The sequence below is a fragment of the Chiroxiphia lanceolata genome, chromosome 6 (genome assembly GCF_009829145.1).
Source record: "Chiroxiphia lanceolata isolate bChiLan1 chromosome 6, bChiLan1.pri, whole genome shotgun sequence".
Lineage (NCBI taxonomy): Eukaryota > Metazoa > Chordata > Aves > Passeriformes > Pipridae > Chiroxiphia > Chiroxiphia lanceolata.
In genome coordinates, this window is record NC_045642.1 from 60735560 (window position 1) to 60851164 (window position 115605).

Sequence of the window (115605 nt, forward strand, 5' to 3'; positions counted from 1 at the left end):
CACGCGCGGCGGTGGCCCCGGCGCCATTTTGTGCGCGGCTCTTTCCCATTTTAGGCCGCGGGAAAGGGAGGGAGGAGCGGGAGCGGTGCGCCGGGAGTGCCTGTGGGGTTCTTCGGATCTGCCGAGACGCCCATCCCGAGCTCCGCGGAGGCGGTGTCGCGTCTCTTTCCGGCCGCTGGGTGTCGGTGGTGGCCGCCCCGTTGTCGGCGGCGGCGGTGGCGCAGCGCGGGCCCGGCCGGAGGCGGAAGTGGAGCGGCCGCCATGGAGGCGCCGGGACCGCCCGCCGTGAGGGCGCGGGGCCGCCGGGGCCGCCCGAGCGCCTCGCGGGGACACGCCCGCGGTGCAGGTAGGGGCTGCCGGCCCGCGGGGGAGGGCGCAGCTCCACCGCCGTTCAAACCCTCCCGTGACGTGAGTGGGGAGGGGATCCAGCGGCTCCGACCGCACGGCGGGTTTCCCCCTTTCCCTCCACAGGAAGACGTAGCGAGGACAAGGATGAGCAGTGTGGAGCGGGCTGAGAGCTTCTCTGCGCGGTGTATATGGGGATTGTAAGCTTGTGTGGGCCGGGATAGGCTCTGGAAGTGTAACCTGACAGGGCAGGTTCCCTGCACCACTCAGGGTCCGTTGAGAGAGTTTGGTCTTAAGTGACCGGCTTTGACCCGAATAAATAGGAATTACTGACTGGAGCCTGTAATAAAATGATATTTTTAGCGTTAGTTTCACGTTTTGTCTCATTATATAGAATTTATTCCATGGCTCTTGGTAATGCAGATCAATAACTTTTATTCCAAATTAATAAGTCCATAATCTTTATTCCAGAATCATGGGCATCTGTTTGACGGTGCTTGCTCTGAGCTACGAGACGTCCCTTAGGGTTACCTGAAGCAACAGGACTTTATTTTTGTGCTGATTTGACAGAAGTAGTTAGTTAGTTCTGTTGTGGTTTCCATATGAGTTCTGCTCTGAAGGTGGCTTTTTTGGTTTTTTATTATTTTTAATGAAATCTGATGCTTTGGAATGCAGCAAGCACAGGGTGACTTCTCCAGGGAGGGCAGTGAGCAGTGGTGTGTGGTACAGGTAAGGCTCTGAAGGTTTTTTTAAGGCTTAAAGCACATGAAGCATGTTTAGAATTGACTGTGGGGGGAAGCTCGGGAGTTCTGGTGTTGGGATCTGGGTTCTAAATATAAAGGTGCTTGAGAGTGTATACAAAATGTATAAAAGTTTGAGGCATTTAATGCTGAGGGAACTTGGACTCTGTGCTGGAGTTCTGCTTCATGCTGAGGGTAAACTGAAAGAGTTCTTCACTTTTCACAAGGGCTTGGAGTGACAGGACAAGGGGGAATGGATTCAAACTGACAGAGGGCAGGGTTAGATGGGATATGGGGAAGAAATTCTTGGCTGTGAGGGTGGTGAGGCCCTGGCACAGGTTGCCCAGAGAAGCTGTGGCTACCCCATCCCTGGAAGTGTTCAAGGTCAGGTTGGACGGGGCTTGGAGCAACCTGGAATAGTGGAAGGTGTCCCTGCCCATGGCAGGGGGTTGAACAGGATGGTCTTTGAGGTCACTTCCAACCCAAAGCATTCTGTGATTGATGCTATGATTTAGAAGCTGTTAAATCTAACCCAAACGTTTAACAGAACTTGCAAAATTCACTTTGAATGTGAACTTCAGATCTCCCTGGGGAATGTGTTTGCCAGATCCTGGCTTAGATTGTGCGCTTTTCTGAGGCAGGGTTTGTGTCTGTGTATTGAGTCTAGTGCCATTCAATAAATAACACTTTGTAACAAAACTAATCAGTCTTGTTTCTGATTTCTAGCAGAAAAACCCTGCCCACCTGGATGTATCCATTACAGCTGGCACCTTTAGGAGGTTCACGGCACTTCCCTATGGAGCTGTTGAGAGCAGAAGGACTTTATTTCTCTATAGCCAGTGAGCAGGAGGGGTGACTTGTTCTTTTATGGTATTTTAAGCACCTAAGAATGCCCAGTGGGCAGCTCAGCACAGTGTAAATGTTCTCACGTGGCTCGGAAATGATGTCTGCTGTCATGGAATGAGAGCTCTGTGCTTTTGGCAAGCCAGAAAACAGGTCTTATTTTGGTTTAAATATTTTTTCGTTGGAATATGAACTTCAGGACTCAGAGTTATGCCATGATACTGAAGTATTTCCTCCTGAATGTCAGTGTTAACCAACCCTGAGACTTCAGGCCAGCTTGGCTGTGCTGGATCTTTGTAGCTGTGCCCCATCCCACTGTGCAATCCCTTATAGGGAAACTGTGAAAATGAGAGGAAGAAATGAGCAGTGGACTTCTCTGTGGTGAACCATTTTATCATGGGCTCCTCTGCTAACTGTACAAAGTTAACACTTTATAAGATCGTGGTCATTTTAGTATCTAATCTCTCTGTGAGCAGACATTCTGTGAGGTAGAAGTATTTCATTTTTTTTTAGGTTAAAAGCTGCAGTATTTGTGTTATCTGTGCTTTGTTAATGCCAAAGGTCTTGCAGCTGCTCCTGTAGGTGCAGCACAGGAGAGTTGCCTGGGGATATGCATTTGTGCAAATTAAAGGCTTCTAAATTTAAAAACAAAAGCATTAAGGCACTCTAAGCATGGCACTGGTCATATATAATCCTAGAGCTTAGGTGATGGCATTTAAAAAATGTATTTTAAGATGCCTTTGATGTATCAGTTGCAGAATATAGAGAAATTTCGCCCAAAGTCTTCCATACATTTGGCACTCAGTAGGAAAAGGCAAATATAGGAATGTCTGTATATTCCAGGTCTCTATAAGAACAGCACTGTAAGTAGCTGTTGAATGTATCACGTGGCTTCCTTGAGAGCAGAGACAAAGTAACAAGAAGAGAGATTTCTGGGATAAGTAAGTCACCTATTGCTCTTGACATACTTTCTTTTTGTGCAGTTAAACTCAGAATACATGTACGGTCACAGCCACAATATACTAGAAATATTAAAAATATTCTAACACTGAGCTTCTTTATATATAATGAAATAACTGTCCTTCTCTGTTAGACTTTGCAGGTGTTCAGGGGACTTCTAGCTTCTTTTATTTTTGTCTCAAGTATTTAGTTCCTTTTTTTTTTTGAAATGCCTTTCCTCTTGGTGTATCTATTTTGTAATTAATTAGGCAACGTTTGTCCAGTGGTGGTTCAGATCCTCTGTGTGGAACTGCAGTATTTCCATACAAATGAAGGTCATGTGCTTCCCACTATTAAGTTTTATTATCTAAGTGATTGCAGACTGCTCAGAGGAGTGAGGTAAGAAGTTCTGAAGTACTTGATGTGCAGGTAGGAAGGGAGGAAATCCCAATGGATGTGAAGTTGACATTAGTGAAGTTCAGCCAGGAATAGCTGGATTATAAAAATGAAAGCTTAAACCTTTACTAGTGATGAAGAAAATTGGGCTTCAGTGTTGACAATCAGCAGTAAGTTCCTTCATATTTATTACTGTGTGTCAGAAAACGAAGAAAAAACTAAACAAAAGCACCCGTTAATGCTGAATTTATACTTTCCCCAGCTCTGGCACATTCCTGTTCTCCTGTTCAGAAAATGGACATTTAGTTATTCAGACATAACTTCATGTTGATTTTAATCATTTCCCTGTGAGGGTTCCCACTGGAGAAGTTCAGCAGCCCTTAGGAAGCCTGAATTAGTGCATTATATCCACTGGAGTTTAGTGGGGATTTCTTGAATCGGGTCTGGGTATGTTTTGCAGCAGTGCAGGATCTTCTGGATGTGAGTAACCATGGAAATATTTATGCTGTAGAGAACTCTGTGAGAAAATATTTGGATGAGAAAAATCTCAGAATTGGGTTTCCTATCAAGTCTGCAAAACAAACAGTACTCACTTTGTAGTTTCTTTTTCCAATAACACCAGTAAAATGAGCAGCTCTTGTCAGTGGCCTTGGTGATCTCCAGGGAGGAGCACTCCTGTTTTTCCTGAATAAACTGTGTCCAGACTTTGTTGTGCTTTGTGGCTGCAGCTCTCAGCTACGATCCCACGTGTTATCAGATGTGTGCAGCAATCAGTGATGCATTAACTGAGTAATTAATTGTGTTATTGGCAGCCCAGCAGCACAAGGAGAGTTTTAGTTCCCAGCTGATGGAGCTGCTTCTCCCCCTGGCCCATGAGCTGGGATGGGGGGTTGGCATCAATCACACAATCCTTTAATTCCAGACTTAAGATGTGCCTTGTTTTAAGACTGATTTGGTAATCCTGTGTTTGGACAGAGCAAGAGCTGTGTTGTAAAGAGGCTATTTTTATTCCTCCTGGAATTTTCTGATAGCTGACATATTTGTATCAAATGTTAATGTTGGCCAGTTTAGGAACTACGTTCCCGTTGCCAGGGTTTACTTAGGATTGGATTTTAAAGCCAGTTTTTGCATGTTTTGTCACTTACTGTTAAATTATCTGAATATAGATGTTTAATTTCTCTTGTTGCCTAGCAGAGGGGGATGCAAGGTACAGAATTTGATTACAAATACACTTAATTTCTTGTATTATTTCTCAGGACTGCAGGTTTGCATTGGTGACCGTAGTGATGCTGTTACAGCTGCACTGGGGGAGTCGTGCAGTGTTGTGAAAGAAGATTTGTGCAGCAGCTTTACTTTAGATGTGGCAAAGGACTCTGGTTGTCATCACCTGCAATCAAGCCATCAGTCTGTCTTTCAAAACTTGGAAGTAGGTGCTTGAAGTCCAGTGAGAATTTAGGAGTGAGTTTTTCTGTGGCAGGCACAAGACACTGGTTAGTACCAGAAATGTATCCTGTGCATGTCCAGGCTGTCAGTGCAGCAGCCATTCCAGTGTTGTAAACTTAAATTTTTTTAAAACTCTTTTTAACTGACTTCCAGGTTATTTCTGCATGCAGCCTTTTTTTCCTGGATTCTGAGGTGTAGACATTATTACTGATGTAAATAGTTTATCTGTGGAAGTTGTGAGCTTTGAAGGTGAGAAGAGATGGTTTTTCTCCAGGATCAAGGGAGTGGTTTTGTGGGTAAATACAGTCAGTCACCAGTGTACAGATCAAGAAATAAACTTAAGTGCAAAACACTTAAAATTGCACCTCAATCTCTGAATAGTCTGTATTCTTCCCAACAAAGTAAAACCTCTAGTTTATAATTACCGCTGCTTTAGTAAACTCCCACCTAAATCAAACACACCCAGGTGGTTTTGGGAGTGGCAATTACTTATTTTGTTGCTATGAAAACCAACAGGAGAAAATCTTCAAAGTTTTAGAATCTTCCTGTTTTGAGTAACTTAAGATTCTGAAACAGAAGACAGTCCTCCTTAAATATTTCCCTTCTTAGACCTACCTTATAGCAAGTGTGGTCACATTTTCAGCCTTTTGTGATCTCAGACTGGGAGGAAATGTTTACTGAAGAGGTGTCTAATGCTGTCCATCCCTCAGATGTCACTTGCTGCTGACTTTGGAGAGCTGAAATGGTTTATTGTTTCACTTTGGTAAAGAAAACCAACTCTGGTTGGATTTATTTCTCTACCTGTATGAGCAGATTCAGGGTTTTCTTGTTTTTCAGTAGCTAAAGTGATCTGTCATGGTCAACCTGAAGAATCTTCCTTATTTATGCAACCTGTTGCTAGTTTATATCTTGTAGAGATAAAGAATAGGATTCTAATACTGATGGTGAGTCCTTGGACATGATCCACCTGCCAGCATAGGAGAGTCTCAAGCTTGTCAACACTGATCAACTGTTAAAATAATCTGTTGTTACAGATGCACATTGTAGAGCAACATGATCCAACAGAATCAGGACTAGAGATGCACAGTCCTTCTGTGTAACTCTCCAGAAGCAATGTGTGTGTCCCCAGCAGCCTGGGCCTGGCCCAGGGAGGGAAGCAGCACTGCTGCAAAGTGTGGCTGCTCAGCAAAAGAAAGCTTGTGAGGGCAGTGGTTATGTGGCTTCAGGGCTTTTGCTTGTCCAAATTACTTCCATCACTTTGGGTTAATTTACTTTTCAGCCTCAGCCAGCGAGGCTGCAGTTGGTCAGTACTGATTCTTATTTGAAAGTATTAATGCCCTCAGTCTTTTGAATTAAAAGTTTTAAGCTATAAATAGCTGCTCTTGGTGAGAATCTACAGTACAGCCAGTGATTAAATTCTGATTTTTTTTTTCCTGCTTAGCCAAAGATACTTTTCATTTGTGTGTGTTGTTTGGAGGATATTATTACAGGTAGCTAATTGCCAAGGAGTTAACTAACCAGTCAACATTTAACCTGTGGATTAATTGCCAGCCTGTCCTGTTTGCAGGAGGTTTGTACCTTCAGGGACGTGCTTTCCCCTGCAGTGCTCCCTGTACTCTGTCACCTCATTAGTTACAGCTATAAACAGAACCCCTGAAAGGAGCCGTGTTGTGTGACATGCAGAACTCTGACACAGCAAAATACATGTCTTTTTTGGAGAGTTTGATTATTCTAGATCAGTGAAAGGTCTTTTATTACTGTGGGAGGGATCTGTCTGCTCCTTGCAAGCAGCACAACGGGGGACAAACTGGTACGAGGGGAGACAGGAGCATTTGGCTGGGGGAGGCACTGCTTGTTAAAGTGACTGACAGGGAACACATTAAGCTACATTTTGATTCTGCCTCAAACAGTGTTTCAGATTTTTCCACTTCTGATGTGTTTGGGAAAAGCAGGCTCTCAAAGTACCCTTTGTAGACTGGAAACCCCTAGAATTAGGGCTGAAGTTGAGCTTTAAGCATCTCTGCTAAAGTAGCTGGTGCTTCCTGTGCTGCTCTTGCCACCTCTTACTGCAGTCTGATGTAACAGGTCCCTTGTCCTTTCTGAAGTAACGAAATCAGCAGATTTCCTGCTTTCTAAAAGCCCAACAAACAAAGTAAATTTAACTTCCAAAAACTTAGGCATCACTTGGGTGGGTTTGGGAGGGGTGTGTGGGTTTGGAATGCATCAGCTTTTGGGTGAATTTACTACAACCGAACCTGCTGAAATTGGAATCCTAAGGAATGCATTTTGGATGTGCAGACAGTATGTATAACAAATTATATCTAATTTTATGCAGCAATAAAACACCCCATGTTCTTCCTAAACCCTTGCTTGGCTTGTTTTATCACATTGCCTAAAATGGTATTTTCAGTGGGCAGTTCTTACACTGTTTTTTGAGGAAGAGTTCAGGGGATTTCAGTTCTTCCTGTATCTGATGATACACAGTTTGGACTATAACTGTATGATGCTGCTGCCTGCTTTATTCTGGTTGTCCATTTTTGGTTGGCACAGCAACTTGTAAGAACCATTTTTAAACAACTCTTTGGGAGTCCTTTAATAGCAACGTCCTGAAGATGAAAAAGCTCTGCATGGGGGTGGCTCAGTCCATCTGGAAATAGGAGACTTGGTTTGAGCCTGGTTGTAGCTCCTGTGTTCTCAGATACTAGAATGTATTTGCTGTAAGGCTCTTACCTCTTCTACTGCTTGTTTTCTGCAGCTCTGTGTAATTGGACGTAATAGGCAGCGAGAATTTCTATAATGGAAAGTTCCAGGCAGTTGGTGTCTCAAAATAGCTCTCAATTCTTAAGTAAAAGTAACTTCCTTGCTGCACATAACTTGAAAAACTGGTGGGTGGGGGGGAAAGCTGGTTCTTGTCTCACAGACATAGGCAACTGAAAGGAGAAAATGAGGGGGAGAGAACAGTCTCTGTGCTGTATTTTTGGTGCTATTACGGAGTCAGAATTGTCATGACAACTCTTACTATTTTTCTCTTCATAATCATGAAGCTTTACTTCATTTTAAGGTCACGATTCTCTTCCAGCTGATAAATCCGTAAGATGCGGAGTTGCGTTCACTGTGTTGTGCTCCCTTCTATGGCTGTGGTTTTATCTTCAGGAAGAGACTTGCAAACCAGCATGTGGAGTTATTCCAAATCTCCTTCCTTAAGGGTGGCTGGGACTAGAGAGGCAGAGAGCATCCCAGGCACTGCTGTATCCACATGGACAGTCACGCTTTCACCATGTGGGGCTTTTAACCTCGGGCCATGGAGCTATTTTTGGTGATGAGAAGGAAGTTACAGATGACCCAATGCTTGGCACACTGCAGATCTGCATGAGACACGTTCTGCTTGGAATGTTTCCTTTCTGAGAGTCAGCACCAATTACAGATGAGTAGTAATTTCTTCTGGAGATACTCTCATGGATATCTGCCACACAGGGAATTTCACATATGGGTTACTTCTAACAACCCTGCCATCATTTCAGCAGCAGTACTAGCAGTTGTAAAGAGGATATTATTCAAACCAGTAACTTTTATGACCACATTAAGGGAGCATAAAATTAATAATCTTGATGTAATAGCCTAAACTTGATTTTAAATTCTGCAAGTGCACTTCCATGTTCTGAAACCTGCCCTGGTGCAATCATGGACATGTGGGTAAATGAACTAGATACTGGAGCCTGTTGGTTTTTAATTTGTCACCTGCAGTTCACCCAGTCCCCTTCTTAATTGTCTTTACAAAGCTCCTGTGCGTGGACTTGCTGACTAAATAATTGTAGCAGGGAATGTGACGTATCCAGTCTCAATAAATATCAGAGTAGTGATTCATCCAAGTGCTGAGTAGCAGCCAGTAGATGGAGGAGACTTAAGGAGGAAGCATCTCTCTGTACAGCCCACTCTTGTGTCACTGTTGGATCTGTTTGTCTAAATCACTCCTCGGTGGAGGGATGACTTCAAGCCAAGAGATGAGTTGGTCTGTACACTCCTACTTCCTGGTGTTCTGGCTAAGCCCTGTGTTTTGGGTCTTAAGCAACAGAACATGCCATTAAAACTCTGAGCTGAAAGCATTTCAGCAGGGCAAGAACTGGAGTTCTGCATTCCACGTGGGTATTTAACGTTCTGCTGTGTTATGTGTTCCCATAAATGGCCACAGTCTGGACAAAGTAGGTTAGTTGTGGAGCCTGAAGCTTTCCTGCTATCTTTGGAACTGAAACTTCCCAGTGCTTTGGGCAGAAATAACCCAAATGAGATTCTTAAGTCACCTCTTGCTCAGATCTCCAATTCAGAAGTTTTTACCCTGCCCATTTTTTTGCCTTGCAATGGATTTTCACATTTGAATTTTACACTGAAGTTCTAATAGACCATTTTCAAGCCACTTAAAAAAGCTAATTTTAATTTTAGGGAAGGGGATCCAAGCCCTACTCCTGTAGGAAAGCACTCTGCCTTTCAAACCTTTAGCTGCCTGATCAGTTGTTCTCTGGGCTTAAACCAAACTCTTGTCCTTAGATATTGTTTAAGCCTGGAGGGTAAAGGGAGTATCTACAATACAGCCAGGCTTTTTTTTCCCCTAGTCATGTACTTAAATCAGAGCTGCTAAAAGTAGGCTTTTTGGGGTTTTGTGATTTAATATTACTTTCTCTTGTTCTGGAACAGATCTAGTCCTCCCTTAATAATATTAGATCCAACTTGAGCCTTTCTAGAGCTTAGCATTCACCAAAGGATTTCCCTCAGAGAGTCTATATATATTTAGGAAAAAAACCCCAACGTGGTTTTCAGCATTTAACAGAAGTTTAATGATGCTGTGCTGTCCTACTGCAATTTTAATTCTTTATTTGATCAGTGTTGCCATGAGCAGCCAGTGCCGCCTTTTTGAAATTCTTCCCCTGCTCAGCTTCAGTTTGACACAGCAACAAGTAAATGCTGCTTCTCAGTAGCAGAACTCACTGAAACTTCTACTCAGCCCATCAGGTGTAGAGTAAATTGGTGTAACATGACCATGGCTAACACATGACTGTATAATTAAGCATTCTTCAGTAACTTGCATCCAATTAGCAAGTGACTCGTTAAAGGCAGTGTGGTTGTCTCATTGCTTATCCCCGTTGGAACTGCAAGGCTACAGAAGTAGCTGTGATGGGGGGTCTGGAGTAGGTTTTTTTTGTTTGAAATGAGTCCTTCTGGGCCAGAAATCTATTCAAATTTCCCTGGGCTTTGTTGATAAGAGGTTGCAGTGCTGAGCTTCAGATAAAATAGAAGCCTGCCAGCTTTCTGTTTTGGAACTTAAGGGACTATTCAGTATTAAAATAACTTGTTCAGTATTTTCCTGCTTTTTTTTCTGCTTGACCCCCTTCTGAGAAATGCAACTATTTTTTCTCCACCTGCTAATGCTCACTTTTTTTCCTTCTCTCCTCATCTTGTAGTCAATAGACATGGTAGGTTTTTTCTTCACTATGGATAAAAATCAGTTCTCATAAATAGTCTGAGCCTATCCTCTGATAAATTAGTGATTTAATTTGTAAAAAAACCTGATGGTAATGATCATCTTGTTTAACTAAATTTTGCCATGACAGGCAAGGCTGCTGTGCAGCACTTTGCGTGTCCTGCAACCCACAGCCTCTTGAGTTGCCTCTCACCTGACTTTATAAGTTCTCACAACAAGCAAGAAAATAATTATAGTTCCTCAAAGGAGCTTTTAGATTACCATTGGAAATTTTGGATAAGCAAGTAGGTAGCTCTGTTCCTACCTCTTATCTCTTCACATACTGTGGAACATTTTCCTTCTATTTTATCTTATAAATGTGCACAGGTGATACGATTGCCCTTCTCACTGTCCCCTAGAACCTGACTTGTGTGAAGAGTTCTTGTCCCTAATTCTGAATGGCTGTCACTGAAAGGGAGAGAGGGAGGGATGGATGGATGTGTGTCATCAACATTTTAGGTACAGAAGCCAGACAAGGTGAGGAGAATCAGGCAGGTCCCTGCTGTGTGTACAGGAGTGGCATTTTGGGTGCTGGTGAGAAGTTTCCTGCCTGGTGCTCACCCGTGACTCAAACAGCTGAGTCAGCAGGAAACTGCAGTAGTAAATTGAGTTTGGAGCAGTGTAACAGGGCACTGGGGGCTGACTCAGTGGAGCAGCTGGGCTGTTGCCTCAGGAGGAGCCACTGAAGGAGGCTGCCTGGCCTGGCCATGACTAATCCCAGTCTGGCAGGCCTGGCTGAGTGTCTCAGCAGGCTCTGAAAGCTACACCCAGCTGGACAGGCAGGAGCTCAGGTAGACTGGCTCCGCCTAAGGCTGGAGCCTGAGACAGACCCATCCCTCTCCAGTGACCTTCCCGTGCCACAAAAAGGAAGCAGAACTTGTACCTGACAATCCCAGGACAAGGACAAGGCCAGGTATAAAAATAAACCTGTAAGGGAAAGCTTTGGGTTTAAGACCTGGTGATGGTGAGTGTGTGGTACTAAAGCTGAGGAGTTTGATTCATTACACAAATATGCATTTTAAATGCATGTACAAACAAGACTTCCATTTTAACTGATTTTAAGGTGATAAACACCTTAAAAAACACCATTCTAGAGTCACAGAACAGTTTGGGTTGGAGGGACCTTAAAGATCATCCAGGTGAACCCCCCCTGCCATAGGTGGGGACACCTTCCACTGGACCAGGCTGCTCCAAGCCCCATCCAAGCCTGGTATTTCAAGACTTAGAAGTGACTAGAATAGGCAGTCTTTTTTTCCTAGGAAGTGGGGAAAGAAAGCACCAAGGCTTGCTTCAGCTTCTGGAAAGGTCAACAATTTATGAAACTAATTCAGAAGTGGTTTAAGAAATTACAGCTGAATAAAGCTATTTAAAAAGAGATTGGCTCTGCAAGCATTAATTCCAGTTACATTGCTTGATAGGCCTCACAGCTTTAGAACTTACCAGAAGCACTGTTTTGAATTAATTTTTAATTTCTTCTATTCCTCCAATAAGCCTAGGCTTAGTGTTTAAGATTAAAATTCCTTTTCTTGAGCTCCTGCTTGTTATAGAAGCTGTCTGGAATTGTCAGCTGTGCACATCACCTTAACCTGTAACCTGGTGCTTGCAGTGAGCTGTGGTGTTCTCTCTTCTGCCAAGAGCAATCACAGACTGTGGCTATGAATGAATTGCAAATTGTGGTATTGGTTAATCAAGGAATAAAAACAGTACTAGTTTTTAATACTAAACTATGCAGCATAAACAAGAGACTTGTCTAATTTCTAAGGTTGTTCTTCTGTGAATCTCTGGCTCAAATAAAGTGCTGTAGGAAGCAACCAGCCTGATAATGTCTTTCCTTCCTGATGTCTGTTTAGGTACAGTTTCTGGCCTATACTTTTTTGAAATAAAAGCTCACAGACAGTAAAATGGAAAATTTATTAGTGCAAGTTGGTCACTCAGTTTTTTCCAACAAGTACATACCAGCATCCCATGCTTAATGCATTATAAACAAACATGGTCTAAGATAAGAAAAGTTGAACTTGTTTTGGAGTAACAATGTGTTACATATTGTCATCATCTGATTCATCTTCCTCTTTCAAAGATTCCTGTTTCAAAAAAAAAGTGTAATTAAAACATAGCTTAACAGTTATTTTATAATTCAGCCTATAAGTACAATGAGTTTTGCTGTAGCTTCACAACCCTCTCACTGTCCAAAGTCTTGCATTCAGCAGTTCAGCTCCCAACACCACCTTTACTTTTGAAGGAGAATGACACCAGCAGTGCAAGCTTCTGAACTGCAGGTTCTGAAAGCAAGAACTACCCCTGGATTACACTGTAACCTTCAGTACTGTCCCTCTGAATTGCACCAGCTCCCACTGAACTGATGTGTGCTGGAATGATACATTTTCCAGTCCTCACAACAACTTGTCAAGTGAAGCACTGAGGCAACACCGAAGTCAGACCTTACCTTGGCATATTTTTCTGCTTCTTCCCTGATGTCTTTGGGAACAATTTCATGTTTTCCATTGGTTACTGCCAATAAAAAGAGTGCATGTTATGTACAATTCGCACAATGACCTTGACATAAAGAGCAAATTTAAGAAGCAATGTTTTACTTGGGTCATAGAAAGTTATATATTTTCTAGAGTGTTTAGAAATAGTAGAAATGCATTACTTTCTCCAACCCAGCTGAGTTCCAGCTCAAAAGCTTTATCCTTTACTTCATCATGAACTATGTAGATTCTGGAAGGAACAGACAAAGTACAGGTTAGAACAGACTGATCAACAGGCTAAATATACTTTTATTATATCCTTAAATATACTTCTTCTGTTGAAGTATTCTTATGAGTAATTCAAGTTCCCCCTGTGCTTTCTCCCCACCAAACACAGAGAATTAATTTTCCAGGCTTAACTGCCAGTCTAACAATACCTTAAATCAATACAGTCAAGATGCAGGTGGAGATGTTCAAGTTGCCCTAACTGGAACAAACATTAAGATTTAAATACTGCAGAACCAAGGCTGCATCATCACTGCCTTCTGCCACATGAGTTATAACACAGCCTGAAGAGTCCTGCCTTTCCCTGTCAATCTTACTCCAGGTTCTTTCTAGCCAACACAGATAAATACTTGGAGATACTGGAGGAAGGAAGGATACCTGCAGCACCACACTAAGTACTTCAAATTAAAGTCTAATAAAAGTACTGTGAAACAAATATAAAGACTAAAGTGAGTTCTCAGCTGAGGCAGAGTTAAAGGACAGAAGTATTTTCATGATTTGAAATTCCATGTCTAATTTGTGCCATTCTAGACCTGCTCTGAGGTCCTGGCAAGGTTGTCAGAAGAGAGATCCCACAAATTCCTTCCTCCAGCTGCTGCTGTGACAGCCTCAAACACAAACTCCAAAATCACCTCACGTGCTGCAACACCAATGAGAGAAGCACTACTTTATAACCTAAGCAAAAGCCAGAAAATGCTGGAAGTTGCAGTTTTGCAGCTGCAGATTATTAACTTTGTGACAGTTTTTTGTGACAATTTGCTCCAGGCTCCCCAGGATGGATTTTTGTCAGGTTGGACACTTACATTTTTGCCACCTCTTTAACAACATCACGGCAGGTCATTTCTTTCATCTGTGGACAAAAAAACCACACAGGATAAGAGAATATAATGTTTTCTACTTCCACGAGGCCAGAACATCAGTGGCTATGAATGTGTCTAATGAGCTTAATGTTCATTAGAAAGTAACAGAAAGACCAGGACCACATTTATTCCCTACAGTGGATGTTTCAGTCTGTCTGTGCAAGTCATTCTCACAGTGAGAAATTCTACAGCTGAAGGAATCTATGAAAAAAACCATTACTTGGAGACTTCCCCACTTTAAAGCACTCATCAGCTGGAAGCTGAGAAGCTACACAGGTGACCTTGGCATCCTAAAAGCTTCACTTCTGGTTGGATGCTTTATGATCAACTGATATAAAATCACCACAGGTACAATATCGGGGAGGCACCATATTTTCACATGTAATATTCATATTCCTTCTAGGTAGTAAAGTAATAATTTTGGTCTTACCAACATTCTGTGCAAGCAATTTTGACTTTTAATTAATGCTCCAAGAGGATAATACTGTTTAGCAACCAACTGCCTGCCTGAGCAAGGTATCAGCAACTCATTTTATATTTTCTCAGTTATATCACAGTCTTTGGACAGTTTCACAGTTAATTAAAATAAAGTCTGGTGCAAATTTCCATGGCATAATAAACTTATGTTTTGTAGGTCAAATCTCTTGCCAGTCAACTCTTCTGGACTATGAAGCAGTAATATATTCTACTATATTTCATTAGTGCAGTTTACCATTTCTTAGGATTCCCAAAATGTTTTCAAACCTGTAGTATGGAAGCCAGTTTTGAGACACTGGTGAAGGAATTAAGATTACAACAGCCCTTGGTTCATGCTGAGTTGTCACAGCCCTTTCTGGAGTCAAGCTCACACCCTCAGAAGCCAGAGAAGAAGTGCCTGTGCCTGGTTAGACAGATGTGCCCTCACAGTCCCAGCTGGAGAACTTCCCTAACAGACAGAGACCCTTTGCCCCAGGCTTTGAATTTGTGACACTCAGTGGCATTTGTGACACTCAATCCATAACACAGAGATGTCAGAGATGTCACTTGTGCAAAGATGTCACTTGTGTCACACAAACATTTACATTACTAGGTGTATTGATGCACATAAAGTTACCAGTCAAATAGGAAACCCCAAAGGTCTGCCACTGTCATGTGTATTTACAAGAGAGAAAACTGAATTTAATTTTTCTCATCATCCTTTTCCCATCCCACTGCAGACACTAAAGGTAAACACTGTAACACTGTTATCATGGAAGTTAATGATGATCCATGTATCAGAAAGTTGTATGTAGCATCAGAGCTGCAGGAGATCAAGAGATTCAAGCAGTGTCCACACAACTCCAAGTTTTGCCACAGCTGAAGATGACAGACATTCCCATAAAATGCAAGAGATGTGATGAATGCAGGGTTTTCTTCTTGTACCCTCAGCTACACGAGGGTTTCACATGCTGTGTCCCTCCCAGATACAGCATCTGCTCTCTGGTACCTGCAAGGCAGGTTTAGAGTTTTGACTCCCTCCTTGCCTCTGTCCACCTGGAGTCATCCCTTCCCCAGGGACCAATCTGAGCTGACAGGCTGCTCCAGGCTGGATCACCCCACGAAAGCTTTTGTACTTCTGTCTTTTCCCCATCTTAGCTTTACCAAATCCATCTTGTCAAAATTAGCTCTGACCTGGAAACCTGCCCAGTCTAGAGTTCCAGCAATTCACATTATTAACTATGTCAGTCAATAAAGCAGAAGTTTTTGAAAATGTCAGCACTGCACAGAAAATTAAACTTCTTGGGTAGAAGTTAATTTTTTTGGAGTACATTATATGTTACCCAATATATCACTGTCTTTCTGCCAGTGTGCACACATGGAAATTAAAATGAGGATTTCCCAGATGCCACAATTTCAGTATCAGAATCAGATGATCATGCAGCCTTCTTACTTTTAATTTGGTATTCAAGCATCTGACCAGATTCAAAACTGACTGAATTCAGTCTAAGAATGTTCTAATTTTCCTGTAATTTTTCAATCATGATGCTACAGCACCATAAACAGACTATTCTTAAAAGTATAATGATTAAATACACTCTGAACTTTTCCATGAGCAGCTGTGATGTCCCTCTGCACACCAAAGTAAGATGCAAGCAAAGTATCACATAAAAAGTACATGAGACAGACAGAAGGATTCCCATGTTGTCTCCAACTCCAAGGGTGTCAGATATTAAAAGAGGAAGATGGAGATGCTTCAGGATTCTTACATAATTAAAATCAGCTTAAGGCACACTTCAATACCTTTTGGTAGTGTGCTCTCCACAGACTAGTTTGTCCTTAACAAGACCAACTTTTTTGAACTTGTTAAACAAAAGGAACATCTAAAACTTTTGGGAAAAAAAGTTTGTACAGCACCCTGTACAATGCTGCCCTATGGTTTTCAATCAGAGTGAAAAGCTGATTTACACCTTTGTATTCACTCACTCACTTTACTCACTGGCAAATGTAGAAGGAAATATTCCACCTGCTTCTCCTGTATTTTATATATTTTAGGCATCCAAAAAGAGAACATCAAAAACTAGGAATACTTGTCTTGAAAAAGCACAGCAAAACTGTAACACCATACCTGAAGTTTTTCTATCTCTGTTTTTGCAGCCTGCCTGGCTTTACCAATGGCACACCCCCAGTAACCCTAAAAGATAAAAAGAAAGAAAAAATATGCAAATCAATTAAATATTAAATTTTCTACAGCTCTTACTGTCCCTTAGCATATGACAGCTCACATAGTGAGAGGCCAATACACAGTACTGGTGTTGTTCTCTCAGTGCACATCCCCAAATTGTTGAGTAGAACCCAATTTCTAAATCAAGTGCTACCTCTGTTGATAGAAAAGAGAAGTGCTCAGTAGTTCCTGGACAGAAACTTATGTGCTCAAAATTTTATAATAGACTTTTTTTTTATTGCTGTTACAGTAAATAGAAGAACAAACTAGAATTAGTTTGAAGAGAGAAGTTCTACAGGAACTACAGATCAAAAAAAACACACACCTAAACCCACCTGCTGTGAAAACATATTTGAAGTGTAAGCACATAAAAATTAAGCACTTCTGTTTCCCTCAACAGCCCTGGTATGGATATATTTTAAGAGAATTTAAAAAAATCAAACAGTATGAGTGTGTCTCTTCCACTGTGTAACACACAGCTGAAAATGCAGCACTAACAACAATTAACAACAATTTCTATTTTGATTTGACTTGCTGTTGGCAGCCAGGGCCAGAGGAACAGCCCTCTCCTACCTGGAGTACTCAGGGAATGAGGGATCACTACAACACTTGCCTGTCTGGGGCAGTGCATGGGAGTTTTCACTGGATATAGTCAGCTGGAATGAACTTCAAAATTCTGGGAGAGAAGCCTTAAACTTGTTTCTCAGACTGTACTTCTAAGAAGCACAGAGTGTGTGTTTAACAAGGACATGCACATGAGCAAACCCCAGCTCTGGTCATTTGAAGCAGTGATTCACCAGTGATCTTCCCAGGCAAAAAGAGAAAAAAATCAACAGCCCTTCTGGACCAACACTTACTATTTTCCTAATTAGGAATTTTTTAAAGGGGAATTTATGCCAAGATGGAAATATTTGTGACACACTCACGTATGAAACTCCTGATGGATCAATCATGTACAGCTGTGCACCATCATCACTGTCATAGGACCCCAACATGAAACTGGAGGAGAAAAGAGAAATTAAAAACATTTCTTCTGCCAACACACCCAGAACTACAGAGACCACACCAGCTCAGGTTTCCTACACTGCTCCTGGGGCAAAACTGCTACACTCTATGGAGCATCTGTTGAGTGTTCTCATGACACTAAGTTGTCAGAAACATTTTACTGACCAGTAACTTGATCTCTTTTTATCAGTCCCTTTGTACTAGAGCTACATAGTAATTGTAACCTGCTCTTTAGGTATCAGGATAAAAACAGGATGATTGCAGAGGAAAGTTCTGCTCTTGCCACTGTCACAGACTTAATAGCAAAAACTCTTCAACTTTAAAAGCCAGGAACAAACTGGCAATCTGCTACAGGAATCTGAATTCTTCACCTGAGGTTTTACACACGCAGGACAAGAACGGAGAGGGGAATCTCTTTATGAGGTGAATTATGGGTTACTAATTCTGAGTTTAAAAAAAGACCTTAGACAGGCAATTCCAGCAATTGTGAACCAAAAGACAGTTACAAAGTGTGTGTGTGTGACAGACTCACCTGCAGCCAAAGGGTCTGACAGCACTGTACAGGGTGTAGGCGTGCACATACATGGCCACTCTGTCCGCAAGGTGCTGCGTGGGAAAAGGGAAAACAAACATTGGAAACCCTTATTTACAGGAATCAAACCTCAAGTAATAACACTGAATTCTCTGTGTCGAGACTAAAAGCCAAAAAACCTGAGAATTCCTTACCTTCAGAGGAATATCATACCCATAGTTGGATCTAAAGTTGGAAGCCTCTTCCCTGGCGATGTCTGCCAAGGAGCGGGCATCTGCCAGCAGCCCTGCCACTGCCTGCAAGGAGAATTCATCAGCCAGGCCTGACACACATTTAATTCTCACTGAAATTAATTACTAGCACTGAATTCAAAATTCATCTTCATCTGCCATCAAGCTCAAAACGTGCCAGTGTGGTTCTACATTAACACAGAACAGTTTTTCTCTAGGAAAATCAATAACCAAAGTTATCTTCATGTCAAGTGGTGTCATGATTTGCCATGGCTACACTAACCCAAACAATATTTCATATCATGTATATCCAACAGGTTTCATGCTTCTGTCACACAGTAACCACTACTTGACACCATCCTGACATCATTATTATGGATTAGCCATCCATACACTGGCATTTAAAGAATTCAGGCAATTCCCACACTTTTGAGAATCTTGTATGCAGCACTTAACACACCTTATTTGTTAACTGTGTAGAAAAGTACTACTTTAACACTTGTGTTTATATTGTCATTCAATGCTGAAAAGCATTTCAAAAAAAGTTAGAACAGCGCCTCAAAATATGTCAATCTTCTGTTACAAATCTGGCTTTTATTTATGCACGTTTGTGTGCAAGCGAGAATAAATTACAGAAAAGAGTAAAAAACCCACTGGCATTTTCTGCCCACAGAAACATTATCATTACTTTATTAATCTACTTATTATTGATCCTCTGATTCATAGATTTCTCCTTTGGAGGGGGAGTCCCTTAGAATGAAATGGCCCCTTACCATCCCAACGTGTCGGTCGACGTTGAAGAGACGTTTATTGGAACCCTCCTCATAAAGCTTGGACAGAACTAGTTTTTCTACTCCAAAGACAACACCATCTTTGCATCTTATCCCAATTGCTGTACTGGAAGACAAGATAAATGTCAGTTCCTCACAGAGAACTGCAGTGGAAAATAAATAACAGAGAATTAACAAGATACTACAAACAATCACATGATTTCCACAGAAGTAAAGTTGTTACAACTCCACTTTAGAAGTGAGGACAACAAGGGGGGAAAGAAGCCAACACTCACCAAACCTATATTTTCTCAAACAAAGGAGGAGGGGGCTGCCAAAAATCCCAGTCCAAGATTTTTTGATAGAGTGGGGGAATTGTTTGGAGCAACAGCCAAGCCACTGCCACACTGTGCTGAGTGACACTGGAGTGAAATTCATGGACTGTTCACCCTCTCCTTTTGGCAAATTCCCTGCTGATCTAGGAGATGGGACAACTCTTTCTCTAACCCTCAAAAAGTGCCTCATCAGGCATAAACTACCAACCATGGCAACCACAAATACCTGGCTAACCAAGGAACAGGTTGATTGGAACACGTTGCCCAGAGAAGCTGCCCCATCCTTGGAAGTGTTCAAGGCCAGGCTGGATGGGGCTTGGAGCAACTTGGGATAGTGGAAGGTGTCCCTGCCCATGGCAGAGGGTTGGAATGAGGTGATCTTTAAGGTCCCTTCCAACTCAAACCATTCTGTGATTTATCCTTATCTGGAGCCTGTGGCTACGAGCAGACGCCAGGGTGACCCATCTGTGCCTTGCCAATCACTCATCTCACTGGGATTTTCCCTTCACAACATTCCTCTGCACAAACTCCAGGGAAGACAGATATTCCCAGAGGAGCTGATGTAGCTTTAGCAGAACTTGGATGTCCTCCATTTCTTGAGGAATCCCTAGGAAGTTATTACACATGGAGGCCCTGAGCATGTTTCAGTGCCTCAGTTCACATCCAGAAAATGGGCTTTTAGATCAGAACTAATTTTAACATCATAATTCTACCTGCAACACCATTATGTTTCTGTAGTCCAACGACACTGCTTTAAAAGAGGCCAGCAAACAGACAGAGGTGTATCTTACCTGCTGTTCTCCACTGCTTTCATAGCATATTCCACCTGAAACACTCTGCCATCTGGAGAAAATGTGGAAGCTGACAGGTCGTACTGGAAGAGAAAACACAATGCTCAGGGAAAAAAACCAAACATATCACATCCCAGTGTTTAAAGATCAAGTCTACTTATTTAAAAATGCAGGGCTGTCACTGACAGAGATGGCTGTGCACTCCCAGGAGCAGGGCGGGACATACAGAGACACGAGAAAACAGAGCCTAAAAGCCAGGAGAGGCCATTTCATCAGGGCTGGATGAAACTGCAAATCCCATCAATCCACATGCTGAACGGGTCTGAAATCCCTGTGCATTACACAATATATCAGACTTATGGGAACTTTCTGTCGGCCTTCACATTTCACAGAATCCCAGACTGGCTTGGAAGACACCTTAAAGCCCACCTCATTCCACCTCTGCCATGGGCAGGGACACCTCCCATTATCCCAGGTTGCTCCAAGCCCTGTCCAGCCTGGCCTTGGATACTTCCAGGGATGGGGCAGCCACAGTTTCTCGGGGCAAACCTGTGCCAGGGCCTTACCACCCTCACAGGGAAGAATTTATTCCCAATATCCAACTTAAATTCAATTTCCAATACCCAACCTCTTCCACTTTCCACCCATCGCTCCTTGTGCTCTCACTACAACTCCCGACCAAGAGCCCCTCTCCGGCCTCCCTGCGGGCCCCCGTTTATTTTACAATTCTTGATAGCAGGAACACATTTGAAATGAACAAATGTATATTATTCACAGAAGTATAATAATTGTTTTATCCCCGCCCCGCCCCCGCCGCCGGTTCCCGGGGCCTCACGGGCCGCAGTGACTCAGCCCTCCCGCAGCGCCCCGCGGCCACCCCCCTCTCCCTCACCCCGGCGCAGCGCGGCCCCGGGGGCGGTGGGGGCCGGTCCCTGCGGGCAGTGCAGCCGCGCTCTCCCGGCGATCCCGCGCTCCCGGCGCGATCCCGGCGCACTCACCCCGGTGCCGATGGAGCTCATGGCGGCGCCGCTCCCAGCCCGGCCCGGCTCGCGCGCACCGCGCAGCAACGCGCACGCGCATTGGGCGCCGAGCGGCGGCCCCCGGGTGTGACGTCACGCGTCATGCACTGAAGGGCCCGCCCTGTGGCGCCCATGACCAGCGCCCGGCTAGCTCAGTCGGTAGAGCATGGGACTCTTAATCCCAGGGTCGTGGGTTCGAGCCCCACGTTGGGCGCATTAATTTTGTGCCCCCTTCCCCTCCTCCGATTCCCTTTTGGAGCGCTCCCGGCGGGAAACCGCCCGCTTCACGTTGGGCGCAAAAGTTTTGTGGCCCTCACCCGTTTGGAGGCATCCAAGCGGGAAAACGCCGCCCCACCATCTCTGAGGGGGATTCACCGCCCGCTCCGCCTCGGGCCCAGCGCTCCTGTGCCCCTCACTCTTTAGGAGCGCTCCCGGCGGGAAAGTGCCGCCTCACCACCCTCTCCCAACATCCCTGAGGGGGATTCACAGCCTGCTCCACGTTGGGAGCATTACTTTTGTTCCCCTCACTCTTTTGGAGCGCTCCCGGCTGGAAAATACCGGCTCGCCACCCCCTCCCACCATCCCTGAGGGGGATTCACCGCCCGGGAGGCTCCTGAGGGAATCCTGCAAAAACAGTCTGTGGCAGTGATTAATACACCGTTATCCCTGAGAAAATTAGTTTTTATAAGTGAGCTGGGTGCAGCAGCGACGTGTACACAGTAAAGTAGGAGCTGGGATAATCTTGGCACTGAACGCTGCATGCCTGAAAAAAATTGCTCTTTTTAATAAATTATTTTAATGCAGGAATGACGTGCACGTAATAAAGCAGGAGCTGTGATTTAGTAGCCAGCTGTGATCCTGGCGCTGGCTACTAAACATTGCATCCCTGAAAAAAATTGCTTTATTTAATAAATGAGCGGGATGCAGGAATCGGAGAAATTAATACGTTAATGAAGTAGGAGCCTTGGGCGCCCTCGAGGGCAGGGAGGAATTACAGAGACACCTGGACAACCTGGAGAGCTGGGAAAGCAACCGCTCAAGGCAATTTAATAAGAGCCAGGGTGGGATTCTCCACCTGGAATGGGGTAACCCTGGTTACACACAAACTAGGGGAGGAAGGGCTGAAGAGCAGCCACAAGGAAAGAGATCTGGGGTTTTACAGGAGGAATAAATTCTTCCCTGTGAGGATGCTGAGGCCCTGGCACAGGTTTCCTGGAGAAGCTGGGGCTGCCCCATCCCTGGAAGTGTTCAAGGCCAGGTTGGATGGGGCTTGGAGCAACCTGGGACAGTGGAAGGTGTCCCTACCCATGGAAGGGGGATTGGAACTGAATGGCCTTCTAGGCCCATTCCAACCCAAATCATTCTGGGACTCTGTGGTTTGGGTTGGTCCATCACTGGAACAGGCTCTGCAGGGAAGTGCTCAGGACCCCAAACCTGTCAGAGCTCAAGGAGCTCTGGATGATGCTCTCAGCCACACGATTTAGTTTAGGTAGTCCTGCAGGGACCTGGACTCGTGGTGACTTTAAGTTATGGTATTACAATCCTTACGGGGTCCCTTCCAACTTAAGATATTCCTTAATTCTAAGAAAAGGGAGAGGAGGGGAATGAGGTAAAGCCTCTTCTCCCAGGGACCAGCTCCCACTGACACAGCACAGACACAGGCAGACATAACAGGCTTGTGAATATTATAAAATATTCTTCCTGTCAGCAGGACGCAGCTAGAGCTGTTTGCAGTTGGTTGGCACCCATCTTATGGAATGGCATCCAGTCCAGAACCAGGAACTTTAGAGGAAAATCCTCCAGTTACTGCAGGGGTTTGTGTCTGCCACTGTCCTTCAGGATAAATCACGTGTGCTCACTGTGAATTTGCTGTGAGGATCCATGGATCTCTGCCGTGCCAGGGAGGGAAGAACTACAACAGTCAGGCTGGAAAAAACCAGCCAACCCCCTCTCTACACGATTACACATTTAGGGTGTGATCTCCAAGGGCTTCCCAGGGCAAGCCATTAATAGTCTTTCTCACCCCTTCCATGAACTAAGAATCGTGTTTATGTCCTTAACAGGTCCCAGGACTCTGCGCTTCAGCCCAGCAGTAACACGGGAGTCAGGAATTCTGGTCCTGCCAGAAACAGCAGCTGTTGGAGCTGTTCAGTGATGCAGAAACCCCACAGGAGAGGATCTGTGTGGGCAGAACAAAGACAAGGTCGCAGAACACGCCAGGAGAGTTCCAGGGTACATGTGCACAGCAGTACAGGAATATCCTGAAAAAGGCTAAGAATATCCTGAAAAAGGCTAAGAATATCCTGAATTTCCTCAGCTGCAGTCTGCTGCAGTTCAGGAAAATGACATCATTGCACCACCACGACCACGGGCTCCAGAGGAGTTTCATCCTTCCCTCTGAGAACCTTACCGACACGAGTAATCCCTCCCAGCTCCACAGGGCTTGTGCTGATGGAAAACTCTCCTCTCGGGAGCAAGCCTTGCTAAGCTCTGGCTCAGCTCTTATTGAGGTAAAACATGACCTGGGTCACAGAGGTGCAGCCCAAATTACTCAAATTATAACTGAAAACGAGCAGCAGAGCCTGGGCCTGTGTGTTCTGTACACCTGAGGCTGGCTCTGCGTCTGGCACTGGGACAGCGCCCGTTTATCCAGCCTGGAATTCCACCAGAACACGGTCTCTAAAAAACCAACCTCATCCCAGGACTATAAGACAACTTCTCACAGCTACCCCTGTCTGTTTTTCCATGCTTTCTGTGTAACAGCCACGCAGGTCATCTGAAGTGGGAAGAAGGCAATTCAAAAACAGCTTCTGCCAGCACCTCTGGGGAGAAATCACTGGCAGTACTCTGAGACCTCTGTTACCAACCAGCAAAATCTCACCTAACACAGACTCTAACACTGGAAACAGCAGTTCCTGGGTTTTGTGGCTTTTTTCATTTGAAAACCATTAAATTAAAAGGGAATATCTCCTCCCATGTGCCAACTAACACCACGTGTTAAGGCAAAGTACATATGAAACAGAACAGCAAGTGAGCCAGTGAGTCAAGTTTGACCTCACACCCCTGTTTACAATTAATTTGTAATAATTTATTACAATTTATAATTCTGAAATCTTTCTTGGAGGAGAGATACTGGAAGAGTTTTCAGCTCAGCATTACATCAGAACTACAGGCACAAGAGTTCTCTGCTAAAACTCTCAAAACAGGATGGTGTCCAGGGGAAATAATGTCCCACCACCTTTGCTGAACAGCCCCAAACCATTTCCTCACAGGTGATTCGAGGGTGGAATATTTTAATGCAGAATTTGGCAGGAAAAAACCCTTCCATAGATATTTTCCTTCCATAGATATTTCTTCTAAGCATATTTAAAATTAAAATCTCTCAAAACAAATTCTCTCAGCAGTGCCATTTACTATACAGATAAATAACAAACAACTCAGGAGGGTACAACTCAAGACAGTGCAGAATTTCTTCAGAACAAGACAAAAGAGCGCAGGAGTTGCCAGAGTGAAGCTTTTAAACTATAACTGGACATGTTTTTAAATAGTGTTAGTGCCTACACTCCCTGAAAACATCCAGGTTGCTGATATTTAATAGTGTTACACACAAATTACTTCGTAAAAAACCGAAACCCAATGCACATGTGTCTGAAACGGTGCAGAATCTGTAACGAGTAGGTGCTTATTTCTCTGTAGAAAAAGCCCTTTTCATCAACGGTGGGGGTGCTTTTCCCACATCAAACATCATTTCCAGAGGAGGATTGTTCAGACAGCACCAGTCGGGAATGCGGCCTGTCTGGCTGTAATATTCCTTGGACACGGATCGGCTCCCAAGTATGTCCTGGAGTGCTCCGAAAATGGCTCCTGCATTATTGGGAAGGAAGAAAAAAAACCTGCATTAATTTGGATGCACTGAATTTCATTCCCTAATTCTTCCCATCAAGAATCTCAACTGGTTGGGCTTTTCCAGCTCTGTCCCACAAATTAAAGGAATGAAAGGATATAGCTGCTTTCCTTTTCAGCTAATCCCAAACTGCTTCCATTTATGTCCCTTGAAAGTAACTGAAAACAAAGAATCATCTACTCTCTGCTGACAGCAAACCTGGCCTGGTTAACCAACTTCTTATGACAAAGTTTCCTAAAATTTTTTATTTTAAGCACTTCAACCAAACCCCTTTTGTAGGGGGTTGTTCAAGGCAATTTCAAGGCAATTTCCTCTCCTCAAAAAGTTGTCCCACAAGTTCACACAAGCTGTGAGAAGGTCCAGCCTGTGGCAGCTGACCAGAGCTGCCATGGAAAAAAGGCATCAAGAACTTGGTGCCTAGAAACTGTCCTGGTTTGCTAATTCTAAAAATAGGAGGTTTGAAAACTAAAAGTTTATGGTGTTCGTTACTGGCACTTGTGACCAGCACAGGGAGTTGGCAGCCTTTCCATAGCTCCTCCATCAGTGATTAAACTTGATTTTTCCATAAGGAGATTATCTCACAAGTAGGAGTCTCTGCTCTGCCTTGTTACTATGGAGGTAGCTCTGTCCTGCACCTGAGCCAGCACCTCACCTTCTGCCTGTTTCCAACTGCTCCTCACCTATTTAAAGCTCCCACAACCCTCAGTGCCCTCCAAATATCCCCAAGGGAGCTTTACTCCACACACTAACAATTCCCCAGAGCTCACTGCAGCTCAATTTCAACACTTCACCTCATTTGTCCTGCTATTTATTCATCACAAATCTCACTTGGAAGGTTTATTTTCCTCTCCACCCCTCAGTTTGTTCCCATTCTTACCTCCCAGCCAGGCCACACAGTTGGGTTTGGCAGGTGGGGTGTGAATCCTGAAGGTTTTGGTGGCCAGTGCTTCCTTGTACTTGGGTTTCTCCACCAGGTACCTGATCTCTGCCATGAGCCTGTGGAGGAACCCCGGGAGCATCGCGGTGCCCCCGATCACCACCAGGTTCTCTGCCAGCTGCTTCCTGGTGTCTATGGGGCACTAATGCAAACAGGGAGACAAAAAAGAAAAACCACCCCAAAACAATAATTTTAACTGGAATTGCCTGAACTTGAAGTGCATTCAGAGGTCTGTTAGACATTCAGTCCATTTCCATGCCCTCCAATTGCTGTGTTCCCATGTTTAACTGGAACATAATCAACATAAGCCAGAGGGAAATGCCTGGAGGTGCAGAGGTGAGGGGTCCAGGCACAGATCTCCTTAAACAATTTGTTTGCATAAGGAATTCTAATTGAAGTGTTTGTCATGTCAGCCCCAGTCCGTGGCTCTCCAATAAATTATGTCTCAGCAAGCTTTATTTAAATGGCATCAATAACTACAGGGAGTCGACTTTAATTAACACACATCCATCACCACATAATGAAAATTTCCATTTATAGTGGTTTTCTAATGCACTTTTTTCCTAAGTATAATAAGAACTGCAGTGTTTGTATATGCCAAGAAAATTTTCTGCACTAAATCCAATATGCTGCCTGTAATAAAGATGTCCAAATTAATTTTATTCCAGCTCAGGTAAACCAGCAGCCTGCAGGACTCGAAGTCTTGAGTCATTTATAACTGCAGGATCTCCGAGGCTGGAGGAATTCCATAAATTGTTTAATGCAAAGATACCTGAACGAGGGAATCCAAGATCAAAGTGGCAACAGATGTCTCTTCATTATCCTGTTCAAACAGTATTTCCACCACGGAGTCTCTGTGGAACAGGCAGGAAAGTGAGTGTTAATGAGAGGCAAAACCACTCTGTGAGCTGAACTCAGGAACAGCAGAGCTGAGGTAACTTCAGACTTCCTGCTGCCAGCACATTGTCACCTCTGTCACACAGCCCATGCACTGGGCAGTGCCAACAGGGAGGGGACAATCGTGGAATCCTGAAGATTGGAAAAGACTCCATCACTTCCCTGGGCAGCCTGTTCCAACGCTTAACCCTTTCAATGAAGACATTTTCCCTCATCTCCAATCTAAACCTCTCCTGGTGCGACTTGAAGCCATCTCCTCTCATCCTGTCGCTTATTATTGGGAGAAGAGACCAACCCTCACCTGGCTCCACCCTCCAGTCAGGGAATTGCAGACAGTGAAAAGGTCTCCCCTGAGCCTCCTTTTCTCCAGGCTAAAATTCCTCATTCATGTCACTAAATCTGCCCCATCCTCAGGCATTAACACCCATTTTTCTTCCCCAACCCCTCCAATCTCTGTGCTCTCACCTTCCTCTCTGAGCTCTGGAGAAGCCACCACCTCCCATGCTGGGCCTGCACTGTGCCCAGCACAAAGCCTTTATTTGAGAGGCACTAAAAGCATATGCAAGTGTTTCATTAAAACTCAATTTTATGCAAACTAATGTGCTTTTAGAGTTGAGATATATCCTCACAGTGATCAGTACTCTGCTCTGGCATTTCTCACCTGATGGGGCCAACCACGTGGAGAATCTTTTCTCCATCCAAAGGATAGTCCACGTCTGGAGGTGGTGAAGGACGCTGGAAATAAAAACACAAGGGTGATATTTTAGAGGCCAAAAAGGCTCCAGACACCTCCAAAAGAGTAGGATGAGCTTCACTCTCCACTCACCTCAGCACTGCCATCAATGTTGAACTTGGCTGCCTGGATCTTCAGCCCACGTTGGAGATCACTCACAAAGCAAGTACGGACTGCACAGAGGGAAAGGGCAAAGTGAGGCTGTGTTGGATCTTTTAATCACCAATAAAGACTAATTTTTTTCAATTTAGAAAACAACACACAATTCAGGCCCTTGCTGGTCCAAGCCATTATCAAACAAATGCAAAGAAAAGCAGTCTCTGCACTCCAGCAGAGTTCAGATGGTGTCTGACCGTGAGTTTAAATGAAGCTGACACCCAAACCACGCCAGGACAGGCAGGATTTCTTTCACAGCCAAACCACATAAAATTTAAAGCCAGAGGGATGTTCCTGGTGGTGCCTTCAGCCACCACAAGGTGTCAGGTGTTGTACCCTGTTGTCAAACGCTCCACTGCAGGTCTTGCACCACCCACTTCAAATGAGACACTGCTCGTTGCCTGAACAAGCTGCAATCATGGAGTATTTGTCCTGGTGTAACTCCTCAGCACCCTAAGAATTCCAGAGGGTTTTTTTTTCCTCCAGGCAACACTGACAGAGCACAATCTCATTGGTATCCCAGCTGTAACTGTTATTATATACTTCTTTATTTGTATCTGGCACAGATAAGCATCTTCATAAACTGCTGTTCCAAAGAAACAACCCTCCGATACACAGACAGCCCTGATTCCATCCCTAGTGTGTTCTATCTCTTCCAAAAGGCTGCCTAAAAACCTGGACTGGTCAGAAAACTGTCCTCAAGTCCAGGAATTACAAAAGCAACTTCCATTTGACAAATTATTTTGCATTTGACCAGTGGATTTCTTCTGTATTTGGTCCAAGACATATATCCTAATTGCTATTTTCTAGGTAAATATATATTTTTATATCTGTTGCACATGAAACATTACACAGGAATTCATCCAAGTTCTGCTCAAAGAAAGACTCTATTTTTTCTGATATAAATGTAGTCCTTGTCTCATCTTGCCTACCTGACTAACACACCAAAATGTCTTTTATACATCCTTTTTTTAAATTAACTTTAAAACAAACTGAGTCTTTCTAGTTAATCTACAAACAAACCTACACAACAGTGCAATCCTCTCTCTGTGCTCATCCACCAAATCCATCTCCAAGTTACATCCCAACAACACACAGGCTGAACTGAAAGAGGAATTCAACACACAGTTTTGGTTTTGCTTTCAAAGAGTAAAAATGCCACAGGTTCTTCCAGTAGGTAAGAAATATGGCAAACAGAGAAGGGAAATAATGTCCTAAATGTAAAATATTGCAATCTTATTATTACCATACTCTAATGCACAAGTAAATAAACCAGAGTTTCACAAAGCAAAAAAAAAAATAATCTTACCTTTTATGTCCTCTACTATGTCTTCTGGAACTGAGCCTGAAATGAAAAAAAATAACTTAGAATGAAAGTTTTTTTTTTTAAATAGAAAGAGAATTTAACGATAAAACTAAGTTTGAATTACATTTAATATATTAAATTTTCACTTTCACAGAATCATAGAATCCCAGAATGGTTTGAGCTGGAAAGCACCTCAAAGATCACCTCGTTCCAAGGACACCTTCCACTAGACCAGGTTGCTCCAAGCCCCCTCCAGTTTGGCTTGGAACACCTCCAAGGATGGGGCAGGTTTTAAAAATTTCCAAGATTTTAAAGATTTCCAAGGATGAAAGGATATTAAGAAGTGAAATAAGGTGTTTGTCTTGCCTCAAAACTGATGGAAGAAATTACTACAGAACTTTACCTCAGCCCTTATCCAAAACTGCTGTTACAAGTGGCTTATCATAAAAATAATATACCTGTTAAATACAAGGAAAGAATTCATCCATGTGGGTGACACAAGAGGCAGTGATTACTAAACTCATTTTGCTCACTGTTAGTATCAATCCAGTTTCCCTGGTGCAAGTTCACAGCACATCTGCCACATCCCAGACCTTACCCATCACAGATGGAAGGCTCTGTCCTTTGGCTAATCCTGTATCCACTGTGCACTGCTCCAGCAACTGGTACTCCAGCTCCCTAAAACATTGCACAAAGGTAGGTAAAGACAGCCAAGAACTCAGCCTGGTTCTCTCTACTATCCTTAACAGGCAATATTTACCCCTTTCAGTCACATCCTTCTACATACAAACTTGACAAGATCTGATTTCCACAGCTTTTACCACATCAGTGAAAGCCAAACAGCAGTAACTCTAAAAAATTGGACGATGTTGCAGCAAGTTATGATTTAAAACCAAGAATCTCTGCTCATTAATCAAAGATGAACTTTCACAAATAAATAGTTTGTGACCTGGAATGGACAACTGTGAACTTACTTGTGGATGGCCCTTCCTCCCAGGGGCAGGGAACCCCAGCAGCTCAGGATTGGAATTCCTTCATAGATCTACAGGAAGATCAGGAAATTCTCCTTTTTTTTCTGTTATGAGTTTTCAGTCTGCTGGAACTAAATGCTTTTCCCCCTGCATTAGCTGTTAGAAACACTTTCCAACTGTCTTTTCTCCAAAACTAATTTCTAGTTTATAAAGGCTGAAGTCATGAACCCCCCTCCCAAGGTTTGAGAGAGCACAGATGCCCCACCTCAGCTGTGAAGGGATTCCCCAAGCTGTGACATCCTACAGCCAAAAGCCAGACTGGTTGAGCTGTTCCTATCAGTGAAGTCCATAAAAATCCCATCTTGTCACAACAGCCTTACTGCTGAAAATTCAAGGATACAGGCAGCACCAAGCTTTCTGCATATCCACAGTCCAGCACCATGGCAGAATTGATCCCAAGGGTCAGGAGAGACATCAGGTGACTTGGAGCAAACAAAACAGATGGAACCTACGTGGAAACCAAAAGGACAGTTGACAGGAGTGGGGAAAAAGAAACAAACCACTCAACTCATCTTAAGTCTTATATCAGGTTTCTTATTGTCACTGAAAAGACATTAATACACAGCTACTCGAGAAGCTGTATAAAGACTTGAAGATGTGAACAAAAATGTGGAAACTCAGGTTAAAATTACATAAGAATTACTTCCTTCTCCCAGAATTCCACAAGTCAAGTTTCCCAGATAGCAACAGTTCCTTCAGTGGAACACCTTGAAGTGTGAATTAAATGAGAAATATCAATAAATCCTGCATTTATGGGCAACATTACTGACATTTAGCTCAGAGGTGTAAGTTAGAATACTGAGCCTGTATTAAAAAACCACTTTTATTCCTTGCACCAAATGGAAATAGAAACCAGAGAGAATTAACCTCCCATCAGTATCAACTGACTTCCTCACAAGTTACAAGGTGTTTCCATCAAAATATGACTCTGAAGCCATGAGTAATTTTTGCCAAACCACTTTGGATGGGATGTGTTTTATCTGAGACACATTTTACTCCTGTAAGGGAATTAGGAAAAAACCCTCAAACAAATCACTGAAATGTTTCAGCAATTTCAAGTCATCAGAAAATTTTATCAACAGTAAGAAAGAATTATGTAGAAATTTAGCATTAGTTGGTAAACTGTGCTGTGGAAGCACAGTGAAGAGGTACTGCAGACAAAGTTTCACTGATTTTTATAGAAGAACCTTAACTTTTGTTCTGTCTGAATTGAAGAAGTATGGAATCACCTTCCAAAACATTTTCTAAGCCAGAATTAGCTTCAGACTTTTCACAGAATCACAGACTGGTTTGGGTTGGAAGGGACCTTAAAGATCATCCCATGGGCAGGGACACCTTCTCCTATCCCAGGTTGCTCCAAGCCCCACCCAATTTGGCCTTGGACACTTCCAGGGATGGAGCACCCACAACTTCTTTGCTTCAACAAATTGTCATTAAAAACACTCATTAGGTAGAGAAGATAATTAATTTCAGGTAAGCTCTTATCTAAATGAGCACAGCCAGAGCTCAGGTCACGTGCCAGGCAGAGCTATTGACTCTGGCAGAAATCAGGAGACTCGCTGACAGAGCACTAACAAGTGTTTAAATATAAATCCTGGCTCCAGGCAGCGCTCAGTGGGGATTATTGGATCTGTCTGGGACAGTGGGATGGGAGCTCTATTATCCTATAAGCCAGAGAAACCTCTCAGAGTCTTGTTAATTGCTGCTGCCTTGTGGCCTCATGAAGAGCCAGAATGGAACAAAAATGGCCTTTAAACCAACTTCCAAGCTCTGTTTCCTCAGATGTTTCTTCTTGATGCCTCTCTCGCTCTTTTGGCACTATTTTCATTTCTTGGTCCACATCTGGCACCGACTGTAAGTACAATTTCTACTGAGAAGTGCTACACTGAGCACGTGGGGCAAATTTGCATATTTCTGGAAAACATGTACCTCAAAATGCTTGAACAGGACCCTTGTGAGGGTGTCTCTGAAGTGGGAAGGGCACAGGACCGATTCTATGATCACGACACGACGGTCTCGGGGATTCACCAGCAGGTGCCTAAAAAAGGGGCAAGACATGTAAACCAAAACTGAGAAGTTCAGGCACATATTTTTAGACCTACCTTATATTCATATCCCATTTCCTCCCCAAAAATCCTAAAAATTTGCATTTAGATAGCATTTCCTACAGAAGATCCCAATATAAATATAAAAACCCCCAACGCTTTCCTCGAAAAAAGTTAAGAAAAGTGTGGTATGGAAAACAGAGCTTGTTGTTCTGAATATCTGCTCTACACTTCTAAATCAAATATAAAGAAATGCAAAAATAAGTCATTGCTGGCTTGTTCAGTGTCCCACAGCATCATAAAAGATAAAGAATAATGATACAGATGTTCTGATTTCCGTGGAAGAGAAAGGAATTGTCGTGATCTCAATTACAAAGCAACGGCCAAGGACAAGAGAAGAAAAGAAAACCCAACCCACACCAGAAGATCTGAGGCCCAGAAATCAAATGCTGGTTTCCCTGTGAGGGTTTTTTACTGTGTAAAAATAAGGATTGGAAGCAAAGAGGAAAGACTAAGTCCAATGCTGTTATTCACTAAATGTGCTAAAAATACAGTAAAAAGATGTATTGTTGAGGTAAAAATATTCCACAGATTAAGATTCCTCCTTCCAAACCACTGTGGAGAGCTCTGCACTGGTACAGGATGAGCTCCAGCCCGACCAGAATCAATGCAACTTCCTGGGTAATGACTTCCCCTTATTGAGTCCTTTACAAATGGCAAAATTAAAGGGTAACTTATCAAATAATTTCTATTTCTAGAGAGCAAATGATGCTGCAAGGACATGAGCTCGCTGGGATACAACCCAAATCTCAGCAGCACTGAACTTCTCCTGCAAGAACAGAGCCAGGCAGCTGCTTTTAAAGTCTTGTTTGTGTTTTTTCTTCTTACCCCTCAGAGCTCAGTGACCCTGCTCACAGCTCTCCAGGTGCTCAGAAAGGAGCTGCAGGAGGGCCTGAGGAACTGCCAGCCAGGGGTGTCTCACCTGAAATACAGCATGTGGATAAATTCCTTCAGGTAGGAATACAGCTCTTCGGTGTTAATGTTGTACTGAACCACCCTGACAGGCTGGGAAGGGAAAACATCCACAGTCAGTGATTACATGTAAATATACACAGGGGATGTGAAGAAATATGATATATACAGAATATATTACACCTGAACATATCTAATCTGGCACTATATATACAGAAAAACTCGCTCTTTGCTCTTTGTCCTTAAAGCACCTCAGAAACTCACCCTATAACTAAACTCCAGAGTTTATCAGTGATAATTTTTCATTATTATAATTATTTCTCACTATTATTATCAAAGGCAATTTAACATTAGTTTTCCAAACCTCCACTCTCTACCAAAACAAAGTATAAAAAGCTTAACTAGGCAAAGCAATTTCTCAAAATATTAAATTAAATCAGCATTGGCATCACATCACTTGTATCAAGTCACAAGCTTCTAATAGCAGCAGTTAAAATACTGAAAAATATATTAATATTCCAGAGTATTTTATTCAGACAATGAAAAAAACAGCTTGTGATGGACAGAAAAAGCACCTGCAAATCCCTTCTATCTCACAACACACCAAACACTACAAAGCAGTTGAGGTAACACATTTCACCTTTGAGACATCAGGTTTCTTTATCTCACTGGGGATGATGCATCTTGGTCCTGTTTCTCCTGCAAAGCCACACCTGAAAGAAAATGCAGAAAACTTTAATATTTGAAGCCACTATTTAACACACTGGGCCTGAGAACCATCAGAGAGTGATCGATTAGGGCTGTTTCTGGGACTGCAGAGGGGTGCTCTGCACAAAGATTTTCTATCTGGCCATTTACAGATGGATTAAAAGATAGAGAAAGATTCTGTATCTTTTTTATTGACTCCCTTAATTTATCCCAACAAGATAAAAATAGCAGCAATCCCCAAGCAAACTTTTCAGAAACCCACCTGCTCTTCCCAAAACACACAAGAACGAGGGACTGAAGAAAGGAAATTAAAACCAAAAGAAATTCAATTTATTTTAGTAAACTCAGTGCCTGACATTTGTTTCACCCCTGCCAAACCTCAGAAGAAAACTACAGTAGAAAACCAAAAAGCTGCTGGACTTGGAGCACTTTTAATGCAGAAGGTCAATTAATATTTGACTTTCATGGCTGACAACTGTCAACGTGTTGGATCATCTCAGAAAAAAAAATTAAAATGGCCACAGTTCAGAATTTAATTATTTTCTTCAGTCTCTCAAAAAGTTCCTGTGCAGTCCCAGTGTGCACAGGCAGTTTTCCCTGCCTGTCATCCTGATAACTTTTGAATTTTTGGCTGATTTCAGCCTTATTTGGAAATGGGCAGAGACATCTCTCAAACAATTAAGCTGTTATATCTTTACAAGAATGAAAGCTGAAAACAGGCCCTAAAAAAAGAGAGGAAAAGCTTTCCCATGGGAGCATTTTACTGGATAAATTACACCCAGGGGATAAACCACACAAGCATCCTAAATTTGGGGAAAGCCTCTGATTGGCCACAGGGCACAAATCCACAAAAAGCCACTCCTGGAATCACTTGTTTCCATCCTGTTAAATCCTCTCATTCCCAGGTAACAAAGCTGCTGCTGGTCTGCAACTACACTGTCACTTGAAAAAATCCCAAACAAATATAAGTAAATAATAAACCAGTTTTGGACAAGGAATCCTGTCCCATGTGATTCCTGCCTGTTTTGGCAACCAAGGAACTTCCCAGGGCTTCCAGCAGGGAAACATCCACATGGACACGGCCACAAGCCTTGTAAGAGTGCTCAGAGCTCAAGGGAGAATTAATCTTGTAAGACAATAATAATAATAGTAATAATCAGCTCACTGACACCCAGAGAGCATTTCCAGACAGTTTTAACCCCAGATATGGTTTAATTTTCCTTAACCAGCCCCTTTGTCACGAGGGCCCCTGGGACACGAGGGGGTTTGTAACACAGGGGGGTGTTTGGACACGGGGAGGGCAGAGGCAAAGCTGCACTTTTGGGCCACGAGATGAATTTACTAAATAAACACCTGAGTGTTTCTGCCTCAACTGCAAGCTACACCTTTTTTTAACCTAAAACATCAGATTAAAAAGCAAATCTGTTATTTTTGGCTTTGCACCACATTGGTCGACACAGAAAGGGAGTGAGGGGGAAAACCCCACATAATTATTCTCAGAATCCCAGAATGGTTTGGTTGGAAGGGAACTTAAAAATCACCCCATTCCACCCCCTGCCACGGGCAGGGACACCTTCCACTATCCCAGGCTGCTCCAAACCCAGTCCAACCCGGCCTTGGACACTTGCAGCGATGGGGCAGCCACAACTTCTCTGGGTAACCTGTGCCAGGGCCTCACCACCTTTATAGCCAAGAATTTCTTCCCAATATCCCATCTAATCCTGCCCTCTGGCAGTGGGAAGCCATTCCCCCTTGTCCTATCAGTCCATGTCTTGTACCAAGTCCCCCTCCACTGTCCCGGAGCCCCGTCAGGCACTGGAAAGGGCTCCGAGCTCTGCCCACACCATTCCCTTCTCCAGGCCGGCCACCCCAAATCCCGGCTGCAGCGCGGGGCACTCACTTGGTGAAGGCCTGTCCCAGGTCGATCACCACGGCGGTTTTCTCCCCGCCGCTGCCGAGCCCCTCGTACAGCGGCATCGCGGCCCTTCGCTCCCTCCTTCCTTCCCTTTTCCCTCCCTTTCCCTTCCCTCCCCTCCCGCTCCTCCTCCTTCCTCCGCCGCGGCTCCGCGGGGCCTTCCTCCTCCGCGGGGCCTTCCTCCTCCGCGGCGCGCCGGGCTGCCCCCGGCGCCTGCTCGCCGCGCCGCCGCCCCGCCGCCTCAGTGGGAGCCGCGCCGCCGCTCTCGCCCACCCCGCTGGGCTTCGAGAGTGTCCGGGAGCGCCGCGGTGACGGCGGCGGGGGCGGTGAGGGGCGAATTCCCCTCAGCTCCGCGCCGGCGGCGGGAAGGGCGGCGGGGCCGCGGAGGGGCCTGAGGGGCGGCGGGGCCGGGAGCTCGTGGGCGGGATCACTCTGTGGGCGTGACCGTGTGAGGGCAGGGGGCGGGGCCAGTGTGAGGCGACCGCGCTACCGTGGGGGGACACGGGGCTGGTGCTGCTTCTACCCGAGGAAAATCGTAAAATAACAGGCTCGTTTCGGTTGGAAAAGCCCTCCGAGATCATGGAGTCTAACCGCTCCCCCAGTACTGCCAGGCCCGCCACTAACCCGCGTCCGCAAGTGCCACATCCACACGGCTTTTAAACCCCTCCGGGGATGGTGGCTCCAACACTGCCCTGGGCAGCTGTGCCAGGGATGGACAACCCCTTCTGTGAAGAAATTATTCCTAATATCCAATCTAAACCTGCTCTGGCACAACCTTGAGGCCATTTCCTCTCATCCTATCCATTGTTCCCAGGGAGCAGAGTCCGACCCTCAGCTGGCTCCACTCTCCTGTCAGGGAGTTGCAGAGCCAGAAGGTCCCCCCTGAGCCTCCTTTGCTCCAGGCTGAGCCCCCCCCCGCTCCCTCAGCTGCTCCTCATGGGACTTGTGCTCCAGACCATCCCCAGCTCCGTTCCCTTCTCTGGACATGCTCCAGCCCCTCAATTTCTTGTCTTGAGGGACTCAAAACTGACCCCAGGATTTGAGGTGCAACCTCAGCAGTGCCCAGCACAGGGGGACAGTCACTGCCCTGGTCCTGCTGCCACACTATTGCTGACACAGAAAGAGCAGCAGCACCGTGGGGCGAGAGCTGGTCCAGCTTTAAGCCACAGTGAAGTGCCTGAGATGTAGGGATTTGTTAATTCACATCACACAGCTGATTCATGAGGGGCTGGACATCACCTGTCCACACCATCCAACCCTGCATTAAACCATCTCGTGTCCTCCCAAAGCCCCCACAAAAGATAAAACCCACCACAGACCCTGCAGCACATCCTCTGTCTGCCACATTTAATGCAATAGTCATTTCTATGAGGCTAAATATGTAGGTAACTTCAGGGTACAGCATCCTTCGTCTTGAACAGAAATGAAAAGTCACAGGAGCAAAAAAGCCCCCTCGCTTCACTGCTGAGAGGTGGTGAGTGAAGGAGAGGAGCTCGAAATACAGTGAGGATAGAAATTATAAAGCCCACCATTGCAACCTGTGCAGGGCCAGGAGTAGGGCTTGATGATCCTTGTGGATCCCTTTCAGCTCAGGACATTTATGTATCCATGCTTTCAAGACTGAGTCGCCTGTGACTGATGATCAGAGAGGCAGCAGATCAACTGTGATGAGAGATAACTGACGGGACATGAGTCCTCAACATCTAATTTTAATCAGTTCAATTTTAGCCATTTTCATGGAAGTGTTTAATTGTAGCAGTACAGCTGGGTTTTGCCTTCATCTGTCTGCACTTTGAAGAAGGGGAATGTTTGGACGTTCAAAAATCACAGAGCCATATCATTCTGTAAAGTTTGTGAGAATGCTGTATTATCTCAGATTCTCACAAAACAACAGGTGTAGAAACCAAAATCCTATTCAGTTTTAGAGCAAAGAAAAAGCTGTGTTTATACATGCCTACATATTACAACAAAATACTTTGACTTAGGGCTGAGGTTAGGAAATGTTAAGCTTTTCTAAATAATCTTCAGCTCTGCCACAGGTGGGATCAGTCACCACAGAAAAATTATTCAAAGTGTCTGAAACAGCCTTGCTCAGATGGTTGTGATGTTTCTGGTCTGTAACAGCCATGTGACGAAAGCACCTTTGCATGAGTTTGTGGGAACGGGTTCTGGAAGTACCTCAGGGTGTGGATGGGGATATAGTTACCTAAAAACAGACTGAAGAGAGGAGAATACATGCCAAAGGGGAGCAAGTCCCCCAGGAATTAATAAGCCCCACAGAATAGGGCTTTCTGCATCCAGAAAAGTGGTGGCTGCATGAGACAAGAGGATTTTCCTTACACCTGATGAAACAAGGCACCCTTTCACAGAATCATGGAATCGTTAAGGTTGGAAAAAACCTTTAAGATCATCGAGTCCAACCATCAGCACAGCACCAGCACCATGTTCACCACTAAACCGTGTTCTCAAGTGCCACATCCACACTATTTGAACACTTCCAGGAATTGTGTCTCTACCACTTCCCTGGACAGCCTGTCCCAACCCCTGACCACCCTTCCTCTGATAAGATTTTCCCCAATATCCCATCCAAACCTCCCCTGGCACAATTTGAGGCTATTTCCTCTGGTCCTGTACTTGTTACCTGGGAGAAGAGACTGACCCCATCTCACTAGAATCTCCTTTCAGGTACTAGTAGAGGACAATGAGGTCCCTCCCGAGCCTCCTTTGAGACACCTGGTGAAAACCCACCTAAAAGCCACTGGCACATCAGTACAAGCTGTGTAAGTAGCTGGGATTGTCCTCCCAGCTGTTGCTCCAGCTGGAAAACTGAGAGGGAGTCTGTGTGTTTGAGTGAAGTGTGTGAGAAGTTTTCTACTATTAATAATAGCAGTGGACTCCATTAATAGTAAAAGGCTTAATCAATAAAAGGTGTTCTGATGAATATTGTTCGTGATCTGTGAGTCCTTTGTGACTTGATGCCCTGGCTGGGAGAGTCTCTAACAGATTTTGGTTGGTGTTAATGAAAATTTGGGATCACTTGAGAAAGAGGTTCCTAAGATAGTGCCTTGCCCTGCTCCCAACAGCCATCTCCTTTTCCCTACGAATCTTCCCCTTCTCCTTTCCCTGCAATAACCACACCTGAAAACCCAGCTGCTCTTCAGGCAGCTGTTGTGCATGTCCAGGAGTGTAACTGAGACCCTGCTCATATCCCCAGAATATCTGTCCCCGGGTATTTATATCAGCCAAGTGAATGGGGCCCATTTCTTCCTCAGGGAAGCAAAATGAATATTGAAAAAGCTATTAACTGGTGAGCTGGGTCTAGACATTTGCTCACTGCCAGCCAGGCCAGGCAGAGAGCCTGGGGGTTTGTGCAGAGGAGGACAAGGGATGTTCATGAAGGAAGAGGACTTCAAGGTGGGCTGTCGTGACACTGATGTGCTCTGTTGCCCCTGAACCCAACCCCCCTGAGCTGGGAGCTGCTGTAGCAGCTTGTGGATGCTGTGCTTTTCTCCCTGCAGCAGTGCTGTTTGTCCCACATCCACACTCTCCATTTACGATCCGTGAAGGTGGAGGTGTGTGGGAGAGGTGGATGATGAGTGGGAGTGATGTGAGACACCGAAAGCTGTCGCTGCCACCATCTGCTGTGTCTCCTGAACAAACCTCTGCACCAGCCCGTGGGCTGCATCAACTCTCCTTTCTCTGCTGCTCCTGTCACAGCCTTGTCACCTTCCCCGCTTCTGGTCCCCCTAAAGTCACCTGAGTCACACAGAGGTAGTGCTGAGAAGAGAAGGTCTGTGTGTGTGTGTGTGGAGCACAGGTGCAGACTGGGGGAGCTGAAGCAGATGGGGCATCCTGGAAAGGCTCTGCTGATGCAGGGTGTGAAGAAGGGGAAATCTGCAGGGCGAGGCTCCTCACAAGTCCCTTACATTCCTCATAAAGCCTTAATGTCTCTCCTTCAGGCACCATCGCAAGACTCCACATGAGCCCATGCACTCTCCATACAACCCATCACCAGCTTCCCATCCTGTCATCTGCTTTTCCTGAGGAGCAAGGAAAAGGCTGTGGTGGTGATGTGAGATGCAGGAACAGCAGCAGGACCAGCCCACAGTCCATGAGCTCTGGAGGAGGAGGGATCATTGCCAAGGCAGCAGCCAACATGTGAAAGAATAAACAGACAAAACCCTGTAGCAATTAAACATTCTGACACAGAGCTTGGCTTGCCTTAATGTTTTGTGTGGTTTTATGTCTTCAATGGGTTTTTTAATTGTTTTTTATTGTTAGCATTTTATGCCCTCCCAGAACACGGAAATGCAGCTGAACTTTAAAGCATGTGCATACAAGGATGCAGGAAAATGTGTTTAAATGTCATTCCCACAACAGAACCTTAACTCTGCCCTGTTTGAGCAATGCCCCAGTGCACCAAGAAAACAGGCTCAGCTGTAATTCCACCTGGCAGAGCTGGGAATTATAGTCAAGAAACTTTTTTCTATTTGGGCCTTCTGTCAGGGAAATGATCCCAGAATTTCCAGGTTCTCCTGGGGAGATTCTGATTAGACACAAGGGGGAAATTTTTCACGATGGGAGCAATCAGCCACTGGAATCATCTTCCCGGGGAAGTGGTGGATTCCTCAGTGTTGGACACTTTAGGATTCAGCTGTCCGTTCAGCTGGGCCATCTTGTCTAGACTGTGATTTTGCCAAGAAAAGTTGGACCAGATGATCCTTGAGGTCCCTTCCCACCTGGTGTTCCATGACTGTATGATAAGTTACTGCCTGGAGCTCTGTCTGCCCTCGCTGTCCAAGGACAGCAGGGGGGAAGCCATGAGGTTACTGTGCCTGGTGAGAACATGCTGTCACTGGAGTGTGAATTTTCCTTCTCTTAAATTCTGTAAAATCCTCTTGAATATCTCTCTGATAGGGGCCTTATAAAGACACAATATAGTATACCTAATGTTGTTGCTCTTTAAATACTTAAGGTATAAAAATGGCAGTAATTTAGATAATGTATGGTTAATTTACAATCTAAGCATGATGTTTGCATCACTTGTTTTCATCTAAAAACCTCATCTGTTTATGATACCTTGCCGTGCCATAATTGCATATTTACAGCACTATGCATATGTTTTAAATATAATTTTTAATGTAAAATCATTATTCAGATATGTTTTGCAGAAGTCATGGGCCTTTCTTGAAATCCACAGCCCATCCCTTCCTCCTCAGTGTATTATCCCTGGGTTAGGAACGATCAGAGTTTCCTGCTAATCACACCACCGTCTTCATAGTCCACTGGAAATCTCTTCTTAAATTACATTAATCAATCACATTTAACATGAGTTCTGAAATGCAAGCTGCAGCTTAAAAGTGGCTTAATTTAATGGATGGTCTTTTCAGAGCCTAGAAGTTATTGATAACAGGAGCCAGAGAGCCGGAGATGTGCCAGGGTTTCATAACAAAATCCATCCCCGCCGTGCTGGTTTAATCAAGGGAGCTGCTTGCATAATGTGAAAAGTGCTCGTGCTCTCCCAAATATGTGACTGTTGGAGAAACAGATGGTGATGCTCACCCAAAAGAATCAGGCTATAAATACATTCAGGATAACAATATAAATGGAGATAATTATTCACAGTCTAAGGAGACGGTGGGACAATTAAGCCAGCTTGTAAGTAGAAAGTCCAGACGAGTAAAAAGCAGAAACTCCCTAACACAGTAAGAAATTATTCCCTGAATGCAGCCAGGGAACTGCAACTTTTGGGAGCGGTGATACCTCTGACAGGCAAGGAAGAGGTCGCATAAGTACATAAAAATAAAAGAAATTAACAGTAGCCCATTGAAATCAGTGAAAACTCTCATATCGTAGAATCACAGAATGGTTTGGGTTGGAAGGCACCTTCGAGATCATCCAGTTCCAACCCCCTGCCATGGACAGGGACACCTTCCACTAGATGAGGTTGCTCAGAGCTCCATCCAGGGTGGCCCTGAACGCTTCCAGGGATGGGGCACGCACAGCTTCTCTGGGCAGCCTGTTCCAACGCCTCACCACCCTCACAGCCAAGAATTTCTTCCTAATATCTAATCTAAACCTACTCTCTGTCAGTTTGAAGCCATTCCCTCTTGTCTTGTCACTACAGGCTCCTGTAAAAAAGCTTCCCTCCATCTTTCCTGTAAGTTCCCTTCAGGTACTGGAAGGCTGCAATTAAGTCACCCCAAACCTTCTCTTCTCCAGGCTGAACAATCCCAGCTCTCTCAGCCCTTCCTCTGCTCCGTCCCTCTAATCATCTTGGTGGCCTCCTCTGCGCTCGCTCCAACAAATTAAAATTTGTGGGACAGTTCCTTTTGGTTAATGCAGTTCTTTTTTTCTTTCCTTTTTCTTTTTCAGGACTCTGTTGGTATTCAAGCAGCAAAAAGGAAAAAAAAAAAAAAACCCAACCCTTTCAGATCTCCCGCAGACACATCATTGTGACAGAGCAGCTCTGTGCTCTCCTCCACACGGAGCGGCGCCTCGAGGTGGCAGCTACAGAACCAGCCCCGAGGGTTAAAAGGGAACGTTTTTCATAAAGAAAATTACTTTTCTGTATGAGCCCTGAAATACAGCAGCTCTCAGCTGAATTAATCCCCTAGGTGCACTTGCAAACACTGGAACTATAAAAGAATGTGTCCTGCAGCACAAACACTGCAGGCCCAAGCGGGGACGGCACGGAGGCAGCACGCCCAGATAATACTCTGTTCCCTTTAAACCCAAAATGCCTGTCTGGACCCCTGCAGAGACTGGGATTTCAGCTGAACCCCTGCATATTTCAACAGCAGAGCATTATTATTTTTCCTTGGTCATAAAATAAACCGTCTTTTGTGTCCCTACATCGGCTGGCTTAGTCTGTGTACTCGCTTCTAAGCCTCCCTAATCTCTGTGTACAGGCTTGTTGAGGCACATATCCATTTTTTCCTCGGGAAAAATCAGGGACTTGTGTACTTAGGGCCAGCTTTAGACCTAATAAAAGAGCTTCTGAGTATTTCCTCATCTTTTTTTGGGAGCATGGATTCCAGGGATCCATTTATCAGCTCTCCAAGAGGAAAAGAGGAAGAACACCCAACTGCTTCGGGTTCTGTTCACAGCTGGGTCTGGTTCCTGCTGTAGGATTTCAGCTTAATTGATTTGAATATTTCCAACACAAAAATGTGTATTTCTATGCTCAAAACCATCCCCAAAGTTTTCTGGACTGACCTAAAAGTCCCTCCACAGGGGAATAATGAAAACACCGGTGGTGTGTGGATGGAGAGCATCACTGTTTCACATCAGCACACTGCACACTTCCCATCCAGTTGTCCCAATAGCACTTGCATTGGGAAAAGACCCCAAATGTCCCTGCAGTGGGGTCTTTCAGCCCCTCTATTCTGTTTTAGAAAGGACTGTACTGTGAGGGATGGGGTAGCAGTACTGTCACTGCACTTCTTTAAAACTTGCGGGTTTAGTTTAACTTCAAGTTTTGAGAAGCGAAAGAGAGCTGAAGTTTTCAAAGTCCCTGTATTAAGTGAACAACTCTATTTCAGATGATGGAGAAGCTGAGGGTTTGATGTCAGAACCGGGCTTAGGGTTATCTTGCTCTGGGGTCGTGGGTCAAGTGCTTTTTTGTTGTCAGCCTAATTTTGTAGTGGGATATGTAGGACAGGGGGGAAAAAATATCCAAGCACTACAGGGAGTTGATAGACGGTTCATGTTTTAGCTGAGACTCCAATATGCATGGGGTTGGCTTCCTCAGCACTTTATCTCTGGCAAAATTGTAATATGTGGTGTACCTGGATATTAAATGCATAGATTTTGCTGAAGGATATGAGGGGGGTGCAGTGATTCAGTTTTGGAGGTGAGCACTGGTCCTCCTGGGCTGTATTCCCAGAGCAACTGCAACTGATTCCGGTGACCTTGGAGCAGTCAGCAGGAGCCTGGCTCTACCCTGGAGAGCGAATGTGTAAAAATGGCATTTCCTACTCAGCAGATCTGGTCTCTGTGTGCTCTCCAAGCCACATCTGCTGACTTTAGTGACAAAAATAAGTTTTTACTGCTTTCCTGCTCTGTGGGCACTTCAGAATCACGAGAGCTGGGGAAGCAGAAGCTGGATCCCGTGCCCCCTTGTAGGACTGATTACTGTGAATCCCTGGCAACAGTGAGGCTGTACTGGCATCTCTTGGTCTTGCCCAGCTTTCCTCTTAGTGCTAGCAGTGAGGAACTTGGAAGAAAGGAATCCAGGTTGATTCTCCTGATTGAGATTTAATTGTAGATGGAATTTATTGAGTTTGTAGTTGCAGGAAAAAGAAATCCGTAACATGATTATATTTGAAATAATTCACTGGCCACAAACTCCCTGATACCTTTTTCAAAGTGGACTTGTTTGAAACAAATTTTCCTCTCAGTGCTGTTCTCACTTCCCCTGAATTAGACTCAATGCTACTCCATTGCAGTGACTGCTCTTCAGTGGGAAGAGCAGGCCCCTTAAAACAGATGCTACCAGCTGGTGTAAAGGTGAATGGTGTGATGGGGATGTGCACTGATTTGTGTGCTGGATGTCCCAAATATTCACTTTGGGAAAATTATTCAGCAGCAAAATTAACGGTAACTATTTTAAAATTGCCTTTACCTTCTGTGGCATGTCCTGACATACTTAGGAGAGCTGATACATCTCAGCACAGGTGCCAGGAGTAGCAGCACAAGGTGCAACATTCTGATGTCAGGATGATTTTTTAGTTAAATTTATACAGACAAAATGTGCCTTCATATAAATTTTTATGTGACCCAGTCTCTTAATTAGGACAAACTTTTTGGTTTGTGCAATAAGGGTGTGACAGAAATATCACCTTTAAGGAAAGCTGATGCATTATTACTTTGCACAACAGTCTCCTGTTATAATAATACACAGATTTTATAAGGGACTCTTACAAAAATTGAGTTATTTCCATTTTACAGAAGGGGAAGTAGGGGCAGAGAGTGGTGAAGCTCAGTTTTGAAAGTCTTCTAATGAGGCAGAACTGGGAATGGGACATGATTCTGACTCTTTCCCAGCTACACTACCCTCATGGAAGAATAAACCATCTGAATTTAATCTCTAAATTCACCTGAGGTGAGAGATCTTGAAGGACAAGACCAACAGAGGATTGCACAGAAATATGTCAAACCAGAGCCAGGGTAAGAAGGGAAAGGAATGTTTCTTAACTTACCATGGGCTGGTTTTGCTTGGTTACTTATCTGTGGCTCTCTGGCCACAGATCTGAGTATTTCCAATTACTAAACCATAGAAATGAATAACAAAAGAGTGTTCTCTGGCGATTTCTGATTTCTGCTGCTTCCATCACACCTCCTTTTTTAAGTCTGCAGATATTTTTGTTGATAACACAGAAGCCTCTGATTTTGGCAGGCTATGCGGGGTAGAGAAACTTGCAGCGTACGGGGAGTATGCAATTTTAGGCAGGGAAAAAACACAGATAACCAGCTATTTTGGTTACAGTGATTATCAGTGAAATATAAAACCTTGAGAAGACACGATGCCAATCTGGGTTCAGAGTCAAGGGGGAAGTGAAAACCTCTCCAGTCTTTTAAGTGCTCTGCACCCTTGGAGAACAGTAGAGCATCCCTTACACATGCTTTACATTTTAAATAACTTTTCTGTTAATTTTAAAGGTTAGATAGAAAAGGGGTTGAAAACAGTATCGTGGAATCATGGACTGGTTTGGCTTGGAGGGGACCTTAGAGATCATCTCATTCCAAACCCCCTGCCATGGGCAGGGACATCTTCCACTAGAAAATCTGGCTGCCAGGTCAGCTGTTAGGGGTGAATGGTGGAGCTGCTGGAGCCAAGCCTCTGGCTCGAGCCTGGTGGACTCACTGCCCAGGGCTCTGGTTTCTGGCGGGAGATGTCTCTGTTATCCTGCCCCTCTCCTTGCACATGGATGACTGAGCAGCTTGGGAATCAGTTCCAGACCCACCACAACGTCCAGCTGCATAGAAAATAAGCCCTCACTGATTTTGGTTTCCTGCACAATCTGGCTGCACCATTAACTTCAGAAGTGGCACCTCCATTCCCTCTGCTCAGCCAGAGCCCTTGGCCAAAATGAAACGGCCAGAACAGAAGATGAACCTGCTGGGAGTTTTAAGGGTCCCTAACTCAGGAGCCAAGGGTGTTCAAAACGGCCCCAAAAATGCAGCTCTTACTTCTTCCTTCCCCCTGCCCTGTCTCCCTTAGAGGAGAGAGTAAACATCCTTTCTTTTCACATATTTGTAGTTCATTTCAAAAGCTGGTGCAGCACTAAAAATATTGATTAATGAATAATTTCCTCAGATTTTACAACTCATAGAGGGAAAGCCAGGAGTGACTTTTCTCAACATTTTTTCTATTTGCTCCATCAAACCTAACTCTGAAGTTCTTTCTTATACCTTTTGCCAGTGACTGTCTTTACTGCTGATACAGGCACTTTGACACTTTATTTTCATCTCATGCAGAGCTTAGCAATATTACCTGGAAAAAAATTGCCCTGACCCGCAACAAATCTGTCTTTTGAAACTTTTAATATTGGATGCACAATGCTACAATCAAATGAATTGGGCTGGATCCAGTTTGGTTGAAATCCAGCAGAAAACACACTGTTTCTCTAAAACTGAAGAGGTAAAACCTTGGAGTGTGTTTAGCACAGAGAGCAAACCACTAATATAAAATGTTGTTTCTAGTAGCAGAGCAAACAGAAAAAATAATGAACAATTTCCTGAGGAGGAATATCTCATTTTCTTTGATCAATTATGTTGTTTGTTTAAAGAGCTGAGTGACATGCACCAGCAGGTTACATCTCCCTTTGTCTGGGGTAAAAAAAAAAAAAAAAAGCAGTTTATTTTGTAGTGTTTTATTTTAACTGGAGGATTCACTGATTTGCTTCCTGTGGCAGAGCACGTTCATAACAAAGCCAAGATTTCGAGTCACCTCCCCTATACCTTTCCTCTATTCCCTTTGAGCAATTCCACCCCCAAAATCTCACCTTAATGAAAACTCGTTATTTTTGGTCTCTTCTCACCTGTCCCTGCCCACCACAAACGCTTTGCACCTGCTGCAGCCCCGCTCTGAATGAGTCACTGCCCTACAAAACCCTGTTTGTGGTGCTGAGATCTCGTGGTGCTTCTGACACCGGGCTGGGGGGAAGCAAGAGGAAGCTTAGCTGGTCTATTTTTTTTTTTTGTGATTTTTGGAGTCAAGGTATGAATTGCTGAGCTGCTCTTTGACAAAGTGAGTTGATGTGCGAGCCAGGACCTGACGGTGTAAAGGTTTTCTTTTCCTGTTGTTAGTTAGAGGGTTTCTGGCTGGGGACAAAAACAGGTGGGAGGAGGAAAATGCTAGTAAAATTGCTTACTTTTCTTTCTCCTTGGTGCTTAGAACAAAGCAACAAAAAAAAAAAAAAGGAAACTGAATTAAGCTCTCCTAATACATATATGGGATGTTATTTAAGAAGACTTTATCCCGTGCAGAAGGGAGTGTTGGGGGAAGGTGACCTCTGCAGCCGAAAACACTGGAGGAGAATCTCTAATAGATGGAAAACTACTAAGGGTGCTGCAGGCCTTGTTTTCACAGCTCCTTGCAGGCAAAGAGAGGGGGGAACCCTTCGGGTCAGGCTGCGAGGAAGAGTTGGATGCGGGGTGGAGGGGGGGGGGGCTGAGGGCTTGGATGCTCTAAAGTCAATGGAAAAGTAAACGGAAAATCGGGCTGCGGGCGGCTCCCACGGGTGCTGCGGGCCGGGGGGGAGCACTGAGCCCACCGTGGGCAGGCGAGGGCCGGCGGTCGGGCGGGGCGGACCAGCCCAGCACAGCCCCCGACACCGCCCGCCGGGTGGGCCGGGCTCCGCTCCGCCCGTGCGGCCGCGGGGCTGGGGCAGCGGCGCCGAGGAACCGCCGGGACCCAGGTGAGGCCGGGACACGCACGCACGCCCCCCGAACACAACCAGCATCCCACCCCCGGGGCGGCTTCGCCCCGTGTTCGCTCGTTTTTTTAATTGGTTTTTGTTGTTTCCCGGCGATGCTCGGCTGCCCGCGGGGCAGCGCATCCTTGGCGCGGCTCTTTGTTCCCGGCGAGCGGCTGGTCCCTGCAGCCCCGGGGGATGGAAATGGGGGGGGGGAAAGGGAGAGCGGGAGCGAGGGAGGTGGCGGCGTCCTGCCGGGATGGGGGTCCCGGTGGGCTCCCTCGGAAAATCTTTGTGGGCTTGGGTGTGTGTTTTCTCCCCAGGGTGGTTTAGGGGTGACCGCTGCTGTCCCTCCGTCCTGCTGCGGGCCTGGGCTGGAGGGATCCCGGGGCGGTTGTTCCCCCTGGATCTCTTGCTGTGTAGGGAAAGGATGCGCTTTTGGGGCTGTAAACTCACCTGGAAATGTGACTGAGGAGGACGGGGAGATGGATCTGTGCCCCGCAAGCAGGCGTGCCGGGTGTCATGGAGCCTTGAGCCAGCCCTGATCCCACTCCCTGGATCCCACGCAGGTCCTACCCAAGCTAAAAGGGCCTGACGAGGTGTATCTAATCTGCTCTTAAATCTTTACCTGCAGAGACTCATGAGCCTCCAGCTCTCCTGTGAGGTGTTGCTGTCTCTGTTTAGGTGAGGCACTGAAATTCCGGAGTGTTTCTTGCTGATTGGAATCTGAGTGTTATCCCTCTGCTCCCAGGCAGGCTGGAGAGCAGCGTTTCCATCCTGCTGCTTGAAAATCGCTGCACCCTTTGGCCTCATTCTTAAGCCCCCCTTCCTCCTCCCAGTCTTAATCCCTCAGGAATTCGGTAGACCTTCGACTTCTGTGGTGCCGGGGACCTGGCACGGGTCAGAAGGCACGGAGAACTATGCAGCTTTTACTTACAAATCCGAGGAGGGATTTCCATAGGTGGTCTGTGGTGCTGCTCTGAACAAAGCGAGGGATCGGCTTCGTGGCTGGGGGAATAATGCCTAAAACATGTCATGTCTCTGGCTCCACAAAGAACTACTGCTGGAATGCCGAGGCTGGAAGTGGAGGTGATGTATTATGTATTAAGGTGCCTCACTAGGGCCGGTGGGAAGCTGGTCTTACAGAATATTAATATCTCATTTGTTTGCTTGTAAGGATCAGTCCTCAAGGGTAGGGGAGGATGTGCCCCTCTGATGTGTGCTTGTCTTGACATAATTTTTCTCACCTGACTTTGTGCTGGTGTAGAGTTGTGTCACTGTTGGGATTTCGCTGAGCTCTTGGAGGTGCCTTATTTGGTGGAGTCTGTTTATCTAAAGTATGTGCTGTGAGAGCATCAGCTCTCCCAATTCACTCGGTCGAACTGGGCAAGGACACAATGCAGGATGAAATCAAGGCGTTTTTCTGGGCTTTTGTGCGAAAGTAGGAGTTGGAGCTCTGCAGTGTATTATCTGCTGGCTTTTGTATTCAGCACAAGTAATGAGGCTTGGATTGCATACATTAGCACTGTGTAACATAGCATTGGTGGCTGACAGTTGCTGGAGTTGTATGTTTTGGCTAAATCTTCACATGAAAAGATTTGCGGCGTTTTTTTTTTTTTTGTCCGGTTCCCTTGTCGATTGTCAGGTGAATTGTGGAGCTGAGCACACCCAGGCAGACCTGGCACCAAGCTCGTGCTTGAAGGTGTGAGAAGCTCTGTTCCAAGGCAAGACAGGGATTTGTCTGGGGCTGACCTGTTCATCTCCTGCACTCTGCTTTATGATGCATGCAGCCACTTCACCTTCCCAGTGTGGGAAAGGGATTGCTGGAATAGGACTGTAATTCAGTGAGTTAAAAACTTGATGCTTTTTTTTTTTCCTTCTGTTTCAACAATTCAGGGGAAAACACAGCCAAAACTTGCCAAAGGCAGAAAATAACAGCAAATGGGTCTCCTTTTTTTTTTTTTTTGGGGGGGGGAGTAGTTTAGTTAAGTAGACTTGACAGGGTGAAAGTCTAAAAAGCCCTCTGAGGGAGTAACTGCACACAACTGGGACAGGGGGGGAGAGTTTAATCCTCTGCAGTGTGTGCCCACAAACCACTGGTCCATGCAAGGAGCAGCTATTGAAGGAGAGACATCTGCTCTGTGCTGGTCCCCTGCAAACCTGCGCTGTTGGAGTGACCATAACAGGCTGGGGTTCCTTCTGAGCTGGCTTTTGTGTGGCTCCCCAAGAGCTGACCTCAGACAGGTCTCTAGAATTCACAGAGGGGTTAATGATTTAATAAGTAGTGCAAGTGCTAATTGTGTGGAGCGGGGAAGCAGCCTGGTTCAGAAAGATCCAACTGAGTGTGCAGGGCTGCTTCAGCTGGTGACCAATTTATATTTATTGTCCCTCAGCTTCCTGACTTGCCCACAGTAGTAAATAGTTGTTATTTTGTTTCTGATGGAATTTTGGCCTCTGTTTCCAGCCTGGCAGTCCTTTGTGTTTCTTTCCAGCCTACCAGGTGTTAAAAGAAAACTTATTATTTTTCCCTGCTAAAGATAAAGCTCCCTGGCTGCCTGCAGTCGTGCTGCCTTTGCGGCTGGGGGAACTGCATCTCCTGGGATTTGTTGTTATTAAGTGCAGGGGAAGTAGCTGGCACTGCCTCTCGCCCTCAGTGTGTGCTTCCTATTGGAAGCAAGGATTAGTTTTTTCCACCGAGAGCTTGGCAGCTGCCCTCCAGGGCTTCTGCTTGTGGGATGCCAGGTGAAATCTGGGGACAAGGAGTTCCTGGGGCATGAAATATTGAGTTACCAGCTCCAGGCTGGTAACAAAAAAGTTTAAGCTTAGTACAGAGGGGGTGCTCGGTCAGGGCAGTGTGCTCCAGCCTGCTTTTAGTGCTTGGGTAAGGCTGGAGAGCAGAATGACTATAAAAATAGCCAGATGGGAGGATAAATGTATAACTCAATGATGCTTGAGTAACAAAGTGCTCTGCAGCCAGATACCTGCTGGAGCCTGCATTGAGTGGAAGTGCTGCAGCAAAGTGTCAAACTCTGCTTAAGGAGATAGCCAGGTCACTGCTGTTCATACACTGCCTAATCCAGCCTCTTCCTAAAGCTAAGTAGATCTTAAGCTCTGACTAATCTTCTTTGAAGTGTGAACCTGTGCCATTATCCTGCAGCAAGCTCGGTGCCACTATCTCCTGCTTTCGCTGAATGTAAAGGTTTAGGTTAGCTTAGATCTACTTGTTGTGGATTTCCTGAGCAAATAACTCTCCAATATTATTTTTTTTGCCCCATAGAAATGTAGGATTATGGCCAAAAGTGCTTTTCAGGCTGAGAGAAATAATATGAGGCTGCCCAAAGGACTGAAGGAATTATTGTATCAGGCTGGTACTGACTGCCCACATATCTACTAGCCAGAAGGAGGAACGGCTCTTAACAGGGGTCTTTGCATTTTAATTAATGGATGTCTAAAAGCCAGTGGTTTAGGGAGCAGCTTTCCCTCTTATCCACTGACACTTCTGATTCTAGTAAAGATGAAGTGAGCTTGTTGAGAAGAGATTAACATTTTAGTTCTTCTGCTAACCACCTCCTGAATGTCTTGGGCTGTTGGAAAACCTGGAGCTGCAAACCTACTAATTATCTATACAGATGTGTATATACATATGCATAATGTGTCTGACTGCAAGAGAAATACTGTGGCTGTTTTTCAAGTGCAGCTGGAGTTCTGTTTAGGTTTAACCACTGCTGAAAGCATTTGTGCAGCCTAAAGACTCCTGACTTCTTGAGAAACTGTATTTAGGGCCAAACTCTTTTTGAAATAGGAAAAAACCCCCCAACTTCTTGATGTTTCAATATGTCTGATCTTAACAGGCATTTGCTAAAGAGGTGTGAGGTGAATGATTTATATTCAGCAGCATGGCAAGACAGATGCCTGTAGTTGGGCCCTAACAGTTTAACTTGCATAATATACCCTTAGTGCTTTTTAATTACAAAATCTATAAATAATTAGTGTGAAAGAAGAGCTCAATATTGTCAGTTTTCAACTATTTTTGGCAGGAAGGATAGAGGACATAGATAGGTGGCCACCCATCTTTCAGAGGAAGAAGATGCTAAAAATAAAGTGGAAGGTGTCTGTGCTGGTAAACAGCTTTTGGTGGCTTCTGCTTGTCCCTGAGCACCTGGTGCATGTGTGTGGCCTGTGGTGGAGAATTAGTCCAGCAGCTCAAAATGCTGGACCAGGGCTGCAGGGAGAGTGGAAAAACTGACTCAGTGTGCCCTGAGGGCTCAGCCAGATGCTGGAGCCTGCAGTGGTTGACTCTGAGCTGTGTTGCTGCACTCTGTGTGCAAATGCAAGTGATACTTCTCTACAGTCTGTTTGGAGGGGGAAGTGAGGAGTGTGGCAAGCTGGAGGACCCATCCTGGTGCCCTTGAGCAGGACTGCACAGGGTAATGTTTACTCTTCTTTGGAAGGCTGAGAGGCGACTGACAACCCCAGCAACTTTCCTGAATAATATTTGTTATTCCTGCTGTTCACTTGTGAGTCATAAAATCATCTTATTCCATGGGCAGGGACACCTTCCACTAGCCCAGGTTGCTCCAAGCCCTGTCCAGCCTGGTGAACACTCCAGGGATGGGGCAGGCACAGCTTCTCTGGACAGCCTATGCCAGGGCCTCACCACCCTCGCCTCACAGGCAAGGACTTATTTGTAATGTTTAATCTAAACCTGCCCTCCTTCAGCTTAAGGTCACTCCCCCTTGTCCAAAGTCCCTCTCCAGCTCTCCTGGAGCCCTTTAGGCACCAGAAGGTGCTCTAAGGTTTCCCCAGAGCCTTCTCTTCTACAGCCCCAACTTTCTCAGCCTGTCTCCATAGGAGAGGTGCTCCAGCTCTGTGATCAACTTAGTGGCTCTTCTCTGGGCTCATTCTAACAGGTCAGCATTCCTCATGTTGGGGCCCCCAGATTTGGATGCAGGACTGGAAGAAGGTACTAGAGAAAGCAAGGGAAGCTGTTGATGATTGGAGGCTTCTTGCAGTAGGGCTTAACTCTACTATTGACAAGCAGCCTCCAGGAGCTGGAAGGAGGAGGGACCACACCAGCTCTGCTGTATGATGGAGGGTTGTCTGCTGTGTACCTGAGACTGGTGTGACCAGCTGTCCTGCATGGGATGAGTGGGACCATGGCTGGGATGGTCTCTGCTGTGGGGTGGTGGTGCAGCAAGCCCAGGACTGAGGGGCACCTGCCTGAGGGAGGTGTCTGGGAGCAGGCCTGGTCTGTCTGTCCTGCTGCTGGAGCTGTGTAAGTGGAGGCAGCAGAGCCTGCCAAGAGCAGGCTGTCAGCTGGCTGGATCACTGCTGGGATCCTGGTTCAATGCTCTCCTGGAAACTCTTGACTTGCACAGTGATTATAGACATGAAACTTTCTGGAAGTGCCTCCATGGTGCAGTGCAGCACAGGCACTGTGCTAATGCAGCAGTGCTGCTGTTCTGGGCTGTGGTTTCCTCTGTGGGGCCAAGGGCCTCAGACAGGACCTGGCGCTGGTGCAGCCCTAAAGCCTCTTGTGGTGGCTCCAGTCCTGAGTTGTGCTTTACACACCCATCTTGTTCTCTGTGCAAGTTCCTTGGTTTCCTCCTGTGTCAGGGCCATAACAAGCCTGGACTTCATGGCCCTGACAAGCATTGTTTTTGGACTTGAAAAAGGACACACAAGTTGATCCTCACCATTGCTTACAAGTCTGATGCCTGCTGGGTGGAGCATAGCACTCTACTGCTGGGATGAGAGCTAGGCAAGGTCTGTCTTGGCCTTCAGATCAAGGTTTAGTTTTGCCTGTCATCTTCAGATAGAGTAGACTGAAAACCATAAAACAGATGAAGGAACTAATTACTTGGGATATATAGGAGGTGTCTGCTCACAGCTGGCCCATTCTTGACACTTGTCACCCAGTTATTTAAGGCCCTGGGTCAGTGGATGGTTATGTGAGTATATGTAATCTTGGTTCCTTTTTGCCTTTCCAGGCCTTGCACTCTGGATTTGTCAGCCTTGCAGGCTTCTGGACACATCTCTTCTCAGCCATGGGGAGATCAGTAGGATTTAACATCTCTGTGGTCACCTGCAGCATCCTGCTCTTGTCCTCCAGCCTGCCATGCCTTGCATCTCAGCCCCTGGAGGAGGGGGACACGACCAAGGTGCAGCATGGCCCCTGGGCAGGGAATGGGCTGGAAGATGAAAGGACTGGCATGGTGGACTTGAAAAATACCTTGGGCCCTTCTGAGCAGACAGTTTCTGAAGAGCCATGTGGAGTGTCAGCAGAGCCGTCTGGGACACCCTTGAATGAAGCTTTCACTGCAGAAGAAATGCTCCCTGTGAGGCCCAGCCATGTCAGCCCCAGTACCCAAGGCCTGGGTGACCACACCTCTGCTGGGGCAGTGGCTGCTGTGAGTGGGGAAGAGCTTGGTCCCACGAAGTCAGAGCTGGATGAGGATGATGCTCTCAAGGCCATGCTGACCACAGCTGTGACCACACTGAGCCCCCCTGGCCAGGAGGAGTCTGTGGGTGGCCCCATCAGCGAGGTCACCACAGAGGGTGGTGTGGCAGAAGAGCACAGCTCTGCCAGCCCCTCAGCAAAGCCCCCCCTTCCTGGGACAACTGTGGAGGAGCAGGAGGGGACAGAGAGCAGCTCACACCCCTCAGCTGTGCCCCAGCCCACGCTGACCCCCAGCTCTCCCAGCTGGGAAACAGCGGGTGACCACCTTGTTATCCCAACTCCCCAGGCTCCTGGTGTGACCCCTGAGGTGGGAATGCTGAGACCTCACACGGGGAGCCCTCTGAAATCCCTGGCTCCACCAGTGTCTGTGGCTGCCGAACGTCCCCTCGTGGTGACTGAGGCCTCCCTTCCCCCAGAAGCAGGGACAGGGGTCACACAAGGAGAGCTGCCCACCACAGCTGGCACTGTTACCATCCACCCTGCAGACACTGTGCCACCTGACTGGGATGACACAAAGCTGGGGGACATCAGTCAAGGGGGAAGCATGTCTCATGAGGAGGTGACAGAGGACCTGGTAACGACAAAACCATCCCAGACCCCACAGGGAGGTGTGGGGGAGGAAGAGGATGCAACAAGAGCACTGCCATCCCCAGTGTCCCCTCCACCAGAGCCTGAGCTTGCTGAGGAGACCAACTGCACAGTACCAGCACAAGGAGAGGAGCTGCCAGCAACTTCCACAGGCAGCAGTGGTGCTTCCCACACTGGGAATGTGACGGATGGAGACACAGCTGATCTGGACTCACTGGAAAACGCAAGTGCAGTCACAGCAGAGGAGGAGAAAAGCATTCTGCCATCACAGTCAGAGGCTGCTGTGGGGACAGAGACTCAGCCTGAGCTCTCCCCTACTCTGGAAAGTTCATGGGAAGGTAAAACTTGCTTGTTACAGACACTTGATTCGAAGTGTAGGTTTAGGAGGAGTGCTCTTGGGAATCTATGCTTCCTTTCAGGGAATTAAGAGTGGGAAAAGGTGTGACCTTGATACCTGCAGTAAAGAGGGTACATCTTTCCTCTCAGGAAAGGCTGTGGGGCTTTGTGTAGGGGTAAGAGCCTAAATGGGTAGTTCCTATCCATAATACACTGCAGAACCTTGACTGTTTCTATACATGATTCCCTGTGCACAGTTGGGTGGTACCCTGTCCTGGCTGTGAGTGAAGCAGCTGAGTTGAGCTGCTCCTTCTGCTCCTCAAGCTGGGAGGGTGGTTGTAGGAACAAATAGGAAAGCTGAGACTTGAAAGGTTGTGGCAGCTGAGCCTGGGGCTGAGGGACATGGAGTACTTGGGTATGGACTGCAGAGCTGGAATCTCATCAGTGGAGACTTGCTAATTGAAAAACTTCCTTGTTAATGTTCTTTGGTTTTGGTGCTTGAGTGGGGACAGCTGTAGTCTGGTTGTAGGCATCTTGCCTTGACCAGAGGTGGATAAATTGTCACTGAATGACCTTCTGGTTCTACCCCTTCTGTGGGTAGGGAGGGACCCCAGCCTCTGACCCACTGGTAAAACACTTAATTTCAGGGGAGAAAACACTCCCCCAAGAATCCCTTTGATAGGAACCAAAGTACCCTTGCACTAGCCCATGCTGAAGTTCTGCAAATAATTAATTAGCATCTGGGATCACTTGGGTCTCGCAGTCAGTGCAGAAGATGCAGAGACAATGGATGGTTGTAAATACTTCCTAAATCCAGGAACAAGTGAGTTGTACCAGTAGCCTCAGAGTACCTAACATCTTAAATGACTTTACAAGAACACTGAGTTCTAAAGGCCTGTCCAGAGAGCTGCTGTCCTGTATAGCAGAAGCTCCTGGTGTTGTCTCCCCACTCTGGAGTGAAGCTGTGGCCAGACTCTGGCTGCCTAGTGCTTGTGCCAACTCTGTCACCAGGCAGGAATCTTCCTCCTGGACAGCCTTCTGCAGGGCACCCTGTCCTGCATGGACCTGCAGAGGTGGCACCTTCAGCCTCGTGACAGTGTTTCTGCTCAATACCTAAAATATAAAGGAAAAGGTTTAAAATACAGGGAAATGCTAAAAAAAAAAGCCTGGTGAGGTGTTGGGCAGTCAGATCTTTCTAGGCTGGTAAGGGAATGTGAGCTGGGGGCTTAGGACTTCTTAATTTCTGGGCATCTTTAATCTTCCTTCCCAGGCTACAGAGGCAGAAGGACTGTTTCCCTTTACTGCATCCAAAAGACCTAGTTTTTGCAGTAAAAGAAGAAAGGCTAATTGCAGCCTGGTGCTGAAACCTGACTGATTAATTTCTAGATTAATTTGTAAGCGCTTGACCTGTCAGCAGGTTCCATCTCTGCTGCTTCCCAGATGATGGGAAAACAACACTGCCTGTCAATAAGACTTGTGCAACAAAAATAAACGCTTCTGCAAAGCTCAGGTCTCAGAGCTGTGAGGGCTGGTCACTCAAAGCTGCCCTGATGATACTTGGCTGGACCTGCTTCTGGCACTGTGGCCCTGGAATTGTTAATCATTGGAGTTATATTCCTTCAGATGTGTCCTCTGTTGCCGTCAGGTGTCCTGTGAGTTGGTCCTGATGTGTGTTCTTGCTGTAGGTGTTGCTCAGGAGGTGACAACAGTTGCCCAGGAGGCTGATGCTGGTCTATCAGTTGTGGCAGTGGTGCCTGGTGCTACCCAGGGAACAGGAGCTGCAAGCTTTCCCCAGGAGAACAGTGGGGAAGACACCCAGATGCTGACTGCTCCCAGTGCCACCGAGGTGCTGGTGGCAACTGGTGCTTCCTCCACGGTGAACGCTCTGGATGTTGAAGGTAAGATTCTGCTTCAGGGACTCATTTCCACATGAGGTGGGATGGGACATCTGAAACTAGTATCAGCATCCTTATTCTAAGTGACTTTTTTTTTGCTCTAACCTTCTGCAGGCCTCCTCTAGCCCTGGGCTGCCACTGCTTTCTGCCCATGCTGTGAGATCCACCACTTGGATATTTGCCAGCATGGGGTTTTTTTTTCCCCAAATAAGTGGCGCAGAGATTAAAAAAAATTGCCCCAAACCATACAAAACCCCCCTGTCTATCCTTGCTAGCAAGCTGCCTTTTAGCTTTAGACACTTAAGCCATTTTTTATTTATGGAGGGGGAGCTCTTACCCCTGGAGCCCAAGACAGTCACAGACTGCTGGTGCTCAGTCCAAAGGATGAAAATGTTTCATCAGGGTAACACAGGAGCAGTGTATGTGGGGGGGAAGACTTCCTGGAGTCTGGCAAGCCCTTGGGTGTGGAAGCCTGCACTGATATTCCCTTCTGCTGAGGAGTGGTGAGTTCTTGTCAAGTTGTAGCTCATACAGGAATGCTTTGGGCAGTCGTGTTCATCAGGCTGCTGCCTGCTGGCTCTGTGTCACCTCAGCAGGTACATGGAGGAGCCTGTCCTCCTGACAGGGGTGTAACAAGGGATCCCTCAGCACAAGGGCTGGTTCCAGGCTGGAGTGTGCTTCTATAGCAGTAGGGACCACTGTAATGAAACTGCTGCTGGGCAGCTCTTATATTGCAGGGCCTTGAAAGGAAAAAAAAAAACCAACAAACCACCTTTCTGCATTGTATCTCTTAATTTAAGGTCCCTTTGTGGGAGGGAGAAGGTTCTTCTGGCAGTTTCCACTAATTAATTTGCTTCTGGGATTTAATTATAAATTCGACTGACTTTTATCTTTGCAATAAACAATTAAATCTGTTGCTTGGTTGAGATATCAACTGGTGTCCTCAAAGCAACAGAATTAAAACTTTCTTTGGGGGTTTCCTCCCTCATTAAGGGGAACCTCCTGTGCTGACTGTCCTTGAGGAGAAAGTTCCATTACAGCAGAGTCACATCTTGAAGGAAGCAAAAGCTTAATAACTTCCAGTCAGAGTTAAGTTTTCTTTAAGGAGTTTGTTCTTAAATGGTAGGTTTTTAAATATTGTTGCTATTTCCTGTCCTCTGTAGATCTCACGGAGGGGATCGTGGTCACCAGTGAGAAGGCTGTCCCAGCTCCTGGTGGGATGCCTTCTACCCCATCTGGACAGACAGAGGAGCCATCCAGCAGAACTGTGGTCCTGGTCACTCCAGCATCCATGGCCTCTTCTGCCAGGAGAACAGCCCTTCCCTCCGTGCGGAGGATCAGCACGGCCGTGACCTACGGGCTGGACCGCCTGGAGTCAGAAGGTACCCCTGAGGAAAAGGGCCAGGCAACTGCCTGTGCAGGGGCTCCCCTGCCCTGACACTGAGCCCCCAATTTGTCTGCTTGGCACACTGCCATGTGCATGTCTAATTGTGCCCAATAAAGTTGTTGAACAACCTGTCCTCTCCCGGGAGGCACAGGAAGCAAGCAGTGAACAGTGTCATGGAGGATGCCTGGAATTCCAGTGGCCGTGGTGGGAGGGATGGGATTTTCCCTTGGATAGGGATCAGCAGTGCTATTGCTGTTGCAGCAGAATCTGGCTCTGCACACCTGTAATGCTGGAGTGTGCATCCACTGCAGAGCCTCTGGACCAGGTAACACCCACCCAGAGATGCTGAGGTGAAGTAAGTGCTGCTCTGGAGCTGCTCTGCAGCTCTGATCTGGTACCAGTTCAGCTCACCCACAGTTTTCCTGCAGAGAATTGTTTCTTGCTCTTTCTCCTACTTGAACTCCTCTCTGCTTGCTCATCCATCCAGTTTTGTACTCCAATGTCTGGACTGATACCACCTGGCAGGAATTAATCTTTCTGCCTGTGTCTGCTCCCCTTCCTTTATCTTGACCTTCTCTTGCCTTCGTATTTTACTGCAAAGGTTGGCAGCTCTCCAGGGGTGGCACTGCCAGATGGTATTTCTCCTCTGAGTAGAGGTGGGGTGCCATAGACAACAGCTCATCAGCATCTTTCCTCTGCAGGAAGCAATAACTCTCACTCCTGTTAAGTTTAGAGGGCAGCAGAAGCTGGGAGTCCTCGCCATTGCCTTTGCAAGGCACTTGCTGCCTGCTTTGAAGCCTGCCCTGAGCTTTCTGTGACTCCAACTGCAGCACTTTTCCCTTGCCAGGATGAATCTTGCATGTATCTGGCAAGGCAAGGTTGTGGTGCTGATGGGAGAGTGGCAGCAGGGGAAGGAAGGGGGTGTGTGTGGGGAAAACCTGATCTTTCAGGCTCTGCTTAGCAAGGGCAGCATGAATCAGGAGGCTAAAATGTTTTATAGCCCTCTGGGATCTCCTTTAGAAGCCTGGGTTTCTGCAGGGGAAGATAAGAGGGATTTCTACTTCAGCTGAGCATTGGTCTCTCTCTATTTAATGAGACTTTCTGCACAGGCATTTAAAAAAAATCTTTCTGCTCCAATATAGGACTGATGCAACTTTCTTGGATTCCTTCTGGGTTCCTCTAAAGGCAAATGTGGGCTGTAGCTGGAACCAGCTCTCCTAGATGATGATTCAGTTGGAAGGCTGTGGGTTTCTTGGCTCTGGGGTCTGGCTCTGCAGGGGCCTGTCAGCCAAGGGACATGGTGCTCTCTGTGCTGTGGGGATTTGGCAGCTGGCACAGCTCTTGTGGTCTAAATCTCTTCTGCTCAACCTAGACCTTGGTGCAGTGAGCTAGAATTTTCCTTGGGATCACCAATCCACATCCTTTAAAATGGAACAATTACCACTTGGGGAAAAGCTTTCTGCCTGGGGATCCTGCTGCCCCCATTAAGCATGAAGAGGAGGATTTTTTTTTTGAGCTGCAACTCTGCTTTCTAAAACCTCTTTGTATAATGGCAGTGAGGGGGTGCCACATCCTCGTGGTGGAGTGGCATTTGGAAGCATGGTTCCCAAAATTACAGTTCCTAGTGTTTGCCCTCAGAATATCCAAATGCTGCCAGATCCAAGATGTTCGGGAGTGCATTGCTGTAAAGCTGCACTGAGCTCCAGCCCAGGGTGCTCAGGCTTTTGGGGGATGCTGTTCCAGGCATGTGCTTGAGTCCCTAATGAGGGATCTTGGCCCTCTTGGGAGAGGCTGTGCCTTGCTCACTGTTGGAAGAAGTGCGAGGAGCTGAGTGAGTTTTGCTGCCTTCAGTGGGGTCTTGCTGACTTGCCTCACTGAGGGCCTGGCTCATCATTAAATGTAACCCCCTGCTGCTCTGTTTCTTGGGGACCATCTGTGCCAAACTGCCTGTGGTTTAATTGCATTGGTATATTCACCTGCCTGGCTTGGATGCAAAACTGTTTTCAAAATCAAATTGCACAGGCAGGTTGAGATGCTTTGAAAATATGTCTAGATGAGCTTCTCCTCCTCTCCAGTGGACTCTGGAGAGATGAGCTGGTTAACAAACATCCTCCTGCCTTGACTCTGTGGTGAGACTGGTTCTACTTGCCCTTCCTATTCAGAGAAATCCTATAAAGGGATTACAGGATATGGGGACAGGACACAGCAGAGGATAAGGCTTTACTTGTCTGGGATAACTGATTATATATTTTGTTTCTGTGCCTAGAATTTGTATGTCTCTCCAAGTTGAGCACTGCAGCTTTCTTTGTAGGGCTTCTTGGGTTCAAAGAGCTGCTGGTTCAACTTGCCTGCTCAGAACCAGTGTGTAAACTTCCCAACACACTTTGGAAAGACATGACATTGCTTTTGGACTTGATTCCTCTGCTGTAGGTGTTGGCAGAGGTGGCTGCACACCCTCAACATGGCAGCACTGGGCAGGTATAACTCTCTGAAGAGGCAGGTCACCTGCCACGTTCCCTCTTCTGCAACATCCTTGCAGTTTTTAATTGAAACCTTATGGATAGAGCACAACAGATTTTGGCTCCTTTCAGCTGGTGCTCAAGTAGCTCCTGTCACTGTTCCACGTGAGATATGACCCAGGGATGAGCTGAGGCTCAGCAGTCTGGTTAACACATTCTCCATGACAGCCTTGAGGGCCTTGTTATCCTTGAGTGCTAACCTTAAACCAGCAGTTAACCTAAACTAGGCAGTTGCCAAGGGTGATGGATCACTCACCCATCACAGCTGGGATCACAGCACCACTGTGGGGCCTGTTGCTGAGGGTGGGTCTGTCAGTCTGCACTGGCAGATAAGGTTTGGTGCTCTTGTGAGCCACCACCCTGCCTTAAGCAAAGAATTGTGGAATCACAGAATGGCTTGGGTTGGAAGGGAACTTAAAAAACCACCTTGTTCCAACCCCCCTGCCATGGGCAGGGACACCTTCCCCTAGACACTTCCAGGGATGGCACATCTTTAAGCTGGTTCAGGTATCTGGTGGGCTGCTAGGTGTGGAGGGTGCTTAGAGAGCTTTGATAAAAGCAGGAAATGCTCTTCCTCTCTTATGGTGTCGGGAACAGTCAGTAACTGAATCCAGGAAACTTAAATTCAGTTACTCTAGAGGAGGAGATTTAACCACCTAACTCTTGAATGTGGAGTGTTTCCAGTTAATCAGGCTGGCTCTCAACAGGCAGCTGGCAGAGTTTGGAGTTTCATGTGCATTTACAGCCCACTGTGAACTATTTTGTCTATCACAGAACAGTTTAGGCTGGAAAATTCCTCCAAGATCACCACGGAGCCTGACCTCTGACCCAACATCACCATGTCAACTAGACTAGAGCACAAAGGCCACACCCAGTTGTTTCTTGAACACCTCCAGGGACAGTCACTCCAGCAGCTCCTTGGGCAACCTGTTCCAGTGCTTGACCACCCTTTCAGTGAAGAAATTCTTCCTGATCTCCAGCCTAACCCTGATCTTTAGGATAGAGGGGTTGAAAGGGCAGTGTCAGATGTCTGGCTGGTGTGTCCTTACCTGATGCATCATTTGGCTGTGGAGAAGCCCCTCAGTGATGCTGGGACACGGCTGGCACTGCCCTGGGGATCAGAAATCCAGTGTCCTGCAGTTATGGGGCACCTCTTCTCTGACCCTTGGCTGTGTTGGCTTCATCTGCTGTGCTAAAGGCTGTAACAGAGCAGTGCCACGGTGAAGCTTTAGACTTTGTGACCTTGACATTTTCATGAGATTTTAAAAATATCCTCTTGTCTTTGGGTTTTAACAGTTCCTATCACTCTTTGCTGACCTGTGTACTCAAGTTTACCCTTCCAAGGAAGCTGTAGCTTAGCCAGTTCTGGTAAAAAGAGTTCTCCTAGTCCTTTTCTCCATTCTCTGCCTCTTTCCCCTGCACCTTGTTCTTCTCATACCCAGTCATCTGAGCTGTGTTGTACTTCAGAAGTAAAGACAGTGGTTGCCATTTGTCAGAAAGTATTTCAGAGCTTGTAGCCATTTACATAAATTTATAAAAGATCCTTCAAATCCCCCTTACATTTTTCTTCTGAGCTGTGTCACAGTAAAAGGAACCTTCTTTTTCTTTTTTTTCTTTTTTTTTGGATAGGAAGAGTGTTTTTGCTGGAAGTTGAGGCTCTGAAGGGGACTGTTAGTTGGACCCTGACTGTATGGATTAAGATCTGCCTCATTAAATCTCTGCAACCCTGTTAAAAATTTAAATTAGGATGCAGAGGTGTAAATAAAACAGGCACTTAACCCAGCATGGTTAACTAGCCTGATATTATAATTTCTCACCAGCTCTTTGGATATCAGCTAAATTGGCATGGAATGGAAGATTTAAAACAAAGCACATGCAGCATGAATTATTAAATGTTTTTGGTACACACTTTTTTCTTGCCTCTTGTTTATTGCTACTACTGAAGTAGGAACTGCTCTCTCTTTGTGGTGCAAGTTGACCTCTATCTTCCTCACAGTAGGTGGTGGTTCATCCCTCATTCTCCTTTGTAGCAGAAAATGGTAAAAAAAAAAAGTGTGACAATTTTGCATCAAACCTAAGCTGTTCCTTCTTTCTTTCTTCTCCTGTGAGTGTTTGACCAAGGATGACATCTCTGCTGCTAAATGTGGTGGTAACTTATTTTGTTTTCTGAAATCCCTCTGAGAGCTGAGGAGGGAGGGATATGGAGGGTGATCAGGCCCTTAATGAGTTGGGAGCTTGGGAGTGAGCAGCTAAGAGGGTGTTGGGCTAATTAAAGGCTCACAGGGAAGAAGAGGAGGGAGGGAACTCCAGCTGTGTGCAGCTGCTGTGCTGGGCTCAGCCTTGGCAGGGGCCTGAACATGGTCACCCTGCTCGGCCTCAGAGGCCCTGGCACCTCTGATGAAACCCAAACCACAGGATCCCTCAGGGCCTGACTGTGCCAAGGGATGCTCTCCAGGGCTTCATCTCTCAAACACCCTTTCTGCTCTGCTTTATGATCTTCAACAGCACCTCCTGAAGAATCCCTTGGAGTGGTTTAAAGCATGTCTGGGAAGGGACATTGGTCTGCCCAACTGGTTCACTCTTGGTTGATGGGAAGGGAAGGAATCTCCTCTGAGTAGAATAATAGAACAGTTTGGGTTGGAAAGGACCTTAAAGACCATCTTGTTCCAGCCCCCCTGCCCTGGGCAGGGACACCTTCCACTATCCCAAGTTGTTCTGAGGCCTGTCCAACCTGGCCTTGAACAGTTCCAGGGATGGGGCAGCCACAGCTTCTCTGGGCAAGCTGTACCAGGGCCTCACCACCCTCACAGACAAGAATTTCTTCCTAAAATCTAATCTAATCCTCCCCTATGCTACCCCTTGTCCTGTCCCTCCAGGCCCTTGTCCAAAATCCCTCTCCAGCCCCTTTAGGCACTGGAAGGGGCTTTAAGATCTCTCTGGAGCCTTCCCTTCTCCAGTCTGAGCAAACCCTGCTCTCTCAGCCTGTTCTTTGTGCTATTCTGGCACTGTTCTGCCTCAAGCAGGTTAGATGACATTTCTTAGTCTGACACACCTTGGTTCCTGTTCTGTCCAGGCTATGCTCGAATTTTTAATTGTATCTGACTTCTCATTTGTGCAAAAAATTAGAGTTCACTTAGATATCTCTTTAATGTTGTAGCTTTCCCATGCTTGCCTTCGAGCTCAAACAAAAACAACAGCAATCCCCCATGGTTGCTATTGAAAAGTAATTGGGCTGTGTGGGTGAAAGTTTTTAATGAGTTTCTATTTGTTTTAGTCTGAGGATTAAGCAGTTCACCCTCCTGGCTGCAGAGAGGTGGATTCAGATAAGCAGGGATGTGACAGTGAGTCTCTGCAAGGAGTGTTTTCTTCTGGAGTTGCTCATGGCTGGAGTCCCTCGGAGCGTGGGGGATAGTGTTGCTCATGGGGCTTCTCTGGGAAGCTTTGGGACCAGGGATGCTGCAGGAGGGTGATCAAGGACTTGGAAAGAAGCAAGAACTCAGACTAGAAGTGAGCTGAGTGGACCCACATCATTTTCCCTTTGGCTTCTGATAGGACTTGAGCCAAAACCTTGGTGTTCCACAGACTGTTGCCTGTAACAAGAGATCCACCCTGAAATCTCCATCATCTGTGATGATCCATGCTGGAGAATATGAAGCTTAAATCAAATGTTTTCTTGACTCTTGGGCTGTTGGTTGTTTCCAGGCAGTGTGGTTGAATTGGATGCTTCTGGAGAGACACAGTCAGAGAGCCTTTTCCAATGAAAATGGAATTAATGTCTCTGCTGGGGCTTCTTTTTTTTTGATTGGAAAAAACACATTATGCCTACAGCTCTTTTTACGTGGGAAAGCATTTTGTTGACAGAAGTAAGCTCTGTATCTGCCTTCATCTATCTTGTTCTGCCCTGTCCCCTTACAGGTTGTGGTCATTAAATCTGGACTGATTTGGCTGCTCTCACTTCATAAATTACCTTATTCTTGTCTTGTTTTTTATCCTGGTTAGTTCAACACCTGCACAACCTGGCTTAGAAGAGCTGTTCTGCAGCAAACTCTGTCACAATCCATGCAGTGTGTTCTGCAGCATTCCATTTTTTTTTTCTCCATTTAAAATAGTCTTCTATTGCTAAACTGACTCTCCAACCTGGCTCAGTGTGAAAACAATTTTGAGGTGAATGGTGCTGGAAATGCAGCTTGTTCTTCTTTTAGGAAGAAACTCTTCCCTGTGAGGGTGGTGAGGCCCTGGCTCAGGTTGCCCAAAGAAGCTGTGGATGTCCTGCCCCTGGGAGTATCCAAGGCCAGGTTGAAAGGGCTTGGAGCAACCTGGTCTAGGGGAAGGTGTCCCTGCCCATGCAGGGTATTGGAATGAGATGGTCTTTAAGGTCCCTTCCAACCCAAGCCATTCTGTGATTGTAAGAATAATTGTTTCTGATCTTAATACAGAAGCAGACCCGTGGTCCCTGCTGGAGTATCTTTTACCTTTGTTTTCCTTTTGCTCTCCCAAAAAGTCCTTAGTGCCTCAGATATCCTGTGACAAGCAGTGAGCCAGAACTGCGAAAAACAAGTGTGATTCCCCTCAGGTTTGAGAGGAAGTAGGTTAGGATCAGATTCCAAATCTCTCATACTTGTGCAATGTCGAAGAGCCTTCTGCTGGAGAGCAGCTTCTGCAGCTCTTGGGCTTTGGCAGGGAGAAGCTCCTAAACCAGCATCAGCTCAGCTCTGCTGCCAGGGGAGCAAGGATTTCCTTCTGTTACAGAAAAGCTTTGGACAAGAGGAAACAGCCTCAAGTTCCACCAGGGAAGCCTTAGATTGGATATTAGGAAAAATTTCTTCACCAAAAAGGTTGTCCAGCACTGGAACAGGCTGCCCAGGCTGGTGGTGAAATCACCATTCCTGAAGGGATTTAAAGGATGTGTAGATGTGGCACTTGGGGCCATGGGTTAGTGATGGGCTTGGCAGTGCTGAGGGAATGGTTGAACTTGATCTTTCCAACCTAAGGGAGTCCGTGATTCTGTGACATGCTATTTCCTCTTCTCTTGAAACTTCTCTGGGTAGGGTTATATTACCTTGCTTTGTGTGGTAGGATCCCATTCAACAGATACATTCTTCCCAATAGTTCCTTTCCCTGGATCTGTGCAATAGCCTGGATGCTGATACTTCCCATGGGAGGCCGTGCTTGATTTGATGCCCCTTCCAGAGCAAAGCATTTAAAACAATGTTCATGTAACGTGGGCCACAGATACCCCAGATAGTGAACATGACTGTGCTTAGCTGAGCTCATCACTAGGGAGGTTTTTCCCTGGTCGTTTTACATAATTTCTGTGCCTGCTGCTTGCTTGGGAATCTTCAACCACCACAGCACAGCTCTGCCCGGAGAGCAGCCTGTGCACCAGGAGAGCCCGTCCACGTTCCAACAGCTGCCTCCTTCCAACCTGTCACTGGTTGTTCTTGGCAGTGTTTTGGAGCCCTTGGATGGTGATGTTGTTACTGATCACGTGAAAGCAGCAGATTAATAATAAAAGAGAGTCGTCCTAGAAAGGCCTCCCTGCCTTGACACTGCTGTGATCACAAAAGCAGCACAGAAAGTGAACCAAAGAAAACATTTGGCAGAGACTGTCTTCCTAGAGAAGGTGGTCATAGACTCCCATCCCTAATCCTGTGGCTATTTCCACATTATTATTTATATATTTACACACTGTTTTTATTAGCATACATGGGTGACCCTGCAGCACTGAGCATCTATGAATTCACAGCTTAAACTCTCATGGATCATAATAAAACTCTGTGGTATCATTTAGACATCCTAGAATCAGCTGGGTTGGAGGGGACCTCTGAGATCATCAAGTCCAACCCTTGATCCACCACTGCCGTGGTTGTTAGACCATGGCACTGATGCCACATCCAGTCTTACCTTAAAAATCTCCAGGGATGGAGAGTCCACCGCTTCCCTGGGCAGCCCATTCCAATGCCAATTGCCCTCTGAGTTTGGTGTGAGCAACCTGGGCTGGGAGGGAAAAGGACAGAGAAAATGACAACTGCAGGTTTTAACCTTTGAGGTCTTTTTTTTTTTTTTTTTGGTTGCAATTTGAATTCAGTTTGTGCCTGTGAGCAAATATATCACCTTCTGCTGAGAGTTTCTCGCTGCTCAGGGCACAGCAAGATATTTCTCTTGTGCACTAAACCTGACAAATGATGGTTTCTCGAATCTTCTGAGGAATAAAAGTGTTTGCAAACACAAATAGGAAATATCTAAAGATAGAAACATCCTTCTTCAGTGAAAGTTTCTTCAACTGCAGACAGAGGCCCTGGTGTAACTCTGTTGCCTTCAGCAAGGTTATGACCAGAGTGGCTTAAGCTGCAGCTCATTTCAAGCAATGATACCCCAAAAAATGGAGTCTGAGGCTTTTGCTTGAGGTTGCTGGTTGTTGTCCAACTGCTTCAGACCCTGCTGGTCGTGGGTCCCTGCTGGGTCTGTGAAATGCCTCAGGAAGGAGGTGTGATGTGGTCTCACTTCTCTGTGCTGAGCCACAAAAGTCATCACGGATATGTACAGTTTTGTAGTGAAAGACCTGTCTTTGAAGCAAGCACAGGGGGAGCTTTTACCACTCTGCAATAGCAAACCCCATCCTGTGGATATCACCAGTGTCGCTCGTGGACCTGTTCAGAGTCCCATGATAAAGCCCAATGGTGGCTGTTTCTGTTGACTGTTAATAAAGCTGGGATAGCCCAAAAACTCTGCTAAAAATTTGCTGGTTTTTCTCAGGTTTGTTTTCTTGCTGTTCTCTTATCACTTCTCCAAACCGGAAATTTCGAATGCCTGTTACAAGGTTGTCGAGTCCTTCAAAACTAAAATCTTTTGATGTGTGAAGTGGGAATCTAATTTTCCCTGGGATTCCTGCTGCCTGCATCTTTCTTGGCTTGGTCCATCGTCACAGCAGGGAGGTGCTGAATTTCTTAGGGGTCTTTTGCTCTCCTGTTTCCATACAGGCAAAGCAGAGCCTACGTTATTGAAACCAGTGGTTATTTAGCCTGTCAGAGAGTGACAGATTTTGGATTTCTTCACTCTTGGAAATGAGACTTTAACTGCCACTGGCTATTCTTGCAGTAGAAAATCCCCCATCCCTGGAACTGTTCTAGGCCAGGTTGGATGGGGCTTGGAGCAACCTTGATTAGTGGAAGGTGTCCCTGCCCGTGGCGGGGGGTTTGGAACTGGATGGTCTTTAAGATCCCTTCCAACCCAAACTTTTCCATGATTCTGTGAGAATAGAAACATCTGCTTAGACTGTGAGTGTTTCAGTGCTGAAGTCTCCTGGTGTCACCAGGAGAGGAGACAGGATGCCATCTCTCCTTGATAGATCCACATGGCACATCATGGATTCAGCGCACGCAAACAGGATAACAAAATCAGCTTATATGTGACAGCTGAAGATCTACAGAGCAAGGATGGATCACAGCAGAAAGTGCTTAGGTGGCCAAGAAGGCCAACAGCATCCTGGCTTGTGTCAGCAATATGTGGCCATCAAGACTAGGGAAGCGATATTCTCTTCTCCCAAGTAACAAACACAGGATAAGAGGAAACAGCCTCAAACTGCAGCAGGGGAGGTGTAAATTGGATATTAGGGGAAAATTTCTTGAACAGAAAGGTTGTCAAGCACTGGAACAGGCTTCCCAGGGCAATGCTGGACTCACCATCCCTGAGGGATTTAAAAGCTGTGTGGATGTGGCACTTGGGGACATGGGTTAGTGGTGGCCTTGGCAGTGGACTCAATGATCTTAGAGGGCTTTTCCAGCCTAAACTGTTCTATGACACACAAAATAGTTCACAGTGGGCTGGAAATGCACATGAAACTCTGAATTCCTTCTGAATCTGCTGGACTTTGCGCTTTCAGTCCTTGCTAAGTTCAGTCTCTCCTGTTTGTTTTCTTTCAAGCTGCTGCTGAGGCCTTTCAAAGGCCAAAAAGTGCCAATTTAGGAGGGAAAACGTGACTTCTGTAAAAGGCTTTCAAGTGAAGCACAAACCTCCAGCTTGAGATTCAACTGTGTGATGCTCACTTTAGTTTTCCACCTTATGAGACTACCAAGCCTTATGCACAGCCTGCCCACGGGCTCCTGTTGTGCCTCCGCTCCCGAAATCCCACATTTGTGAAGTTTCTGATTTTTTTTTTTTTTTGGAAGTGTAGCTTCCTCCTTGTGACCACCAAGTGGTGCTCTGCACTGCACCTTGCAGCAAGGCAAGCTGCTGGCATTTTGGGATGGGGGGGGGGAGGTGGGTTAAAAAGCTGTTTTCAGATGTAGGAACGAGCCAGAGAGGAGAAGGAAACAAAGGAAGAGCCTTTTCCTGCTCCCTTGCAGCAGTTTGTGCTGCAGGGATCACATTATTCACAGCTTTCTGCTGTGGCTGGTGGTGATTGATGAAGCTTGGTGATGATCAGCTGTGATAAGTGGTCTCAGCACTTTCAATTTGGGTGTTCAGCTCTGCTGCCTTCGAGGCTTTGGAGGCATGGAGATGGCTATCTGTGGCTTCAACACTAGATCCTGGCAGGTGTCTGGGATTTGGCTTGCTAAAATCACAAGAAGCTTCTAAAATCCTTGTCCCAAAGTAGTTTTTCAGAGATAAAAATCTGATGCCTGTTCTCTCTTGCCTGCTTTTTCACCCACTCTAAGGAAAGCTGCTGTTCACGTCCCTCTTCTCTGCTGTTCTAGCTGTTAAATGTTGGGAATGTTTATAGCTGTGTTGCTCTCAGCAGGGGCAAAATACTTGCATTAACTTGTCTTCGCAGGTTTCCTGCGAGCACTCTCCAGGTGCCATTCTCAGCTTCACATCTGTATGTTTTATATGAAAACATGCAGTTTGACAGAGAAAATTCTTATGTTGATTCAAAATGATGGGCACACTGTAAGACAGAAACTGCCTATAAAATGTAATGGGAATTTAAGGGGCTAACTACATCCCTGTAAGCTCCATTAGATGCTCTGTGTGGTATAATTGTGTGCAGGAATGATTTTTCCCCAAAAGCCAGGAGATAGCAGGATGATGCAGCTAAATCCAAACAGCAGCTCATTTGTATGAAATACAGGACTAGAATTGAAAGGTGGCAAGTGGGGTTGTCTTGTCTGGTGAGCTGAGAAAAACATGCAGTGTTTGAAAGCAAATCCTTGATACAACCTCTCAGTCATCAGCCTGTGTCAGCAATAGTGTGGCAGCAGGATCAGGGCAGTGACTGTCCCCCTGGGCTGGGCACTGCTGAGGCCTCACCTCAAATTCTGGGGTCAGTTTTGGGTCCCTCAAGACAAGAAAGACATTGAGGGGCTGCAGTGAGTCCAGAGAAGGGAACAGAGCTGGGGAAGGGTCTGGAGCACAAGTCTGAGGAGAGGCAGCTGAGGGAGCTGGGGGGGCTCAGCCTGGAGAAAAGGGTGCCCAAGGGGGACTTTGTCCCTCTCTACAACTCCCTGACAGGAGGGTGGACCCAGGTGGGGGTCGGGCTCTGCTCCCAGGGAACAAGGGACAGGATGAGAGGAAATGGCCTCAAGCTGTGCCAGAGCAGGTTTAGTTTGGATATTAGGAAGAATTTCTTCACTGAAAGGAAGAATTTCTTCACTGGGTGGTCAGGGACTGGAACAGGCTGCCCACAGCAGTGGTGGAGACACCATCCCTGGAAGTGCTCAAAAGGCATATGCATGTGGTACTTAGGAACATGTTTTATTGGTGAACATAAACACGGTGCTGGGCTACCTGTTGGACTCAGTGATCTTGGAGATCTTTCCCAACCTTAATGATTTTATGATTCCCCAGGTTCCCCAGTTTGTTTCTCATGTGCTTTGGGGAAAGCTGTGCTGGAGTGCCATCACATCCTGCAGCAGAGAGGAGAGGAGTGAAGCATCACCTTCTTTACTTACAGCAGGAAGGATTTGTGCAGCCCCTCAGGTGTCCTACCTCAGCCACTGCATCTCATTGCAGTGTCTGTAACCTGTGTGAGGTACAACTCCAGCAGAAATAAAGGGATATCTAGGTAACAAATGGGGATTTGGATGGATTGTTGGTTTTTAACATGGTCCTAGACCCTCAGCTAAAGCGTCAGCCCAGGTGCAGATGGGCTGTCCCAGTCTGAGCACATCAGGAGGGAATTTTCTACAGGGCTAAGCAGAGCTTTGTGCAAATTAGATAAAGTGCTAAATACTATGTTTTAGTTTCCAGCTTTGACAAACTAACCATAAGAAATTCAAAGCATGTCATTGTTTCAGATATTATCTTTTCCTGGTGGGTGGCTCCATTAGGAGCTGTTAAGTAGCTCTGATGCAAATTCTGGCTTAGGAAGTCCTCAGGACTTTGGTAACTAATATCTGGGAAGAGAAAGTGTGGGAGGACTGGCTCTGTATGTTCCCCACTCTGGTCTTTCTTTAGCATCTGTGGCCAGTTGTGGTTGGAAATAGGATGTGGACAGAAATGGCCTTTGGTTTGATCAAGCACAGTCCTTCCCGTGTGACCATTTTAGATTCTAGCTGTGAAATATGGCTTAAATATTTGTCTGTGTATGTTGGCAGTACAGACAGTTTTGGAATGGATGATTATCTGCTGTGGTGGAGAATTCGTGGAATCACAGAACGATTTGGGTTGAAAGGGACCTTAAAGATCATCTAGTTCCACCTTCCCTGCCCTGGGCAGGGACACTAAATCCACAGGGATTTCCTCTGTGTCACATTTATCTGCTTTTCCACGAGGTGTTGTCTGTGCTGCCTTGTTTCCAATGCTTTCCAAGGCCAGGTTGGATGGGGCTTGGAGCAACCTGGTCCAGTCAAAGCCAGATGCCTTTTCTGGAGGAGGGACCATATCAGTGTAACTGGGCTGGAAAGCAGCACCCTTTCCAGAGCTGGGAAAGGCTTAATAAAAGTTAAAATCAAAACCAACTTATTGCTGCCTCCAAGATTGAAAATCGGGGAAATAGCTCTCACTTGAGCTGAAATGAGTTGAGCAGAGAGCTCTGTAGTTGCAGATGCTCAGGTGTTGTGCACATGCACATCCTTGTTTGTGCTCTGCTATTAGGAAGCAGAAAATTACTGTATTTCCCACTAATTCGACAGTCTGAGACAACATCTCATTGTTACTCAGCAACTTCCAGTGGTGAAGAGCTCCTCCAGATTGACCCCTGTGGGTGCCTTTCCTGTTGGAAAATAAGCACAAGCTCGTTCTGCTGCTTTGCCTTTGGAGGAGTGGTATCAGCTTGGTGCTCACCTCTAGGGATCTGTGAACCTGCTGTCTTGTGGGATCTTTCCTGATGTTTCTTTTCTGTCTCCCTGGCCAGAGGGTGAAGAAGAGGAGGAGGAAGAAGAAGAGGAGGAGGAAGAAGAAGAGGAGGAAGAGGAAGATGAGGAGGACAAAGACCTAGATCTGATGGATGAAAGCATGGAGGGTGACACGGAGCTGCCTGGTTTCACACTTCCAGGGGAGACCTCCCAGGATCCCATAGCTGGCCTGGAAAACCCTGTGGCCCAGCTGGCTGGGGTGTCCTACCAGGTTCCTGACACCATTGAGTGGGAGCAGCAGAACCAGGGTCTGGGTAAGAGAAAAAGCCCCTTCTCCCTTTACCCTTACAGAGGACGTATCTCCTGCTCTGCCCTCTGCATGAGACAGTCCCTCATACCAGCAAGTCTCAGAGACTGGCTCTCAAGCTAAACACAAAGCTGGTTCATTTATGGAGAAACCCCATCCACCAGCAACAACTGGTTGAACTGGGATGAGCATGACCTAAGTTGTCATTTGGGGGAGAATGTGAATACTCCAAACCTACTCCTTCGTTCCCAGAGCTTAGTATTGTCTTGCTCCAAAGGTGGACAAATAAATAACTTCTCAGGTGAAGTTCCCTTTGCCCAGCATATGTTGGTGCAGGGATATATGTCCTGTGAGGGCAAAGGGAGTTGGGCAGTTGCTCATCAACCCATTTGCTGCTTCAGCAGCATTTTCCAAGTTCCACTTTTCTTGGGAATGTGATCCAGCCATGGGACCCTGTGCTGGCAGTGTTAAGACAAACCCACAAAGCCTCTGTAAAGCTTTATACAGTTTCTTCCCACTGTACATTTAGGCCCTGTGTTTAGTGACTAGAACTAATTTATTCCACCTAGGAATCAGGGTTTATATATGTTAAGTCCATGTGATGCAGTTCAAAGCTGGTGTGGGACAAGGTAGAGTTTAGAAAGGAACTTGCTCAGCTTGGCTTTAGGGCCAAGGAGTATTTTTCCAGCATACTCAATTCCCAAACCAATCCCCATCAAACAGCAGTAGTAACCTTTCAGGTGAGTTTGTGGGAGCTGAACCACATCTATAGAGAGGGTCTTTGTGTCTGACTATTAGAGAATTAGCTGTTCTGGGAAGCTCATCAACTAAAGAAACCCCAAGACTCTTTCACATGTTGTGTGTCACATATATCTATGTGATGTCTATCACTTCCCCTGAATGTTTAATTCTGATTTAACCTGGTGGTTCTCCCCCTCTGATGCTGTTTCCAGCCTGCTTTAGTTTTCTTGGCTTCCTCTGAACTGAATCAAAGAGTGTGCTTCAAGAACTCTGTGGGAGGGTTGATTTCAAGAACTCTCTGGGAAGGTTGATTTCAGGAACTCCATGGGAGGATTGGCCTTTGAGGACAGATTGAGTTTGCACCAGGTCTGATACTTCCCTATCCCACTAAATCTTGCTTGTAAAATACCCTGTTGGGTGGTTGCTGTGTCAAATCTGTTTCATGTGTCCTGTTATCCCACCAGGCTGCACAGGAGCTGTGTGAGGGGAATAATTCCAAGTATTTAAGGGTTTCTGGCTGGCTTTGGCAAGCTGGGTGAAAGAGGTACATGGCAGTGCTCAGAGGGGAAGTGTGTAAGACACAGGGTTAGAGTGGGAGTTGCATCAGCAGCTTCGTGTTCTGTTCTTACTCACTTCCTTGGTGCAGAGTCTTTCTCCTGAGAGAAAACAAGACAGGAGCAACATATTTTCTGCACTCAGGGGTGCATGGTGACTCTGTTAGCAATGGTGAGAAGGTTGCACTAAGCTGTTAACCACCTAAAGCTGTTTGCCTGGTTCAGGATCATACCAGGATGGATGTCTTAGCAGAGCTTTGCATCTGAGTCAAATCCTGGCTAAGGGTGCCAGGGCTTTGCAGTGTGTTTGGGAGAGGCAGCATTTTACCAAACACAAGGTGTGTCCCCAAACACCACGTATCACATTGTGCAATGTGGAGGAAGATGGCACTGATACCTCTTCAGGGATCTTGGTACATTTAACCATCTCAGCTAGGGTGTCATCTGGCTTGGCTCACTGGAGGGTTCTGACAGGAGTCATGTTCCCAGGACAGGGTGCAGACAAAGGGTCAAAGGGTGTCTGGATACTGCTGAAGATGCTGTTGTATGTGATGAACTCTTGCCATGAGCTTTGGGGCTGTAGAGGAGCTTGTTCTGTCCACAGCTGATGCAGGTCTGAACTGGAGTTGTGGCTGCATTTGCAGTTGCTGGAGGAAGAACAGCTTTCAGGGTAGGAGCTGCCTGCCTGGTACATGTGGCAAGTGAGAAAGCAGTGCCCAGAGGCTCAAGCTGTTCCTGGTGTGCAGTAACCCTCTCTGGCTGGAGAGGCTGTAATACTTGCTCATAAAAAAGAAGCAGGCCTGAGCTGTGAAAGAATGTGTGGCTTTAGCACTCCTTATAGAATGACAGGATGGTTTGGATGGGAAGGGACCTTAAAGACCGTGTCATTCCAACCCCCTGCCATGGGCAGGGACACCTTCCACCAGACCAGGTTGCTCCAAACCCTGTCCAACATGGCCTTGAACACTCCAGGGATGGGGCAGCCACAGCTTCTCTGGGCAACCTGTGCCAGTGCTTCACCACCCTCACAGCCAACAATTTCTTCCTAAATTCTAATCTACCCTGCTCTCCCTCAGTGTGAATCCATTCCCCCTTGTCCTGTCACTCCAGGCTCTGTCCAAAGTCCCTCTCCAGCTCTCTTGTAGCCCCTTTAGGCACTGGAAGAGGCTCTCAGGTCTCCCCAGAGCCTTCTCTTCCCCAGGGTGAACACCCCCAGTTCTCTCAGCCTGTCTTATGTATCACTGTGGCATAGCATGTATTCTGAGGGGTCCTTGCCCTGGTGCAGAGCCTTGCTGGAGGATGCCCTTTGCAGTTTCTCTTCCACAGATCTGCTCCTGAATGTGTGGCTCAGGTTCAGTTTCTGCTGTTAGATGTTTCATCATCCTGCAGCCTTCATCCTCCACCACCTTCTCTCTTCCTCTGACCTTGGAAAGGCCATTGGAAAGGCCATCTTTCCAAAATGTTCAGACATGGAATAAATTGAGGATTCTTCTCCCTAACGGGTGTTTTATTTGACCCTTGTGCAAGCTGGAGGAGGCCTGTGTGAAGCCTGTCAAGCTGGGTCAGCTGCAGAGCACCCGGTCCAGGCACCTGAAGGACTGGGCAGATGTGGATTTTGGTGTTCTCTGGAAGAAAACTGTCTGGGTTACTTGTCACCAGCTCCAAATGGCTTGGATTGCCCTTTTTTTAAGCAGTTGCAGTCTGTGCAAACATCCATGAGGGAGAGGATGAGGCTGTGGCTGAGCTGAGTTCACCTTTAGGACTTAGATGGGACTTCTGTGCAGTGGTGGTGGGGACACAGTGGGATCAGTCTCTCTGTGACTCACCCCTCATATTGCATCAGGTAAACACTTCTGTAAGGAGATATTTATTCTTTTTCTGTCTACATGACCTCAGTGGCTCTGTGATTCTACTCCCTTCCCCATCTCCAGTGTGCTGAATGCCCACAGTGCTCCCAAGGGGAAGGGAAATTATTTATGTTTTAGAGGCACAAAGAAAATGGAACTAGATGGGGGAGACTGGAACTAAACCATCTTTAAGGTCCCTTCAAACCCAAGCCATTCCATGGTTCTGTGGTTCTATGATTCTGGGAAAACAGGGCTTGCATGAGCTCACTGAGGCCATGGAATGAGCTGAACCCAGGTGGTGGGAAGGCTGATTTCCTGGGAGTGTGTGGGGAATGGCAAATGCTGTCACATCTTTGTGGCTGTACTGGGCTCATTTTCCCTGAGATGCTGCTGCAGGAGTAGAGCCCTTCCCCTCCTTCCAGTTTGTCCCAGGTAGGAATTTCTACCCTGCTTCCCCTGCTCTGGGTTCGTGGGCACACATCAATCCACGCCTGGTCCTGGCTGTGTGCTTCTTTGTGGAGTGTTTTAGGGAAACAGGGAAGGTGGAAAAAGCATATACAGCTTGTGTCAGCAGGAATTGGATTGTTAAAACCATAAGAAATCCCCCCAAACCTGGCAGGAGGCTGGAAGAGCTGCTCCCATTGTTCTGCTGGAGCACCTGGAGACACCAACACACAGTACAGGGCTTGTAAAGCTTTAGATCTCCTGCATGGGCTACTTCTCTTTGAAACTCTTTTTCTCTGAGTGATTTTCATCTAAAGATACCTCTTTGAAATCAGCTTCCTGTTATTTTAAGGCAGCTTTATAACCACTGGACATCTCCAGATGCAGCCCCTGGATGCAGCTGGGTCAGGGGCACTGTGTTCCTGCCTGCTTCAGCCTTTGTGCATCCCAGGGAAGAGCTCTGTGTGTCTCTTCCTTCACCAGATAGTGCTGAGATGTGAGGAATTTCCCATATTGTGTGAGTGAAACATGGTTTAGAAGGGGAAGTTGTTCTGCTTCACCTGGGATACAGCACAGGAAAGGAAGGACTGGAAAAAAGATAATGGTACCCAACAGAGTATGGGGTGAGGGTACAGCAGCCAAGCACCAAACTTTTACAGTTGGCATTTTCCATTTTTAAAATACTTTGCACCTGTGTCTTTCTCCTGGGGATGCACCTGTCCTCCAGCCTTCAGAATTGTGACATTTTAACGCTAAGATCTCTAGTACAGAGGAGCCCAGAAGTGTTGGAGTAGCAATTCTCAGGTCAGTTATTATCGAGCTTGCTTGGTCTGATGGCTGACACACTGCAAATCCCCAGAGGACAGGGAACTTGATCCACAAAACAGCTTGGCAGAACAAGAGACAGATCAGATTTTTGTAGTGGTCAGTGAGAAAGTGCTGGAGAAACAGAATCATTAAAACTGTCAGTTCTGGGCAGTCAGATGGTCCTACATGAACTCCAGCTGAGCAAAAGCAATTTATAAGCACCAGTAACAAGACTGTCAGTTTTGCAGCCCATCAGCTGACTCTCTAACCAGCAATATTTAGACAGAAAGTAAAGCAGAAAATGAGATAATCTGTGCAGAAAATGAGATAATCTGTGCCTTCCATAAAACAGGAGTCCTTCTGGTGGCCTGCAGCTCTGGAGAAGGAAGGTCTGAATATGACTTGGGATCTCTTTTGGTGTCCTGTTCAAATGCCTTGCCTTCAGAGGTTGTCAGTGAAGGACACAGCAGTACTTTGGGACCTCTCTGAATTCTATATGAGGTGACTTTGACCTCTCTGTACTTGTTTCTTGATCTGTATGTAGGTGGTGTGTGGTAGGAAAACATTAAACTCTTGGAGAATGTCAGAGGGGCAGGAAGACCAGGCTGGATGGGGCTTGGAACAGCCTGGTCTAAGGGGAAGGTGTCTGTGCTCATGGCAGGGGTTTTGGAGCAAAGTGGTCTTTAAGGTCCCTTCCAACCCAAACCACTCTGTGATTCTTTGATTCTATTATTCTATGAATCTTGGGCTTTTGAGGAATAAATAAAACTCCCTATTTCTTCCCTGCTACCTCTTTTGTGATGGTTTATGCATTACCAGGAGAAATGCAGTTGGTTTATACAGCTTCAAATCTAGTGAACAGTTTTTGGTCCTTTAGTTACTCCTCATGAATCTTAAAGTAGATTGTCTTTATTGTGCACTACCATGGAAATCAAACCCCATTTACTTCTGTTGGGGGTGACTTCTGTGACTGTGCTCTTCTCCCAATGCTCAAGTGCCTGTAACTGTTCTTAATTTAATGACCATGAGCCGAGATGAAAATGTCCCCAGGCTTCCAAGCTGTTTGTTGATGCCTTAATGCTTGCATCATCCATGTCCCAAGACGAACAATTCCTGCTATCCATAGTAAAGTGACAGCAGGAGGTCTAGGGCAATTTACTAAGCTTTTAATTTTACTGCTTTGGGACATGCAGTAGTTTACTTTGTGCATTTAAAATCTGTGGAGTTGTTTGGAGTGACAATGACATTTTCATCTTGAAGCAATACAGAAATGTGATGTTTGGCTCAAGTTGTCAAAGCAAAGTTTGTTGTGGTGGGGTTTTTTTAAGATGTTGAATGAAACTACTAGTTGCTTATCCTTGGCCACCACTAACAGGAGAAAACAGCAGTAAAGAGAAGAGAGACTGATTTGAACCATAAACTTTAACAGAAGAAACTCTATTTTTATGCTCAAAACCTTTTATGGGCAAAGAGGAGCCACACCTCATATATATACACATATATACACCCAATAATTTATTGCTAATATAACTGAAATCTTTAGAGTATGCACATTATTAATCCAGATTTAATTATCAAAGGAAAAGAAATGATAGTGCAGTTAGGATTCTTACACACACACTCCTCATTTCCTGTGCTTTATCCTGGTGTTGTGCTTGTCCTTGCTTCTGTGGGTCCTAAGGTTGGAGGTTTCATTCAGGGTTTTGTGGTGGCTCAACAACTTCTGGAGTCCTTGGCCAGGAGACATACAATGTTCACATTGATGCTTTCTTCTTTCTCAGTTTTCAGGTCCATTTGATATAATTTTTGTATGTTTGCTGACATGGTTTTGCACCTTACTCTGTCTTCATTGACCTGCAATTCCATATTACATCTGAATTTACCATCCGTGGTGGATTTTATGTGTGTCAGACATGATTTTTTTGTTTCTCTTTTTAACTCCAGACCCATTTTTTTGTCCATGTCTGCACTTCTTTAGCTGAGCATTGATGTGTTCTTCACCTCCACCTGTTTGTGACAATACCAGCTTACAGGGCTGTAGCTTGTGAGAAGTCACCTTTGTTGCCTGGTTCCACAGCATGGGTTGTAGGTTTCCATCTACCCATGTAGTTATTTTACACAGTGGAGTTTGGACCATCCCTGTAGATGGGATTTGGAGATAAACAAAATATAATATAGCAATTTAGAAAGAAGTTATGAAGTGTGACAATGTAATTCAAAACATGTAGCTTCCAAAGTATAAACCGTGTCTGCATTTCATATATTTTTTTTGTGCTTTGGATGTTAGTTCTTACCCTAATGGAAAGTCATATAACTCTCTCACTTAAGTAGTGACAAGGCACTTGCATAATAAACACACTTTTAGAATGTGAATTTTTTTTTTATGATGGATAAAATATATCTGCAGCTCTGAGCAGACCCTTACAGGGAAAATGGCTCTCACTGTATTGCAGATCTGTGGCTGCAAATCACACTGCATAAACCATATAACAGATGCCACTGGTTAATGATGGTGAGGCAGAGAGGCAGAGGGACAGCAGTGGAAGATGATGAATATCTGAAATGTCATTTTTACAGGAAGATAGGATTAATGCCTTTATGGGCAAAAATAACCAGCATTAGGAAGGCAGGAGCTGAGACTCAGAAATTAGTAATATGTTCTTTAATTGCTGCCCCAAATGGATCTATTTTAAGTACTCCTACAGCTTGTGGTATAGGAACATCAGAGTGCCTTTTAATCTTTAATGCATTTATCTCCTTAATCACCCTGGGCAGGTTGATCTGTGTCTTAAAGGTGGTGAGCAAAACCATGGAGAGGCCAAGTGACCCCACTGGTTTCATGAGAGAGCCTTTAGCAGAGCAGGGATTTGAAGGAAGGGAATGAAATCCGTGCTTGGTCATTGCTTTTCCCTTGCTGGAGGAAGGATGTGCACACCTGCACTCCTCCCTGGAATGGGAGCAAAGGGTCGCACAGAGTCACCATCCCAACAGAAGGGACTGAGTCCATAGGAATGCCAGGTGAAAGAGGTTGGCAGGAGCCAGGGTGAGGAGTGGAACCAGCATATTTTGCTTCCCCATGTGTTCCAAATGCAGCTTCACCCCCATACATGTTTGTGGGAGTTTTGGGGCACCAAACATGGGCCATGTGAGGCCAGGGTACCAGGCAGCTGCAGACCGAAATGAGCAGTCTCAAAAATGTAGGTGATTATTTTTCCTGTCTTTCTGGGTGCTTCAAACAATTTATACAGTTCCATATGTTCCTTGCTGGCTCCCCTTCCCTCTCCCAGGCAGCAGTAAAGCTCCCATCATCAATCTGTGCCTAACTCAAGTCTCTGTCCCTCATGAGGTGTGTGCACTCTGTTTGGAATGACTTTTTTATCTAAGAGATTGTTCATGGTTGCATCTTAACCCTGGAGGAGACTCATATTTGACCAGGTTTGCCTTGGCAAAGGAAATTCTGCATCCACTTGTGAACAGTGATGGTCCTCTTTACCAGCTCCCAAGAGGGGACAATTCCCATTTGGAGATGACTTTTTCTTCTCATAAAATTTAATCCCAAGGTATTTTGGGGGACTGTTTCTCTTTCCCCTCTTTAATATTGCTTCTGTATTGCTCCTGTATTCGACCTTGCTTGTGTTCTGAAGCCAGCTGAGATGAGGAGCCTTGCAGTGTGGTGCTCAGTGTGTTGCTGAGGAGCAGCCCTGTGCCTTGTGTTGGGATTTTGGACAATGGGACTGTCCAGGAGACACAAAACTTGACAAGTCTGAGCCCTGTGATCCTGACCTACCACTCTGCTCTTCCCTTTTTCCATCCAGCCCGAGACTGCTGTGCCCTGGTGAATGAGACCAGTGTGTTTTAAGGGGAAAGCACCTACGGTGTCTGTTCTGGGAACTGGGATGTGGAGTTTCCAACTATGGAGTAGGAACCCGTAACAAGTTGGAACCATGTCCTTCCTCTTGGAAGCACCTCAGCTCTTGTCCTCAAAGTAGAAATCAAGACTAAGGGAAAGGAGTAGAGATGAAGGAACTGGTAGAGTCACCATTCCTGGAGGGATTTAAAAGATGTGTGGGTGTGGGACTTGGGGACATGGTTTAGTTGTGGGCTTGGCAGTGCTGGGGGAACAGTTGGATTCAATGATCTTAAAGGTCTTTTCCAGCCTAAATGATTCTGTGATTCTATGAGTAAAAGAGAAGATTGGAGGGTGTTTTGGTGATTCCCAGCTCAGCTATCAGAAACAGGGGACATAAAGCTGTTGCTTGCCATAATTTATTGTAAGGAAGGGGAGGACAGCAGGGCCCTTTCTGCATGGAAACCTGCATCAGGAAACTCGGGCTGATATTTTATCCTGACATTTTTGATGGGGTATATCAAGAAACAGCAGCACTAAAACATCTTTGGATGCATTATTTTGAAATAGCATCCCATCCACAAGGTTTATGCACCTGGTTAAACCTGTGTCAGAGGAAGACTAAGCCCATTTGTTACCAGCCCTTAAGTGCTGCCTTCAGAGCCAAGGGAGGATTTATAGGAGTTTGCTTGGGTTTAGCTCTGCCTTCCCTCTCCCTGCCCATGGAGAAGATCGAACCCCATCAGACAGGGTGCTAAACTGGAGTCACTGGCTGTTTCTGGGGGGAATGAAGAGGTCCTGTCCATCCACACCATTTCTGCCTCTTTTTCTTCACTTTGGAGTGAGGTGGTGTGAAGCCATGGAGAAATCAGACAGTTTCTTGTGACTTATGATTCTTGAGAGGAGAGAGAGGACATTGGTCACCGTGGCTGACACGTGAGAGGTCCCAGCTGGGGTCTGGCTGGTCAGGGGAAGTTTCTAATGAATACTGGAAGGCATGGACAAACCCAGGTTCATCCAAGTGAACGAGGCTGAAGAGGAGCAGCTGAGGGAGATGAGGGGGCTCAGCCTGGAGAAAATGAGGCTCAGTGGGGACCTTCTCACTCCGTACAGCTCCCTGACAGGAGGGTGGAGCCAGGTGAGGGTCAGGCTCTGCTCCTAGAGAACAAGGGACAGGACAAGAGGAAACAGCTGCAAGTTGTACCAGGGAAGATTTAGATTGGAGATTAGGAAAAATTTCTTCCCCCAAAGGGTTGTAAAGCACTGGAAGAGGATGCTCAGGGAAATGGCTGAGTCACCATCCCTGGAAGTGTTCAAAAAACACATGGCTATGGCACTCGAGGACGTGATTTAGTGGTGAATGTGGTAGTGCTGCTGGTTTGATGGTTGGACTTGATGACCTTAGGGATATTTTCCAACCTTAATGATTCTCCAAAATTCGCCCTCCTCCGTGTGCTGGGCAGCATGGAGAGGCAGCTTGCAGCACCACCAAGCTCCTGTGTTTCCCAGCACAGGAGGACTCCTCCTGACAGGCTTTCTGCTGCACCTCCAGTTGCTCTTGTTGGCCCCAGAAAGCAGAGTTGGAAAACTCAAGCACATGGCTGAGCGTTTCTGACCTTCTCCAGCTGTTTGTCTCCATTTATCCATTTGCTGCATCCTTTGAAGTTAGGATATGTCTACCTTGGAGCACGACTTTGCATTTGCTGCTCCAGGTAATTTGTCTTTTTTTTTTTTTCTCCTGGATTAAGGGATAGGGTCTATTAGCCTGTGCAGAGCTCCGTGCTCTGAAGGCTGGACTGCATCTGCTGCCCAAGCACCATCTGGGTTCCTGCACGCTGTGGTGAGGCAGAACATCCTTCCAGGCTGTCAGCTGCCTTGGCACTGCCTGTCAGCCCTGCTGGAATATAAATCATAGTGTCTTTGCTCTCTTTTTAGTCTGCAGTAGTCCTTTTCCATTCTCATCCCTGCAGTTTCAGTGTATACATGTCACGTCTTTGCATCTTCGCCTACCCTTCAGTTTATACATGTCAGAAAACTTGGCTCTGTTCAGACAGAGGAGCTGGTTTTCAGCCCTCTCTCCCTTTGGATTTTAGTAATCACTTAGCTTGACTGAAGAACACAGGCAGGGCAGTAGCTTTCTCTGGGTGAGAGTTATTAATTTTTCCTTTATGTGTTAGTCTGTGTGGCCTTTGCCACGCAAAAAGAGCCTTGTCCTTATGTTGGAGAAATCACATTTATTTTCTGATAGTGATCTATGCTGCAGTGCAAAAGATCTGTCTGTTTTCATGGCATTAAAAAAAATGGAGAGAAGGGAACGTGAAGGTTCATCAGCCTTGAAATGCCTCTGTCCTTCTGGGGATTTGCGTCAGAGGCTGATCTCTGGGGTTAAAATGTTGGCTCCATGGCAGAGCTGGTAAGAGAAAAATAGAGGAGAAGAGCTCTTTGCAAAGAGCAGCAGGGAGAGAGAGGTTAATTTATTGAGAGCATAGTTTTATAATATTCTTTCCTGATGAGAATGTAGATACACTTTCTGCTTGGCCAGTGCAAACCTCAAATGACTGATGCTGAACCCATCTCCCCTCTGGTGTTTGCTCAAACTCACACCCTTTGAGAATCAAAGGAGATCCAAGTTCCTGCCTGGAAGGATGTTCTCTTGATATATATATATATATATGTATATATATGTACAAGTCCTGCTCTGCCTGGGAGCGAGTTAGGAACATATATTGGAAATAGGTAAATTGCTCAGATTTTGTCTGACAATAAAATAATTACCTCAAACCTCCAGCAATTGTTGTGCTGAAAAAATGCTGAGTATCAGCATTAATCACAGAGAGGGGTCGATATGGTGAGAATTACTGGAGGCTTTTGCTTTTATTTTTGCCTTTTTTTTTTCTTTCCCCTTGTTTTTTAGTAACTCTAATCACAGCCTCATCCAAGATTGGCGTGTAATAAAGGGTTTCAGCGAGGCTGCTCCCTGATAGCACATCATTTATTTTAATAGATGGGCAGCACCATCTGTGCTTGAGGCTTTATTAATCTGAAGTGAGGCCAAGAGGTTCTCCAGTTTGATTCCTATTCGAGGCTGTTTTTCCCAAATCCCCCTTTACCCCTCTGATCACTCAGGCTGACTTTCTCACTCAGGTATTTGCAGGAGTGGGTGCTCAGCCTTCTGCTTGTTTTAACAAGGGCTGGATGCTGTACCTGGGGGCTCTGCCCTCCTGGCCACCCCTTCTGCAGCCACAGTGTGTGTCCCAATGGGACTCCCTGTTTTGTTTAGCAGTGTCACATGCTGTTCTGCTGTCACTGTTGGATGTGCTGTTGCATCCATCATACCAGCTTGGGATGCCCATGCTGAGGTGATCCAGATGATGCTCTGAGCTCCCTGTTGGGAACCCAGCTCAGGAACCCAGCCCTGGCACATGTGGCATCGTGGTGGCCCTCTGCACGTGCCAGTTATTCCAGCATTTCCCTTTGTACACTTTGGGACAGGGATAACACCAGCAGAGGTTTTCCAAAACCCCTCAGTGGCTTCCCCACACCACCCACTGACCTGCCATGGGACTGCCCCCCTTGAGCTGCCCTGATTTTGTTCCCTTGCACCCCAGGTGTCCCAAACCCACACTTGAGCCCCTGCTTTGGTTTAGGATTGAGGAGAGATCTCAGTGTCTGCCCTTCCAGTCCAGCCAGAAGCTGTTTCGTTCTGTGAGTGAGGGGGTTGCTTTGCCCTGCTGAGGTCTGGCTTTCCTTACAACTACCCATAAGCAAGTTCTGGAAAATGATAAGGTAGGATTCAGTATAAATATGCTGTCAGGAAAATACCTTTCTTGTGGGTTTTGTTGTTCTCTGTATCTATTAGAACTGGTTAAGTACAGTCTCTTTCTGTTTTTTGGTTTTAGGAAGTGTTGGGTAGAGAGCCAAGTATAGTATCAGACCAAGAGAATGTCCTCAGTGAAGCAAAGCCTTCTGGTTATATGTGCTCTCCTGGAGCCAGAGCGTGTTCCTGTGAGTGCTGTTTGTGAGGCCTGGATTTTATTAAGTGCAAATAACACACTGTTGATTTAGAAGATCTTTTGGGGGTTTAGTGGGCAAGGATGTAGTCCAACACTCGGCATCTACTCCCTGTAAGTGTGTGCAGCTGGGCAATATCTAGGCTGGAGGGGGGTTTTTCTTTGCCAGACAAAATGCAACTGCATAATTCTGTACCCTTTGCTGCATTTGTTGTAGCCAGCAAACAGGTTCCTGATTGCAGCCTTCCTGGGAGACACATTCCACCTTGTGCCTCAGGCTTGTGGCAAGTCATGGAGCACCAGCTGAGGCGTGTGGGCTGGGTCTGCAGTGACCTCGTGATGATGTGCCATCACCTGGCCCTGTGAGCCAGGACAGAGCACCTGACCTTTCCCATGGGCTGGGAATGCACCTGTGGCTGGTCCATGTGGCCCAGGAGTTCTGTGGGAACCTCTGAAGTCACAGTTTGTGGTGACTCTGTGGCGAGTCAGCCCTGCTCAGCCACATGCTCCACTGCAGCTGGATGGACTCAATGATCTTAGAGGCCTTTTCCAGCATAAATAATCCTATGGTTCTATAATTCCAGTCTGGAGCAGGAGAGGCAGAGATTAATTTAACTTCTAGTAGACAGAGGCAAACGAGGAGCATTTTTTGCTGAGGTGCATAACTTAATGGAGCGGATAAAGTCGGAATCTCAGCGGGCAAAACTGAGCATCACTCTGGTGACTGCTCTGTCTCACAGCCTTGGAGCTGCAGTGAGGGCTGTGAACACCTTTTCTGGGACCACATACCATTTTTCTTCAAGCTTAGCAGGGCTACATCACTGGCTCCTCGTGCCTGACTTCAGACTTTGCATCCTGACAAGCTCAGAGCAAAAGGCACCATGGTTAAGTTTGGCCCAGGTTTAATGTCTCGAACGATGCCAGATCACCTCTGCCTGGCTGCAGGCAGGCTCTGCCAGCACCAAGCAGACAGAAGTGCCTTCAGGGGCAGCACAGAGCTTGGGATGCACTGCATGGCTCCTTCTCAGGGCACTGCAGGGAATCCTGTTCCCTGAGATGTCTCCCAGAGCTGTCCCTGCAGCCAGTGGGAGCTCCTGGGATAGTGCATGAAGATGGCCCAGCACAGATGGTTGGACTCGATGATCTTAGAGGTCTTTTCCAACCTTAATGATTCTGTGAGATGCTGCAACACCATCCCTCCAAAGCAGAGCTGGCATCTCCAAATCAGAGTCCTCTGCTGTAGGGAAAGCACACTTCAACAGTGCTAATTGGCAGCAGCAGTGATTAGTTACTAAGGTTTGATTAGTCACTACTGTGTGGGCTCTGAAGATGAATGTGAGGGTTTAAAAGACAGTGGGACTCTCAATTTTTTAATATATTCTGAATCTGCTTCAAGTTCCTGCCAGCAGTTCCACTGGATGTATTACACAGCGTGGGTGAACAGTAGGGCTCCCTTGTCCTCATCTCCCTGGGATGAGCCAGGAGAGGTCTGCAGCTTCCCAGAGTGCTCTTGAGGGTGCTGGAGTCCCTCCTCATGGCCTGGCAGCTCAGTTGTTTCCCTCCTCTGCTCTGCAATGGGTAAAAGTTAGATTGGATATTAGGAAAAATTTCTGCACTGAAAGGGTTGTCAAGCATTGGAACAGGCTGCCCAGGGAAGTGGTGGAGTCACCACCCCCAGAGGGATTTAAAATACATGTATATGTGGCACTTGGGGACATGGGTTAGTGGTGGGTTTGGCAGTGCTGGGTTAGTGGTTGGGCTCGATGATCTTAGAGGGCTCTTCCAACTTAAATGATTCTGTGATTCGATGACTAAAACCAGAATTTACTAGCAGGGTTCCCAGGTGATGAGTGCTGACCCTTCCCACCCTGTCCCAAGCTGTGATGAAGAGATGTTCTCCACAGTCCCTCCAAGCTTGGGATGGGTGGGTGTTAATGCTCAGAGTAAATATCCCTGCTGAGTCATGAGAAAAACAGGACTTATTTATGCCTGTGCAAGTAGGAACATTTAGATACCATTTCTGAAAGATATCCTGGAGAAAATCCTAGGGACAGCCAAGTTCCAGGGGGAAATTTAGTCTGAGAGTTATTTTTATTGTTAGTCTTCTCACCACAAGAGAGTGAATTTAGCTGGTGAGCTGGGAACTCTTGGCAAAGAGTAGAAATTAAAGCAAATTCTCTGCTCCAAATCCTTCTGAGAGAAAGGGGAGGATGATACAGTAGGAACACACTGGCCTGGTGGGATGTGGGGGAATAAAGGAACAGAGAGAAAAACAACCACCAGCATTTTGGCTCTGAGTGCTCAGTGCCATTCTGCCCCTCTGTGCATCTGGAGAAGGATACAACAGAGCTGGAAAAAAGGATAACCAAAAGGGTAAAATAAGAAGAATAACCAGAGGATAAATGGGATTCTATGCAAGGATTGACTACTCAGACCCTGACCAAGGCTGGTAAAATCACAAGGTGAAGACTAAGTGACTGTCCCCTGATACCACCCCTGGGGAGCATCACAAGAAAAATTCACAACAAATTATGTGAGATTTGGCTCAGTTCATCACTAACCGTGGGAGAACACCTATCCAAAGGCTGCTGAGGATGCTCACAGTCTGTGTGTTTGTTTTTCCTTTTGGGTAGGTGATTTCACAGGGAGAAAATCCACCCCTGTGTCTGGCTCTGGGGGTCTCTGAGCCCCAGGAGGGTGTGCAAGGGGAGCATTGCTGGGTGATCATTCCATTCATAAGCTTTTCCTAGACAGGTGGTCACTGTGAGCCTTACTAAGCCAGCCCAACCTTTGGTCTGACCCAGGCTGGCTGTAAGCAGAGCCTGATCTCCTCATCTGTTTGATTACTGGCAGCGCTGCTTTTTTTGTGTATCCTTGAGCAAATCACTTCCCCATCCCATTCCTGAGTCCTGGTGTTCATAGATTGGACAATATCAATACTCTGTGGGGGGTTATTAATTTAGGTTCTTCTGGGCAGATTCTGACTCTCTTTGCATGTTTGTGGAGCATTTATCACATGTGTGTGTCATCTCAGCTGGCCTTTCAGGTGTCACAATAATAGAACTGATAAACATGAGATTCTGTCTATTCCTCCCTGTGTTACATTTTGCTCATAAATAAAATGTTGACAGTTACTGAGACAAGAATCTGTGTTGAAGCCTGCTGAGGAGGAAAGATGTGACCCCTGGATCAGAGGGAGAGTGAGGTAGGGAAGTATCAACTGCGTGTTTGCCCTGCATTTAGGCTTCTCTGTGAGCATCTGCCTTCAGAGATGGGATGTGGGGCTAAGCTGAACCAGTACAACCATTCCTACCTTCTCTTCATTTGCCACAAGGTTCCCCCCACAGCCCTTGACCACATGCCAGGGGCAGAAAACCCAAAAACTGTCTGGCTTTGCAGACTGACAGGGAGCTGGGACTCAGGAAGAGAAGGTACCTTCCAAAGCAGTTACTTACTCAGTGTCTCTCAGACCCACCAGCCTCCACATAAAACATTTTTATACTGGAATCAGAGGTGTGACCTTGTTGATAATTTAACTCAGGGACCAAAGACAGGCAGCTGAGTGCAGACATCAGTCTCTGTCATCCCCTTCCCTTGCTGAGGACTTGGCACATTTTCTTTTGTGGTCAGGCTGCCCTGCGGTTGCTGTCACTGCTGGACTGAGTTAATTTTCCTCTTGCAGGGCCTTATCTCAGCTTTTCAAGGCAGAAAAACTGGTGCAATAGCACAGAAAGTCACGGCATTTCCAGCAAGGCTTTTGTCTGCTTTGCAGATATCTTTTCTGTTCCCAAATACCAAATGGAAATGTTCCTGTACACATAAATTACCTATGGATTCCCGAGGCTGGTTATGGTTCCAGCAGCTCAAATGGAAATGCATGGGTTGTTGCTCCTTTAGTTTTAGATCTGTTTGTTATCTCTTGGAAATGGACTTTGAAAATGAGACTTAAGCTCCTGTATCCCTTCAGGTTACAGGTAAATGTGGACAAATAGCATTTCTCAGTGTGGAGAGATTTATAAATCAGGATGTTGTGATGGACTGATTTGAGTCAACAGTTCTTTGGGTGCATCAATCAAACTCCTAACTAGGCTAGATCAGCCATTGCCCAAATCTGCCAACTGATTCACAACATTATAGGGTAAGGCCAGTAATTCATCTTTCATGTTTAGGACCAAATTTCAGAAGTGCTCTGCAGTTTCATTGTTTTGTGTACTTGTAAAGAATTTCAGATTTCAGGTGGCCTGTAGAGGTTTTGTTTGTGATGTGGAAAAGGCAGCCTTTCCCCTGGGAATTCCCTGTTCAGAATGATAAACCAAAAAACTGCAGCTTAGCCAGGCAGAGCGCTCTCCTGACCCATGAGCTGTGATACTTTTGTAGCAGCCAAAAGAAACTTCTGGTTCCCAACTTTTTTCTTGGCCTTGTGTGTTTCTGAAATATGCTGTTGGATGAGGATTTCCTTCTCAGGGAAGAAGCTTTCTGCTGCTGCTTCTTGCCTTTTTTGACTCGTATTGCATTTTCTTACCTCGTGGGTGATGCTGTGACCTCCAGACTGAAGGGGACAGTCACCTCTCTGGGCAACGTCCACCAGTGCCTCAGCACCCTCATCCAGAATTTCTTCCTGACATCCAATCTAAATCCCTTCTCCTTTAAAACCACAGTGCAGTCAGGCCACTGCAAAAATGAGTTTTAAAAGTGTCCTCTGCTTATTCCTTCCTTCGGGCTTGTCAGTGACTTCTTTCTGTGTCTCTCTGCAGAGTCTGTATTTCTAGAGGACTGATACTACACTTGTCAAGTCAAGAGAACTTTCTGGCCCATTTGGTGGCCCTTGGAAACCAGGCAGCACTGAGTGGCCATCAGCATTTAGATAATAAACACTTGCTGCTACTTTGAAAGCAGATGAACCTCTGAAGCTTTATCCAGATAATTTTGTGAAGGTTCTCACAAATTGTTTCTTCATTATTTGAACAGATGATGGCAGCAAAATCAGGAGTTCATTCAGAGATGTCCAAATGTTCCAAAATGTCTTCTTAGAGCCACATCATATCACTGTCCTAATCAGAAAGGGCTCTGACCAGTTCCAATCAGGGTAATGCCCTTTCAGGATAAGTAAATTGTTACAGATCATCTTAATCTGCTTGGAGAAACTCCAGATCCGTTCATTTCTGAGTGGAAGGAGTGGGATGGAGAATGCCACAGCACCTGGAGCGGATGCAGGGGGAGAGCAGCAAACCCCACAGAGCCTGGAGTCACACAGACATTAATCACACAGGAACAGTGCTCTGTGCCATATGTGAAATAAAAGGGAAATGTGGATAACAGAGGAGTTGAGGATAAATTAACCCCTTCACCTGCAGGGCTGTGCAGAGCTGTCTTGGTGGGTGGCAGCAAGGTTCGGCGAGTGGCAGCAAACTTCACCAAGATTTTTGGATATTAGTTTGTCTGCAGATCCTCACCCATTACTGTTAATAAGTGCTGCAGGTCCTACCCTGGTGCACACCACCTTGAAGTTGCTAGTCTAGCCAGTAACCAAAATTGTTCCTCTCCTCCAAAGCATTTCCCTAAAGGGTTTGAGATCAGCCCTTTCTCCCTATGCAAGCTGAAAAGGGAGCTGCCAAATATCTTTGTGACTCCTTTGTTTGGATAGACCAGCATCAGACTGTCACGTTCTGCCTCCTGCAAGAGTTTTTGTCTGTCAAACTTGCTTTCTCCTTAGCCAGTACAGACCCAGTGGAACCTTTTTTGTTTGATTGCCATCATCAGGTGTCTGAGTCATTATTACTGGGAAATACCCACAGAATTATATCTGTGCTGAAGATATTTGCAGATTTTCCTTCTGCTTTTTTCTCTGGCTTTGAGTCTTCCTGGCTCCGTTTGGCTGTAAATAGAATCATAGAATCCCAGAATGGTTTGGGTTGAAAGGGACCTTAAAGCCCATATCATTCCACCCCTTGCCGTGGGCAGGGACACCTTCCACTGTCCCAGGTTGCTCCAAGCCCCATCCAACCTGGCCTTGGACACTTCCAAGGATGGGGCAGCCACAGCTTCTCTGGCAAACCTGTGCCAGGGCCTCACCACCCTCACAGCCAAGAATTTCTTCCTAATATCCCATCTAACCCTACCCTCTGTCAGTTTGAAGCCATTCCCTCTTATCCTGTCACTCCAGGCCCTTGCCAAAAGTTTCTCTCTATCTTTCCTTTAGACTCCCTTCAGGTACTGGAAGGCTGCAATTAGGACACCTCGAAGCCTTCTCTTTTCCAGTCTGGACAGTCCCAGTTCTCTCAGCCTTTCCCCTAGGAGAGATGCTCCATCCCTCTCATCATCTTGGTGGCCTCCTCTGGACTCTCTCCAACAGGTTGATGTCCCTCCTGTTCAGGGAACTCCAGAGCTGGATGCTGTACATCCCATCAGTGCTTTCAGGTTTGGATTCCCAGTCAGTAGATGAAGATGGTTGTTTATATTAGAGAACTGTTGCGAGTGCAATTAATAAAGCTGTTAAGCTGAAAAGTAGTGGAAGAGCTAAATATCATCACGTAATGAGACCTCCTTCACAGTAAATGATGTGAAAAATGATTTCTTGCAAAGAATAACAAATTGCTGTGGCTTTTTACCCTAATTGTAGATGCTTGATTCTAATTTGTTGTTTGTCATTTCCATGTTAATGAAGAGTTTTAGCTATAATTACCACATTTATGGCAAACAAGACATTATCATTTACCAAGGCTCACAAAGCACTGGCTTCTTTAGAAAGAGAAGAACTGATTAATTATCCTTGTTGTGCAGCCCTGGGAAGGACCTACAAGTCACAGTGTCCAGCTCCCTGTGCAGAACAGGTCTTGGGCAAGATGCTTCTCAAAGGAAGGTGATCTCATTAACCCTCTTCTGCATTTGTGGAGCCAGGACTCAGACATGAAGTAACTTCCCAGAGCACTCAGCAGTGCTCCTGGTGCCTGAATCCCTCTGGGCAGCATTTTTTCATCACTCTCATGACACAAAAGACAGCCAGAGACATCATTTTGCTTGGCACTAAGTTTCCCTTGTTTGTCCTAGTTATCCTAGTTAGGGAGATGATCCTCAAGCCCCATTCTCTGGCCTATTGCTGAGATTAACTTGACCAAGGCTGTGTTTGACTTCCATTGGAGGTGATAGGGAGTTCCTGGGTTTCTAGGAGTATCTCCTCCAAGGCCTGGAAAGTCCTGGTGCAATAGGAAGCCCCCAGCTGCTGTTTTGGGATGAAGCAGTATAATATTTGTGGGTTCCACCAGATTGTGGACTTCTGTTGCATTGACAGACGTGGTAGTTCCTGATCCTGTGTTTTAGCTACATCCCTTCTTGTTATCCTACTCAATCCAACAACAGGGGCAGCCCAGCCTGGTATTCTCTTCATGGGATGGCAAAAGGTGATCTGGAGAAGCTTTAATGAGTAGAAGCAGGAAGGAAAGGCCCTGGTGCGTTGACTTGAGATGCTGGTGAACACGTGGCTTATCAGGGATGGGCAGCTGTACCTCACCATCCTCTTCCTCCAGCAAGCTCCAGCTCAGAGCTACTTTGAGGTTTGGTCAATGTTATGAGTGGAACCTTGTTGCTCTGATCGTGAGAAGCCTTTGGTTTTCCAGTCACAAGTGCCTGTGGCCCCTTTGTCCCTGGAACAACAGGATTGTTTAGCTTAGCTTCTTCCTTTTTGTGGCTCTTCTTCCTGTCCTGGTTCTTGCACACTGGGATGTGCTTATGGAATACATTGCTGCTCCCTTTCAGCCTTTCCTGTGGCTGAATGAGCCAAGAGTCTTTTGCTTTTCCTTTTAAGAGAGTTTCTGGTTTTTCATCCTAGCTGAGAAGGGCTGAGCACATCTGTTAGGGACATGTCCCATATGTGGCCTTTTCATCACCTGTTAGGGAAGGTGGAAGATGTTGGGACACCAGGAATGTGATGGTGCTTTACAAATATCTTAAGGGTCTGGTGGGTAGCCTGGGTAAGAGGCATGTGCCAAGCTTTAGGGACAGACAGATCCAGAGCTGGATAGAAGACTATGATCCTGAGTGTTTAGGAGATATTACAAATTAGTGATTCACCTCCCTAGAACCCCTCAAACCAGGGACAATTCTTTACTTGCCTTCACTTTTTCAATCCTCTTCTTGCTCTGAGTTCCTCCCTTTTGTCACCTGGGCTCAGAGCCTGGGAGGTGCCACAGAATGTGTTCGAAGTGGAATAAATCAGTGGGCACTGCCTTCAATTATCCCAGTCTGGGCTTGTTCCCTGCACAAGGCAGGCTGTGAAATATGGCAGGAGAGACAAGGCATGAGCACTGCCAGAGCATCCACAGGGATCTGAGACAGCCCTCAGCACTGCCAGAGCATCCACAGTGATCTGAGCACTGTGCCTGCCCTGAGCAGCAATCCCTGCCTCCCACAGCTCCAACCACCCAGATTTGGGGAGGCTGAGCGCAGAGGGAGCTGGAGGAGAGCACTAAGTGCACTTCTGCCAGGATGCCATTGCTGAGATCCTCAAGCAGCTTCTGCAGCTCATGCCTGGAGCCACTTCAGCCTTTCCAGTCAAACATGAGATGTCCTGGGCTGCTTCCTGGAGGAGGAGGGCAGAGAATAGATTTCTGTGAAAGAGTCCCTAAGAGCTCAGCACGAGCTGCAGTGTGACTGTGTGACAGCAATAGAGAAAAAGTGTTTTCTCTGTTGTGTTCCTACAGAGACAATCTCTTGTCACTCAGCTCTGAGTCTCCAGCCTCTTGTAACAAAATCATCAGGAGGGAATGGCCCATGGTAGTGAAGCAGAGGGGACTTGGTTAACTAGAGCTTGTCTCTGCTGTTTCCTTTGTATGAGATAGGATTAAATCACTGCCATTCAAATGATGCAGTGATTTCTGCTCAGCTTATATTGGTATATCTGAGCTTATATTGGTATGAGCATGCATTAGCAGTGCCAGAAGAATTGGTATGTCTCAGAAATGAGTCTAGAAAGACTGTGTTTAGGGCTTATCATCTTTTCTGGGGCCAGATCTTTTCTTACATCCATCTAGTGTTGGATGGATGTAAGCACCTCAGTGGACTTGCCCACCAAGGAGACCTGTCCTGTGGCCAGCCCAGCCTGGAGGAGAGCAGGAGAAAAGGAGAACCCTTTTTACACTTTGATGTTGTGTTGGCACCTAGGAGCCACCTGACAGGGGGACCTCACCTTACAAGTGCTTGGGGACAGAGTGGCCTCTTCCCTCTTTGCACTGTGTGATAGACCCCTGCTCTGTCACTGACAGTGTTTTCTCCCTGTTGCAGGTTTTTCTTCCTCACTTAGTCTTGTGCTAAGATTTGGATCAGGGTGGTGGGAGACAAAACTGATTTAGTTGCAGTGGATGGAGCACCTCTGCTGTGGAGACAGGCTGAGAGAGTTGGGTTTGTTCAGCCTGGAGAAGAGAAGGCTCCAGGGAGACTTTATTGCAGCCTTCCAGTACTTGAAGGGGGCTTATAAAAAAGAGGGAGACCGACTTTTTGCATGGGAAGGTAGTGACGGGACAAGGGAGAATGGCTTTAAGCTGAAAGAGATTTAGATGTTAGGAAAAAATTGTTGACTGTGAGGGTGGTGAGGCCCTGGCACAGGTTGCCCAGAGAAGCTGTGGCTGCCCCATCCCTGGAAGTGTTCAAGTCCAGGTTGGACAGGGCTTGGAGCAACCTGGTCTAGTGGGAGGTGTCCCTGCCTATGGCAGGGGATTGGAACTGGATGATCTTTAAGGTCTCTTCCAAGCCAAACCATTCTGTTATTCATGATTCATTCATGTTTCATTTATGATTCTATGATCCTGTGATAATTCTCTGCTGTCTCAGGAGCTGCCTTTTCCCTTGAACATTTTCCAAGGTCTGGGGTTATAAGTCGGAGGTTTATGACCAGGGAAGGCTGCACAGCATCTGACCTGACACCACACCACTTGTATGGGATGAGCCCACATCCATTGTGTCAAATGACCAAAGAGCATAATGTCCCATGGAGATGGCAGTCAGAAAAGAGCTACAAGGTGGCACAATGTCCAAAAAACAAGGGACTTGTAGTGCTGGCTTTCACCCCACCCCAGGCACTCTGCTCCTCTGGTGTTCAGGCTGCTGCGGTGTTGGGCACAGCGTATGATCAGACACAGAGCCTTCACCTGGGAGGTGACTCCAAAATCATCTCAAACTATTCCTTAGCCTCAGCCCCTTCCCCTGGGAAATCATTTTAAGGCAGCTGCCAGACTCCATGTGGGGCTTGCCAGCATCAGGAGTGAGCACATTCCCACTGGAGGGGCTGATTTGTACTGGCAATGGATCCACCACCCTGGTGCCTGTGGATTGCCCGTGGTCACTCTGGTTCCTGTAGGCACCAAGCAGCCTGGTATGACAAGAATTATGTCTCTGATTTATATTTCATTTCAGTCAGTGCTGTAGTAACACTTCCTGATGCATCAGATCCCGTCGCTTGGCTTCTGCTTTAGCCTGGTCTGACATGATTTGAAGGGATGTACACGGGCACTGCCCTCCCCCACTCCCTATGCTGTAAATTTAGGATGGCAGTGCTCATTCAGGATGCATTACAGGGAGTGCAAGGCATCATTCACGCTGCCTTGGTGCTGTGTGTCATTACCTCCCTGTCTGCCTCGCTTCCAGGCATGAGGCATTTCTGTGCCATGGATTTCCTGGAGCTCGGAGTCTCATCAGCACTCTGCTGGTACCCAGCTCTCCTGTGACCTTCTTGCTGACCTGCCCTCCGAGGAGTGCTGTAATTCCTGCAGTTTTTGCTGTTTTCTTAGGGGATAAAATCTGCCAGTGACACAGGCCATTTGTAGACAGCAGGAATAAATCACTGGAAGTGTAAACACACTGTAAAATCACTGTACAACTCCTAAGATCCTTCTATGTCCGTGTTGTCTCTCCATTGTTTTGCTTTGCCCTTTGGCTCATTCCCTGTCTCTTCTTTGTGGTTTTCCTAGGGCCCATTCCCGTAGGTCTGCCTGGAACATTAGAAATAGTTGGGAATAGTTCTGAGAAAACAAAAGGGGGGCAGGTTTAGATTGGTCATTAGGAAGAAATTCTTGCCTGTAAGGGTGGCGAGGCCCTGGCACGGGTTTGCCAGAGAAGCTGTGGCTGCCCCATCCCTGGAAGGGTTCCAGGCCAGGTTGGACAGGGTTTGGAGCAACCTGGGATAGTGGAAGGTGTCTCTGCCCATGGCAGGGGGCTGGAATGAGATGGTCTTTAGGGTCTTTCCCAACCCAAACCATCCTGTGAGTCTATGGAAATCACTTTCTTCACCTGCCTGATGAAACTATTTCATTTTTCTTCCTTCTTCCCTGGTTGGATAAGGATGTTTTGCTCCACAGATTTTCAGACTTCACAATTGTGAATTTTACCATAAGTGGAGATGGGTATTGACCACTTGGGGCTTAACGTGTAGTTTGGTCAGGTTCACACTGACCTTAGTGCACAGTGGGTAAGGCCTTGGGTGAATTAAATGTAAGAGCATCTTTTCATGTTCTCTTCATCAGCATTGAGTGTGAACTCCAGGTAAGGACAGGTTGATGAGCAGCAGGTAGGTATCACCTCTTCCCTGGAATCAAGCTTCTCCTGGGAGCATGCATGATTTTCTCTGACTTCCTGAGGTATCAGTGGACTCCACAGGTGGATAATATGACAGCAAACCTGGATAGGGCACATCCCCCGGTGGAATGGTTCAACTCTGCTGAAGTTAATGGAGGTTTACTACAGAATCATAAAATAATTTGAGTTGGAAGGGACCTTTTCAAGGTCATCCAGTCCAACCCCTGTGTAGGCAAAGGCTGAGTTTGGTTTGTTGTCCTACTTTTCATATTCCTTCCTGGAGAAGGAGTAAGATCAGGTTCAATTTCTGTCTCAAATACATGCTCAGAGCAGCAGAATTCTTCCCTCTTTGGTCCTATAATTACTTAAGAGTTTGTTTCTCCTTGCAAATGTTCATTAAAGACTTTTCTGGATGTTTTATCTTCAGGAATAGTTGATGCAGTCTGGGTAGATGCTAGTGAGGGTAGGGAAAGGAAAATATATTTGTGTTTCCTGAGCATCCCGGGTACTTCAGTGCTTAAAATAATAGCGTCCTAAAGAACATCTGTTTCCCAATAATCCCATTTTGCTGTGATTTAATATTTGTGCTGTATTGACTCCCAGAACATCACATCCAGATGGAGGTGTTACAGTAGGGGCTGTTAAAATAGGGAGGAAGAGGCTCTGACACAAGCAACAGAAACAGAAAAGACCTGCTAGATATGACCTATTGTACCCATGGTAAGGATGGGAAATGGAGTAACAGAGATTAATTTACTTGCCCGTGGTTATACAAGAAGCCAATTGCAAGGCTATTGAACTGGTGTTGGGGACCTCGAGTCCCCATTTGATGTTTCATCACGAGAGCATCGAATCACAGTGGGAATCAATGTTCAGTTCTGGATGCAGGAGGAGTGTGGGATCAGACTTTTCCTGTTAGCAAACACAGGCAAGTTCATTTTCTTTTTGTGACTAACACTGGACAGTGCTCCTGTTGCCAAGTATTTGCATGAAAATGAGTCCCTGTCATAATAAGATCTTATTTTTAGCATCTAATCGATGCTCAGGGCTTTGTGGTTTAATCACTGGAATAATTGTTTGCTGAAAACACGGTCTAATATCTGGGTTTTTTTCCTTTAAAGGTCAACTCCATCATTTTCCTTTCCAACCATTTAGTACTTTATTGATCTTTATGTCATTTCATGGGGAGCGCTGCGTCTTGCCAGATGAAATAAAGGCCGAAACTTGAAATGAGAAAAATACTTCCTTTTCCTTAAATACAAAAATGGAAAAATCCCTATTTCAGCCTTCCTTGCTGCAGGCAAATCCTTCATCCAGTGTCCCCAGGAAAAATGGTTCTGAAAATTGCTTTTGTTCTTTATGGAAGGGGAAAAAAGCACACCAAGAAACTTTCCCCAGCCTGATTAATATCAGACATAAACTGGAGTACAGGAAGAAATTTTGCAGTTTATCTGCTGATCCTTTAAAGCAGATAAGGCTGCAGGCTCTGTCAGGGGGACAGGAAAGTCTGTGTGGTTCTCATTTAGAGAGGGCTGGGTGAGAAATGCCCTCTTCTTTCAGTAAAAGGGAATATCACATGGCTTCAGCTGGAGATTTAAAAGGTGTTTAGTCACATAACAGCCACTATTATTTTGCTGCCGTCCTGCAGCTGAAATGAGATGCTGTTGGAGCAGAGGGATGTGTGAGGTGCTCTCCATTTGCAGCCTCTCCAGCTTTTCCACTCCTCTCATCATCTTGACATTTGGTTTTAATTTGCAGAAATCTATCTGTCTTTGCCAGGCTATGGGGAAGGGTGCTGAGTTATGGAGTGGAAAATAGGCTTGGTGAAAAATGGGCATTAAAAGGTAGCACGGGACCAATTTCCATTTTGTGCCTTTTTTTACTACAAATACTCGGGGCCAAAGCCTCCACTCATCTCTCAGGCAAAACCAGCAGTGATTTCAGGGGGACTTGGTGCCAGAAAAGCTAAAACATTGGCTTAATGTAAGGACACTGCCTTTAAATCTGCACATGGCATGCCAATCATTCAATTTGTTGGATTTATATTCTGGTGTGTTCTAGTTCCTGGTAATTTAGCTGAATTTTAACTGTTTGGACCAAGATTTTGCCATGGTGCTTGCACGAGGCTTTTTAAGAATACTTCAGCTAAAGAAGTTCACCTGCTCCAGCAGATGAATCAAGGGCAAAAATAAACCATTAATAAATTTATTACTGGAGACCTCTGAGAAAAAAATAATTGTACAGCAAAATTTTGGAAGAATTAAGAGTGCAGGGATTAGCACAAATTCTGGGAGAGATGTTTTAGTGCCCTGAAAAAGCCTGGGAAGACTTTCTTTCATAGGACATGTGGCTCTTCAACTGCTGCTTGTATGCAGTTATATTTGGATAGTGATGTGTAAATAAACAGTACACAAAAGCTACCTTAAAAAGGTTATTAAAGCTGCAAAGTCAAAGCTTTTGAGCAAAGAAAGATTGTGCATCTTCAGCAGGATATCACTTTGATAAAATAGCTCCAGGGAGACCTTAGACCCTCTTCCAGTTCCTAAAGGGGCTCCAAGAGAGCTGGAGGGGGATTTTGGACAAGGGCCTGGAGGAACAGGACAAGGGGGAATGGCTTCACAGTGACAGAGGGAAGGCTTAGAGGGGATATTGGGAAGGAATTCTTGACTGTGAGGGTGGTGAGGCCCTGGCACAGGTTGCCCAGAGAAGCTGTGGCTGCCCCATCCCTGGAAGTGTTCCAGGCCAGGTTGGATGGGGCTTGGAGCAACCTGGGATAATGGAATGTGTCCATGCCCAGAGCAGAGGTTGGAACGAGATAGTCTTTAAGGTCCCTTTAACCCAAACCATTCTGTGATTCCGTGAAAGCTGGTGAATATGAACATTTTCAGCACCCAGGAAACCCCATTAGCTAAAGGAGGGTGGATTCTCCTTGCTGGTAAGTCCGTGTGTTGCTCCAGGAGCTGTGCCAGGGCAGAGTGATGGAGAAGCTGATCCGGTGTGTGCTCCAGCAGAGCATTTTCATGAGCAAATTTTGCCATTTCCATGAGCAAAGTTTGCATTTCCTCTCCCAGAGTGCACACAGCTTTTGGACACTGTCTGATCCAGTAAATGTTTACTCATCCAACAAATTATGACAGGCAGTTCACAGCAACATCCTCCTACTGCCTTTTACTTTTAGGATACTGAGAGGTTTTGTACCCTTGGCTTTGTCTTAGCAACTTGTGCCTGTCTGGGGTCCCTCAGAGAGAACCAAACAGTTTATCTGTGCCAACAAGTGTTTTGAAGGCACTACAGAAGAACTGAGTTCAGAGGGGAATGCCAAGGCAGAAGGGCAGTGCCTTTGCCAGCCTCAGCAAGTGGCTGCTCAGATCAAAGTGGAAAACAGCTGAAAAAGTGCAAGGAAAAAGGAAAAGGAGGAACCAGACCTAATGCCATGGGGCAGGCAGTGTCAAAAGGATTGATAAGGCCAAGGGAAGAGTTGGGAAGCCCATTTTAGTTTCTACTTTCTGGATGAGCATGGCAAGTTCTCTCCCCATCTTCATTTCTCTCCCAAGAGATTTGGGCAGGTCATGGCAGGTGATGGTGTGGAGCCAGGCTTGGATTGCAGCTGGATGGACAGGGAAAAGGTGGAGTTGGTAGAGTTCAGAGACCAGACAGTTCTGTGGTAACTGTTAAAGTTCACTTCGTCAATTCAAAGTTCACCCAACCAAAATTCTTGCCTGAAAACATAAATGGTAATTGTCAGTTTGACATTTGTTTGATTATCTGGCTGTTCAAGTCTCCTCAGGTTGGGCATGGCAGGCATTTCATCCATCAGCATTCCTATCAGGTAGTTCTTCTGGAATTAAAAATATGCTGCCTTCCAGCCAGATGCCGTTTTCTTTATTATTTATTTGTACTAGTAAGTAAATTGAAAATTGTGGGTTTTTTAAGGGAAAGGAGCTGCTGCAGCCTTGTGCCATTAAGTTGTCAGAGCTGAGCAGATGAAGCACGAAGCATTTCTGCAAAGTTGTTCTCACTAGTCTCATTTGGGAAAAAAGTCTCACCTGCAAGAGAAAGGGATGAAATCTGTAATGGAACAGGGCAGGTTTCTTGCTGTATTCAGACTGATTGAAAGTAATTGATCTTTTCTTTATTTTTTTACACTTTAACCAGCTTTCCTTTGCTGAAAGAGCATAGGTTTGGATTAGATATTAGGAAGAAATTGTTGGTTGTGAGGGTGTTGAGGCCCTGGCACAGATTGCTCAGAGAAGCTGTGGCTGCCCCATCCCTGGAAGTCTCCAAGGGGCTTGGACAGGGTTGGATGGGGCTTGGAGCAATTTGGTGTCCCTGCCCATGGCAGGGGGTGGAATGAGGTGATTTAAGGTCCCTCCCAACCCAAACCATTCTGGGATTTTATGAATGAGGAATGTAGTTGTTGGCCCCAATGAGATGCAGCACCAAACCCCAGCCATTCCATGCTGGGGGATGGGAAGAGCAGGGTAGCAGGAAGGTGTGGAACAGTGGAATGGATTTGTCTTAGGGAAGAAGGCGATGACAAATCTGTGCTGAGCTGCAGGATGCACTTACCTTTTACTGTGCCTGCAAAAAAAGCCTCCTCACTATGGATTTACAATTTCCACACTCCTGCAGACACACCAAGCAGGCCTTTTGTTGCCTTCGTGGGCAACAACTTCGTGGGTGGGATGAAGGCCTTGTCCTGGCTGGAGGAAGGCAGAGCAAACCCAGCATCCAGAGCAGGCATTGCCAGTGCTCAGGAAGGGCTGCTGTCTTTGCCTCTTGGCTCCATCCACCTTGGCCTCCTGGATCTGTCTGGTGCACTTGCAGTGGGAACTGTCATCTGCTGCAGTGAGGACCTTGTCCTTAAACAGCTTCTCTGGCTCCTGAGATAGGGATGTCTCTGATCTCAGGCAGTTGTGAAAGCAATTAATAGTATCTCTTAGATCAAAATCTTTTCATCCTCTGAGCATGACTGATAGTTTCTGATCTCCCAGAGTGAAGTTTGGTGCAGCCCTCCCAGCCTATTGCTGCTCAGGAATTGCAGGTGTGATGGTTGGGGCAGGTTACCCGAGCTCCAGGTTAGTTCTTAACCATTAAACCATCCTTCAGTCCTTTTCCCTGCCCTTGGAAGAGCGTGTAGGATCCTGGGTGCTGCATTTTCACCACTGATCTGGTGGTCATGGTGGAGAATTATTAAAAGAGAAGGTGATGGATGAATCTTCATCAGTAGTTCTGGAATGAAGAGGTAAATGCCGGATTTGAAAATAAAGGGAGGTGTGCAGGGATGAGGGATAACGTGCCACGGAAAAACAGAATTGTTTTAACTGGTGATTAAAAAAGAGAATATGATTAAAACAAGCTGATAAGATGAAACCAAAGTGACAAGATAAAGCAGCAGGGCATCCAAGAGGGGAAGGGGGGAGACAGAACTGATGGCAGGAGGGCATGAATTATTGATTGAAATCTGTACCAGAAGTCTTTGCATTTTCTTATCTGGGAAGGGAGAGGATGAATGAGAAGCGAACAGAATTATTAAGCAGCTTTATCATTGCATTGGAGTGGATAATTAGGCAATTAGGATTACTAAAAGTTGGCAAAGCAAGAAGCCTGGAGGCCTTGTGATCCTGATTCTAGAGGGGGGTGGTGAGGGAAGCAGGGAAAAGCCTTTGGCGAGAGATTTGATGGTGCATTATGGTCAGATGGAAAGGGCAGGGCCAGGCTCTGGCACCCAGTGCCCTGCAGCTTCCAGAGCAAAGGGGGACACAGGAGACCTGACTAATGAAAAAGAACTAATTTGAAGATGGGCAGTCCATGGAACAGCAACAAGAAATGAGATCAGGAGTGAAGGCCCCAACTTATGAAGGATGTGGACCTGCTGGAGCAAGTCCAGAGGAAGCCATGAAGATGCTCAGGGGGCTGGAGCCCCTCTGCTCTGGAGACAGGCTGGGAGAGCTGGGGGTATTCAGTCTGGAGAAGAGAAGGCTCCAGGGAGACTTGAGAGCCCCTTCCAGTGCCTAAAGGGGGCTCCAAGAGAACTGGAGAGGGACTTTGGACAAGGGCCTGGAGTGACAGGATGAGGGGGAATGGCTTCCCACTGCCAGAGGGCAGGGTTAGATGGGATATGAGGAAGAAATTCTTGTCTATGAGGATGGTGAGGCCCTGGCACAGGTTGCCCAGAGAAGCTGTGGCTGCCCCATCCCTGGAAGTCCAATGTCACTCACTGTCCCTCTCCAGCCTGCACCTGCCACAACCTGAACCTTCAGAATGGTTTTGCTTGTGGGGGTTTTTGACTGTCCCCTTAGACCAGGTATCTCCAAGGCAGGGCCAGGCAGACACCACAGGCTGCTGCTTACCCTCCTTTAGTTGGCACCATAGCATCTTAATAGCTGGCTGCACATTTTGAAGGGGAAAGCTGGGTATAGATTACTAAAAATAGCACATTGTGAGTGTATCAATTCATCCTGAGCTGCTCTGACACCACTGTCAGACAACTGGGCTCCTCCTCTGTGCTCCTGACCAGCTTAATCTTCAGATATATGCTATTTAAAATTAATTTGTAAAGATGCAGACATTATATTATAAATCACTGAGGAAATGTCAGATTATGTATGTAATTTGCAGAAGTGCTCCACACTGATCTTACTTAGCTCCCCATGAAACCAAGGGATCAAAATTAAGCCGAGGCAGAGTTTGGACAGTTCACCATCCTTAAAATGCCATGGAAAATGAGCCAGCACTGCAGACACTTGTTGGTAATTCACACCCAGAGATTGTTGTATTATCTTTAGGACATTTGGTGATCAGGGAAGGAGAAAAAAGGGGGATGATGAAAAATACATGGACTAGAGTATCTCTTAGTAATTGTTTGCTTGGCCTCATTGGAAAGTCACCTGGTGTTCTTGGAGAGCGTTGTGTGTTCATGAGGAGGTGCCAACCACAATATTCCAAGACCAAGTTCAGAATATTAATCATGGATAATGATGCATAATTAGAGCCTGAAGTCCAGAGTTAATTGATGGTAACTGCTTAGCATAGATATCAAATCTATCCTGAAATAATGCTTTATCTCCTACCCACACCCCACAGTGTCTCCAGATGGGTAAGGAATTGTTGCAATAAGTGCTTGGTTTTGATGACACAGTGACTTGTAATTTCCTCAAAGGTGTTAAAACAGTTCTGTGCATTAGTGACATGAAAAGTATTTGTAATTCATGGTAATCCAGAGCTCCTTGACTTGTCCTGGCCCCAGCCTGACAGGCTGCAGAGTCCAGGACCTTGGTTGTGACAGCTCTGCACTCTCTACTCCTTCCCAGGAGAGGTGAATCCACTGCTGCCACACACCAGTGCAGTTCTGCCAGGACATTCAAGGGTTTTTGACCTCCTGCTGCCTTAATCTCATGAACTTGGGGCCATTATTTTTCTCAAGCAGAGGTCAGAGGCTGTGACCCAGCCAGCCAGCCTGTGACTGCATTAGAGCACCCCTTGGATAGCCATCCAGTCTGGCAGAAATCACCTTGGGTTGTTTTTCCTGTGGCCTGGGTTGATTCCCAGAAGCATCTGACATGTGCTCTGCATGGCTGAAAACAAGGTTGGTTTTAATAATGAGCAATTATGTGATAGCAAACAAAGATTTGTACTGTGGAGCTTGTGGGTCCCAGCGGACGCGCTGCCGTTGTTTTGTGGAGCAGAGGGGAACGAAGCCAGAGCTTGTGTTTGCTGGAAGTAGGTAATAGAATATTATTAGATCAGCCCCTGCCTCTGCCTTGGCAGAAACACTGCAGAGTTAATTGCTGCTTTAGAGCACCGTTGTTCAGCTGCAAGAAAGTGGGTCGGCTATTGAGGAGATCACTGATCCCGTATAATTGCTGTGAAAGACATAAAAATAGGCTTTGTGCTCAGCTTGAGTTTGGGCCAACTGAGCAGCACAGTGGCTTTCATCAGTGGTGGGCACACACTGAGGGTACCTGTGTAGCTGTCTGGGCATGCACAGGGGACATCAGTCCAAAGCCCTGTCGTTCTGAAGTTGTGGTTGTTACTGTGTGACTGAGCCACTGTCACCACCCCTCCTGGCAGTGTCACATCTGGAAACCCAGCTGAGAAACCTGGCCCAGGGGAACCATGAATTCCCTTCCTCTCTAGTGTTCCACTGGGAGCGACTTCAAGGCAGGCAGGATGGTGATGGCACCTCCAAAAACTGAGTTTGCTATGGCTTAGTCCATACAGGGCAAGACTCATGGTGGGAAGAGCTGATAAAAGTAGACCTCTTGCCCTCTCCTAGTGCTGTGGGTGTCTCTCTCCTGGATAATTCATCTTTTTTCCCAGGTCCTTGTCAGACATGAGTTTGTGTGTGTGCACCTGTGCCTGTTTCACATGTTTTCACCCCTAGGCAATTTGGGATCCTTTTTTTTTTTGGAAGTGTTATGTTATTAACACTTAAAAGGGGAGTATTCAAATCACTTTGAATTTGTGGTCTGAGTCGTAAAATAACCATTTACTGCTGGCCCCTCCCCACTCACAGCAAGGCTCCCTTCTGAAGGATGCCCTGGGTGGTGTACGTGCGTGTGCAGACTTTAATATTGCTAATACAAGCTTTGAAAGCACTTTCTATCACAAATCAGGCTTGGAGATAGGGTCTCACTCCATAAATGATGGGTTACATTTGAAATTTAATGTGTCCTGGGAGAAATATCCCTCAGAAGGACATTGGCGTATCCAAGAGTCCCCTTGTGCCCGTAGCTTTGTCCTCCTGGAGAAATGGGAATGCTTGACCAGGCTTAAAAAGCACTTGGTGAACCCTGGAAAAAACCCAGCATTTAACTGTTTACTTGCTTCTTACCTATGAGCAGGAATTAGTTAAAATCCTGGTGGATCTCTGTGGGCGTTTTGCCCTCAGACACATCCAGTGCCCTGTGGTGTTGATGTTCTTTAAGACTAGCTGGATATTTCATCCCAAAGTCCATGACATCACAGAACTTTAATTCTCAGGTAGCATGTTTCACAGGACTTACATTAACTCTTAGGAAAAGAAAGTCACTGTGCTGGCAGTGTAAATTTACTTGGTTTACAAATTTAGCATGTCCAGTGCTACCCCAGCCCTCTGGTGGCTTCCCAGAGCAGGCAGTGGCTCTTCCAGAAAAGCAAGGGAATAAAAAACAGGGAATAATACTTTTTTGGCCACGATTACAGGCTGTACCAAACAGAAGGAAGAATATCTATGTGGAGGAGGCCAGTGGAAGGGGGTACCTGCGCTGTAAGGTTTTCTTCTTGTCCTTGTATGAGAAGTAAAAATCCACAACCTGAAATACTGGTTTTATATTCCTTTTTTAACCACTCTGAAGATGTGAATTGCTCAGGCAAAAGTGAGCTGCTTGCCTGCCAACTCACTTGAAGAATTGCTGGTGTTGATTTTCAGCTGCATTTGCTCTTTCTCAAGAATGAGAAGAGAGGGAATCTAATGTAAAGTCTTATCAGCTTGTCAAGTTAATTACTGTCTATTTTAATATTATCATTATCAGTCGTTGCTAATTAATGTAAGTAACATGATTACAGCTTTTTTGTCTTATTTTTCAGTGAGAAGCTGGATGGAGAAGCTGAAAGATAAGGTAGGAGGCTCAGTGTTTCAATTCCTTTCAAAGCAAAACATGTTTACTTGCAGGAATAAATAAACTCGTGTCAGTGCAGTTCTTTATCTCTACAAAGACAGTTGAGAAAAGGCTTAAAATTTTCTCTGGAAGGCAAATGAACCAGATGAAGCTGGTATATGGTGGTGTGAATCCACAAGACATCCCTGATGGGCAGTAACTAAGGGCAGAAGGAGGGACAGGGGTATTTGATTGATCTCTCTGCACCAGAAAATGACCTTGTTGTCAGACAACCAGAGCTACTTTCTTAGTGCCCCTTAACTTATCATAGAATCACAGAACAGTTTGAGGTTGAAGGGACTTTTAAAAGGCCATCTAGTCCAACCTCCCTGCACTGAGCAGGAACATCTTCCACTAGATCATAATCAGGTTGCTCAGGACCCTGTCCAACCTGACCTGGAGTGTTTCCAGGGATCCAAGGGTGAGGAACTTACCTCCGCACCTTTCTCTTAGAGCTAAGCTTGGTTCTGAATCCAAATCAAGAGATTTTTGGTGCTCCTCTCTGATGAGAGGTTGTGTACCATGTCACCTCTTGGACAAAACATTCCCTGCCTCCACGTGCACGAAGAGCTGCAAATCCCTGGAAGGAGAAAAGAGTAAACATGGGAAGACTGAGAAGGTAGCAGGCCCTGATCATTTCTCCCTGGTGTCACAGGGGATAATCCATTGGAATCAAGAGCTGTGCCAGCCACAGGCATTGATGGCTTTTTAGGCTCTGTTGCCCTGGAGCAAATATTAACATTTTGAAACGGTTGTGAAGCCTTCCAAATGTCATGTTGCTGGTGGCAGAGCCGTGAAGCTGGAAATGAAGGTGGCAGTAGTGTTTTAAGGCAAGAACATTTTGTGAGTCAACAAGGCTGGGAAATTCTTGAGCAGGATCGGAGTCAATGGATGAAAAAACCACCACAAGGAAACTCTGAAAATACATCTCTGAGCTGAAGCAGCCTCCTCACCCCAGGAGCCCAGCCTTCCCACGTGGTCCTCACCAAATTTCAGCAGCACTTTACCACCAAGTCAGAGCAGAGAGATTGGGTCTGGGTATCAATTTTCCAGGACAGGGGAGTGGAAGGGTTTAAGGTGGGTTCCTGCCCAGCCTTTTTTGAGTTGCTTTTCTGCCCACACCAGGAAGGAGGAATGTCTAGTACGAGCTCTGCTCATGGCAGAGCTCTTTGGCCTGGGATTCAGCCCGAGCGGATGCTGAAAGGACAGAGAATGGTTTTCCCAGTGAAGGTAAAGAGCAGACACCAGGGCTGGCTGGGTGCCTGGAGTGAATGCAGCATGCACAGGGCACCTGCTCATGCCAACTGCTCATGCCAACACGTGGCACACACGAGCTTGGGGACATCAGTGTGTTCTCACTGAAGTGTAGCTTTCACTTCTTTCCCCTTGGCACCTTGGCCTCCTCTGTCCTTCCCCGTTGCAGAGGGTGTGCTTGTTCCATGTTCCAGCCTCTTGCAGGTAAATCCTGGACTGCCTGGAAGTGCCCAGCACAAGCACTGGTGTAACTGAGGATGCACTGGTGTCCACTTAAAAGAGAGATTTGGCCCTGAGCCATCTCCCTCCTTTGGGGAACAGCAGACACGTGGAGGCAGATCTTTCACCTGGCTCACATTTTCCCTTAGAAGAGCCCAACAAAAAGCACTTCCCCACCCCCAACCAAATGCTAGTGTGGCAAACAAACCTGTTCACCCCATTCCCTCCTCTTCCTTGTTGAGTTTATCAGCACCAGTCGTATGTACCCTACTCATCTGCCCCTTTCCTCTGTTTTACAATCCCTTCATCCAGAAGAGGATCCTGGCACATGATGGCCTCATCCCTGAGAGATACGTCCTTGTGTGTCCCTCTCCACGGGAGAGGACAGGGTGTGGGGAGTGTGGGACCAGGAGCAAGGGTCAGGGACAGATTTATGTCTGGTCTCCTGCAAACACTGTGCAAATGTTGCATTTGGTGTGGTGGATAATGGACATGAGGTTCCTCTGAAGTTCTCTTGCTGTTATCTCAAGGCTCGGGAAGGTCACGGTCATGGACTGGGTGTATTAAAAGCATCCCTAAAAGAAGCCACATCTTCCCCATGGGAAAGGGTCAAAAACATGGCTTTGGAGCTGCCTATAAAATGGGGGTTTCTATCAAGCAAGTGCAGAAGCCCTCAGGACAGAAGAGCTGGGTCTGCATCACATCACAGGCTTTTGGGATATAAAACATTGATCTGGGTTTTGAGGGAAACCTGTAAAAGGCCACGGGCTGGTCAGGTGTGATAAAGGCTCACAGACAGGCTGAGGAGTTGGTTGTATTAAAAGTAGTGATTTCTAGGTGGAAACTCAACTGGGCAGCAGCTAAAAACCATTTCCAGTCGCTGCCTGTGCCAGCAGCAAAGTTCCAGAAATAGAAAACCCCACGCTGCACTAATTAGGTCACCCAATTAAGGCACCTTAATTGCCTCGCAGAGATAGAGCCTTTTTAGCTGTGTTCTCACTAACCTCCTTTTTTCAGGAGCTGGGTGCAGGGATGCAGCCCCCTCCCAGCACCTATGCTGAAGGGAGATGGGTTTTCTGGGAGGGTGTTCGGGGAATCCGCAGGATGCAGCTGAAGATCCCTCAAGCCCTGGGATCCACACACAAAGGTGTTACTATTTAAAGCATTGAGTAGGATCTGGAGGGGTTTGGGAGAGCAATCCAGCCCTTGCTAGCATTGTGTCTGCCCTAGATGAAAGCAGTTATTTTCATTCTCCAGGTAGGGATACAAAGGCAGGGCAGGTTTTTTTTTTTTCCCCTCCCACTCTGTGAATTATAGAAGAAAAGTGATTCTGGTGTAAGTGTGTGTTGTGGCTCTGTGTTGCAGTTTGGGAGTGCAGATGAAGATGAGTGGTTGTAAGCAATGGGCTGAGGCTCTCTAGGAGCTGGCTGATAGTCCTCAGGATTGGTGCATCTGTCCCTTGGCAGGTGTAAAATCTGTTTTGGGGGGTGGACATGGCGAAGGGTGAAGCTGTAGTGGCACAGCAGAGGACTCTGCTGCTGCAGTGTGAAGAAAGGCAGAGCTTCTGAGGGAGGGGGGCCAGGCTGTACCTGCCTCCCTTGCAACACTGGGCCCCCCAGCCTGAATTAGGTGAGGATTCTGAAGCAGTCTGTCACCTTGGAACTTATGTGCATTTTCATTTGAAGCAGTAAAATATAAAATAACAAGGACTAGGGAATATTTTCCAAAGGATTTAAAATGTTTAGATGTGTAATTTTTAAATTAGTCTTGCTATTTATATGGTTTTTTAGTGGGCTGTGCAAACATATGGATCACAGCAATGGAATTAGAGCTGATTTACTTTTGCTGTGCTTCCCTTAGGGCAAGCTGAAGGTCTGTGTGCCCTCCCTCTATGTCATCATCCTGCTCTCATGCAAGTCACCCCTTACCATGCAAAGAAAAAATGTTTGGCTCAAAGATTTTGAGTACAAAGCAGAGAAGACCCAGGCTGGGCTGGGCACAGAGAGGGCAGAGTGTCCCTGCCCATGCCAGGGGGGTTGGAACAAGATGATTTTTAAGATTTCTTCGAACCCAAACCATTCCATGATACACCTGTGCCTTTATTTGTGGTGGTGGTACCTGGGGGGCTCAGAGAAGCACTCAGCCTACTTTACACAGCATCTGGTCAGGCTGTTTGAGTGGTCACAGATCTTTGGTGTGGTCACAGATCTTTGGTGTGACTTGAGATTGCCTGGCCTTGGTGATTGAGGTTTTCCTTCACACTTACACCCATATTGACAGACACTTCACCCAAATTGTTCCTTCTCCTAAATCTGGGCAGGCACTGCAGGTTCTTGACTATCAAGAGCACATATCTGTTAGAAAAAGCTGATGGTGAGGGAGCTGAGCTGTGGTGGTTTGACAGCTTGGTCCTGGAGTGGGGCTGGCTGGGGCTTGCTTAGCCCCTGGAACCAGGGCTCATCCTGTGCAGGCAGGTGGTAGGGACTCAAACCCAATAAACCTTGAGGAAAGCACCACAGGGATACATTTCAGCCCTAGAACTGGTGAAAACTGACTCTGAAAGGATGGTCTTGTGAGTGCTGCTCTGCTTCTCTTTCCCATTTAGGCAGGGTACATGTCGGGGATGCTGGTTCCCGTGGGAGTGGGAATAGCAGGAGCCCTGTTTATCCTGGGAGCGCTCTACAGCATCAAGATTATGAACCGCCGAAGGAGAAATGGCTCGAAGAGACATAAAAGAAAGGTATGGAAAGTGCAAAGAAAGACTCCAATCCCACCCATTAATTCTCCCATTAACCCTTTGGGCTGTAAAGCGAGCGCAGCCTGGGTATGACTGAAGTGCCCTGGATGTCTTGGTTAAGGGATGGAGGGATCCAAATGCCTTTTATCCAATCTCCTTTTTGCATGTGGAGCTCTTTCATGTCTCTTTTTCCCCCCCCAGCAGAGGGAGTTTAACAGCATGCAGGACCGAGTCATGCTCTTGGCTGACAGCTCCGAAGACGAATTTTGAACCGGACTGCGGTGCCCTTGTGACTTTTCCGAGGAGGGAGGGAGAGGGAGAAGAAGAACAAGTGACTCTGTGCTGCATCCCTGCTCTCTCCACCACCCCAGGGCCCCAGCAGGGCTCAGTGCCCTGGCCAAGGCATGCTACGCTCTTCGTGTCCCACCAGTGATGTTTGTTTGATACAATAGTGGAGATTTCACATTTCAGATCCACAGCGCGTCTTGTTACAGCTGGAGCTGATCCATATGGATGATTATTTTCCTATCACCCTGGTGTACTGTTTTGGTCCTGGCTGGCAGTAATCTAATCATAACAATAGCTCTCACCTAACCCGGGAATGGAAATCTTTACTGTGAATGACTGCTGTCCAATTAATTTTAAATGTTACATTACCTGAGCTAGAGTTCATTAGTGCTAAGATTAGCTGCTCTGCTTAATTAATGAGTTGTACACCTGAACTGTGTCCCTGGCCACCTGAGAAGTGCCCACGTTCAGTGTTCTTGATTCAGTTTGAAGCACATTTCTGCACTTGGGTGCCCGACTCTCACCCCTGCTCTCTCCCTTCAGCTCTGCTCCACACTGCTTGGAGACACACGGGAATGGCCTCAGCACTTGATTGCACCACAAAAATCCTGTCCATTTTCAACCAGCACTGTCTGTTACAGCACAATAAATACCAGCGCTCGCCTACTGATGGGTGGTCTTGCATGGATCTCTCAGCTCTTGGTCAGTGTAGGTCAGAGAACAGGCAGATCAGAGGCTTCCTCAGCTCCTGCCTCCTGTTTGAAGGACGCTAGTTAGTGGTTCATCTCTTTCCAAGGCTGCTTTCCCATAGAGATGAAAGTGGAGCATCTGTCCTGCTGGAAATTGCATTTTCAGCCCCTGAAAGCTGCACGAACAGCAGCACCTTTGGGGGATTTGGATGGGTCTTGTCTTATAGAATCACAGATTGGTTTGGGTTGGAAGGGACCTTCAAGACCATCTCATTCCACCCCCCTGCCATGGGCCACTAGCCCAGGTTGCTCCAAGTCCTGTCCAACCTGGTCTGGAAGACTTCCAGGGATGGGGCAGCCACAGCTTCTCTGGGCAACTCGTCTCCAGACCACGGAGTAAGTACAGAAAGGCACTCAAGGTTGTAGAGCAGGTGACTGTCAGTGTTGAGGGATTCATGGCTGAGATTGGGAAAGCAGCCACAGCTGGAGAGATGTTTGCTGCAGGGGTGTGAAATGGCCCCACTGGAAACCTTTGGCCATGGTGGGGGAAGGTAGAGCTGTAGGACAGGTGGATTCAGGGGTCGTGGCGGTGAAGCCAAGGGTGGCACAGAGTGAGGGCAAGCTGCTGTGCTGCCTGGGTTAGCCCTGGGTTACAGGGGGAGAAACAGCCACTGTCTGAGATGTCACAGGCACCAGACAGGGGAGGCTGATGTTACTTTGCACAGAAACGCTGTCAAAATAGCCAGAAAAGGGGCTGCGTTACTTTATCTCTGCTTCTGGTTATGGAATTACTTCAATCTGACATTTTGTGCAAAGCATCCATGTTTCTGAGGTGGAAATCACTGTTTTGTGGGGAATCATCCTTCATGCAAGGAACAGTGTTGCCAGAGGAGACCTGATCAGAGAAATAAGGGCAGACCACACATCTGTGAGATTAAATCCCACTGAGCCTTTGAAGAAGTGGAGGGAGGAGAGTTTGAGGAGGGGCAGGTGCAGGATGTCATTCCTTGTGAAGGTGGAAAGATGGTAAAAGGTAGATGTTGATGATGGGAAGCAAATGCCTTGTGGGAGTGTGAGTGGGTAGAGAGGACATTCAGAAGCCCCTCCTCAAACTGAGGTCTCTTTGAGGAAGTCAGGACCTCCTCTGGACATTAAGTCACCAGATGTGATGTTCAGCTCTGAACAATCTATGCTCTTCAGAGCCCAGGTATTTTCCTGTGAGCCTTACCTCTACACCTACTGAGTCATCTCCCATCTGGAGAAGGACAGGTGAGACAACCTGCTTTCAAAATGCTGCTAATGCAAGTCTTCCAGTCAAACAGCTGTGTGTGGTCCCTCACACATTCATCCCACCAAGTTTATGGGAAGCAGGTTGGGGAGACTGGTCCATCAACATGTTGGGGAGGGTCTTCATACCCTAGTCCCTCTAGGTCAGGCTTTCCCAGACAGGGAAATCTCACAGTGCATCACTCCCTTCTTGTTCCTGAAACTTTAACGAGGAAAATCTTGCCCTGCTAAAATCAGCCCCACATCTTTAACAGGCACTGAGGGGCAATCCACCAAGTCCAGGTGCCCCTACACAAAATTAAAGCCTCTTTCTCCCGTAATAAGCAATCACTCCAAGTTAAGATGAAGTTTTCCTTCCAGACTCATCTGTCCCTATTTCCTTCTCATTCCTAAGTCTCTTGGAGGTGCTCAGGAAGTGTTAACAGTCCAGGTGAGCATTGCTGACTGTCTTGCAGCATTGGAAATCAGGAAATATTGTCCCTTGGGCTCTTTGGTGATTTATTGCTGGCAAGGTATGATGGGGGTTGCAAAGTGAAATGACTTCTCCCTTCCAGGTTGCTGGAGATCATCTTCAGAAAGGCTTGGTTTTCAGGAACAGTGTCAGGCAGGCTGGAAATGAGACTCAGGCAGCTGCCTGAGGTGTTCTTGAAGTTCTTTACCCTGGTCCAGCTTGGAAGGCACGAGGAATCAGCAGTGATAAAGGGCCTTGGCCTCTGCAAGAGGGGGCCTGTCTTGGAGCATCAGTTGTGTTAAGTACTCAGTAAAATGCAGAGCTGCTGGGCCTGTCAGGAGAAGGAGGAGGGATGGCTGAGCAAAGCTGCAGGCTGCTGGTTTAAGTACCCCAGCTCTGGCAGCACAGGAGGATCTTTATGGATGGGTTGTCAGTTTGATGGATTGGGAAGGCAGGTGGGGAGGTGCCATGGCCTCTGGTTGTGCTAACAAATCCACAGTTTGGGAAACACTGGCTTTCTGCAGCGGCAATCAGTCTCCCTGTCTTTCTTCTCCCACCCCAACATAATGAACTTAAGGAGTTAAAGGCAAGGCTGTCAGTCAGAATGACAAAGGTGGGGTTTTACTGCACCAGCTGGGTGCCCTGGTGTCCTCAGAACCAGGCTTCCCTCAGAGGGGACAAGGCAAGGCTGGGTGGGATGCTGGAAATCAGCAGTGCCACAAGTGGGGCTGACAATTAGTTGTGAGTGGATATATGGAAGGTATAGTGGGACAGCCTGGGCAAGCAGGAGAGTGGCAGCTGAAATGGAGATCCAGCTGTGTGCACAGTTCAGTGTGGGCTCTCTGATCTGTGCTGGAGACAGAGTTAGCAACTAGAAGGGTTTTGCTGGTGGTCCATCCTCACTGCCAGGCCTGTCTCTGACTCTGAACACCAACCAAGGAGTCTTGACTGGGAGCTGACTACTGTTGGCCAAATTTCTGACCCACTCAGCAGTGCAGAGATCCCAGCTGATGTCCATTTGGAGAGGAGGTGTCTGTTGAGTAGTTGGTTTTGGTCAGGTACCAGGCTTTCCATGTCTTTGGCTTAACCTGGAAGCAAGTTGGACAGTAGAACCAGCCTTGGATCCCAGGGAAGCTTGCGGGAGCCTTTGGAGCACAGACAGGGTTTCCTGCAGTGCCCCCGGCATCAGTGCAGTTTGTGAAAGTCCTGAAAGCACAAGCATCATTCAGCTCCTTCCCTTCTCATCCAAGGCCAGTAGACTTTGGACTGGGCTCTTAAAATTATTCTCTATACAACTTCTGGAGTTTAATTCATTTCTTTGAACAAAGATGGGAGGAGGGAGGGGAGGAGGGGTTAAGGTGGGAGCTGAAGCTCCAGTGGCTTAACGCTCTGCTGATTTAATCTGTACCTCTGCGTTGCCAAACAAGCAGATTCTTTTGAGAGAGACAGGACAGGAAAAGCAGCCAAGAAGGATCCTCCTCATCCTCTGTGCTGGGTGAACTGCAAGCCTCTGAGTGCTGAGGTGACCCTGGCACAGCTGTGATGGCGACTTCACTGCAGCAATAGAAATCCCTCGACTGACACAGGACAAGTCACTCACCTCTGTTTTGCATTTTCCTGATAGCACAAGCCAGAATTTATTGAAGGCATCACACAACAGCATCTCCAGCCCCATTTCTGACAGGAGGAACCAGCCTGGTGTGCAGCTCTTGCCCTGATGAAATGCACCTCTTCTATACAGCTGCTGATTTTTAAAGGTGTCTCTAAGGCCAGATGTTCCCCCTGGTGAGGTTTCTCTGGACTGCACTGCTTCCATAGAGTGATGTTAGCAGTCCTCATGCTTCCTCGTGGTTTTTTTTCTATTTTGGACAGGAACAACTCCTCATACTGTAACTATGGAATGTAGCACTTTGTTAAATGAAAACATTGGGAAATAAAAAGCTGTCCATCATAGCTCACTCTGAGCCCCTCGTCTCCCTGCTCTGTGGTTCATGGCATTCACTGGCTCCCAGGTAAAGCTGTGAGGGGATCATTTGGAAGACTTGAGTGTTGTGTTTCTTTCTCCACACTGCATGGCCTGGGCAGGGACTCAGGCTGGGCTTGCAGGGGTGATAGGAGCCCTGGGGAACTTCAGCCTGGGACTTTTTGGGTAGGATTTACCAGGAGGTAGGTGTTTGCCATAGGCTGTGATGAATAACACCCCAAATTCCCTTGGTGTAATTTGCAGTAGCAGGAATGAGCCCCAGTACTGACTTTCCACATGGCCAGAGGTCTCTCTGTGCACACCAGGACATTTTTCTTTCTGTTTTGTCCCATGAGCAAAAGGTCTGTGCCCAAACCTTTCAAGACCCCAGTGATACAGCACTGGTGAGCTTTGAGTGTCAGTTGTAGGTGCTGCAAATGTTTCATAAAAGCTGCCTTATTGCAGGTGAATATTCATAGAATCACAGAGTCATGGAATGGTTTGGGTTGGAAGGGATCTTAAAGGCAAACTTGTTCCAACCCCCTGCCGTGGGCAGGGACACCTTCCACCAGACCAGGTTGCTCCAAGCCCCATCCAACCTGGCCTTGAACACTTCCAGGGATGGGGCAGCCACAGCTTCTCTGGGTAACCTGTGTCAATGGCTCACCACCCTCCCAGCCAACAATTTCTTCCCAATATCCCATCTAATCCTGCCCTCTGTCAGGGTGAAGCCATTCTCCCTAGTTCTGTCACTCCAGGCCCTTGTCTGAAGTCCCTCTCCAATTCTTTTGGAGCCCCTTCAGGTACAGGAAGGGGCTCT

General features: G+C 46.3%; 3 protein-coding genes, 2 long non-coding RNA genes and 1 other non-coding gene across 8 annotated transcripts; 4 read left to right on the forward strand and 2 right to left on the reverse strand.

Annotated features, from left to right (window-relative positions):
* Positions 1–1499: 1499 nt before the first annotated feature.
* LOC116788161 lies at positions 1500–21360 on the forward strand. Its single transcript, XR_004357554.1, has 3 exons — positions 1500–9899; positions 13438–13442; positions 21350–21360. It is a non-coding gene; the product is annotated as an uncharacterized LOC116788161 (long non-coding RNA).
* Positions 12111–21264, reverse strand: PSMA3 (proteasome 20S subunit alpha 3). Its single transcript, XM_032690675.1, has 11 exons — positions 21173–21264; positions 20175–20257; positions 19052–19175; positions 18243–18344; positions 18049–18122; positions 17438–17510; positions 16416–16481; positions 13775–13821; positions 12869–12936; positions 12662–12726; positions 12111–12299 (listed from the first exon to the last, which is right to left on the reverse strand). Exons 1-11 carry the CDS (start codon positions 21191–21193, stop codon positions 12255–12257), a joined length of 768 nt encoding a protein of 255 aa, XP_032546566.1. The 5' UTR covers positions 21194–21264; the 3' UTR covers positions 12111–12254.
* On the forward strand, positions 21335–21407 carry TRNAK-CUU. The gene has a single exon. It is a non-coding gene; the product is annotated as a tRNA-Lys (tRNA).
* LOC116788163 lies at positions 21361–24476 on the forward strand. 2 transcript variants are annotated; one of them, XR_004357557.1, is made up of 3 exons: positions 21361–21692; positions 22902–23007; positions 23257–24476. It is a non-coding gene; the product is annotated as an uncharacterized LOC116788163 (long non-coding RNA). The 2 variants fall into 2 exon arrangements; XR_004357556.1 differs by having other exon boundaries at positions 22905–23007.
* A 37-nt stretch (positions 24477–24513) lies between these two features.
* Positions 24514–35959, reverse strand: ACTR10 (actin related protein 10). Its single transcript, XM_032690674.1, has 13 exons — positions 35783–35959; positions 33815–33887; positions 33185–33267; positions 32087–32195; positions 30498–30605; positions 30101–30168; positions 29725–29804; positions 29130–29165; positions 27758–27837; positions 27593–27666; positions 26807–26888; positions 25975–26176; positions 24514–25057 (listed from the first exon to the last, which is right to left on the reverse strand). Exons 1-13 carry the CDS (start codon positions 35857–35859, stop codon positions 24876–24878), a joined length of 1254 nt encoding a protein of 417 aa, XP_032546565.1. The 5' UTR covers positions 35860–35959; the 3' UTR covers positions 24514–24875.
* An 11704-nt stretch (positions 35960–47663) lies between these two features.
* Positions 47664–114786, forward strand: ARMH4 (armadillo like helical domain containing 4). 2 transcript variants are annotated; one of them, XM_032691867.1, is made up of 8 exons: positions 47664–47721; positions 53709–55104; positions 56788–57000; positions 58161–58379; positions 72197–72451; positions 105827–105858; positions 109976–110110; positions 110309–114786. In XM_032691867.1, exons 2-8 carry the CDS (start codon positions 53766–53768, stop codon positions 110375–110377), a joined length of 2262 nt encoding a protein of 753 aa, XP_032547758.1. In that variant the 5' UTR covers positions 47664–47721; positions 53709–53765; the 3' UTR covers positions 110378–114786. The 2 variants fall into 2 exon arrangements, with proteins under 2 accessions (XP_032547758.1, XP_032547759.1); XM_032691868.1 differs by having other exon boundaries at positions 110312–111373.
* The last annotated feature ends 819 nt before the right edge of the window (positions 114787–115605 follow it).

Bases quoted from the DNA above. Each gene is read 5' to 3' on its own strand.
- PSMA3 (XM_032690675.1), bottom strand. From the start codon at position 21,193: ATGAGCTCCATCGGCACCGGG. The intron at 13,822-16,415 runs GTATGGTGTTAC...TTTTGTCCACAG, and splicing joins CAGAGATAGAAAAACTTCAG to ATGAAAGAAATGACCTGCCG. The intron at 12,937-13,774 runs GTAAGTGTCCAA...TGTTCCTTCCAG, and splicing joins GTTAAAGAGGTGGCAAAAAT to AATCTACATAGTTCATGATG.
- ACTR10 (XM_032690674.1), bottom strand. From the start codon at position 35,859: ATGCCGCTGTACGAGGGGCTCGGCAGCGGCGGGGAGAAAACCGCCGTG. The intron at 27,838-29,129 runs GTAAGATTATTT...CCCTCTGTGCAG, and splicing joins CATAGTAGAGGACATAAAAG to TCCGTACTTGCTTTGTGAGT. The intron at 25,058-25,974 runs GTAAGAATGGGA...CCAATAATGCAG, and splicing joins CTGTGTGGCCTGGCTGGGAG to GAGCCATTTTCGGAGCACTC.
- ARMH4 (XM_032691867.1), top strand. From the start codon at position 53,766: ATGGGGAGATCAGTAGGATTTAACATCTCTGTGGTCACCTGCAGCATC. The intron at 72,452-105,826 runs GTAAGAGAAAAA...CTTATTTTTCAG, and splicing joins GCAGCAGAACCAGGGTCTGG to TGAGAAGCTGGATGGAGAAG. The intron at 110,111-110,308 runs GTATGGAAAGTG...TTCCCCCCCCAG, and splicing joins CGAAGAGACATAAAAGAAAG to CAGAGGGAGTTTAACAGCAT.